Source organism: Pelodiscus sinensis, chromosome 3, assembly GCF_052426305.1.
Source record: "Pelodiscus sinensis isolate ZL-2025 chromosome 3, ASM5242630v1, whole genome shotgun sequence".
Taxonomy (NCBI): Eukaryota; Metazoa; Chordata; order Testudines; family Trionychidae; genus Pelodiscus; species Pelodiscus sinensis.
In genome coordinates this window covers 62,814,261-62,958,439 of record NC_143054.1, presented here as the reverse complement: position 1 = coordinate 62,958,439, position 144,179 = coordinate 62,814,261, and the positions used below count along the sequence as shown (strand labels likewise).

At 42.6% G+C, this 144,179-nt stretch overlaps 1 protein-coding gene and 1 long non-coding RNA gene across 13 annotated transcripts; both read left to right on the top strand.

The window, feature by feature from the left end:
* The first annotated feature begins 33,386 nt into the window (after positions 1–33,386).
* On the top strand, positions 33,387–49,566 carry LOC142827601 (uncharacterized). Its single transcript, XR_012902289.2, has 4 exons — positions 33,387–33,815; positions 36,660–36,785; positions 37,452–37,559; positions 49,080–49,566. It is a non-coding gene; the product is annotated as an uncharacterized LOC142827601 (long non-coding RNA).
* An 8,711-nt stretch (positions 49,567–58,277) lies between these two features.
* CEP162 (centrosomal protein 162) lies at positions 58,278–138,562 on the top strand. 12 transcript variants are annotated; one of them, XM_075923830.2, is made up of 29 exons: positions 58,278–58,417; positions 59,372–59,481; positions 69,777–69,909; positions 74,879–75,031; positions 75,374–75,560; positions 77,608–77,669; positions 79,660–79,775; positions 80,258–80,332; positions 81,122–81,149; positions 85,428–85,547; positions 87,320–87,514; positions 89,067–89,148; positions 89,539–89,836; positions 90,191–90,458; positions 91,217–91,365; positions 93,801–94,028; positions 96,284–96,421; positions 98,418–98,530; positions 101,440–101,545; positions 106,724–106,850; positions 107,968–108,131; positions 111,918–112,022; positions 115,059–115,286; positions 116,864–117,534; positions 126,077–126,218; positions 126,640–126,738; positions 129,961–130,095; positions 133,086–133,308; positions 136,894–138,562. In XM_075923830.2, the coding sequence occupies exons 2-28, from the start codon at positions 59,422–59,424 to the stop codon at positions 133,302–133,304; spliced, it is 4,401 nt and encodes a 1,466-aa protein (XP_075779945.2). In that variant the 5' UTR covers positions 58,278–58,417; positions 59,372–59,421; the 3' UTR covers positions 133,305–133,308; positions 136,894–138,562. The 12 variants fall into 12 exon arrangements, with proteins under 12 accessions (XP_075779945.2, XP_089633303.1, XP_089633302.1 ...); XM_089777177.1 differs by having other exon boundaries at positions 58,345–58,479; positions 85,431–85,547; positions 87,323–87,514; XM_089777176.1 differs by having other exon boundaries at positions 58,345–58,479; positions 85,431–85,547.
* The last annotated feature ends 5,617 nt before the right edge of the window (positions 138,563–144,179 follow it).

The following is a 144,179-nucleotide window of genomic DNA, read 5'->3' as shown; positions in this document are numbered from 1 at the left end:
GCAAAGTCATGATTTGCTTTGTTGAATTTTTATTTAATGCCAGTATAAATGGACAGACCTTTTTCATAACTGAAAAAAGACAAATGGAGAATGTCATAATGTTATTGTGATCGTGGAAAATGAAAAGTCATTTTCAATTATTATAGCTGTGAATAGACTTTAAGTATTCATCTTCATAAGAGAGTGGGGGCACACCATTAAATTAAGAGGTGAGAAATTCAACACGGATAAATAATTTCTTTTTCACACAATGAGCACTTACAGTACTGTATAGAACTCATTGATCACTGATGCTACACAGGAGATCACTGTTGCTAAGATCTTAACAAGATTAAAAAATGGATTAGATGTTTCTATGGATAACAAGAATACCCAGAATTACAATAGTTAATGCTAACAAAAAGAGCATTATAGGAAAGATCAAACCTCATGTTTCAGGATTAAAACTATTTTCTAACTATTGGGAATTAGGAAGAGACCTTCATAAGGTTCAAATTATTCCACACCTGTCCACTGTGGAGTTTTTTGCTTCTTCCTCTGAAACAAAAGAGGTTGGTCATTGTTGGGGATAGGATATTGGCATTTCCTAAGTATTAATAAATTAATTGCATATTTTAGTAACAGGTGTTATGCTTAAAAGCAGCATACTGGACCTTTTTCAGGGGGATAAGGTAACATGCCTCATTTATTGATAATATAACAAAGTAGCATTTGCATTCACACATACACATAAACACATGTTCTGCTGATGGAATAGTTATTAGTCTGTTGCTCAACGCAACCTATTGGCCAGATAGGTCGAGTACGAGGGGGGAGCCAGGTTCTTGTCAGTCCAGACTGATGCTCCATGGTCTTAGCCGGATGGAACCTGAAGAACCATACAAGACATCCCATCCTTTATAGGATTTTCCTTCCGTGCAAGTCTATGCATTTTGCCTTGTCAGGCCTTAATCAGTCTTTCAGCATCACAATCAGTTTTTCTGCAACATATGTTTATTTGGAGGTTGTTCTCACTGTCATCTGATATCAGTATGCTGACGACCCCTCCTGGATGTTGTCTTCTGGTGAAACTTGTTAATGATTCCGTATCACAGGGTGCTTGCCACTAACTTCAGGGCTTGTCAATCTGCCTCAGTCCAGTTTCGGTCTTCAGTGTGCTTTAGCTTAGTTGATAATTTTTTGGTGCTTCTCGGTCTTCAGCCCCTTCTCTGACCATTTGGGCATACAGTGGCTTTCACACTTATCTCTCCTAAAACATTCTCTTTCATTCACACAAACAATACATTTACACAATTGCAGCACAGAAAAAGGGTATTTCTAGTCACTTTAACAAAGTTACAGAGTCTTTCAGCATTAAACTTCTATCTATTATAAGGCCTTACCTAATATTAACATCATAATGTATTACAATATTCCATCCCTTTGCTTTAATATCAGAACATGCTAGCATCAAACAGACCTGGAGTTAAGTTAACAAAGCTTCCTGACCTATCTGAGACCTACATCTTGTGTTTAAGTTTAAACCAAACCTGATGCTATAACATACATTCATTATAAATATCTAACTTAGCTACATTGGGCTACAGGAAGGAAAATCAAGAGGAAAGATTACACTACGTCAATCAATTCAATTGAATATTGCAATATTAAAGGACCTACAGTGTAATCAGACTTCGATATCCTGACTCCATCTGATTAGCACCTTACTTCACAAGTCATTTTGCCAGTTTCAAAAAAGATTAATTGGGATGTAAAGTACTGTTGAGTATAATGATAGAATCAAGTTCGGATACTTGTGGGCCAGTCTAAAATTAAATGTTTTTAAAGTAAAACAATAAATGTGTAAAGTAAGCTTATGTCAGAACCACCATAATAAAATAGCCACATTGTATCCACAAGCTTAAAGGGAACAAGTGAATAACTGTAAGTCCTTATTTTTAATTAAGTCCCTGAAGTTTAGAAATGTCATTAATTAAAAACAATTCCTTGTTTTAGTATACAATACAAAACACCCACAGACCACAGGAAATCGCTAGGCTAAATCTTCTCGACCTTTCACCTCTCACACATTCTAACATTCTGCTTTGTTCCTTCTGTCCATCTGCTTTAATCATTAGCGAAATCCTTTTGCAACAGCTCTAGCAAGTAAAGTCAGCTGTCATCAGAGCATATTTAAACTCTGACTGTTAGTTTCCACTGAATCAGCTGTATGCCCAAAGGTCTCATTAAGTACAGAGAAGGGCAGTAGTGCATTTTACAAAAAGCTTTTGGGGAAATAATCTTTTCTATAAAAGGATGATCCAAAAATATTTTGACCAATTTTTATGAATTTGCAGGTAGTTTTCATACTGAAATGCAGCAGGCATAGAAAACAATGAACAAAAAATGTGCTAAACATAGATCTAAGGAAAGCAAATTTCTATTGTTTTAAGTGTTTAAGTGCCAAAATATACTACCACTGAGGGAGAGAGGTAGGGGATGAAGTACAATTCTTGTTAGATGTCTTTCTCAAGTAAGAATGAATGCAGACTGCTGCAGAAGACCCAGATAGCGGCTGCATTTTGTTTAGGAAATTACTTAATCATTCTTATCTTTCCACAGAAAAAGATCTGAAGAAGGAGAATCAAGAAATGACAAGAGAAAATGATCTTGGGTCAGGTGAATCTCATTGGTAAAGAGGTTATGAAAAGTCAGAATGCCTTTTTTTAAGAGGAAGAGGAAGAAGAAGATGAAGATGAAGATCAAATTCTACTTTCCACACAAGGTTTATGCATTTGAACTACTTCAGAGAGAGGATTGTAGATGTATCTTAAAGATGGAACTGAAATGACTAAGCCAGGCCAAGACGCAATTGACAATAGGCAACTAGACAACCTGAAGGGCTAACAGGACATTTAAGATTTCAAAGTCTGAGCAGAAGGATTGATTTTTGGTTGGGCGGTTAAATGCCTTTCATTCTCATAGCCACATCCTATAGACTGTTAAATCGGTCATAATGTACAATGTTTTCTCAGTGTCTAAAACCTAGCACATTGAGAAAATAAATACAAATCAAATACTGATGTGCTGATCCTGTTCATTTACTGTAGAATCTATTAACCGGTTGCTAAGCTTGTGTTAATCAGCAGGGCTCGCTTGATTTAGGTGGAGCTTCACTGATTCATACTAGCTGAAATCAGGTCCTATGTTCAGTTAAAATAGAGAAGTCTAGCTCATATACTGAACTATTGGGAAAGGGAGCAAAAGACTAAGCAGTGATTATTCATGTAATTGCTGTAGGCTTTTCAAGTTATCACCTGATGGCTTGAATAATATTTTAAATTGCCTTCATATTTTACTTTTGAGATCACAGCAAGGATACAAACCTGCAGGGGAATTACCTTGAATTTCAGAAAATAAGATACACTCCCCACAGAACAGTAACCAGGTCAGGTTACCCTCGCTATGGCTATGTCTACACTGCAGGTTTTTTGTGGAAGAGGAAATACAAATGGAGTGCTCATTTGCATATCTCGTGCTCTCATTTGCATATCTTCTTTCAAACCTTTTTGTGGAAGAGGTTTTTGAGATAAAAAGCCCCGTGTAGACGGAGCCATTTGTCTGGAAAAAACCCTTTTACGCAACAGCCCTGACTAAGAGAGAACTGACTAAACTGAACTGGTCTGTGGGGGAAGGCCCTTCTCTTAACGATAATGGGCGTGCTTCCAAAGTTAGCAAAACATCTCTGCTAATATGCAAAGGCAAAGTAGATGTCTACAGATTTTCCCCTGGTCTTCATTTGGAACTCTTGCCCATGCTCTGAAAGTGGTGACATCAGTGCTAAGGATTGCAAGAAGGGATTAAGGGTCCAGGTGCTTATTTGAAGACAGTGGGCATGGAATATGTCAGGGTGTATCTACACAGCACTGTAACTCAAAATGAGATACGCAATCTTATTTCAATGCTATTTCAAAATAGGGGTATGTCTACACTACCCTCCTAGTTCGAACTAGGAGGGTAATGTAGGCATACCGCACTTGCAAATGAAGCCCGGGATTTGAATTTCCCGGGCTTCATTTGCATAAACGGGGAGCCGCCATTTTTAAATCCCCGCTGGTTCGAACCCCGTGCAGCGCGGCTACACGGGGCTCGAACTAGGTAGTTCGGACTAGGATTCCTATTCCGAACTACCGGTACACCTCGTAGAAAATGTTTGAAGTGGCCCACTGGCAAAAATTATTGTCCTTCCCTGTCCTAGATACATACTAAATACAGAGCAGCATGCCTGAGCCACTGTCTAAGCTGCTGTGACCACACTGCTATTTTTAGTGCACAAGCTCAAGCAGAGCTAGCACGTGGACATCTGCCAGAGCTGGGAATTACGCATCTCAATTGCAGTCTAGATTTAGCCTTAAATCAGTTATTTACAGGTACCTCTTCATTTATAACAAGCCTATCCTCGATTCAGGATTGAAATGATACTCTATCTTTTATGGTCTTCAACATTACTAAAACTGAACACAGCTGAGGTTCTCATGTTCACTCTTCATATCATACCTAGTGTAGAGTCTTCCCTACAAGAGAAGCCAAAACCATCTAACTGCATTCTTATTTTTCTAGAATAATGCCTTTAGTGATTAAAAACAGCATGACTCTAAATTTAACATATACATCTGATCAGTTTAACAAATTATTTTAAACAAATTGCTAAAGAGGCTCACTCAACATTTCTGCTTTTCCCTTTTCCCATCTCACCCTAAATGGATATTAACTTCCAGAATATTCTCATATTCCTTTGATAAATATTTCTTAAAATAGGCAGAATCATCAGGACACTTTTATTTAAGGATTAGGGAGAGGCCTTTTGCAAATTCCCATTAATTGTACACCACAAAGGCTAGCGGATAACCAATTCTCTCTGCCAATCTCTCTGCTAATGCAAATATTTTACAATGACTCTCAAAAAGTGTTGAACTTTATTAGAAAATAAAATGTGATCTGAGGGAAAATATCAAAATGATGATCCATAGTCTAGATAATCTGCATATATGTTTTATTATGTTTTGAGGCACAGCCTTTCTAAAGCCAAATTTAATTAGCCAATGCTAGAATACAGTTGTGACAGCCATCCTTCCACTCACTCCGATCTATGTCATTAGGAGAATAGGGCTTAGTCTGTACTACTAGCTTAAGTTGGTTGTAAGCACTTCACTTAGAGGCAGGTCCACCAACAGGGGAAGGAGAGGCAAAGGGGCAATTGCCAGAGGATCCAGCAATTTAAAAGAGCCCAGGGTGTCATGTTACTGGATTTTAAGGGAAGCAGCCAGATCACACTGCACCCATAGGGGGTTGTTTGCCCCAAAAGTTGATACAAAGGGGGTCATGTGAGATGTCAAATGAAAGCTTATGTTCTACTGATTCTGTATATGCTCTTCAAGTAATTGTATAATATCTGTTTGTTGAGTTATAAACATGTACTCCATAGGGATGCTGGAAAATTCTCTGTCTGTGGCTGAGCATTGAGCAAGGAATGCTCAGCCAATGATTATTCTAATTAGCAAGGCTCTAGGGACAATAGATCTCTAAGTTCCAGAGACATACCAGAAAGAATGCCTGGATATATCTGCAAGCCATCCAGAATAATGGTTGCTGACTTGGGACACAAGGATAGGTTGTTGGACCATGTGAACTTCTCTGGCCAAGAAGATGCCAGGAGAAATATATAAGTGCCATGTGGCACCCTCCAGCTTGGTCTTCAGTTTTGCTCCAAATGCCAGATGCAGCCTTGCAGGGAACAACAAGCCGGAAAGAACTGTGGACCCATCCTGACATAGGATGTACACCAGAGACTTTTAAGATTGTAGTTTATAACATCTCTGCTACAAGCCGATATCGAGAACTGGGTAATTTGATGCATTTAATGTATTATCCTTTAACAACCTTACTCTCATACTTTTATTTCTTGTAGTAATAAACCTTTAGATTGTAGATTCTAAAGAATTGACTCAGCATGATCTTGTGGGTAAGATCCAGAGTGTAAATTGACCTGGGACCTGTGGCTGGTTTCTTGGGACCAGAAAAACCCATTCGGGGTAGGTGAGATTGGGTTCTGTGAGCAGGCCTAGGACTGATTGGGGCACAGGAAGAGCCGGAGTGTCTGAGGAGTTTTGCTTGTGAGGCATCTGACTGGCCAGGAAGGCAGCTGAAGTGCTCTGTGCGACTGGTTTGTGGCCTATTTGGGAAGGGCCTCCAGTCAGGGGTTGTAAGGAGCCCCAAGTTTGAGCTGAGCGGACACCCTCAGCTGTGCCCAGACCTGGCCCGGTCTATGTCACAGGGCTCCATACTGCCACCATGGCAACAGCAGAGGCCAGAGCCCTGGGCAATTTAAATTGTCATGTGGGCATGGTGCAATCTGGGTGGTGCTGAGGCCTGGCTGTGGGAAGCCAGCCCCTAGCCCTGCCCCTCCCCTCCTGGGAGGCCCAGAGCCCAGCCTCCTCTCCACATTGCATAGGGCCTGGCAAAGTCTGTCGCTGGCCCTGCTCAGGGGTGTGGAAAATACACATCCCTAGCAACATAGGTATACTAATCTAACCCGGATGTATATAGAGCTTTGTCAGCGGGAGGACTACTCCAGTGTACATAGCTACTGTCTCTTGGGGATGTAGGGTACCTATGATGATGACTTGCCCATCAATGTAGGCAGTATCTTCACTGAGTGCTACAGCAGCGCAGTTGCACCAGGGCAACTGTGCTAGTGTAGAACTATAAGTATAGAAAAGTCTTAAGATGAGTTTTGCTCTAGGTCACATTCTCCTGGCCACATTCACCTGGGGGCATGAGGAGTTGTGACCACAGCATGTTTTGATAATCCCTTGTGCTGCCCTAAATTACAACAGGGGCCAAACTAGCTCCCAAGGCTCCCTGGAGATTAGAGGCACTGTAAAGAGCCTGAAAAATCACTAATATCCTTCAACTAAGTGTACTAGATACTGTCTCAGTGCACCTGAGGATCTAGTCCCAATTTTGTAGCTTATCACCTGTTTTTTAAACCCTTTATAATTTCAAATGTCTCAGCTTGATCACAGCAGGTACTCTTCTTTGCCAGTGAGAATAAGTCTAACTCCTTTTTCCTTACCTTATCATGTGTATTCTTCAGAAGGTACATTCTAAGTGCAAAGAAACTGCCTGAGATGCTCTGTTCTAAAAAGGTCCTTTTCTTGCTCATCACTGTAGTATCAAGCACTTTCCAGAAATTCATAAGTGATGTGTCCACATCTTCCACGTACAGTTTGCCTTCTCATCCTCTTTGCCAGGGAACAATTGTGTGTGCACAGGAGTGCTTTGTTTTGACAAGGTTTTTTATTGTTGTTGAGTTGTTTATGTACATACTGCTGTGTGTTTATATTAGAGAAGGTAATGTCAAAGAAGTGCACCTTGAAGCAGAAGCAGGTGAGGAGGTTTTTTTTGTGCAAAAAACCCATTTTGTGCAAGATCCTTATGCCTCTACGGGACAGGCATAAGGATCTTGCACAAAATGGGGTTTTTGTACCAAAAAAAGTCCACTCTGCTTCTTACTGCGCAAAAAACCCTTGTGCAAAAAGAAACGGCAGAAAATATGCTAATGAGATCACGATTTATGCTAATGATCCCTCATTAGCATATTTTCTGCCAAAAAAATTGACAGTGTAGATGAAGCCTGTGAGTTCATTTCAGAGCCCAGGACCTGCCTCCATGAAAGATTTCTCACCCACACAGATAAGCATTGTGCCTCTTCCATAATAAGGTAGAATTGTCAACCTATGGTGTTCAACCCAGAACTTTAGGTCCCAGGCCCAGGCTATTGAAGTCACTGAAGACGGCACTGAATTTGACTCAATATTCTATGGAAAGCCAATGTAAGAAATGGTGGAATGGTCTGATGTGTTCATGGTGGCTTATATTGGTCATGAGACATGATGTAGCATTCTGTACTAGTTGGAATTTCCTAAGGGTTTATGGCTTCAATCCAAATAAAGGGTGATAAAGACATGAATAGCTGGGCCAGCTCATCCCATCCAATTGGATAATGGAGTCTCCTAGTCAACTTGAGATGGTAGAAAATATTGCTCACTGATACTGTCATGTTAGTAAATCATTTGATATGGTCTTGCATGACCTTTTTATCAATAAACTAGGGAAATACAACCAAGATGAGGCTGCTATAAGGTGGATGCATAACTGGCTGGATAACCATTCTCAGAGAATAGTTATTAACAGTTCAGAATCATGCTGGAAGGCCATGACGAGTGGGGCTCCTCAGGGGCCTGTTTTGGGACTGGTTCTATTCAATATCTTCCTTGACTATTTAAATATCGGCATAGAGAGTATGATTATTATGTTTGCAGATTATACCAAGCTGGGAGGGGTTGCAAGTGCTTTGAAAAATAGGGTCAAAATTCAAACTGATCAGGACAAACTAGAGAAATGGTTTGAGATAAATAGGATGAAGTTTAAGAAGGACAAATGTAAAGTACTCCACTTAGGAAGGAACAATCAGTTTCACACTTACAGAATGGGAAGCGAATGTCTAGGAAGGAGTACTGCAGAACTGGATCTACAGGGTCATAATGGACAAAAATCAATAGTGTGATACTGCTGCAAAAAAAACAAACATGATTCTGCGTTGCATTAACAGGAGTGTTATGAGCAAGACACGAGAAGTCATTCTTCTGCTCTACTCTGCACTGATTAGGCCTCAGAGTATTGTGTCCAGTTCTGGGCACCACATTTCAAGAAAGATGTGGAAAAATTAGAAAAGGTCCCGAGAAGAGCAACAAAAATTATTAAAGGTCTAGAAAATATCCTGTGAGGGCAGACAGAAAGAATTGGCCTTGTTTAATTAGAAAAGAGAAGACTGAGAGGGGACATGATAGCAGTTTTCAAGTATCTAAAAGGGTGTTACAAGGAGTAGGAGGATAAATTGTTCTCCTTGGCCTCTGATAATAGGACAAGAAGCAATTGGCTTAAATTTCAGCAAAGGAGATTTTGGTTGGATATTAGGAAAAACTTCCTAATGATCAGGGTGGTTAAACACTGGAATAAATTGCCTAGGAAGGTTGTGGAATGTCCATCACTGGAGATATTTAAGAGCAAGTTGGATAGTCATCTATCTGGGATGATCTAGACGGTGCTTGGTCTTCCCATGGAGGTAGGGGACTGGACTTGATCTCTCAAGGTTCCTTCCAGTTTTTGTATTTTATAATTCTGTGATTAGAAATTAGTGTCAGCGGGGAATTAAGGAACATTTTGGATTAAATTGTATAACTTCAATCTAGTGGGATATCTTTGTGACTGCAAACTTTTTTCCTCTGCCCATCACCATAACCTGTGTCTTACTTGGGTTCTGCTTCAACTAGGTCTGAGATGTAATTCAAGCCAAGAGTCATCCTGACAGCAGTACGGTCATACCTGGTGATCCTAACAGTCCATGTGTGGGCTGGAAAAGACAGAGGGTACGTATACAGTAGCCCCATAGTTCGAAACTGGGGAGGCTAATGAGGATGACCGAAATTGCTAATACAGTGCGGGATTTAAATATCCCGCACTTGATTAGCATATTCCCGGCCGGTCGCCATTTTGGAAACTGACTAGCCCGAAGTAACTGCCTGTGTCTACACGCGGCAGAGAAACGGGATTCTGAGATAAACCCCTTAGTTCGAATTAACTGTTACTCCTTGTGGAATGAGGTTTATCTCAGAATCCTGCTTCTCTGCCGCGTGTAGACGCGGGCAATTACTTCGGGCTAGTCAGTTTCCAAAATGGCGACTGGCCGGAAATATGCAAATCAAGCGCGGGATATTTAAATCCCGCACTTCATTAGCAATTTCGGTCACCCTCATTAGCCTCCCTAGTTCGAACTCGGGGGTTAGTGTAGACGTACCCTCTTAGGCTGTGTCTAGACTGCAGGCTTCTTTCGAAAGAGCCTCTTTCGAAAGCATCTTTCGAAAGAGGCTCTTTCGAAAGAGCGCGTCTAGACTACAATGCGCGGATTGAAAGATCGATCCGCTATTTCGAAAAAGAGCGTCCAGACTGCCGGACGCTCTTTCGAAATTGAAAGCCACCCGGAACTGCTTCTGCCAGGGCATGGGGGCAGCATTTCCTTCCGGGTGCTGCCTGCCTGCCCTTTGCAGAGACGCGTGGTGAGAGGGACACTCCTGAACACCCGTTGCTCTGCTCCTGCAGCTGCCTTTGCTGTCCCTTGAGGAATTTTGCAAGGCATTGCAGTGCTGCTTTGGAGTGCTCAGCTTCCTGGGACACCCCAGCAGCTTTTTTCTTTTGAGGTTTTTCTGCTTGCAGACCCTTATTTGTGGCATGGAGCCAGAGCTGCCCCTGGGCAGGCGATGGCCCCACACCACCATACTGCAGCTGTTGCTGCATCTTCGTGAGACAATCATGAGGCTCCTTCCCGAGCTGGACCCAGACCAGAGGGACGAGGGGTTCCCCCGTCCGGCAGCCACACTGCCCTTGCCTCCGAACTTTTTCGTGGACAGGCGTGTTTGGAGGTTTGACACCAGCTCTGACTGGTGGGACCGGCTCGTGATGGAGATCTGGGATGACCAAGACTGGCTACGGAACTTCCGCATGAGAAAGACCACTTTCCAGGAGCTCTGTACCTGGCTCGCCCCTGCTCTGCAACGGCAAGACACCCACCTGCGGCCCGCCATCCCCCTGGAAAAGAGGGTCGCCATTGCCCTCTGGAAGCTGGCAACCCCCGACAGCTACCGCTCCGTGGGACACCAATTTGGAGTGGGGAGATCTACTGTCGGGGCCGTCTTGATGGAGGTAAGTCATTGTCTGGGGACAGTCACAGTTTGGGGTGGGGGGAAGGGAGACTGTCAGGAAGGGCCAAGTGGAGTGGGAGTGGGAGGGAGCTCCACCACTCACCCTGAATTGTGGCGGGGGGGGGGGTTCTGAGGAGGGGATTCCCGGGCTGTTTGAGAGGGAAGGTGGGCGGTGGGTTCTCCTCCTAAGACATAAGGCACCCCTTCTAACACTTTGTTGTCTGTCTCGTTCTGCAGGTGGTGAGGGCCATCAATTCGGAGCTGCTCAACAGGCTCATCTGTCTACCGGATCTGGACAGCATCATGGCTGGCTTTGCTGCCCTCGGCTTCCCCAATTGCGGAGGAGCGCTCGATGGGACACACATTGCCATCCGTGCACCGCCCCATCGAGCAGCCCAATTCATAAACAGAAAGGGCTACTTTTCTATGGTCCTCCAGGCCCTGGTCGACCATCGTGGACAGTTTTCGGACATTTGTGTTGGGTGGTCAGGGCGGGCACACGATGCCCGCATCTTCAGGAACTCGTACCTGTACCGGAGGCTTCAGGCAGGAACATTTTTCCCCCATCGCCAGTTTGCGGTTGGGGATGTGCACATGCCGGTGTGCATAGTGGCTGATGCCGCCTATCCCCTGATGCCGTGGCTGATGAAGCCCTACACCGGCCAGCTGGATGCGAGCAAGGAGCAGTTTAATGCTCGCCTTAACCGGGCTCGCAACCAGGTCGAATGTGCGTTTGGCCGTTTAAAGGGCAGATTCCGGTGCTTGCTCACACGCCTCGACATGGGGGAGACCAACATCCCCGAGGTGGTGGCCGCGTGTTGCGTCCTCCATAACCTCGTGGAGAGGAAAGGGGAGGCCTTCCTACCAGGGTGGGGGAGAGCTGCTGATGCCCAGGAGAGGCTCTTTGCCCAGCCCCGGACAGCTGCCATCCGCCAGGCTCACCGGTCTGCAGTTGGCATCCGGGAGGCCCTCCGGGAGCAATTCTCCAGTGGAGGCCACTGAGTGCACTGAGGGGCTTCTGCCTGGGGACTGGGCCCTGGCCCCCAATAGAAGCTTCCCTCCACAACCCATCTCCTGACCCAGTTTGGACACATCACTTACACCAGGGTGTGTTTCAAAATAAAATGTTCTCTTTACTTATTTATAATTTTGTACATATTATCAAACAATGTGGCAAAATAACAAAAAAAAATTTCATTTTTGTTGTTGCCAAACTATATACAATAAACAAACAGTTCCTTTAACCCTTTGTTTGTGCTTAATAAGTGGGGTGATGGGGGTGATTGAAACCTGGAGGGGGGAAGGGGACTGGAAACCTGGAGGGGGGAAGGGGATCAGGTTGAACGGGGCTTGGCAGATTTCCTTTTCCTGGCTGGGCCTCGTGTTTGAGGTGCTCCCCGGCTACGGGATCGGGTGATGCACCTGTCGGTTGGCTGGCTGCTGGGGGGCTCTTGGGACGTGGAAGCCTGGGGGAGAGGAGGGCCAGGGGGAGAGAGGGGCTGGGGAGCTGGGGGGGCTGGGGGACAGGGAGGTCCAAGGGGGGAAAGGGCTGCTGTTGTGGAAGGGGGGTTTGGTGGGGTGGGGTCATGGGGTGCTGGAGGAGCAGGACCAGGCACAGCAGCAGGCAAGCCGCTGACCTCCCTCAGGGTGGCGTACAGCACCGTGCGCTGCAGGACCAGCTCATTCATGAGCCGATCACGCCACCGCTCCTCTGCCTCCGCCCTCTGTAGCAGGATGGCGTTCTGCTCCTGCACAGCCTCGACGTGCTGCCGGAGGATGTCGGCGTAGACACGCCTGTGTCTGCGGCTCCCATGTCTCCGAGGTGGAGATGGAGATGGAGGTGGGGCTGGGGTGCTGCGGCCCTCTTCCACGGCTGGTCCGGCTGTGGAGGAAAAGAAGAAGACACAATCAGTCCTATAAACTGGACTCTCTAGCACTTACAATACTAACAGGATGGTTTATTAGGGGATGAGCTTTCCAGGGCCAGACCCACTTCCTCAGATCAGAGTAACACGGCTACATTTCTATCACAATCAGTCATGTGTGCAACAGCTGTCCAAAAGGGCATGCCCTCTCCCTTGAGACAGGGGAAGCAGACATTCTGAAGGTCACACTGTGTGTGTGTGTGTGTGTGTGTGTGTGTGTGTGTGTGTGTGTGTGTGTGTGTGTGTGACCTGGGCATCAGCCTGAGCATGACAGGTTTCCCTTGTGCATCACCCACTGTGCACCCACCCACCTACCTCACTGTACTCACCTGCTGCTTCCTCTCCCGCGCCAGATGATGCCTGGGAGGCCTCAGAGGTCTGGGTGACTGGCTCCAGGGTGAGGGTCGCCGTCTCCTCGGTGTCCTCCTCCTCTGGGCCCATGTCCCCGTCTCCAGACTGCTGTAGCTCCCGCTCTGGAGCGTCCACCACCGGATCTGCCAGTCCGGACTGCACGAACCGCCGTGGTGTGCGTGCTTCTGCACTGCCACCCAGGATCTGGTCCAGCTCGGAGTAGTAGGGGCAGTAGTGGGGGGCTGCCCCAGAATGGGAGCTCTCCTCCCTGGCTTTGGCGTAGCCCTGCCGCAGCTCCTTCACTTTGGAGCGCACCTGGTCCTGGGTGCGGGGGTAGTGGCCCTTCTGGGCCAGGGCTTCAGCCATGCGGCCATAAATGTCGGCATTTCGCCGCCGGCTTTTGAGGGCCTGTAAGGCCTCCTCCTCTCCCCACAGCTCCAGCAGGCTCTTTATCTCTGCGCCGGACCAGGATGGTGCCCGGCGCTTGGAGCCCTTGGCTGGGTCCCCAGAAGGCTCGGTGGAAGGGCCAGGACACTCTTGGGGCTGTGACATGCTGCAGCAAGGTCGCCGTGTGCTCTGGCTCCTTGTCTGCAACAAGTGTCTGTGAGGGTGCGCCTGTCCCTTTAAGGAATGGCTGCAGCCAGGAACCACAGACGTGCAACCCATGGCCCAGATTGTCCACCAGGGCTTGTTCCTGGAGGCCAATAATTTCGAAAGAAAGGGCTCCCCCCGTCCAGACTCACGTTCTTTCGACGGATCTCCCTCGAAAAAGGCGTTCTTCCTCGTGAAACGAGGTTTACCGCCGTCGAAAGAAAAGCCGCGTTCTTTCGATTTAATTTCGAAAGAACGCGGCTTGAGTCTGGACGCAGGGGAAGTTCTTTCGAAAAAAGGGTACTTTTTTCGAAAGAACCCCTGAGTGTGGACACGGCCTTAGAGAGATCAACTTTCTGCATTGTATTCCCTTTTGTACCTCACAAATTCTACTAGAAAATCATGTTGATTGTTGGTTGCACCAAATAGCAACTGTTTTTGATGCCATGTCAGGCAGCAGAATCTGAGAAGTCATGAGGGGAAAGGTGGTATCGGCTTGCTGTTAGGAAAAGGGATCCAGTGATTATTTTGTAAGGAATGGTCCTTATTCAGGAAATTATAGGGTCCAGTTCAGTTTGGACAGATTTCTTTACAGACTTCTATAATTTCTGCTGAACTCCACCATCCTTCCCCTTTCTACACAAGCATAATTTCCCATAGCCCCTTCACCCAGAGGAAGCTAGGCTTTAAACTCCATGGAATTTGGAGTATACATTATACCCTGCAGAAGGGTTGCATAGAACCCTAAAAGTGCTTATCTGAGAGCGAATTAGGCAACATTGTGCCCTCAGATAGGTGCCCCATTACTTGTGGGCATGGCAAAGTTAAAATGCCTAATTCCCTGTAAAGTGTCAAATGTGCAGCAGCGCCTGCATAGACAAATACTAGGATAAGTGGAAGGACCAAAGGGACACTTCACTGGGCCATATTCCCCCAGACAGATCAGTAAGGCAGTCCCCTTTCGTTTGCAATCACCACAGAAGAATCAGTGAATTACCTGGCCACAGGACACGTTGATATCCAGGGAATCAGAGCTTGGACCAAAGTGCCAGAATCTGAAGGTCATATCCTCCTCTGGCTTTCCATTCTCCAGAGCATCAAATTTCAACTTCTAACATAAAATGTTCAAAAGTGACTTAGACATGAAGTTTCATTGAAAGTCAGTTGATCTTAAGCACTTTTGAATATATTACCTCCTTGTACACAGGCTTTAACAACGGATATTTCCTATTCCCCTGGTTTCTACGCTTCCAGTTAACGAGGAGTTAACATTTCCAGTTCATGACCCTGTGTGAATTAGGAAAAGGTGACTTACTAAAGTTTCCATCTATCCCAAATTAACTGTAATGACTTAGATGGCATTTGACTTAGTGAAAAGGAAACCAGGAAGAGGAAAGAGTAAGAAACTTCTAGAACTTTTCAAAATGTTCCAGTGATTTTCTCTTTTTAGAGCATTATTTTGAAATTTTCTTTCACTAGCTTCTCCCTCTCCTCCCCCCAATAAAGAAATATTTGTCACAGAAGGATCAAAAGGATAAGAAACGTCTGTGGTTAAGGGACTGGCCTGAGGATCTGCTTCTACTCTCATGTCTTTCACAGACCTCCTGTGTAACCTAGGGCAAGACATTTCTCAGTTCCCCCTCAGTAAAATAAGAATAACGATCCTTTCTATCCCCAACCTTTGCCTGCTTTAACAGAGCTTGGGCTCTTACTATGTGTCTGTGCAGGTCCAGGCACAAGGAGATCCTGTTCTCAGTTGGCACCATTGACATTCAAATAAATAATAATTTTTTTTAATGTCTATAAGCCCTTGAATTCTTAAATTCATTAAGTTCTAAAATGATTTTAATTATTGTATTTGTTCCATGTACTTCTATCTGTAGTCAAAATGACTTAACTGAGACTGTTTAATGTCTGATGCCATGACTGTCACCTGCATTGCACTGGCTTTATAGTGAACTATGTTCCTGACCACTGCACTTCAAAGCTAAATTGAAGACCACAAACCAGATCCATTTATAAATCACACTGCAACTTTCTAGCTCTCTTTTTTATTATTTTTACATCCAGGAATATCTATCAAATATGCCATAAAATAGAATAAAAACAGGCAACAAGTAATACAATACGGCTTAGAATCACAATTCTGGCTTACAAGTAAGGAAATCATGGAACTTAATTTTTCAAAGGGAAATGTATTTTTTGTTAAAAAGTGGAGAATCTGTCTCTTGGATTTGGTAGAATTTATGCTTCTGGGATGAGAGCCTGCCAATATATATTTCCATAGTATGACAATTTTTTTCTTGTAATGCCACAACAAGCTCTGTTCCTCTTCTGGAAAAACTGACTGCCTCTATATTTCATGATATTCTGGGGAATACAAAGTGAACTCTTTTATGGAGTTAGACAGTAGAGCATTGGAACAGTATTACAGGAAGTCACTGTGTGACCACTGGGGATATATAGAAATGCAAATAACTGGCTTTTCCGCATCTACTATAGTCCTATCTAAGAAGTAATTTCCAATAACAGAAGAAGATATATGGACAGTCTGACCTATTTTTTAGAGACCCGCTGCAGCTGAGTATTTCCTGTGCTGACCTGGATCCAATAGCATAGAACCTAATAAATCAGTTAATAAATATCTCAGTTCACTAACATATTAAAAGATGCTTTAAAGAGTTTAAGTTTTTTCCATGTATCATTCTACAGCTTTCCTAAAAATGGCAATTTGAAACATTTAAAGGTCTTCTCCTTTATTAATTTTTTGTTCTTTTGTTCCTAACAACTACCTGTCTTTGGGGCAGCCATGACTTTAGAGGTGTTTTTCTCTTTATATAAGTTTTCTGAGACAATGTGTATGCCACACACAAGTAATATGTAATCCCTAGTCCATTTCCTAACTCTCTGAGAACAGAAGCAGAATCTCTTGTGGCAAGTGTGCAGTTCAAAGAACTATCCCTAAAACAACTATTTGATCTCTTTAATGCATCTATTCAGGGTTAGTTATTCAGGGTTCTGTTCAGTTAAGATCTCCCTTCCCCTGACACTCAAATATGGAATAGAATTCTATGTCTTGACATGAGACGCCAAATCTTCATTTGTGGTCAGCACTGCAGTGACACCATGGAACTTGGAATCTAGACTATCATTCCGCTCCATTTATATATGGAGATTCCATCCACGTTTCCCAGTAATTGTTGTATTTGGAATATAACCAACTCTTCTGGTATTGCCAGGCTTCTCTGTCCATGTCTCTGCACAGAGGAAACATACAGGCTGTTTTTGAAGCTGCTCAGTCCAGGAGAATCTTTCCATTCAAAATGTGAAAATATTAAAGAAGTTCTGTGAGGGCATGATGTCAGTTTTTTAATACAGAAGGAGCTCATAGAGGTAAAATCGAGATTTATATTCTAACCATAATGTATCAATCTTTTCCAGCCATGAAAAAGCTCGATGTTCCATGGGTATAGAATCATAGAATCATAGAATCATAGAATAATAGGACTGGAAGGGACCTCGAGAGGTCATCGAGTCCAGCCCCCCGCCCTCAAGGCAGGATCAAGCTCCGTCTACACCATCCCTGACAGATGTCTATCTAACCTGTTCTTAAATATCTCCAGAGAGGGAGATTCCACCACCTCCCTTGGCAATTTATTCCAATATTTGACCACCCTGACAGTTAGAAATTTTTTCCTAATGTCCAATCTAAACCTCCCCTGCTGCACTTTAAGCCCATTACTCCTTGTCCTGTCCTCAGAAACCAAGAGGAACAAATTTTCTCCTTCCTCCTTGTGACACCCTTTTAGATATTTGAAAACCGCTATCATGTCCCCCCTTAATCTTCTTTTTTCCAAACTAAACAAGCCCAGTTCATGAAGCCTGGCTTCATAGGTCATGTTCTCTAGACCTTTAATCATTCTTGTCGCTCTTCTCTGTACCCTTTCCAATTTCTCCACATCTTTCTTGAAATGTGGCGCCCAGAACTGGACACAGTACTCCAGCTGAGGCCTAACTAGTGCAGAATAGAGCGGCAGAATGACTTCACGAGTTTTGCTTACAACACACCTGTTGATACAACCTAGAATCATATTTGCTTTTTTTGCAACAGCATCACACTGTTGACTCATATTCAACTTGTGGTCCACTATGACCCCTAGATCCCTTTCCGCCATGCTCCTTCCTAGACAGTCGCTTCCCATCTTGTATGTATGGAACTGATTGTTCCTCCCTAAGTGGAGCACTTTGCATTTCTCTTTATTAAACCTCATCCTGTTTACCTCTGACCATTTCTCTAACTTGCTAAGGTCATTTTGAATTATGTCCCTATCCTCCAAAGAAGTCGCAACCCCACCCAGTTTGGTATCATCTGCAAACTTAATAAGAGTACTCTCTATCCCAATATCTACATCATTGATGAAGATATTGAACAGTACGGGTCCCAAAACAGACCCTTGAGGAACTCCACTTGTTATCCCTTTCCAGCAGGATTTAGAACCGTTAACAACAACTCTCTGACTACGGTTATCCAGCCAGTTATGCACCCACCTTATCGTGGCCCTATCTAAGTTATATTTGCCTAGTTTATCAATAAGAATATCATGCGAGACCGTATCAAATGCCTTACTAAAGTCTAGGTATATGACATCCACCGCTTCTCCCTTATCCACAAGGCTCGTTATCTTATCAAAGAAAGCTATCAGATTAGTTTGGCATGACTTGTTCTTCACAAACCCATGCTGGCTATTCCCTATCACTTTATTACTTTCCAAGTGTTTGCATACGATTTCCTTAATTACCTGCTCCATTATCTTCCCTGGGACAGACGTTAAACTGACCGGTCTATAATTTCCTGGGTTGTTCTTATTCCCCTTTTTATAGATGGGCACAATATTTGCCCTTTTCCAGTCTTCTGGAATCTCCCCTGTCTGCCATGATTTTTCAAAGATCATAGCTAAAGGCTCAGATACCTCCTCTATCAGCTCCTTGAGTATCCTGGGATGCATTTCATCAGGACCTGGTGACTTGCTGACATCTAACTTTCCTAAGTGATTTTTAACTTGTTCTTTGTGTATCCTATCTTCTAAACTTACCCTCTCTCTGCTTGTATTCACTACGTTAGGCACAAGGACAATTAATTCAGCTATACGTCAAGAAAATATTCCAAGGGAGGAGAGAGGATTTTTCCATTAGTCTAATTTATTTTATACATAACAAAAATGATGACTCATTTTATTTAAAAAGTCATAACTTCATTCTTGACTTTTTTGCAACTTGGGAATTTTAGGTGTTGTGTGACTCTTTTGTAAAACAGACAGTTTCACATACAAAAGTACAAAGATTCAGAATTTTGAATGTCAAATCTTCATCTAAACAAAAACAAATGGGGTCTTTGCTCCAATACTGGATTGTTTTTGAATGAAACTGACCCATTTTTGTTACAAATGGTCCTCCTTTCAGGTACATAACTAAGATTGCAGAATCATTTCACAAATAGTAATTCCAAGCAAGATGTGAAAACCTCAGCTTTCCAGAGTTTTGATTTTTTGTGCTCATTTTACACAGTCCCGTGCAAAATCTCAATCTTCTCAATCTCTATCTTCTGTCTAAGTTTGGTAATTCAGTACCTACATACAAGTATACTATCCACATAGGCCTTAGCGAACCATAGTTTATTTGATTTAGTTATTTGTTATAATCAAACATCTTCTATAAATAGAAAATGATTTAACAAATACACTCATTCTCATTAATTCAGTGATTGCAGACTGTTTGTTGTGTGTATTCATTACTGACATTTTGATAGTTGAGCTGTCTGATAAAACATACTGAAATAAGGGATAAGGGATCTTTCGGAAAAGGCTTTATTTTCCACAAGATCAGCGTCTAGACTGGCGCTTTTTTCCGGCAAAGCTCTGTGCCAAAAAAAAGCGGCAGCCATTTTTATGCTAATGAAGCAGGGGAGATTTAAATCCTCGCTTCATTAGCAATTGTGATACGTCTAATTTACATCCCTTTTACGAAAAAGGGATGTAGTCTAGATGTAGCCATGCTGAACTTTAAACAGGAGAAAACTTAAAAAATAACGAATAGTCTAGCAGCACCTTAAAGACTAACAAAACATGTAGATGGGCACGACCTCTGAAAGCTACATGTTTTGTTAGTCTTTAAGGTGCCACTAGACTAGACTATTCATTGTTTTTTAAGTTTTTCCAGGTACAGACTAATTCAGCTACCCCTCTGAAGCTTTTAAACGGGCGAGTATTCTATGACTTTATCAGAGCTACTCAGGTGCTTAAAGTGAAGTATTTTCTCAAGGTTTTTGTTGGATCTGAGCTTTGCCACAGGGTGCAGATGTAAAAAACAATTTTGCAGTTTTTATTCTAGGATCATCTCAACAAAAAGTCAAAACTATTTCAGATACCAGGCAAGGGATGCCTTTCAACCAGACCCTGTGACCTATTCAGTTCCATCTCTAAGAACACTTTTCATTATAATAGCCTGTTCCCTACTAAAACTCCTCAGTGCAGAATCTCTGTTTGTTAGGAACCCTGAACAGCATGCTTTAAATTCAGCAATTAGTAATTTCACAAGTGGCTTCATCCTGCAAACTGCTGCACACATAAATAATCCTTATATGCAACCAATTCATTCTTGCAAACATGCCTGCATCTGAGGAGTCCTTGAATTCAGTGGGAATATGTTTGAGATTACATTTTTCAAGTTCAAGCCCATGGACCCAATCCTCCCAACATAGATGGGGAAATGTTGCCTTTGAGCTCAACTAGTGGAAGTTTGGGACCACAATTATTTTGTGCCCAGTTGGAGGGGAAAAAAAGACCTTTCAAATCTATATGTAGTTAACCTACCATTGTTGACCTGCCCTCTAATAGTTTTTCACATGTAACATCTAAAATGTTTGTTTTCTCAATGATAGTTCTACAACCCCTGTAAATTTCAATTGTGGATTATTCAAAACGTATACACACTAAATCGTAATTACCAATCAACATAAGTAAGGATGGCCCAGTATTGCATTTTGTTAAATCTTCTAGGATGAAACTGTTCTTCCTTATTCCATTCTCAAGCCTGCGTAGTATACAGATCTGTAACATTATTTATTCCCCACTATAAAAATACTTTTCAAAATAAATATATATTTGTTTTAAAGTTAGTTTGTCTATAGAAGACGGAGGATTGACTGGGATAAAACTGAAATTATGCATGTTAAAGGTGTCACATGTACAGAAAGACTTTGAATGTTTTTTTCTTTTAAATCCACACAACACACATCCTCTTCCTTAATCCTATGTGTCCAGGGAACAAAAAGCCACTTCACACGGGCTGGCTCATTTGGATAATGCAATATCCAAAGGAATTATGTCTGGGGAAATGCTCTGATTTGCAGTTGTTTGAAGGTAGAACAAGTTAATAGTGTCCCTGAGAAAGATAATCCAAGGAATTTTAGAAGTAAACAGTGGCTTCCATGCCCCTGGCTTAATGCACAGCTGATGTTACACCTTATTATTTTTTAGTTTTTAAAAAAAAATAAGACTGCACTTTATAAAGACTCTTTCAGTCATGGGCATCATTAGGAATGGATACTATGAGCAAAAGATTCCTCACTTCCCCCAGGAAACTGAGTTTTACCAAAGTACTGTGTATTCTATTAATTGCAGCTGCTTTTTAGTAGATGCTGTTAAATTACAATATCAGCCTAATTAGACAAACAAGCCTTATTTCAATGTTTATGATGGTTTACATAGCACTGATTACTAGAAATAAGAAAAGATCCAAATAGATTACAATCTAGGGCATCGGTCCTGATGCATGGGCTTCACTTTATACATTGTTAAGTAGTCTCAAAACCCCACCATAAAGACTGTAGAACCCCACCAAAATGAATGAGCCTCTGCATGAATATAGACTTCTCTTCTGCCTGTATGGAGTAGAAACAGGGCCTAGATGGACCACATACACACGAGGGCTGGGAAACAACAAAAACTTTGTTTTTTCTAGTGCCTCATTCTATAGTTTAATTTTATTTTGTTTGGGATTTATTTAAATATATTTTCCTCTGACTTGTAAATGCTTCTTGAAGGGGAGAACTGGGGTATATTGGCCCTTTGGAAAAAAGGTATTTAAGGAGCAATTTGAAGATGGCAATTACAGAGGTGTGGCAAACCCATTCCCTCTAGGCATACGGGACCACATAGAAGATTTTTAAAAAGCAGAAAAATATATTAATTAACTATGTTTTTCAGTTAATTTCTTCTGGCTGACTATACATTCAATAAGTTATGTGAGGATATGTGTTTAGTCAGCTGCAGTCAGCAGCCCAGATTATGTTTATGTTCATCTTCACTGTTATATCCTTGAGTAGTTAATGGTCTGGTACAACAATACATTTATTTTATTCTTGATTAGCCCCAGGATAAACAGAAATTGTATTGAATTGTCTCAATATAATAAAACACCTCAAACAATGAGAACGTACAAAGTGAGAGTTTTAAGAACAATCGAATATTAAGTCTGATCCTGAAAAATTATATCACACTGAGTTCAACATGAACATTAACTTGCTCTACCAAGACAAAAGTATATCTGTAATGCGGCTTTCTAAAATAAATAATTCAGATAATTGAGGTATAAACATGGCATCCTAGATTTCAGGTATATGCACCTATTTCACACAGTGTAAATATGACTTTGTACTTGCAAATACACATAATGTAGTTAGTTTGAAAATGCTCAGAAAAGCAATGGCAGATTAAAACAAAAATGCAGTGAAGCCAAGAGGTGTTATTTTGGGGGGACTCTCAAGTTCTTTCTTTCTTTCTTTCTTTCTTTCTTTCTTTCTTTCTTTCTTTCTTTCTTTCTTTCTTTCTTTCTTTCTTTCTTTCTCATGTAGATAGCCACTTAAAATTGTGCTATTGCACTGCTGCCCTTTTCCTCCCACCTCCTATCCATACACACATTCTGAACATACCCATACCCCATGGTTTCTGGCAATGCCAGCAAATATTCCGTGGCTTGGCTTGGGCTGCCCACCCATAAGGAGGAAAGTGATTGAAATATTCCCTATAGGCTTTTCCTTGAGCACTGAGCTCAGGAAGCTTTTTGCTCACAAAAGGCATTACTGGCACTAGGAATCAAGCAACTGTCCTATGAACAGGGGCTCTACATGTAGCCCAAACACAACTGATTATAATCCCTTGCTGCCTTCTGTGCTTATATAATACAGGCCTTCTTGAGTTACAAGACACTTTGAAGATCTCACCTTCTCCCATTACTTGTCTTTTACATAAAATGTCTACAGATGTGAGTCTGCTAGTGTGTCTGAGAACTGTGGTTAATAATTTATAAACCAATACTTCCTATTGGGTATATTGTTTAAAATATTTAACGTATGCCAAAGGGAGCAGGCTGCCTCGCTGCAGGAGCACCCCCTGCTGATTATTCCAAAGAGCAATGTTAATAGCAGTTCCGAAAGGAAAAGATTGAGTCCTGAGATAAGGTGTCAATTAGCAGCTTATGGAGGAGGGACAAGGAAAACTCTAAGGAAGCGTCTCCTGAATGGCAGCAGCTCTCAGGAAGTGGGACGAGCCTATGTGGGTCACTCCAGATAAGCCTGGCTGGGGAGAAATAACATTGTGAGGGAAAGAACAAACAGTTTCCACCAGGCAGAAGGATAATTTAGAATATCTGCTCCTTCTCTAACAACAACTTACAATACAGTTCTAGACTATCAAAACTAAATAACTCTTTTTACAGCAAAGCAAAGATATAAGGGAACTTATTAGAAACATACTTATTTCTAATCACATAAAACACCACTTAGTAAGCCACTGACAGGGCCTTGTAAGGCATCCCTGGTAGACCCACTACTTTGGGTTTGTGTTGCAGCAATTATTCTAAAGGACTCTGGAATGAGCCACTGCCTAAAGGAAATGGTCTAGAAAACTACACTCTAATAAGGTGCCATTGCATGTGACTGAGTTTGCCCTGTACTCCTAATTCACAAAGAAAAAGGATGGTGTCAATGACCCACAAGGTAGGATAGGGGAAATTATATTTGTGATGGTGAGATTGTACATCTGGCAATAATATTAAGTTCCAGCTAGTCAGTAGTTTGGGAAGCAGGGAGCCAATATGATGACAGGAATATAACTATTCTCCAGATCCGACTGCCTTCTCTGGTTCTATCTTGTGGAGATTGAACTTCTGGTAATGATGGTGGGAAACGTGGCCCTGCCCCTTCATGTAGGGAGGTATCAATCATATCAGCAAACCATTAATTAATTTGGCATTATCATCCATGTCTACTTAGGAGAGACACGGGAATGGAAACGGCATTGTTGTAGCTAAAAAAATATCATGAGATAGGGGGATTTTCACAATTATTGAATTTTTACCTAAGCATCAATTCTTCACTTTTATGGTTGCTAAAATAAACCAATTTTATGCTAAACCTGTTAAAATAATACCCACACATCTACTGGGTGACAGTTGCCTATGTATTTAGAGAGTCCCTGAAATTCATTAATTATATAAATGTTATGATTAAATCAAGAATCTAGTATACTGTTGAACCCAGCTCAAAATTCATTAGCTGCTAAAAGTGCTTCGTGAATACTTGTCCAGAAACTATACGTCAGCTCGCCATTGAAACTGGCTTGTAATTCGGTTAATTCTCCCCAGAAGTGAGACTGTAAGAACAAAATCCTGGACAACACATTGAATGCATTTAGTAACCAATATTTTTTAAAGGTTGTTGTCACAGGAACTTTGACATTAAGGTTGGAAAGGGGCAGGTTTGAACAGTGCCTTGCAGGGATGACCGCATCTGCCAAAAAAGCAGAAGTGAAACTGCTGAATACAATTTAAATGACTAGTATATAAAATCAGTCAGAAACTTTGGAGAGTCATTTTGGGAGTCCCTGTGTTTCATATTCTTTACAAAGGGTCTCAGGTTCACCTAGTATTATTCATCCAGTCCTACCCAGGCATTGACTGTCCTTTTCCCAGGTACTCCAGATCACAGGGAAGTCAACCCTCCCTTTTTTCCTGTCAGCTAGGAGAGTGCTGACACCTGTTACTTCCAAGCTTTCATTTCCTGCTTTCTTCATCAGTGTGGAAGTTGCTGGATAATGAATAATAGGGCAACTGTTCAGTCTGATCAGTTTAGATATTCTGTAGCTGCTGTATTTATTGTCATCAATGGCAAAGTCCAGTGTAAATTCCTTGCTACATACATCCCAGGTTGTCACATAAAATATCAATTGAGTATCTTCTGTTCTTTGTAATTCCAAGAACTACTCTGAGGATTGCTATAATCAAGTTTCAGAATGTGTGTCTTTTTCAAATTATTGTATGTCATAGAGTTTATGTTGCTAACCTGCTGATTATATGGATGGGACAAATTCAAAGCTGATATGTATGGTGACATACAATAAACTCTCATACAGTACTTACACTGAATGTAGGTCTGAATGGATGAAAGTATGTTCTATTAACCAAAGAGCTGCAGCCACTGAGAACTTTGTATTTGCCATGCGAGAACAAATTTATAACCCCCTATGCTACTTCTACCAATGCCTGATGTTTTAGAAGTGCCATGCTGAACCATGCAGCACTGTACCAAAAAGGAACACTTTTCTTCCCCAAACTAACAAACAGGATGGTCCCTCCCTCCCATTCTGCAAATCTAATGTGAATTTTGGGTTTTACTCATAATTCTTATCGTAGCTAGTGCAACAGCAACTGGCACAAAGCTTCAGTTGCACACGGAAACTTGCCTTTTTCCTCTTCTCGCATCTCTCCTTTTATCTTTTTCTTTTTAAAATTATTATCTTTTTCTTCCTAAGTACGGAACTGGGGTTTACTTCCAAAGCTCAGTTTTTCCTGGTGTTCCCTATAGATTAGTACCCGTATTCAGGTCAGTAACTAAATGCCACAAGTTGGCCTGTATACATAATGAACATAATTGGGGTGATAGATATTAAAAACATATCGGCTACGTCTAGACTGGCATGATTTTCCGCAAATGCTTTTAACGGAAAAGTTTTTCCGTTAAAAGCATTTGCGGAAAAGAGCATCTAGATTGGCACGGATGCTTTTCCACAAAAGCACTTTTTGCGGAAAAGCATCCGTGCCAATCTAGACATGGTTTTGCACAAGAAAGCCTCAATCGCCATTTTCTCAATCGGGGCTTTTTTGCGCAAAACAATACCTTGTTGTCTACACTGGCCCTCTTGTGCAAAAGCACTTTCACAAGAGGGCTTTTGCCCGAACGGGAGCAGCATAGCATTTCCGCAAGAACACTGACATGAGATCGTCAGTGTTCTTGCAAAAATTCAAGCGGCCAGTGTAGACAACTGGCAAGTTTTTCCACAAAAACAGCTGCTTTTGCGGAAAACTTGCCAGTCTAGATGCAGCCATCATGTTTCTGTTTTCTCCATGACTTAGAAAATAACTCTAGTGACTGAGAAATAACTCCTGTAGTAATCTCATGTTTGGGGTTGCTCTCCTAACTGCACATATGCTCTGCATGTGTGCTGACTTTCACCATGACCTTTTATGTTCTATGGTCTGTATTTTATAGTAGGTCAGGCGAGATGATCACAATGGTTTCTTCTGGCCTGGGAATCTATGATTCTGTGGGTTTGCTTTTTTACATTTGTGGGTTGATCCTACTCCCAGTGAGGTCAATGGGGGTATTGCCATTGACTTTGGTGGAAATAGGAGCTCCTCCCTGAGGGGTATTGGGCATTTGCATTTCCCATTGTTTTCAGTTGGGTCTGTAGGAATAAAGTGCAAGGAACCTTCAGGAGCAAGCTCTATATTTGCTTCAGTTCTTGGAACAGAAATGTTGACTGAAGAAAAGTGATGATTTCATTTTGGGGGATGTTTTCTTGATATTCACAATATGAGTAATGAATTGTCTCTGAACTTTTAGGGTATGTCTACACTAGCCCCCTAGTTCGAACTGGGGAGGCTAATGAGGGCGACCAAAATTGCAAATGAAGCGAGGGAAATCCCGTGCTTCATTAGCATGTTCCCAGGCGGTTGGCATTTTGGAAATTGACTAGCACAGAAGAACTGCCCGCATCTACACGTGACAATGAAACGGGAGTTCGAAGGAAAACCCTAACTCGAATTAGCTGTTATTCCTCCTGGAATGAGGTTTAACAGCTAATTCGAATTAAGGGCTTTACTTCGAACTCCCATTTCACTGCCACATGTAGACGTGGGCAGTTATTCCAGGCTAGTCAATTTCCAAAATGGCGACCGCCCAGGAACATGCTAATGAAGAACGGGATATTTAAATCCCGTGCTTCATTTGCAATTTCAGTCGCCCCCATTAGCCTCCCTAGTTTGAACTAGGGGGCTAGTGTAGACATACCCTTATACAGTAGTATGTTGAAACTGTAGTGCTGTTATAATGAAGTGTCTACATTGTTTTAACTTCCTGATTTATTCAATTTCTATCCATGGAGAATAAGGTTTATGATATGAGATATGGTAGCTGCCTTAAGTAGAAGCAACAGCCAGGAAGAGGATACATTTTAAAGTTCTTTTATTTAAGAAGAGGATTAAAATGCTGAGTGCCAAAATGTTTCTTTTATACCTAAATCCACTCACTTTTTACTTTCTAGGTCATGTACCTCTGAAGTATGTGATAAGGAAACTGCATTGTGAATATAGATCTTCAAAATTCCATGAGTAAAAGGTTCACATTTGTTTTTCAGGAAGAAGCCCTTTGTGACTTTATTATTTTTACAATAAGTTTGAATGACATGAAACATGTGCGTACTTTTTTCAATCATCACATTAAAAAACTAAAATTTGACTGCAAAATATATTAAGACTTGGATACAGGAAGTTATGCCATGTGTGGTCATTTCTTTCCTCGGACAATCTCTGTTTTCAAAGCTGAGTTTTGGCTGTACTATAAGGTCTAGTTCCAAAAAGACAAAAGGGGGAATATATTTTTTTTAAATCCTAGTCCTAGACATCAGTGCTACAAAAGTCATCCTGACCAGATGGCTAACATAGACAAGGGAAAATAGCCAACTTGATTTCAAAGCTAAGAGTGATTTGTAAAATGAATGATAGAAACTATTCAGATTCATTATTTTAAGCAGGGGGACTCATGTTTAGCTTATGGGTCTGGTTTGAATAAAAGTTTGTCTTTCTTGAATAGAAGTCATATGCGAGTCTAGGCAGTGGCCTGGACCATTTGCTAATACAAATTGTTGTTCGTTGAAAGTAAAGTTGAATATTGGGCAGTAACTTGATCTGTGGAAATGTACTTCACAGGAATTGTGATGAGGTTTACAGCTGGAAGGAGCTTATGATAATATGGTCACATGACTACATCTCCCCTTTAATAATGGAATAAAAGTTTGCATGATAAAATGTTGCTAGTTTTGATGGCAAGAATTGCATATACGCACATTTAATTACTTTTCCACATCAATCTGACAGCAACAAAATCAAAACAGATATGCACTGTCACGAACATTTTACATTTCAAAAAAATAATAATTGATGATGTGGGTAGTTTGAAACAATATTAATAAAATATATGTCAGCAACAAGATTGGCAAGTTAGAAAATGACCAAGTGAGGCCAGATGTACTGCCTAAAGTCTAATATGACACACCAGCTAACAAGAGCTTATCCCAGCACATTTCTACCAGAAACCTAATCCTTTGTTGTCATTAAGAAAGAAATGTAAATTCAAATATATTTACTTTGTTTGTATAGTACAATACATATATATTAACCTCCATATTCTGGACAAATTCAAACTGAATTACTACATTCTGCCTATCTGTATTCACTATATAACTTGGTTGCATTCTTTAGTTTCTTTCATAAACTACAACATAGTGTTGCTGTGCACCATTACACACTTGCCACATTCACCCCACTGTTAACTGTATTATAGTGATAGTGAAATGATTGCAATATAAACTTTGTAAATCACTTTGGGCGCATCTACACAGCAGCGTTATTTTGGAATAACAGATGTTATTCCAAAATAACAATGTGAGCATTTACATAGCAATTCTGTTATTTCAAAATAAATTCAAAATAATGGATGGCTTATTCTGACTTATGTAAACCTCATTCCACAAGGAATAATGCCTATTCCGAAATAGCTATTTTGAAATAGCTATAGAATGGATGCTCCGCTATTTCAAAATAGCTCCTCCCCAGGGCCGTTCAAAGTAATTACTTCCTAGTGCTTCCTGGGGCTCTAAATTAAGGTAGAGCATCCATGTTAGGGGAGCCTGCCTTGGACTAAGTTCGAGGCATCCCTGCAGTGTAGACAAACTATTTTGAAATAGGCTATTTTGGAGTATTTCTTCTGGAATAGCTTATTCTTAAATAAGCGTGCAGTGTAGATGTGCCCTTTGAAATCAGGGACTACATATATGTCAACATTTACTACAAAGCTGTTGTGGTAGATTTCATTATCATTTCCTCTTAATTGGTTCAAGTAGACCAAAGTAGAGTTGAAGCTCTAGTATCTCTCTTCTTATTTTGATGCTATTCTTTTGTCTCTATCTTACAAAATAAACCAGAGTTTTATAAGGAAATTTCAATCCTTGTGCCATTTGGTTGGTATTAAGACACTTGCTAGCTAGCTATCACTTAGCAGGAAGAATGTCAGTCTGGAATTTCCATTTGGTACATCAAACATTTATTTTCTTTGCATATCCAATCAGCATCAGAATGTTTTGCCATAGATTTGTCATGCTAAATTAGATTGAAAGTATTCTTTAGAATATTATTTGTATTGTTTCATATCTTTTCAGTGTAATTTCCCTGTCACTTCCTTACATAATATGCTTGATAAATTAAAGATGATGACTTTGGGTAAATTCTCTCCTTGGAAAATCATGAAAATACCTTCTGTGGTTCTAAACACTACATATCTTAATGTCTATATTATATGTAACTATTCACACCAGTGCCCAATGTAAATGTTTTTTAAATAGCCTTCCACCAGCTCAAACTAAACATAGCAAAAACTGAGATATTTAGGGAAGGGATGGAGGAAAAGAGGAATTAATAATGTTCTTTATTTCATTAATATATCAGTATGGTGTTGCTAGATCAGTATTGCAGGCAGGGAGTTGTAGTTTCTGAATTTAGAAGAAACTAGCAGGAAGCACAGTGCAAGCGGTTATATGACACCATTTGGTATAGGGCTGCTGCTGCTGCATGATTGTTGTCTGAATGAAAAAAATGTACTGGATTTCACTCTTTCTGGCTTGGCCTCCACTAATCCACAAATTGGTGATGAGGATGCCTCTCTGGCCCCTGAATCTGCCTGCACTTTTTCTCCAAAGTCCAGGTGCTTTCCAATTGCTTTCGATGCTTAGATTACAATATTTGAGAGCTATGTCCTTGCAAATAATGACAAAGAACTTTCCTAACCAAGAAAAGGGACAATGCTGCAGAGAACAGCATCCCATCTGAGCTGTGGAACTTGCAGAGCACATCCAGGAGTGTTTTCACCCATTCAGGAGATGATTCCACAGATGAAAAACAAGGTTGAAGAGACATTTTTAGAGTAGTTAACATGTATTTTAAGGGACAATTCAAGTTGAATTAGCCCATTAACACCCCTATAATCACAGGAGAAAAGCAGGGGAGCTAAAGGGTTACAGATTATTGCAATAAGTCATAAATCAGGTGTCTTTATTAAGATCATGATTTGTAGTGTCTACGGCCTGGCCCACACTACAGACTTAGATTGATGTAAGGCAGCTTACGTCAGCATAATTCTGTAAATGTCTACACTAAAATGTAGCTCCCACTGATGTAAATTACCCACTAAACTGACTTAATAACTCCACCACCATGAGAGCACTTTTATCAATGTAGTTAGGGTGGCACAGTGTTCATGTAAACCCTGTGTTACTTACATTGCCTGTTGTCTATCAGCCCCAGCACAGGAGGGTTCCAGCTAGAGCCCCCTCCACCGGGCTGAAAACTCAGATTGTCAGTCCTGTCAGAGGAGCTCCAGAGTCATCCCCATACATCAGTGCCCTCAATGTCCCTCACAATTCAGCTGGTGGAAGTCTCCTAGGGTATGTCTACACTACCCCGCTAGTTCGAACTAGCGGGGGTAATGTAGTTATCCGCAGTTGCAAATGAAGCCCGGGATTTGAATTTCCCGGGCTTCATTTGCATGAAGCCGGCTGGCGCCATTTTTAAATGCTGGCTAGTTCGAACCCCGTGCCGCGCGGCTACATGCGGCACGGAGTAGCTAGTTCAGATTAGGCTTCCTAGCTAGTTCGGATTAGGCTTCCATGAGGAGTACAGCTAGTTCGGATTAGAAGCCTAATCTGAACTAGCTACTCCATGCCACGTGTAGCCGTGCGGCACGGGGTTCGAACTAGCCGGCATTTAAAAATGGCGCCGGCCGGCTTCATGCTAATGAAGCCCGGGAAATTCAAATCCCATGCTTCATTTGCAACTGCGGATGACTACATTACCCCCGCTAGTTCGAACTAGCGGGGTAGTGTAGACATACCCATAGTGAGGAGCATAGAAGGTGACAGAAGGTGCATAGTGTGGACATGAAACACTTCTTTAATTCCTGTACAGCTGCCCTAGATTCTGTGGCAGCACCAGACCCCAGAATGCATGGGACCAGGCAGCTGCCCAGATCCTGGATACTCGCTTTGTAGCTGCCCCAGACTCTGGAGCTCGCAGGGCCTGGCTGTTGCTGAGCCTGTCAGGCCAGTTGGCAGCCCTGAACCCAGACTTCTGCCACTGGGGAATGGCCAACAACACTTCTCTCAACACACAGGTCAATGGGGAAGCCCCGACCTCTTTGAACCCAGCAGCCAGGAACTGGGGTGGATTTTGGCATGCTGGCAGCCCTTAACATGTTGCTGAGCTGGGCCACAACTGTGTGCTAACTGGGCTGCAGGTTAAGAATTGCTGGCTAGCGATAGATACCTGATTTCCTGGAGTGGTTACTGGATCTGTGGAGATACATTTGGTGATCTACGGTGATAGTTGTCTGCAGGTTCCATTGTTGAAGTGATCATGGTGTCTTGGCAGTTAATGTTGTCATGGAGAGCTCTAAAGAGAATTTGATGAATGGGTGGTGGTGGCTGAAATTGGGGTGGAAATCTGTAAGGGAGTTTATGTCATCCGAAAATAGGATGAAAATATCATTAATATACTTCAGGTGTATCATTCGTTTTGTCTAGAAATTCTTCCTTTAGGTCGGTCATGAAGTGGTTGGCATATCAGGGAGCCAGCCTAGTATCCACAGCTGTTTCCATGGTTTGGACAATGAGTTTGCTGTTGAACGTAGAATTGTTGTGGATGAGGATGAAATGAATGAGTCCATCAATGTGTTTTGGAAAGATATCTGAGTGTTGTCCATTGTCTTGTAGATCAGTGTTTCTGAAAGTTTGCTGCAAAATCACTTTGAGAAACACATTAACTGCCCAGGCCAATGCCGTTTCCCACGGCAACCGTTGGCTGCAAAGGATGAAACGGAGCCAAGGGGAGCTGCGAGGCTCCATGGCCGCAGCGCCAGTAAATAAACAAAGCAGGGCAGCCAGTTAATGAGTTTCTCAAAGTGATTTCGTGGCACACTTTCAGAAACACTGCTGTAGATAGCTGATACAGAGAGTGATGCCATCATGGTGAGGGATGTAGGTATAAAGGGGAGACATCCATTGTGATAAGAATAGTGTTCTGAGGGAAGTTGCTGATGTTGCAGACTGTCTTGAGAGGCGGGTATAATGCTTCCAGGAGTGGCTTTCCATTCCTCCTCTGCACCTCTTCCCTCATCTCATGCAACCTAAGATAAAAATTGGAGTCTCATTGAGAGCCTTCCAGTGTGCTAGTCACCTCATAAGAGAGGGTGCATTCGCTCTGCACAACACACAGCTAGGGGAAGCATTGTACCTCAATGAGTTGGTGTCTCCTTTGGGTCTCTCTCCAATGCAGGACTGTGCCTATTGTGCACAACTGAGCACAATATTAAAATGGGAGCTCAGGAAAACACTACTCCTAGATTTGTTTTTTCTTTATTTGAGATATAATATAGATACACGCGTTTTAATATAGGGACCTCATGTTCATGCCCAATATGCTCCTTCAGGTGCCATCTCTTCAGTTAAACAGGCTGAATAATACTTGACATAATTCAAAGGTTAATTTCTGCATCATGGTTGTTTCCAGGAATATATATTTTCCCACTGACCCTGGGAATAGTTAAAACAAATGAAAACATTTTTTAAATTAAAAGTCTCATGCTTTAGATAAGTGCTGAGCTATTACAACAAATGACATCATATTTGGCTCTAGCCCTTGGAAATGAAATGGTATTTTGAAATATGACAATTTCTGGTAGCAATGTCATACGCTCTGTTGAAGTCTCAAACAAAACTGACAATGTCAACTTTGAGGAAAGGGTCTTTTTTATATATATTACACATCTATCATGTCACTGTTTGGCTTAATCTCAGGAGCCAGCAAGGATGGATGAGGTAACATTTGCACATGTTGTGGATAAGATAGAAATGGATGTTAAGCTAATGTGCCATGGAGATGATGAGCTTGGTAGCTGGAATTGATATGAGCTGTTATTGAGTGGCAACGTGCGAAAGCACTAGAGTAGAATGGTTTAACATATACTATGATGGCCTCTGAAATTCCAGGGGTGTGTACAACGTGTTGCAAATAGGTGTGTTTGCAGGAGGTACTACGATAAGTGGTTGACTGTGACGGGGCAGCAGAGCCCCGCAGTCGCGCCAGCCGTGGCCAAGCCCCGCACTCCCATAGAGCCGGAGGCGGCCTGCTGGAGTGCGGGAACTCCCCGCCCCGGAGGCAGCCCTGCGGCTCATGCTCCCAGGCCACCGGCAATAGCGGGGAGGGAGGGAGCAACCGGGCAAGGGCAGACGGCGGGGCCGGAAAGGGCGGGTTGGCGTCCTCGGCGCAGCCCCGCCCCGCGCTAGCAGCGGGGAGTTTAAAAGCGAGCCGCCCCCTAGCGGGGGAGGGAGGAAGGGGAAGCTCGGGAGCACCAGCACCGGGGAAGCCGGGAGGAGACCAGCTGTCCTGAGATATCCCGGGGGCGAAGGTCACTCACGCCGGGAGAGAGGTAGGTCGGAGAGGGTGGGTGGAAGGGGGGCAGGGCAGGGCGCTGGAAAGAGCCCGGGGGTTGGTGCGTTACGGGAGACTCCCCACCAACCGGACAGGGCTTCGCCGCCCTGTCCTTCGGGCCCTGGGCGGGACCCAGAGTGAGGTCGGGCCCGGGTCCCCTACTGCGCCCCAGCAGTGCGCTCGGCTCGGCGATTGCAAAGCGGGATTCTAGACTAATCCGCCTGGGACTAGCCGGGCGGACTAACCCTTATAAGAATCACTAGTGAAGGGTGAAGCAAAATGCAGGACAATGTAGCACTTTAAAGACTAACAAGATGGTTTATTAGATGATGAGCTTTCGTGGGCCAGACCCACTTCCTCAGATCAAGTAGTGGAAGAAAATAGTCACAACCATATATACCAAAGGATACAATTAAAGAAAATGAACAAATATGAAAAGGACAAATCACATTGCAGAACAGGAGGGGTATGCAGGGGGGGGGGGGGGGGAAGGAAGGAAGGTAAGTGTCTGTGAAGGGTGATGCGGGCTACTGTGTGGACCTTCTGAGTGGGGGGGTTGTCATTCAAACACAGGCCACTCGGACCCGGAGCATTGGCCCCTGGAGGACTAAGGGGGAAGGCTCGTCGGACAGCCCCAGGGAAGCAACACCCGGCTGGGCCATTGGCTGCCCGGTGCCGGGCGAGGCTCCCGGCAGGTGCTGACTCCAGGCGCAGGGTTTGCCCCAACACACGAAGTTCTGCGGGGCAGCAACCTGACACTGGCCTAATTCTGATAAAAGCTTTCAGAGCCAACACATTTAGTGGATAAGCTCAGGGATTTAGTCTCACTGATTTAGTCATGAGTATGAAAGAGTGAAGCTTCAACAGCGAGTTGGAATTTGATGACAGAGCCAGCTTAATGATGTTTGTATGTAAGTTACAGTACAGCAGGGGTAGAAAACCTAAGGCCTGGGGGCCAGATGCAGCCCCTGGCTTGCCTGGATCTAGCCCTAGAGGCTCAGAGCTACCCCACAGAACTGGGGAGCCCACACTGGTGCTCCAGTGCCTCCACCACTGCACCACAGGGCTGGAGCACACAGAATCTACTAGGCTGGGCACAACTTGGTTATAGTGTGCAAGCAGAATGAAGGGAGTGTCTTTCCCCTTCTCAGCCATGGCCATGTTAGTGAGGGTTTGTTTTTTTTTTTTTTTTTTTTTTGGGGGGGGGGAGGGGTTCTCACTTATGGGTGGCTCCCAGTTGATTTTTGTTTGAGTCAGCAGCCCCCAACCCAAAAGAGATTCCATGCCCCTGCAGAACAGAAAGAGAATGGAACACTGAATCATAGCCATTACTATATTAGCTGCAATTTCTATTACAAATATCTGAGTACTTGTTTTGGGCCACATTTTCATTCTACCTAAAATACACAATGATTATAAATTACAGGCAGTCCCCGACTTACGCGGATCCGACTTACGTCGGATCCGCACTTACGAACGGGGCTTTCTCGCCCCGGAGGTCGGGGCGAGAAAGCCCCGTTCGTAAGCTGCTCCGGTGCCCCTGGTCTGCTGGAGACCGTCTCCAGCAGACCAGGGGCACCGGGCGGGTTCCCGCGCTTCTGAGGCTTTGCCAAAGCAAAGCCTCAGAGGCGCGGGGAACCGCCGCTGCTGCCGCTTCAGTCTGGGTGCCTGTGGTCTGCTGGGGACGGTCCCCAGCAGACCACAGGCTCCCGGACTGAAGCCGCAGCCGCGGCGGGGTCCCTTGCCTCTGAGGCTTTGCCAGAGCAAAGCCTCAGAGGCGCGGCACCCCGCTGCCGCTGCGGCTCTGCTCCCCGTGTCCCTGGTCTGCTTGGGGGGGGGGGCGCAGCTAGTGTGCTCCCCCCCCCCAGCAGACCAGGCTTTTGTTTTGGACTCTGGGGCAGAGCAGCTGGGGCGCTGCCGATTGGTCCTGCAGCGCCCGCTCTGGGCACTACTGGACCAACCGGGCAGCACCCCACCTGCTCTTCCCCAGGCGTCCCCAAGTCAGCTTCTGCTGAAACTGACCAGCGCTGACTACAGGAAGCCCCAGGCAGAGTTGCTCTGCCCCGGGCTTCCTGGAATCAGCTGCTGATCAGTTTCAGCAGCAGCTGACTTGGGGACGCCTGGGGTTCTTAAGTTGATTCTGTATGTAAGTCAGAACTGGCGGTCAGTTTCAGCAGTGTCTGAATCTGGACGCCAGTTCCGACTTACATACAGATTCAACTTAAGAACAAACCTACAGTCCCTATCTTGTACGTAACCCAGGGACTGCCTGTACCTCTCATTTGTGTGTGTTTTGTGAAATCATTTTACAAGTTTGCCCAGATATTTAAGGCAAACATACTCTTGGCAAAGGCCAAAGTTTGAGGAAGATTCAGTCAATTGCTGTTTGAAGAGGATGGTTGCTATTCAGATAAGAGATTAAAGGGGCTTTATTCCACCTTGGTGCCCTCCTGATACTGGACTGCCCTGTGGAGATTAGAGAGGCTTCTGGAATAACCAAGACAGCCCTAGTTACAGCAGCCTGCATCCTGTTGCTTTTGGACAGAAGTGCCACCCAGAGTCTGCATTCTGCAGCCTTGACCCTAGCATCTGCAACCAAACTCTCTCCCCTCTCTCCACTCAAACCAAAGCTTTATTTGGAGCCACCTTATGCTGTATTGACCTCTTTACCTGGTATACAAGACCTGGGGAGGATGGGACTCTCACCCTGTATATTGTCGATAGACTTCTGGATTTTAACTCACTGTGCCCCAAAAATCTGTTCGGATGAACAGATAAAACTCCCTTATAGATTTCCACCCCAATTTCAGCCACCACCACCCATTCATCAAATTCTCTTTAGAGCTCTCCATGACAACATTAACTGCCAAGACACCATGATCACTTCAACAATGGAACCTGCAGACAACTATCACCGTAGATCACCAAATGTATCTCCACAGATCCAGTAACCACTCCAGGAAATCAGGTATCTATCGCTAGCCAGCAATTCTTAACCTGCAGCCCAGTTAGCACACAGTTGTGGCCCAGCTCAGCAGCGTGTTAAGGGCTGCCAGCATGCCAAAATCCACCCCAGTTCCTGGCTGCTGGGTTCAAAGAGGTTGGGGCTTCCCCATTGTGGCCAGACAGACTAACCCCATATCATCCATCTTATTTGCCTCTCTAAAGCACAGGGCAGAGAAGGAGCAATAATATCAGCATAGTCTATGCTGGCTCATCTAATCCTGAGAAGCTGAAACACAGATATGTGGATAGAGAGCAGTTAAGTCAATAAGCTGGCCTCAAGGCTGCGGCTGGCACCTATGTTGATTCGAACACACACAGTCCCTGGAAGGGGAATTTCCCACTGAGAAAACAATGTCCCAGTACTTCCAATTTAATCATCTCAAATTTCTCTTACAAGTGTAAATTAAGTTCACAACTCCCTTGTAAGAACTGGTCTCACAGCAGACAGACCAGCCCCATTTGGCATAACAGATAAGAAAGAGAAATATGTGACCCCATGGGTATAAAAGATGGACCCAGCACACACTCACTTTGAGTGTCATTCTATCCTCTACCTGCTGGTCAGGTTAGGTGTTTGACCTCCCGAGGTTCTATGGGGATGCCCACCTCATATTTTCGTCTTTCCTAGGAATTGAGGGACCGGCCCTGGCCTGACATGCTGGAGTCGAGAGGCACAAAAGGGGGTAAAAATGGTACCTGGATGTGGTCCTCTGTCTTAAGTGTACACATAGAAAGAGTAAGCTGTTACTTGGTACCATTATTTCTATTTTTCTATCTTTATCTTCTTTGTAACCATTTTTAAAACCTATATTTTGCTAATAGTTAAGAAATAAAACAATAGCCATTGCAACCATATAATTTATAAGCTTCTTTAATAAACCTGTAACTGTTTAAGCTTTAACCTGCCTCCTTCAGTTGCTGTAACAGAACCAAGCACAATTTAAAAGAACTTCAGCCGGTCTAAAGGGACAGTTATAGGAAGAGCTTGGGCGTTTGGATCTGTGTCACTCCCAGGTGACAGGATCCACTGGGGCATCTTTCAGTCTTTCTCCAAGGCTGCCCGCTGCGAAGGAATTATGAATTCTAGCAGCTGAAATCTAAAATGTAATAAGCTCTTCCTATATAACGGGGCGTCTGTTGGCCTGCTGGCCACCCTCTGCGATGGGACCCAGGTCCTAGCAGTAAAGGCACGGACGTTAAACCTTTTCTCGGAAACATACACACACACACTGCCCTAACCGTCGGCTGACACCCATTGACCTGTGTGTTGAGAGAAGTGTTGTTGGCCATTCCCCAGTGGCAGAAGTCTGGGTTCAGGGCTGCCAACTGGCCTGACAGGCTCAGCAACAGCCAGGCCCTGCGAGCTCCAGAGTCTGGGGCAGCTACAAAGCGAGCATCCAGGATCTGGGCAGCTGCCTGGTCCCATGCATTCTGGGGTCTGGTGCTGCCACAGAATCTAGGGCAGCTGTACAGGAATTAAAGAAGTGTTTCATGTCCACACTATGCACCTTCTGTTAGTGCTGTGCCTCCTCACTAGGAGACTTCCACCAGCTGAATTGTGAGGGACATTGAGGGCACTGACGTATGGGGATGACTCTGGAGCTCCTCTGACAGGACTGACAATCTGAGTTTTCAGCCCGGTGGAGGGGGCTCTAGCTGGAACCCTCCTGTGCTGGGGCTGATAGACAACAGGCAATGTAAGTAACACAGGGTTTACATGAACACTGTGCCACCCTAACTACATTGATAAAAGTGCTCTCATGGTGGTGGAGTTAAGTCAGTTTAGTGGGTAACTTACATCAGTGGGAGCTACATTTTAGTGTAGACATTTACAGAATTATGCTGACGTAAACTGCCTTACATCAATCTAAGTCTGTAGTGTGGGCCAGGCCCTAGACACTACAAATCATGATCTTAAGTCATAAATCCAGTGTCTATATTATTGCAATAATCTGTAACCCTTTAGCTCCCCTGCTTTTCTCCTGTGATTATAGGGGTGTTAATGGGCTAATTCAACTTGGATTGTCCCTTAGAATACATGTTAACTACTCTTTTTAAAAAAAAAAAAAAGTCTCTTCCACCTTGTATTTTGCTGTGATACTCTGAGGCCTGGTCTACACTACAGAGTTAGAGTGAAGTAAGGCAGTTTACACTGACAACTCTGTTACTATCTACACTAAATTGTTGCTCCTGCCAATGTAACTCGCCCATTACGCTGACTTAATAACTCCACCTCGGCAAGAGACATAATGTTTAGGTTGACATAGTTAGGTGAACACATTGTGAGTGTAGATACTACATTCTTTTCATGACTGTTGCTGCCTTTCCGAAGCCCTCATACAATACCCCCCACTGAATAATGGGCAAATCTACAAAATTAAGTCAACCTAAGTTATGTCAACATCGAGCCAACACTGTAATTAAGTCACTTTTTTGCATGATCTCATTATGCTCTTTGTGTCAGTGGTGCATATCATCACTAGTATTTGCACTGATTTAACTGTTAGAGAGGGGAATTATGGGATAGCTGCTGCAAGGCAGCAACAGTTTACACAAGCAACACAGCACTTACATTGACACTGTATTGACCTAACTACATCAACCTTAGGTCAACATAATTTTGTAATGTAAACCTATCATAGAATCATAGAATCATAGGACTGGAAGGGACCTCGAGAGGTCATCGAGTCCAGCCCCCCGCCCTCAAGGCAGGATCAAGCTCCGTCTACACCATCCCTGACAGATGTCTATCTAACCTGTTCTTAAATATCTCCAGAGAGGGAGATTCCACCACCTCCCTTGGCAATTTATTCCAATATTTGACCACCCTGACAGTTAGGAATTTTTTCCTAATGTCCAATCTAAACCTCCCTTGCTGCACTTTAAGCCCATTACTCCTTGTCCTGTCCTCAGAAACCAAGAGGAACAAATTTTCTCCTTCCTCCTTGTGACACCCTTTTAGATATTTGAAAGCCGCTATCATGTCCCCCCTTAATCTTCTTTTTTCCAAACTAAACAAGCCCAGTTCATGAAGCCTGGCTTCATAGGTCATGTTCTCTAAACCTTTAATCATTCTTGTCGCTCTTCTCTGTACCCTTTCCAATTTCTCCACATCTTTCTTGAAATGTGGCGCCCAGAACTGGACACAGTACTCCAGCTGAGGCCTAACTAGTGCAGAGTAGAGCGGCAGAATGACTTCACGAGTTTTGCTTACAACACACCTGTTGATACAACCTAGAATCATATTTGCTTTTTTTGCAACAGCGTCACACTGTTGACTCATATTCAACTTGTGGTCCACTATGACCCCTAGATCCCTTTCCGCCATGCTCCTTCCTAGACAGTCGCTTCCCATCTTGTATGTATGGAACTGATTGTTCCTTCCTAAGTGGAGCACTTTGCATTTCTCTTTATTAAACCTCATCCTGTTTACCTCCGACCATTTCTTTAACTTGCTAAGGTCATTCTGAATTATGTCCCTATCCTCCAAAGAAGTCGCAACCCCACCCAGTTTGGTATCATCTGCAAACTTAATAAGCGTACTCTCTATCCCAATATCTACATCATTGATGAAGATATTGAACAGTATGGGTCCCAAAACAGACCCTTGAGGAACTCCACTTGTTATCCCTTTCCAGCAGGATTTAGAACCGTTAACAACCACTCTCTGACTACGGTTATCCAGCCAATTATGCACCCACCTTATCGTGGCCCTATCTAAGTTATATTTGCCTAGTTTATCAATAAGAATATCATGCGAGACCGTATCAAATGCCTTACTAAAGTCTAGGTATATGACATCCACCGCTTCTCCCTTATCCACAAGGCTCGTTATCTTATCAAAGAAAGCTATCAGATTAGTTTGGCATGACTTGTTCTTCACAAACCCATGCTGGCTATTCCCTATCACTTTATTACCTTCCAAGTGTTTGCATATGATTTCCTTAATTACCTGCTCCATTATCTTCCCTGGGACAGACGTTAAACTGACCGGTCTATAGTTTCCTGGGTTGTTCTTATTCCCCTTTTTATAGATGGGCACAATATTTGCCCTTTTCCAGTCTTCTGGAATCTCCCCTGTCTGCCATGATTTTTCAAAGATCATAGCTAAAGGCTCAGATACCTCCTCTATCAGCTCCTTGAGTATCCTGGGATGCATTTCATCAGGACCTGGTGACTTGCTGACATCTAACTTTCCTAAGTGATTTTTAACTTGTTCTTTGTGTATCCTATCTTCTAAACTTACCCTCTCTCTGCTTGTATTCACTACGTTAGGCACACCTCCAGACTTCTCGGTGAAGACCGAAACAAAGAAGTCATTGAGCATCTCCGCCATTTCCAAGTTTCCTGTTACTGCTTCTCCCTCCTCACTAAGCAGTGGGCCTACCCTGTCCTTGGTCTTCCTCTTGCTTTTAATGTATTTATAAAAGGTCTTCTTGTTTCCCTTTATGCCTGTAGCTAATTTGATCTCATTTTGTGCCTTTGCCTTTCTAATCTTGCCCCTGCATTCCCGTGTTGCTTGCCTATATTCATCCTTTGTTATTTGTCCTAGTTTCCATTTTTTATGAGACTCCTTTTTTATTTTGAGATTGTGCAAGATCTCCTTGTTAAGCCAAGCTGGTCTTTTGCCATATTTTCTATCTTTCCTACACAGCGGAATTGTTTGCTTTTGGGCCCTTAACAACGTCCCTTTGAAATACTTCCAACTCTCCTCAGTTGTTTTTCCCTTCAGTCTTGCTTCCCATGGGACCTTACCTACAAGTTCTCTGAGCTTATCAAAATCTGCCTTCCTGAAATCCATTACCTCAATTGTGCTGGTCTCCCTTCTACCTTTCCTTAAGATCATGAACTCTATTATTTCGTGATCACTGTCCCCTATACTGTCTTCCACTTTCAAGTTCTCAACTAGTTCCTCCCTATTTGTTAAAACCAAATCCAGAACAGCTTCTCCTCTGGTAGCTTTTTCAACCTTCTGAAACAGAAAGTTGTCTCCAATGCAGTCCAGAAACTTATTGGATAGCCTGTGCCTCGCTGTGTTAGTTTCCCAACATATGTCTGGATAGTTGAAGTCCCCCATCACCACCAAATCTTGGGCTTTGGATAGTTTTGTTAATTGTTTAAAAAAGGCCTCATCCACCTCTTCCACCTGGCTAGGTGGCCTGTAGTAGACTCCTAGCTTAGTGCCTTTCCCAGACGTGAAGAACTCTGAGTTCAAAAGCTTGTTTCTTACATCAACAGAATGTTGGTTTAATAAAAGATATTACCCCACCCACTGTGTCATTGCACCAAAAGCATCCTTTAAGTCTCTGGTCTCTGTCATCAGAACGGTCACTGCCAATTGCTAGTGGAACAAAATACCTTGGCTTCCAATTTTTGTGTGTGTGGTTTTAAAAGCCACAGTACTAGAGCAGCACTTAGCCTGTACCCTCTAATATGCATCAGGACAGTGTATACTCTGTCGTGGACCTTGAAGCCCTTACCTCAATCCTTATTTGGGCAACACTGCTAAATAAAGCCTGACTGAGGATTTTAGGACAGATACCTCATAGAAGTATACATACAGTAATGCAATATATTTTTGACACATACCTATAATATCTTGAGTTGTGGTATGGTACATTTTCCCCTAGGAGGAGCTAGTGAGGATCAACTGCTCATTTGTTAGAAAGGTTGCCAAATAGGCCACATGTATCTTCTGTCTCCCTGCCTGGAACTCCCATATTGCACCATCCTCTACTTGAACTTTCTTCTGACCTTCAGCAAGTGACCGACACCATCTTAAATTCACATACACGTTGGCAAGTAGGTGCAAGTCAGTCTACGTGAGTGCAAGGGCCAGGTTGTTAAAAATCTTTAGGCATTTTAAAATGCACAGAGATGCCTAGGCACTTTAGAAAATTCTACTACAGGGAGTCCCCGAGTTACGCGGATCCGACTTATGTCGGATCCGCAGTTACGAACGGGGCTTTTCTCGCCCCGGAGGACGGGAGCGGCGGGACGCCCAGATGCGCCGCGGTCTGCCGCCCCCGTCCTCCGGGGCGAGAAAAGCTGCTCCCCGTCTCCCTGGTCTGCTGGTCGGGAGACAGGGAGCAAAGCCTTGGAGCACGCCCGCAGCGGGACAGCCCGGGCGCGCTTGAGCTGTCCCCCTGCGGGCATGCTCCGCGGCTTTGCTCCCCGTCTCCCTGGTCTGACCAGCAGACCAGGGAGATGGGGAGCAAAGCCTCGGAGCACGCGAGCAGTGGGACAGCCATGGCACGCCTGGACTGTCCCGCTGCCTGCGTGCTCTGCGGCTTCGCTCTGCGTCTCCCAGGTCAGCAGACCAGGGAGACGGAGCAAAGCCATGGAGGACTTGGGTGGTCCTGCCACCCCCATCTCCCTGGCCTGCTGGGGGGGGTGCAGCTAGTGGCCCCCCCCCAGCAGACCAGGCTTTTCTTGCCTACCCCTGGGGTAGAGCAGCTGGGGGCTGCCAGGTTGGTCCTGCAGCGCTGCTCTGGACCAACCCGGCAGTACCCCAGCTGCTCTGCCCCAGGCATCCTGATTCAGCCGCTGCTGGTCAGTTTCAGCAGCGGCTGAATCGGGACACCTGGGGCAGAGCAGCTGGGGTGCTGCTGGGTTGCTCCAGTAGCGCCGAGGAGCCGCGCTACTGGAGCAACCCAGCAGCACCTCAGCTGCTCTGCCTTAGGCGTCCCCAAGTCAGCCGCTGCTGAAACTGATCAGCGGCAGACTACAGGAAGCCCGAGGCAGAGTTGCTCTGCCCCAGGCTTCCTGGAATCAGCCGCTGATCAGTTTCAGCAGCAGCTGACTTGGGGATGCCTGGGTTTCTTAAGGTGAATCTGTATGTAAGTCAGAACTGGCATCCAGATTCAGCCGCGGTTGAAACTGATCAGTTTCAGCAGCGGCTGACGCCAGTTCCGACTTGCATACAGATTCAACTTAAGAACAAACCTACAGTCCCTATCTTGTACGTAACCTGGGGATTGCCTGTAGTTGTTTATCTGCATTTTTAGGTGTCTAAGTATCTTTAAAAATTTGGCCCAAGATCCTTCAGGATAGGGATTGTATATTTTTATATGGTTATGCGACACAATGTAATAGTGACTAGAAGCCTGATGGGCGGCCTTTGGGTGCTATTGCAAACAATGACATACAGGAGTCTAATTTTATGCAGCCTTATACGTCCCATATGAATTTGGCCCCTTGTCTGTGTTAAGAAAAAAAACACTTTTGTTTTGCATGTATTGTTGTATTCTAAGCTAGATATTGTGAAATTGGCAATATGCAGTCAGTCACCATTTAGCTTTCCAAAGAGACGTTTCAAAGTCTAGACAGTCAAGGACTGATTCTCATTGTAAATGTTATATACTCCCACTTTAAGGCCTTTTATGTAGCCAGACCAGTATGGAGAAACCTGGATGTAAATGAGCATCTGGCACGTGAGATTTTTTTCAAACCACATCACACATTAAGGGCATAAGCAGCAATATCTACTCATTGTAAATTGAACCTGCTATTGTAATTTATCTATCAAGATCAAACACTAGTTGGCAGCACTTTCCACAAGATCCGGTTGCAGCATCTATATCAGCATCAAGCAAAATCAAACATGGCTTGCGAACAGAGGTTTAGTGATAGATAAATCATTTGGAGAACTCTAGAGAAACAACTCTTCACACACACCATTGTTATGGTATGTTTCTTTATTTCTCTTCCAGCTTTTTTTTCAAATTTGATACACAGTGTTCTGGTGACATGTGTTTTTCCTTATTCAGCCATTTGGAATACAGGTGTACAACTGTGTTTTTGATGGAGTGTTGCTATTCTGGAGTGTTCTTTCCAAAACACAATCCCACACATGTAACCCAAACCACTGAAGATGAGTCAGACATCTTCTCATTGCCGTGATAATTAGACATATTTTCATACGTCACATGGTCTTTATTATAAGTTGCAGGCACAGTGCTTAAGCAATATTCTTGACCCTTACGAGGCCTCAGTGTTGTTTTTTGCCTCCCTTAATTATGAGGAAGTTGTGATTAAAAAATCCAAGCATTGTACAAACTCTTAACTATACCAAATCAAATTGTGTAGGATTACAAAGTAACTTTAGGGCTCAAGTTATTTTAGTATACATTAAAACACTGTAGACATAGATATATTCCAAAGCAGCAATGAAATAATTTATTAAGGAAATATAACAGCTAAGGGAGAGAGCTACTCATAATTAAGGTATTCATTTAACTGCCACTTCCATTCCTACTAATCCTCACGTGCAACACAGCTAAAATTCTTGTTTCTTTGAAAACGTGTCAGTTTATTATCACATTAGGAGAAAGTCCACTTTCCAAAAGCCTGAAACAACAAAGAACTCCACTAGGTTTTAAAGCCTTAATCTAGATATTAATTTCACATGCTGGGGAAAGGACGACTTCAGAGGTCTTAGCATACATGGGTCTCTGCCAGTGTTTATTTCTTATTCCTTAGGCTCTAAGAGGTTATTAATGGGAGATATAGGATAGAGAAAGAGAAGATAAAGGAATAGATGTCATACTCTTTTGTCATACCCCAGCTTTATAGCCTTGGTTAGTGCTTCAACGGCAGATTTCTTGGTGGCATTTTTAGCACTATGTGGGTGGCAGTCTGACATTAAATGTTCAGCTGCTGAAAATCCCTGAGCAATGACAGGTCATCTCCCTAACATAAGAACTATTGTTAGACTTTTTGGCAGACTATATCTGAGAGTCTTGTTGTACAGGTGGTTTTTTTTTCCTTATACTGTATTTGCTTTGCTTTTGTTTTCCATGCACAAACATTACATGTGGATTTAGAGCAGGGGTGGGCAAAAGGGCCTCCACAGGCTGGATCCAGCCCGCCAAGCGGGTGGATCCGGCCCACGGAGGCCCTGCTGCTCCCCCGTCCCCAAGCCAATTAGGGCCTGGGGGCAGGGGAGCGCCCAAAGCCATCTCCGCTCTGCCCCTGCCTTGTGCTGCATGCTGCTCACAGGGAGGGGGCAGAGCGGAGAAGGCTTCGAGCACTCTCCCACCCCCAGGCCTTAATTGGCTGGGGGGGAGCACTCAAAGCCTCCTCCCATTCTGCGAGCAGTGCGTGGCACTTGGAAGCACTGTGCACTATTCATGGGGGAAGGGAGGAGAGCAGAGGAGGCTTTGCATGATCCCCCGTCCCCAGCCTTAGTTAACTGGGAGAGGGGAAACATGCAAAGCCTCCTCCCACCCTGTGAGCAGCATGCGGTGATTGGAAGCACTGCACGCTGCTCGCAGGGGTGGCGGGGGGGGGGGGAGGGAAAGCGGAGGAGGCTTCATGCACTCCCCCACCCCCAGGCCAATCAGAGCCTGGGGGGTGGAGGGAGCTGCGTGAAGCTTCCTTCGCCCTTCCCCAGCCCTGTGATTAGCCCGTGGCACTTCAGAATGCCACATGCTCCTTTCAGGGCAGGATGAGGCTTCGGGTGCTCCCCAGGCCCTGATTGGCCTGAGGATGGGGGAGAGTGCCAAGCCTCTTCCAGGGCATGGGTGCCTAGTAAGGGGGGGCAAAGAGGCTTCTCAACCCACAGACCAATCATAATCTGGGGGTGGGGTAGCCCTGCCCCTTCCTGTTTAAGTCCTGCCCCTTCCGGGGTGAACCGGAGCTACTTCAAAAATTTTTGAAGTGGCCCCCAGGCAAAAATTATTGCTCATCCCTAATTTAGAGGCTGAAGATATGTCTACACTACAGGGTTTTTGCATAAAAACCGTGGGTTTTTGCAAAAACCCACGGAGCGTCCACATCTCAAGCACATTTTTGCACAAGAAAATTTACAGTACAATGGCAGAATAGAGGGCTTTTTGTGGTGTTACTATACCGCTTTCTATGAGGAATAACTCCTTTTTGCACAAGAGTTCTTGCGCAAAAAGGTGTGTGTGGATGCTCAACAGGGGTTTCTTGCGCAAAAAGAGCCTATCAGAAAAAGCACAGGTGCTCTGATTGTCACTCACAGAATGGCCATCAGAACTTTCTTGCGCAAGAGTGTCCATGCAGTGAGCACGCTCTCTTGTGCAAAAGTGCATCGCTTTTGCGATGCGGTTTTGAAGTGTAGATGTGCTTTTGAGCAAGAAGTTTTTGTGGAAGATCTTGTCCGCAAAAAGCTTCTTGCACAAAAACCCTGTGGCTAGACAAACCCTGAGTGACTGTGATGGCAGGTTAAGGAAAACAACAGAGAACAAATATAAGGGCCTGATTCTTGGTGCCAACAAAGTTGCTTTGCCATCTGGTATTGATAAATCTCTTTGTGTAGCAAAGAGCTGTCAAGTATGTTGGAGTAGGGGGAGACAGGGACTTTGCAGGCAGCCATCAATCTATTCTAATTTACATTGCAGGCAGCCCTCAGTCTATTCTAATTTACATTAGATGCTGAGCCAGCCCCTGACAGTCCTGGGGATCATGGAGCACAGTGTTCACACCTTACATGTTTCCTGCTGCTGCACATGAACCTCAGTAAGGTGCAGTCAGTTTGGGGAGGCACAATCCTTCTCCCAATTTACAGGAATCTGTCCATTACACCATTGATGGACAGGAGAAGTGCTAGCCAGCACCTGGTGTCTAAGGGGCTAAACTCAGGTATCTAGCAAGGGTGTTGGCAAGCAGGAGGCCAGAAGAACCAATGGGGATATAGTGCTGAAATTTGAAATGCATAAGATATCTTGCCTGCTTTCTTCCAGTGGAGAAGTTAAGCCAGGTGTTGAGACACACAGAATGATTTAAACTCAGGAAGGATTACCATGCCTACAAGGAATTCGGGGCATAGAAGTAGGCTGAACCAGGAAGGGATCACGAGTAAATAAAGGGAAACGTATATTTAGTTGCATTTAGGGTATTGTTTTGGGGTTTGGTTTGAACTTTTCTCTGTGAATCCATGCCTCCCTTCCCTCAGTCACCATATAAGGATATGTCTACACATCAAAGTTAATTTGAAATAATAGCTGTTATTTTGAATTAACTTTCCTAGTGGCTACACAGCCAAACCGCTATTTCAAAATAGCGAAGCGCTTGTAGAATGAGGTTTACCAAATTTGAAATAAGCGCTGTGTAGATGCTTATTTCAAAATAGAGGGCCTCCAGCCCTTCCAGTGTGCCCTGGTGGCCACTCTGGGCCAAACCAGAAAAACTCTTCTCCTCTCCCCCAGCCCTGGAGCCCTTAAAGGGGTAGACTCTGGCCACAGTGCATGTGCTAGCTCCAGGCCTGCCAGCCGTCCACCCCCCAGTTCCCCAGCTCCCAGGAGCCAGCCAGGGGCGGGAGAAGGCAGGCGCCTTCCTGGACTAGTGCGGAGATCATGGACCTCATTGAGGTTTGGGGGGAGGCCTCCAACATCCATGATCTCCACACTAGACAGAGGAACGTGGCCATCTACAGCCGGATAGCTGCCAGCATGGCCGCAAAAGGCCACATGTGCAGCCAGGAGCAGGTGCGCATGAAAATAAAATAACTACGGCAGGCGTATGCCAGGGCCATATGAGGCAGCTCCCCAACAGGGGCAGACACCTGCCCCTATTTTGATGCGCTGGACCACATCCTGGGGGGTGTGATAGTGCTACCCTGGGGAGCAGCGATCTGGGAGCAGAGGGCCCTGACCAGGACATGGAAGAGGAGCGCCAGGAGCTGCAGGAGCCAAGACGGAGTATGCCATACTGTCAGGACCCCCAAGTCATCCCAGCAGCCAAGTCACCAGGGTCATCCAGGAAGGCAACAACATATGAGTGCCATCACTGTCCCCTTACTGGTGGGGGGCGGGGAGGGAGACCAGGGACTGCATGCATGGGCCTTGCTTACTACGGATCACACAGCAACCTGTGCATGTGTGAGAACGTGCCATGCCACCCCATGGCAGGTGGCTCCAGCTGGCTGCCACACAGAGACGTTGGCTTGTTAGCCACACGCATGTGTGAAAAGATATGACATGCTCCTGACCCCAGGGTGAGAGACAGCAGGACGCCCTCCCTCCAAAGGCCATTCTACACAGAGGCAGGGGACATCTCACTCCCCCCTCCCCCCAAACCTCAGCCACCGTATACACTGCACAGGGGCTTGGGTGTGGTCTCGGGGCAGATCCCACTCCCGGGGATAGCCGGACACTCTGATCATGGCCTCTGTGCAAGCACATCGGCTCTAATGGTGCAGGGAACGGTCATCCTCTCCTTGCAGAAGGGAACTGGGCTTCACCCACTGTGTCCGCAGGGATAACTGACCACTTCTCTTGTTTCTTCACAGCCGCACCAGCAGCGTGTGCAAGGCGCACCACCCCACCCGGGACATGCTCCCACACCCAATGGTTCCACAGGACCACCTAAACAGTGCAGGGGTACTGACAGCAACAACTCGGGGCACTGCAAAACCTGCACCACACCCTCCAGAACTGGGTGCAAGAAGATCTGGAGCTCTGACAGGAGTAGTTTGCCCAGGGCCGTGCCATCTGCCAACACCTGCAGACCCTGGTGCAGAGCATGCTGCCTTCCCAGCTACTGCTCCTCCTCCCACTCCTTCTCCTCCCCATCCCCCCGGGGATGCCAAGGCCCCTGCATCTGCTGTGCTGGGAGACAGTTGACCCGGCAAGACCCCCTCCACTGAGCTTCCCCTCCCCCTTCTTCCCCTTCCAGCTCCCTCCTCGCAGGTTTCCCCCTCCCTTCTCCCACCTCCTTCCCCCAGTCTCACCAGAGTTTCATTCTCTTCTCCCCCAGTTTTGTTAAATAAAGAGAGTCTGTATTTATGAAAAAATGTGTATTTTATTTTACATTAGAAAGGGGGGTACGGGGAGGGGAGGTAAGTGGAAGGTCGTGAGGAAGGAATGAGGCACAAGCCCCCAGTGGGGCAGACCAGGGAGGCGCTTAGTGCTCCTCAGGGTGGAAGCTCTCACGCAGGGCCTCCTGGATACTGACAGCCCCCCGATGGACCTCCCAGATGGCAGCCTGCAGAAAGTGCAGCCGGCTCGCAGCAATGCATCCAAGAGAAGCACCGGAGTGCCCAGAGGCAGCTCTGGCTCCATGTTGCAGAGTGCTGGGGTGTCCCGAGTGAAGGCAACCAGAGCACGCAGAGACAAAATGCTTTGCTGTCCCTCACTGAGTTAGAGAAGCAAGCAGGGAAACCTGAGAACTGGCTGTCTGGGAGTGGGGGGTTCCCTTTAAGCACAGACCTCAGATAGCCTCAGGCAGCAGCCCCACACAGTAAGTCCTGACCTGGTGCCCTGCTGGAACTGGTTCTGGCCAGCCTTAAATGCGATTGAGTCCACTCAGTGTGAACGTGCTATTTTGAAATATCAAAATGCTATTTCAAAGTGTATTTTGTACGTACACGCATTATTTCAAAATAACACGGTAGTTTAGACATACCCTAAAAGAAGTATTTGTGGAAAATTAAAAGAGTTTCTTGGTCAGGTAAGTGTTTCAAGTTCTCCCAGTTTTAATACCAGCTCAGGTTCTTTCACATCAAACCTGAAGACCTCCTACTTGTACTAAATTTAACACCTTGGCTATATCTACACTGGCAGGTTCTTGCGCAAGAATCCGCAGAGCATCCACACTGCCCGCCCGCTCTTGCGCAAGAAGATTTACAGTACAGCATAGTAAGAGAGGGCTTCTTGCACAAGAGCTATGCTCTTTTTTAACAGGTGCAAGCCCTCTTGCGCAAGAGGGCAATGTGGATGCTCAGCAGGGGCTTCTTGCGCAAGAAAGCCCTATGGCTAAAATGGCCATTGGAGCTTTCTTGCGCAAGAGAGCATCCACACTGCCATGGATGCTCTTGCGCAAAAGCACATCTCACACATGGCAATGTTGACATTTGCTTGCGCAAGACTTCTTGCACAAGAATACTTGTGCAAGATATTCTTGTGCACGAAGCTGCCAGTGTAGACATAGCCCTTATGTGTTATTCAGCAATTGGAATTATATATGAGAAAATGTTGTGCCTGGCTACATATTGTGGGGAAAACTACTGAAGAAACATGATTTTAAATGAGAAATTATATAATTATAATGTGATTTTGACATAATTTAGATTTTTTTATTCTGTTCATCAAACAGTAAGTGCACTGGCCTTACTAATCTGAAGCAATTAAGCTAGTGAGGCAGTAATAGCTACAGAAAAACAATGTTCCTTCCAATAAGCTTTATAAGATAAATACACTTTCATGTGCTGTTTATTGTACTTTAAAAATATAAAAAAAAGTTGAGTGAAGAGAAAATTCTTCAGACTGCATTTGGAGAGTGACCTAAGATGTGGGAAAGTTGTCTATTGCTTATGTTATTTTTTCACCCACTTTTGAGTGCTTTGAGGCTACATTTCCCCTGAGTTATGACAGATATTGCCACCCACCTTAGTTCTTCCTGCCTCTGCCCTTACAGAACCTCTTTGTTGTTTTATCTAATCAGATTCAGAGGCTCTGCTATAGTTGGCTCTTTCAGACTGTTCAAAGCCATTTATTTCTTATTTCCCAGGCTTCAGAAGAACTAAAAATAACCAAGTGAAAATCTAAAATGCAAACCAATATTTCTGCCAGCATTAGATGTTAGGATTAACAAAAGAGTGTATAGCTATGACTAATTTTGATATTAACACATTTAATTTTTATTCATTACTTGTGATCCTTCTGCTCTACGTGGTTAAATACCTTTTCCAATTCATATAAGTGTATTCACATACACAAAAACATTTACCACACTTTTCTCCGACATTTGTCAGGAGAAAACTATTCATAGCTGGAGCTCATATTAAAAAGAAAACTTAAAAAAACCATGTAACTGAGGCAGGCCCGCTGACAGGAAAGGGGGCAGTTGTTCTGGGGTCCAGTGATTTAAAAGGGCTCAGGGTCCCAGGCACTGCCTTGCTGCAGCAGCAGTTGGAACCCCAGACCATTCAGATTGCTGCTGGAGCTCCAGTCAGCACACTCCAGGCAGCACTAAAGGCTGACTGGGGATTGGGTGCGGCATCTCCAGGCAAGGATGAGGGCTGTCTGTCTCCAGTCATGCCCCTTCTTCCCCTTCTGGGAGTGGAAAGCCGGACCATCACCACCTTGCCCAAGGGCCCGGCAAGTCTGTCACCACCCCGAACAGAGGAATCATCTTGGACAATGAGTTTCTATGCGCCCAGTTATCTGGAGTAGGCTGATTATGCCTGCAAATTATTGAGCGTTAAAATTGAGAAGCAAGGTGTTGCATTGTTACGTTATATGAGCAAGATGATAACCCAGATCCATATTAGCTTTGACTCCAAAGGCACTACTCCTGCAAGGAAATCAGAATTTGTCCAAGGTTTACCATGACAGAGCTATTAACAGAAAGATCTTGCTCCATTAATTGGAGTTACCAGTAGACCAAGCTTGAAGGCATGAAGGGCTGAACCTGATCAACAGTGATCCAACATAAGTTCAGAGTATTAAGTACCCTGTAGGACTGACTTCTAAAGTTGTAGCTCAGTCAATAGGTCAGTAGTATAAATCACAGTCTAGACCCCCAGAATGTTCTTAAATACAATGCAGAACTTAATTATTAACCTGAGCAGTGATTTTGAAAAAGATGGAAGACAGGCAGTGAGAGAATGGGACAGATGCTACATTTATTGTCACTACAAAATATTATCTAATAACATGGCCCTTGGGGTTTGAAGACATGTTTATCAAGTAGATCATTATAAGGTCTACAGTGAAACAAAAATTAGATTTTTTTTAAATGTGTCATTGCATTTTTAAGCAGAAAACATTAAGATCTATTTTAAGAGCTCACAAATGAAACATTACTATAACAGTGATAGATGCGTTTTTTCATCATAAAATAAATGTCTTTCATACAGATATTGCAATTTTTATTTCTATACAACTTGTATTTGTATGGCAAACTTTTTTTTCCTGATGCACTATCCACTATATGCAATTGTTGATGCACAGTTATGTAAAGAAGTGTTATTACAGTGGGCCTGAACTGAAAATAAGTTTATAGAAAGTTCAAAGTTCACAACTTTGTTTACTTTTCATCCAGTATGAAATTGTTAACCTTCAAAAAAACAACTAAGAATATAGCTAAATATTTATTATCATAATCTCCCATTTCACATATTTGCAAGTTCAGTACTGAAATACTATCTAATCCAATGCCTCAGCTAAAGTAAATGCAGCAGACTTTTTCTGAACTTTTTCCATGCAGAATTAAAAGCATGGATATTTTATTTTTTATTTTATACTCAATGGCTACGTCTAGACTGGCATGATTTTCCGCAAATGCTTTTAACAGAAAAGTTTTTCCGTTAAAAGCATTTGCGGAAAAGAGCGCCTAGGTTGGCACGGACGCTTTTCCGCAAAAGCACTTTTTCTGGAAAAGCGTCCGTGCCAATCTAGACGCGGTTTTACGCAAGAAAGACCCGATCGCCATTTTTGTAATCAGGGCTTTTTTTCGCAGAACAAATCTGAGCCATCTACACAAAAGGACTGCATAAAAGGACTTTTGCCTGAACGGAAGCAGCATAGTATTTCTGCAAGAAGCACTGATTTCTTACATGAGATCGTCAGTGTTCTTGCGGAAATTCAATCGGCCAGTGTAGACAGCAATTGTAATTTCTTTTGTGGAAAAACTTGCCAGTCTAGACACAGCCAATAGTTTTGACACATTATCTGCTATATATCTGAGTTTGTGAGTCTATGTGTATGCCCACACAACAGGGCTAGAGCCGAACTAAGTTAGGCAACTTGAGCTATGTCAATTACGTAGCTTAAGTTGAAATAGCTTATTTCAGCTTTTTGTGCTGTTTACACAGCAGGAAGTCCAAAAGAGAGCACTCTTCTTTCAACTTCTTACTCCTCGTAAAAGGTTGCAGGAGTAAGAGTAGGAGTAAGAAGTCCTCCAGCTCGCCATTATTTTGACATTATGTCAAAATAACGGCTTGTAATGTAGACTATTTTATTTCAGAATAATGTTAGTTATTCCAAAACAACACTGCTGTGTAAACATATCCTATATGTCTGTCTGTCCATCTGTGAGTCTGTTTGTTCAAGAACTCCTCCTAAGCAGTAAAAGGTAGGACCACCAAATTTGGAATGCAACTTCCTCTTATAAAACAAGGTCAGGGTTTGGTTGTGCCAGGACAATGGGATGTGCATGGAATGTGATTGCTTCACTTCAAACAGAAAGGGAGGGCTGTGATAGCAGGGACAGTTAAACTCCCAAATGACCACAAGGGGGCAGCAAACTCCTCAGCCCCAGGGAGCAGTCACCAGCAGGGCAGCTTCCCCTGTCCTCCCCTGCCACCGTGGACTGGCTCCAGCAAACAGCTGCCAGCCACCCTCTCTCATTTCCCTGAGCTCCCACCCCCATTCCTGCATATCTCCACACCTTCAAACCCCCTGCCCTGAGCTCGACCTCATCCCCCAGCCCTGACTCCTGCACTTCCCATCCCAAACCCCTGCCCTAAGCTTCCCACATCTCTAAGTCCCTGTCCTGGCTCCTGCACCTTCTACATCTCCCACCCCCGAAAGAAGCCATATACTTCAGCTATCTTGAGAAAAAATATTTGTATAAAAAGGAAGCCATCACTGAATTATTTGGGTGAAATCTTGGGAGCTTTACCATTGCCATCAGAGGGGCCAGAATTTCATCCCATTAATTGATGCTCACTCCCAGGGGTACATCTAGACTGCAAGGCTATTTCGGGATACCAGAGGTATCCCGAAATAGCTAACCCACATCCAAGGAACGCATCCACTATTTTAAAATAATTTTTGAAATAACAGATGCGCTATTTCAGCATCCCTATAAACCTCGTTCCATGAAGAATAAGGGATGTCTCAAAATAGTGCTTTATTTCAAAACTTATAGACGTATAGAATGTGCCAAATTTCAAAATAGCCTATTTCAAAATAAAAACGCAAATTGCATGTCTTATTTCGATTTTAGAGTGCAGTCTAGACATACCCATAGTGTATAGTCCAGTAGATAGAGACCAACTTTATTTTCTTAGAACCCTTAAACATATTTGCTACGTCTAGACTGTTTTCCGTTAAAAGCATTTGTGGAAAAGAGCGTCTAGATTGGCATGGATGCTTTTCCGCAAAAGCACTTTTTGCGCAAAAGCATCCATGGCCAATCTAGACACGCTTTTGCGCAAAAAAAGCCCTGATCGCCATTTTCGTGATCGGGGCTTTTTTGTGCAGAACAAATCTGAGCTGTCTACACTGGCCCTTTTGTGCAAAAGGACTTTTGCCCGAATGGGAGCAGCATAGTATTTCCGCAAGAAGCACTGATTTCTTACATGAGATCGTCAGTGTTCTTGCGGAAATTCAAGCGGCCAGTGTAGTCAGCTGGCAAGTTTTTCCGCAAAAGCACCTGCTTTTGCAGAAAAACTTGCCAGTCTAGACATAGCCATTTTGTTTGGCAATAGCTGATATTCATGTTTTTGTTAAATACTGCAGTTAAGTACCCTTGAGAATATGGGTATGAGTGGCAAAGTTTAGAAGAAAATGAAAAGCCCTTAAATGGTCAGTGTGCACATCATTAGCATTCAAACCGTATAAGCCAAGTCAGACCTTTTCTCTCACCACCATTGTCATCTATTCTTATTTCTATGGGCGTGTCTTCACTACAGAGTGGATCAACACTGTAGCAATCAATCCATTGGTAGTCAATTTATGTGACTGCTTAGAAGTGATAAATTGACCTTTGAGCCCTCTCCCATTGCCTTCAGTACTCCACCAGGAGGAGAAGCGTCAATGGGAGAATAGCAACCACTGACCTTACTGCGGTGTCTACCATGCAGTATGTCGACTTCAGCTATGCTATTCATGTAGCTGAAGTTGGATCTCTCCAATCCCATCAACTTCAGTGGGACCTAAAGACCTTATCATCCATTATTTGTCTGCTCTCTCTAATTTTAATGACAGTTTACATTTGTATACAATAATCTGGGATATGTGGCATAATAGTCTTATTGAGATTAAATAGAAAATGAGAGAAGTGAGAGAGAATGGTAGAATCTATTTTTCCCCTCTTGGTATTCAACACTAGAGTTCTTTAAACAAAAACTGCCTTACAAAATCTTTTGGTTCCAAGGGTTTTTAGTGTACCACAATGCATGTGGGTGCATAATGTGTATTTGTATTCTTTTGCACTTTATATATATATTCCTTTGTACATATATATATATATATATATATAGGCATAAAAATTCCTAAAGCAACATGACTCTCACAACAAACAGAACTGACAGCCTTTTAGCTGGACAGCATATGCAAGCACAGACTGCCATTGTTCTAAAGCTATCTGAGAGTCAAGGAAACAGAGGTCATTAATTTCACATTTGCAGATATGCGCTAAAATTTATTTAAAACAAAATAACCAAACTTCAAAGCAGAAATGTTGGAAAAGTTTTAAAAGGGGATTGTATGTGGATGCAGGAACAGTTTGCTTGTTCCTGTCACTATGGGCACCGAGAAATTTTACTGTCCTTTGCTTTTGCTAAATATTAGCAGAGTAATTCTTAAAAATTGCATCTCTCTCATAGGCTGGACTAATAACCACTGTTAGTAGTGGCCAGAAGTTGACTTGAAGGGAAGCAAAAGAGGATCTCTGAAGAGACCTGAAATGGCAAGTGAATAAAAAACTGCACTAAATTCCATTTTGGCTGAGTGTCCCACCTACAGGCTCCAGCACAGCTTCTGGAATAAGGAACAAAAATAATAGTAAACTCCCTGTACTTAGAAGACCTGCCAGCAATGGAATGAAAAACAAAGCTAAAGTCCTGTATCTCTATTCCTGCTGCTCAGTTCCAGCCTCAGGCAGCCTAGATAAGGAGATTTGCCAAAGGACCACCAACTCTGTCTCTGCTGAAACAAGCAGAGATAGATGGAGCAGCTTTCAGAGGTGACATCAGAGCATCTGTGCCAAAACCCATCTATTTACAATTCTCATATGCTGCCTCTGAACGCTGCCTGTTTTTATTCATTTATCAAGTCATTCTCCAGTGCCTGCCTTCTCTTACACCTATACTTAATAACAGTCTTGGATTAGCATTTCCTAATGGATTTGGTGCCCAAGTTTTCCGCTGGTCCCAGTTTACTCTTGCTCCAGCAGGGTCTGGAAAGGAGAGGCAGATTTTCATTTGAAGTGGCCCCAACTTCAGTTTCTCAGAGTCACTACATTTAAAACACACCGCACGAACACATGCTGCAAATTAGAGAACACTGAATTAGAAACCAGACCTGGGCATACCTGGGTAACACCCCCTTCCCTCCATCTTGCCACTCAGCCTGGCAAACAGAGTTTCCTTCAATTTCTCACACTTGCTATATTTGTAAATCTGCACCTATCTAAATAGGGCTGGTTTGTTTGCCTGCACTGGGCCATCAGGAACAAGCTGACCCACCACCATTTCCTTCCTTCCTTCCTTCCCCAGGGAGTTCGCCCACAGCAAAGTTTGCACAGAAGTAGGTTGCAATTCGGAACCTACAGGCAGCAAGCAAGCCAGGAGTGGTAGATTTGTGAGTGTGGCAGGTCAGAATCACCCCCCCACACACATACACCCACACCTACTTCACCCTAATTAATTCTGAAACTGGGTTTGCAACCACAGGGAGAGGCAAAGGGAGGGAAAGATGCAGGGGGGGGGGCAAAGAGAGGTAGGTGAGGGCCACAAACCCTGCCCCAGTGCCGGAAGCTTGAACGCTGCCTCTCGACAGTGGTTTTCCGCAGTGTCTCTCTTGCTCTGCCAGCCTTGACATAGACAAGGCTGGTGATCAAGGTCTGGGGAACTCAGTCTACATCCTGTCCTCCCTTCTTTATCCAGCCCTGTATTGTTTAGCCTCATTTCTTTTTTCTTGGTCCTGTTGGTCTCAGACTGCTGCAGTCCTGGCTCTGCCCTGGCTGGCTGGGACCACCCCTACTGTGGCTCTGCAGTTTAAATGTAGGAGTTTGGCTGTGGCTCCTAACTACATTTAAACTACAGAGCCAGTGGGGGTAGCTCCTGGGCCAGCAAATTGTATCAACTACAGGATTGGTCAATTACCCCCCTTCAGCCCCCAGCCGAGCCCCAATGCCTTCCCAGGGGCCGTCCCCAGGTTGCTGGAGCCAGACATCCCTTGCACCCCGCCCAGCTGCCGGTGGCAGAGGGGGGCGTGGGCAGTCTGCAAGCCCCAGCGCTGTGCTCTCCCCGCTGCTCCGCCAGCCGCCGCTGCGATCCTCTCTCTGTCCCGCGGGTGCCCCCTCTCTGCGGCAGGGGGCGCTGTTCCCCTCCTCTTGCTTAGATCCCTCTCCTGAGCCCGGCGGCGTCAGCATGCGCCGGTCACATGACTTTCTCCGGCGTGTGCAGCGAGTTGGGTCACGTGACCTCCTAGGTTCGCTGCAGCCTCCTTCAGTCGGACAGGTGACCAAGACCCGGGGAAAAGAGAAGGGCCGATAATAACACACACCCCTGTCCCGGGCAGCAATAAGTTTGCCTCGGTAGCAAGGGCAGTCGCGAGACCGGCCTCCTCACGCGCTTCTCTACAGGCCCCAGGAAAGCGTCACATGACTCCAGCCGCCACTAACCTGGCCGTTGGGCGTGGGAACTACGGTGGCCGAGCTGGGGCTGTTACCTAGGTAACCTGCTGTTTTCCAAGACAAGCGCCTGCCATTCTGGCGGGGCGGCGCGGGAGAGGGAGGTAGGTGGCCGACCGGGGGCGGCACCCGCTGGGCGCCCGGCAACACAGCTCCGTGGTGGGGCACTCGCCAGCCCGAGGCCCCACTCCGGCGGGCACCGGCGCTGGGTAGCCAGGGGACCTAGGGCCTGAGACGCCGCTGCCCGGGCCCACCTGCCCACGGCGCGGTCCCCAGGAGCGGGTTGCGGCTCAGCTATCGATTCGCCGGGACTTAAATTATGGGGCGATTGCGAGTCCCCTCTGCTGAGCGCTCGGGCCCGGTGCGACGGCGTATAAAGGCTGAAGCGCGGATCCACCCCCCGTGCTGGCTGGGAACCCTTTGAAAGGCGAAGGGTTGGGTCAGATTTAGACTAAAGGGACCCTGACACCCCCCCCCCCCCGGCTCCGTCACCCTGCATACGGCTGCATTTCCTGCCTTTGAAAAGCGAGCTCCGCATTGTACCGCCCCTTAACATGCCCTTCCGATCCCTGAAACTGATGCGCTGTAAACATAAGAAAAGTGTGTGTGTGTGTGTGTGTGTGTGTGTGTGTGTGTGTGTGTGTGTGTGTGTGTGTGTGTGCAATGCATTGGAAAATATGGTAACGTGGAAGAAGACGAGCAGGAATCACTTTTTCTTAACAAGCTTGCAAGTATATATTTTCCATTTGTTTAAGCAGTTGGTATAGTCACAGCTCACAAGACACCTTAGTGTAAAAATATAAAATTCTACTGGATTGTGTGTGTTATGAGAGGTTAAAATCTCCTCCCGAGAGTCCTGGTACTTTTTTTTTTAACTCTTTTCAAGTTCTTACATAAGGATCTCTTATTTAATTCAAAGTCTGGATTGTGTTTGCAATAATTTTGCAGGCTGTTAATGTTTTCGTAGACACTACCTCATTAACTGCATTTTTGTAGTATTTTTCAGTACTTGGACTGTTTTGGAAGTTAAGATTGAGGTGCTGACAATGGCTCATTGGTTTTCAAAAGAAGAACTTGATGAGCAGTTCGAACAATTTCTGAAGGAGGTATGTTTACATTTTACAGTATCATGAGATGGATTGCATATCTTATTTTACTACTTAAAACTGACCCAGGTTGAACCTCCTACATCCGGAACTCCCTGGTCCGGCAACAATCATGGTCTGGCAGGATCATGGATGTTGCTAGACCAGAGCCCCAGTGCCCAGGAGTGCAATCCGGATGGGAGTCCAGTGGCAGGGACTCCCATCATCGGGACTGGTGAGCCCCGGTTTGGAGAGCCCTCGCTGAGAGCAAGACAGCCACTGAGCCCCTATGCAGCAGCAGAGGAGCAGCTGTGAGCTCCATCCCCAGGAAGCTGCAGCCAGACAGGACAGAAGCAGGGCCATTGTGGCTGGGGAGCTCTGTCCCTGGAGAGCCCCAGCCAGCTGGCAGAAGCAGGCCAGAGCAAAGCCCTGTAACAAAGCAGAGCAAAACAGGCCTGGAGAAGAGCCAGCTGAAGGGAGGGGAGCAGCGGTGTCCTGGAAGGCCAGTGGTAGAGGACCTCTCTTGATTCAGCAATGGAACTGTTGGCTGCAATAGAGCAGGAGATACAAGATGCAGGTATATTATATTGATAATTCTTTTAGGTTGTGATCTCATAAAGATTTATAGACCTCCTTAACTTCAAACATGCTCGTAGTGCCAGCTTAATTTTGTGCTTAATTTTAAGCCTGTGTGCATGCTTTTGCTGGGTGTGGCCTTAGAAAGCTCATTTAGAAAGTAAAAGAACAGTTTTAAATTTATAGGATTTCAAACTTCAAACGTTATTAATTTTATTGAATAGTTACAATACATAGTAAATTTGAATCAGAAACTCATAAAGCTTCCATTACTTTTTTCATAACTAATTTGAATTATTTTGTGATATGTAACATTAAACATTTTCTTTGCCCTAAAATGACAATTGAAAAGGTGACACAATTTTAATTTTGTTAGCAAATATTTTTATGAACTTCAGTCATAATAGTCATGATTTTTTTCCGCTAAAATTAAAAAATAATTATTTAAACCAGTTAGACTCGCTCTGAGAAAGCAGCTACCATGCCACTTCAGTTTGTTTACTCACCGGCTCTGCAGCCACAGAGCCTCATGGCTCCCATTGGCTGCAGTTTGCGGTTTGAGAAACACTGATTTAAACTTTTTACACCAGAACATGCTGGGTGAAAAGTAGTCCATTCAGCTAATTTAAGTGCCAGGATTGTTAATGCAAAATTTTGTATCTGTAAGTAATTGTAAATTGAACAAACTGTAGATTGCACAAACATATCTACAGACAAACTAACTCTTCAAAATATATAATAGATGCATAATTTCACTTAAAAGCTGCTCTAAATTCTAATAAAATCCATTGCTATAAAGTAAACCTAACAAAAGGGGAGACCAACTGTAGTACTGTAGTTAGAAAGCCTTAGGCTGAAGGGTTTTTATCATTGATGATGTCCACTGTTTAGCAAAGGGACACATCTTGCCAAGAGTATCCAGATTTTCTAGACTTCTGATTCTGACAAATCAAAACACTGTATATTTCCACTGGAGCTATACTGTGTAATCTGTCGCTTTCCCAGTTTATGAATGAGAACAAGTTGTTTTAGGGTCAATCCCAGTAAGATGGAAATGATGCTTGTTAGTAGTGGGGGAACATGTGGAGGGTTTGGCAGGGATTGTGTGCTCTGTTTATTTATGTATGCTTGTCTATTGTCAAGGCAATTCAAAATTTCTCAGTGTTTTGTAAGTTCCATCATCGATTCTGGTTAGCAGCTCTGAGTGTTCTTTGGTTAACCAAGCAATTGGGATCTAATTTTCTGATGCAGACCTTGTTAGAGTTTCCGTGCATTTTTTTTGTCTTCTATATCACATCTGTTATGTGTGTTGAGTACTCATGAAGGATCCTTGGGATTTTCAACTAATGGAAAATGTTTTCTATTGCCTTTTAAGAGGGGAAGACTTTGTCACTTTTGCCTGGGTTGTCCTCCTATGTCCATCCACATATGCAAGTCGATGCCACTGTATTCCATTTTGTTATAAGCAGATTCTTGCCATTTCTGCCCAAAGAGTTTTGTCATGGGATTTATCTAGTGCATTTTCGTCTGCCCAGAAATATTTTGTGGTCTCTGGGGATCCAGAATTAATGCGGGTTGGCCATCTGTTGTCTTGCTTGTGGATTACTTGACCCGCTTATCTCTACTTTGCATCATACATCACCTGCACTACATCAGTCACTTTTTTGCGCCATCTGATCTCTTCATTTGGTATTTAATCATGGAGCTATATCTTACACATTATCCTTTCCATTACTTTCTGGGTGTCAGTGAATTTTTCGTCCTCCATCCTCATCGTTGACCAGTATTCTGCTCTGTATAGCATTGCTGGCAAAACAGTGGAAACAGTTCTTTCCTTTTCTTCATGGGCAGTTTATCTGTTAGAAACATCTTTATTTTGTTGAAATTTTTCCACTCAACCTTTTGTCTCCGATTGGATTCCCCTCTGGATGATTTGTATATGTTCAGCTGCTAACCCAGATAAATATATTTGTCAACTTCCCCATTTACAGTAATTATTCCTGCTGTACAATGCTCATTATGCATCCTCTTAATCATCAATGTGTGGTCTTCCAAACCAATATCCTGTGAAAGTGTTTGCAGTAGGGATGCAAAATCCCGGTTAATCAGATAATCGATTAAATATTAGGTTAACCTAAATTAACCATACAGGGCTGGCTGCTGGGGCTGGAGAATTTTCCTGGGGAACTGTGTAACCAGTTAACTGGTTACCTGTTCGCATCCCTAGTTTGCAGTTGCTGCAGTTTGTTCTCCAGTTCTACTGTGTCTTTTGCCAGTATTACACAGTTGTTAGCAAAGAGAAGAAGTGTTAAACTGTTCTCCATCAATTCTAATTCCTTCTTCCCAGTTTAGTTTCTTCAACAATGATTCCAGTACTGCTCCATACAAATTTGCTGAAATTGTCATCTTGTCTGACTCCTGTACATCTGATAATAGTCCACGGGACATTGAATAACATTATCTGTGTTGAACATTTCAGTTAATTTCTTCTAGCTTGTCACTATACCTTGAGTCAATTCTGATATTGTTGAGCATGTTGGGTACAGCATTAACTTCCACTGACTTGAATGCTTTTCTGTTGTTGACAAATGCAAGACACAGTGGTACTTTCCTGAGCTCCTGAACTGAGTGAACGGGATCGTGAAATATCATGAGCGGAAATCAACTTGTTCTCTGATTTCGTGCATTTCAAGATCCTTCTTAATTTGAGTGATGCTGGTGTACACCATATTCACTTGTGACAGAAATGTAATCAGACAGTAGTCGATCAATTCTTCTGGATCACTTTTCTTCATTAGTAGTATTGTTTTTGATTTCCATGCCTCTGGAATATGCCTGTTATTGCACCAACGCTTTGAAGATAGTATTTTCCCGTTTTGAGATATTCAGGCCACTCCCGGGCTCTTTCCTCTCTTTATGTTGTGAACTGCCTATTTGATTTCTTCTCGCATAGCATCAGGAACTACTTCTGTCGTCTGCTGCTTTGACGGTGTATGCCGAATACTGACATGCGAGGAGTAGAGGTCATTGTAGAATTTTATACCTATTTCATTCATCTTGCTCCTTTTTGATGGCCTTTCACTGTTTTCATCTTTCAGCACTGTGAGGATAACCTGCTTAAGCCTAACATCTCTTTCTGTCTTCTTCACCCTGGTTCTTTTCAGCCATATTTCTTTATTTTTTCCAAAGTCTTCATACTCTTCTTTCATCTTCATGTGAATTTCTTTGCACAGTCTTCTGTATCTTTCTTCCATTTTTCTAATTTCATGTGTGCCCTTCTTGCCCCATCATATTCACAGTTTCTTTGATGACCCTCTGCTTGCATCCATCATTTTCAATGTCTTTGCCTTCTTAGCTGCTGAGATTATCTGTGAGAGAAATTCTTTGTAGTCTTCATCCATGTTCTTATTGGCCTTATACTTGAGATCCATTTCACTCACATCCTGTGTAAGTGTAAATGCCTCTTCATTGAAGCTTTGGTTTCTGGGTGCTCTTGACTTGGTCTTCGTAGGCATTTTTAATTCATAGTTTTTAGCACAATAGAGGATGATCTGAACCTGTGTAAATTATTTGTTCTATTGATGCTACATCACTGAAGATTCTTCTGGTATCTGCCAGTACATAATCAGTCTGATTCAGTGTGACTCGATTCAGGCTTTTCCACATCCACTGCCGATTGTTGTTTCTCTTGAAATATTGTGTGCAGTATATGAAAGTGGTTTTCCTCTACAAATGCAACCAGACATCCTCTGTGATCATTTCTTATATCTTAACCAAATTTTCTCACATACTTTTCCATCTTACTCTCTTTTCCACCTACTATTGCGGTTCTCAAACTTTTTGGGCTCTGGAGCCCCTCACATGTGTAAAAATTTATGCGGAGCCTTAACGATCCACTGATTGTATGTGTCATACCTATCAGTGTTTCCAGTTTGTCAACCTCGCGGAGCCCCTGGACATGTCTCGCGGAGGAGCACAGTTTGAGAAACACTGCCCTAAAGTAATAGGGGCATAGTCAGACTCCCTACTATCCTGAATGCTATCTCGACACCTTCTTGATTTGATAAGACCCACCAGAGCATGTTTCACCATACTTCACTGTCAAACCCCATTCACCCTAACACCATTGGTAAAGTAGGATTTAGGGGGTGCAGGAAGACTGAGCTCATTGATTACCGTTTTCCAGTTTTTCTGACTATAGTTCAAGCTTCTGCTTAACCAAATTAAGACACTAATGGTCTGGATATGGTTACCTTACATAGTGGTCTCCAATCTTTTTAAGCATGAACTTACTTCTTGAATTTAGATGCAATCCAAGATCTACCTCAAACCCAAATACCCTTGTACCATCTCCTTTGTGCCCCTTCTCTGAGGCTCTGCCCTGCTCACTCCATCCTCCCTCCCCCATCCTCCCTCACTTTCACCAGGCAGGGCAGTGGGTTAGGGTGCGGGCTCTGGTCTTGGATTAAGGCAGGCCTGGGCAAAATACGGCCAGTGGGCCAGATCCGGCCTGCAGAGACAGCAGGGAGTCCCAGGCAGGCTCCCCTGCTTGCCCCGAATGCCGTGCAGAAACATGGTTGCAGGACTCTGTTTCTGTTTTGAAACTGGAGGGGAGGGGGAAGTTTTAGGAGCCATCCTGCCCCCAGCGCATTCCCATTGGCCGGTTTCTGTCAGAAACTAGCCAATGGGAGCTGCTTGTTAGAATAACAGGCCGCTAAGACGAATCATGCTCCCTCTTCTAGTTCTTTCTCTCCCTTTTCCCCGTCCTCCCCCCAGTCTCCTGTTCAACATACCCAAAACCTCTGTCCTCCCTCTTACACATCTGGCACTCCAATCTCCTGGCCCAGATCACAATCCCCTCCTACCTTAGGTCACATCCCAAATCCCTGCATTCTAGTCCCCTGCCCTATAACTTAATTTTCCGGAATTTCTCTTATCACTACCATCCACAAGCAGTTCCACAATACACGCCCAATTAAGGGACCAGAGAGCAAGTGTGGAAGAGCGGAATGAGGGTGCAGAGTAATTGATGCCTATAAAAGATAAAACCCTGGATATCAAGACTCTCCCTGTAAAAATTGGGACATCTGGTCACCCCTCTCTCAGTTGAGTTAGTACAGTGTGGATTTTATTGCTACTTCATATTCTCCATATGATGAACTAAGCCAATAATGATTTTTTTTTAAATCCATTAAGTCAAACTTAAGATAAATGCAAAACAAAAAAGTACAGCAATATTAAGTTTATATAGTTGTATGAGTTAACAAAAGCCAGAAGAGGAAGAGGTAGAATTCTCCTAGCTGCACTGGACGCAAGCATATATATATTTTATATTTATATTTCTGGACTTCTAATCCCCTGGTGCAACATCAATCAAGTTTGGTGTACAATAGGAATGTGAACGACTAGTTGACTATCCGATAAGCATTTGCTAGTTGACTAGTTGCTTCCCTTCCCTTGCTGCCTCTATCAGAAAGAGACAGCGAGGAGGAAAGAAGGGGATGCTTAAAAGCAGCAGCACTACCGCATGGAGCCTGGGCTGCACACAGTACTGCTGCTTTGAAATGTGTGCAGCCCAGGGTCCCCAGCTGGCCCCAGCCTGCACATGGCACTGCTGCTTTGAAACACCGGGCTCCCCATGGCGTTTCAAAGCATCAGCGCCACATGGAGCTTGGGCTGACCCTGTGCTCCATGCGGCGCTGCCACTTTGAAACGCTGCGGGGAGCACAGGGCCAGCAGGGGACTATGTGAGTCCCCCGTTGGCCCGTGCTCCCCACAGCGCTTTCACCTTTGAAATGTAGCAACATCTATGGAGCTGTTGCTACATTTCAAAGGCTAATTGATTAGTCAATGCAATTGCATTGACTAATCAATTTGATTAGCCAAATAATCGAAATTTTACATTGCTAGTGTACAGCTTGAATCCACCCTGATCCAGCACTCTTGAGACTTGACTAGTCCCAGATGAGAGATTTTCCTGGATCAGGAAAGGTAATTTCTGCCCTCCCCCTACCACCCGTCACCACTCTCTTCAGGCTAATATGCATCGACTATTCGATTAGTCAGTTACTTGCAATTTAACATCCCTAGTGTATACCACATGACAGCATTTAATAAATATGCAATCAGGGGGCTGTTAGCAATATTATAATTATTACATTTCTCCTAAAGGGCCGCACATATATTAAGATCTAAACAAGCTGATATGGTTCTGTAGAGAATATCCATAAATCAAATCTAAATTGTCTAACATTAACAATCATATAATGACTGCTAACAAAAGGGACAGTTCCACAAAGATAGTGATATTACAATACTCTAACCAACATCTCCGAAAAAACCCCACCATAATTTCTGAACAATTAAAAAAAAAAAAGTTTTACTAAAATAAGCCCATCATATTTTCAGTAGCCTGCAAGAGAGACTCTTTAAGTACTGAAAGCCCTGCAGCATGAACAATTTAATAAAAACTAGTATGTTATAAAGCTAAAAATGATAGCACATACTGTGAACTCTTTTGACTGTATTGCTCAACAGGAATTTTTAATATCTACCCTTTAGATAGTCAAAATAATTTCCTTAGTATAGTCACAACCCAAGTATTATAGTACCAACTCCCACAAGGACTAAGTGCCTGCCTCTCTAGCTGGGAGTTATTGACAGGTGCTTGATATAAGTTCTGTTTTCAGTTGCTGTTTTTTTTTTTTATGACTAACTGTATCCTTTACTCAGCAAACAGGACATGCACAATGCTGATACTCCTTGGAGTATCATAACTGAAGAAATTGAAACCCCCAGATGTGGTGATTCAGATTTGGAAACTTTTTGTGTCCAGCCATCTTGTCAACTGCAAATAGTAAAATAACACCTGGGATAGAAAACTCTTACACAAAAATTACTACATTTCCCCCAATATGACATTTGTCTGATCACCACTGATTTTTTTTCATTTTTTTAAAAAGAAAAACAAAGCCCCCCCCCCCAAAAAAAACCCCAACAACTCCACAATCTTTTTTCCCCCAAACACTGAATTCTCAATACTAGTTTTGATAGCTAAATAAATCTAATCTTGCCTGTCAAAAATACTAAGAATGTAGAGTTGTGTGTCAATTCTTGTGTTTCCCACTAAACAATATTAGTTCTTATTAATTGATTAACAGACAGCTAAAAACATTTAAAACCATGCAAAAGTGAGACCAATTCTTTAGCAACTTTGACATCAATCCTGCAATCATTTAAGCATTTGCTTAACTTACTACCATAATGCAGTCCACTGTCAGTGGAACTACTCCCAGCAGTAAAATTAAGCAAGTGTAGAAGTGAGTTCAGGTTAGCATGTAACACTTCAGAGCAAGAGTGTTCCAGTTATTTAACATACATCAAAGTACTGTTTTCTTGAAATTTCTGCACTAGTTTTTAATTTTTTTTTAGCACAAGCTAGTGTTACGGAGTCTTTTATACACATTTTCAAAGGATCAAGATTCCCTTGATATGTAGTACTATTCTTTCAGACATCACTCTTCAGGTTTTCCAGTTAAGTGAATAAGCTTCTCCTTTCTGCATTACTCTTCTCAGCTACCCATGAGTATCACTGTAAAGCAGCAGTAACTAATTTACAGTTTTTTAGAGCTGCAAGTGCAGGAAGAGGATTGAATGGAAATAGGGTGGGGATGTGGGAAACATTGAGGAGGAAACTTCGATGGAGGCTTGGAAGGAGGCAAGACATGGAAGCAGGGTGATAGGTTAACTGGATAAATGGGTTTTTACATTCCAAGTTTGTACTGACTTTCTTAGTGTTTATTATGTAGCATTTTTTAAAATTAGGCACATAACTAGATGAGTTGATGTACCTCCCTGCACATGTGGGAATCATTGATTTTGAGGATAGTAGGATTGTAAGTAAGAGACATCATGTATTTGTCAAAAACAAATAATGTCAAACCAATCTTTAATTTCCTTCTTTCACAGAGTTAGTGGCCTGAGAGGCTGTCGACGTGCTATATTCTGATTTTTATTAAGGTTTTTGACATAGTCTCATATGACAATCTCAGTAAGAAAACCAGGAAAATATGGTCTAGATCAGTGGTCTCCAACCTTTTTAAGCTCAAGATCATATTTTGAATTTAAGTGCAGTCCAACGTTACCTCAAATATATAAGTACTTTTGTCCCACCTCCCTCCCATCCCTTCTCCGAAGCCCTGCCCCTGCTCACTCCATCATCTTTCTCTTGCCCATCCTCGCTCACTTTCATCAGGCTGGGGCAGTCTTGAGCGTGAGGGGGACTCTTAGCTGCTCTTGGGGCAGGCAGTTAGGATGTAGGAGGAGGTTCTAGGTGCAGACTCTGGGATGGCATTTGGATGGAGGAGTGCTTGGAGTGCAGGAGGGGGTTCACGACTGGGGTAGGAATTCAGACTGTGGGTTCCAGCTGGGCCCTGCCTACGTCAGGTGGCTCCTGGGTGGTAGAGCAGTGGGACTAACACAGGCTTGCCCTGGCCCTGGCCCACTCCCTAAAGCAGCCAGCAAACTCCATCCCAAGTCTTGTTGTGTACCCTCTGCTCCATGGAAAAAGGTATAGAGTGGGAGGGGGCATCTTGACATCAGCACCCTTCTCTCCCTCCCATGCCCTGCACAGAAAGCAGGAGGCTCCCCAGGGGAAAGGGTAGCTACAAGAGAGGAGCAGCAGTGGGGGAAGGAGCAGCTGAAGTGCAGGCACTTGATAGCCTGTTGGCCAAACCAGTCAGGATCACCTGCCAGAGGCTCCAAGATCTACCAGTAGATTTCGATCTACTGGTTGGTGACCACTGGTCTAGATGAAATTACTTTAAGATAGGAGCACAACTGGTTGAAAAGCTACTCAAGAGTAGCTATTTATAGTTTGCTGTGAACCTAGGCAGGTATGTATCTTGTGGAGTCTTGACAGGGGTCTAGAACTATTCAGTATTTTCATGAATTACTTGAATAATGGAGTGGAGAGTATGCTCATAAAATTGCTTAAGACCCCCAAGCGGGGAGGGGTTTCTAGCATTTTGGAGGACAGGATTAAAATTCAAAATGACCGTGACAAACTGAACAATTGGTCTGAATTCAATAAAATGCAGTTCACAAGAGGAAAGTTCAAAGAACTCCACTTAGGGGGAAAAATGTCAAGTGAACAATTACAAAATGGCTAGGTGATAGTACTTCTGAAAAGCATCTTAGGGTTATAGTGGATGAGAAGTGGAATTAGTGAGAAGTGTTGATGCAGTTGTAGAAAGGGCTAATCTAATTCTGGAGTGTATTAATAGGAGTGATGTGTGTAAGATAGTGGACATAATTGTCCTGTTCTACTCTTGGCAGAGGTGACACCTCAGCTGCAGTATTATGTCCAGTTTGGGTGGTACACTTTAAGAAAGATGAGGAGAAATTGGAGACAATCCAGAGGAGAGCATAAAAAATGATGAAAGCTTTAGAAAGCTTGTGACCTATAAGGAAAATCTGAAAAGACTGGGTATGGTCTTTAAAAAAGAAGACTGAGGGATAATCTGATAACAGTCTTCACATGTGTTAAGGGCTGTTATATAGAGTTTCATGATTAATTATTCTCTGTATCCACTGAAAGTAGATGTAAGGGTGATGCTTACCAGGTAACTGGTTACCTGTTCACATCCCTATTCTGAATCCCATCATGTCCTACATTCCTGTTGTTCTCATCACATCAAAATGTATGAATAACTTTTTGCTTCTGTGTACTTCTGTTGCAGTCTCTTTCAGATGATTCATTTGGAAATTCAAAGAAAAAATCTACCATTCTCGAGAGACAGCCCAAGAAACGGGAATTGAAGAAGAAAGATCCTGTTCCATGGTGGATATCTGAGGATGATTCTGATGATGGCAGTAAATATTGTGCATTTCTATATAACTTCAGTTCTTTTGGCCACAAGATGTCTGTTAAGATCTTTATATATATTTATATTTATTTTTTTGCGTCCAGAAGAAAGTTCGTAATATGAGTATAGTTCTCATATTTACAACTACAGTAGACTTCCAATAATCCAGCACCTTTGGGATCCAGGGGGTGATGGATTATCGGATATGCCGGAGTATCAGGAGGTACTCTGCCGGGGGGCTGTGACAGGTCTGCCGGGATCCGCACTGTGACTGGGAGAAGGGGGGTGAGAGGGCGTGTCAGCGGGGAACAGCATGGCGAGGGGCGAACCCTCTGCTGTTTTGCAGAGAGGCGGGGGAAGTCCCGCACAGCTGCCGGTGACAGGCCAGCTGGGTCTCTAAGCGGCAGCAGCGGACTTGGAGAAGAGTAGCTGGGGTGCTGCCGGGTTGGTCCCGCAGAGCCGCCCCTCACCTGAGCGGTGCTGTGGGACCAACCCGGCAGCATCCCAGCTGCTCTGCTCCGCAGCTTCCCCAAGTCCGCCGCTACCATTTGCCTCCTGCCTGCAGGCGGCAGCGGCAGACTTGGGGAAGCAGTGGGGCAGAGCAGTTGGGGTGCTGCTGGGTTGGTCCCGCAGCGCCGCCCTTCGCCTCACCCCCTCTCCTCCGCCGCTGCTTGCAGCCTCAGCTGGCCTGTAGCAGGCGGCTGCATGGGGCTTCCCCCGCCTCCCTGCAGAACGGTGGAGGGTTCAGCCTTTGCCGCACCGTTCCCAACTGACCCTGGCTGGACGCAGTGAGGGTCCCGGCAGACCCATCACAGGAGTATAATCTCCTTCCACTGTCCTTCCCTCCCCTTCCTTTTCCCAGCCCATGAGCACACATGGGGCTCACAGGAGCGTCAATTGTCCAGCTGGCAAGAGCACTTCTGGGTTCCAGTTGGTGCCGGACTATCAGGAGTGCTGGACCACTGGATGCCGGACAATTGGAGTTTTTCTGTATTTACAACTTTTTTAGCAAAATAACAAGTACTGTTTGCAAAATACAAAATAGAAATGAATTCATTAAATTATTTTTATTCAAACCTTTTTTTCACATAAAGATAATATATTAATATATGTAGCATATAAATTAGACCTATTCAAATACGAATAGAAGTTACAATGTCATTAGTAATGCATAATCATATTTTTTCTTGCTCAATAACTGTAGAGGGAAGAGGAGAAAATTTAATTTTGAAACAATCAGGTTCCTGTTCATAATAATTATACTTGTATCTGTTCATATCGGCGGAGGGAGGCAAATGCAGGAGAAAAATCCACAATAAAAGCAGAGACATGCTGCCATTTCCTCTTCCTCAATGAGGTGGAGATTTCTCACAGACCTGTATTGGTGTATTGGTAAAACCTATGGTCTTGATGGTTCTGGCAGTTTCTTGTGCAGAAATTACCATGATCACATCCTCCTACAAGAAAATATATATTGGTTGCAAAGCTTTACCTCAGCTTCCTGACTCAGTATGATTGCATGGTGACCAGTAAACAACAATCTAAGGAGCCAGCTTTTCACAGATTGCCACTCATTTTCATAATGAATCATGGCTCTTATTCTTATTATCCATTGCAGCAATGTAAGGGTGATCTCAGCTGAAAATTCCAGAAAGGATCCCCTAAATGACCATAAATGATCTGGGAGAAAGGGGTAAAGAGTGATGTGGCAAAATTTGCAGATGAAACTAACCTGCTCGAAATAGTTAAGCCCAAAGCAGACAGTGAAGAGCTTCAAAATGATCTCACAAAACTAGGTGACTGGGCAACAAAATGGCAGATTAATTTCAATGTTGATAAATGCAAAGTAATGTATACTGGAAAACAACCCAAGCTATACAGGCAGTCCCCGGGTTACGTACAAGATAGGGACTGTAGGTTTGTTCTTAAGTTGAATCTGTATGTAAGTCGGAACTGGCGTCCAGATTCAGCCGCTGCTGAAACTGACCAGCGGCTGACTACAGGAAGCCCGAGGCAGAGCAACTCTGCCTCGGGCTTCCTGTAGTCAGCGCTGGTCAGTTTCAGCAGCGGCTGACTTGGGGACGCCTGGGGCAGAGCAGCTGGGGTGCTGCCGGATTGGTCCAGTAGCGCCCAGAGTGGCGCTGTGGGACCAACCGGCAGCGCCCCAGCTGCTCTACCTCAGGCGTCCAGAAAAAAGCCTGGTCTGCTGGGAGAGGGGGGAGGGGCATACTAGCTGCGCCCCCCCCCCCCCCCACCCCCCAGCAGACCAGGGAGACGCCGGTGGCGGACCGAGATGCACCGCGGTCCCGCCGCCCGGGTCCTCCGCGGCTTTGCTCCGCGTCTCCCTGGTCTCCTGGAGACCAGCTGACCAGGGAGACGGGGAGCAAAGCCTCTGAGGACGCCGGCAGCGGGACAGCCGTGGCGCGTCTGGGCTGTCCGCTGCCCGCGTGCTCCGCGGCTTTGCTCCCCGTCTCCCTGGAGACCAGGAGACGAGGGAGATGGGGAGCAAAGCCGCGGAGCATGCGGGCAGCGGACAGCCCAGACGCGCCGCAGCTGTCCCGCTGCCGGCGTCCTCAGAGGCTTTGCTCCCCGTCTCCCTGGTCTGCTGGTCTCCAGCAGACCAGGGAGACGGGGAGCAAACCCCGTTCGTAACTGCGGAGTCGGATCCGCGTAACTCGGGGACTGCCTGTATGTACAAAATGGGAGAGGGGAATAAATTAGCAATTACGCCTCGAGAGAGATCTTGGAGTCACTGCTGATAATTCTCTGAAAACATCCATTTAGTGAGCATCAGCAGTCAAACAAGCAAACAATGTTAGGAATCATTAAAAAAGAGAAAATAAGACAAAGAATATATTTTTGCCTCTATATAAAGCCACGGAACACCCACATCTTGAATACTGCATGCAGGTGTGGTTGCCTCATCTCAAAAAAAGATATTTTGGCTTTGGAAAAAGCTCAGAAAAGGGTAACAAAATTACTGCTGCCATATGAGGAGAGCGTAATAAAACTGGGACTTAACAAAAGAGAAGACTAAGGAGAGATCTGATAGAGGTCTGTAAAATCATGACTGCTGTGGAGAAAGTAGATAAAGAAAAGTTATGTACATACTCCCATAACACAAGAACTAGGAGTCACCAAATGAAATGAATAGGTAGCAGATTTAAAACAAACAAAAGGAAGTTTTTCATCACACACTGCACAGCCAACCTGTTGAATTCCTTGCAAGAAGATGTCGTGAAGGCCAGGACTTTAACAAGGTTCAGAAAAGAGCTAGATAAATTCAGGAGGGTAGGTCCATCAAAGGATATGTACCAGGATGGATAGGAATGGTGTTCCTAGCCTCTGTCAGAAGCTAGTAATGGGTGACTGGGAAGGGATCATTTGATGATTATCTGCTCTATTCATTCCTTCTGGGGCACCTAGCATTGGTTACTATCAGAAGACAGGATTCTGGGCTAGATGGTCCTTTGGTCTGACCTCTTCTGGACATTCTTACAAAGTTGTGCAAATGCTGCTGATCATCTCGGGCTGCAAGAATGACTGTGTTCCACTGATCTGTAGTTCTAGTCCAGACCCAGATTAAACATATTCACAAATACAACATGCAGAATGGAACTCAGCAGGAGTCTGACTGTTGTCTGATAAGCAACTCATCGAGCTTATCTTGGTCTGGTTTTTTACAGGTTCTGTTGCAAATCTCAGATGTTTCCAAAGTGCTTTTGAAAAGCTCCGAGAGAACTTTCTTACTGAGCAAGGAGTACAAGCATATCACTTCCTTTCTGCATCCCAGCCCCTTACACTGGTTCAGTGAAAGAGAGTGAAGGTGGAGGAGTGCAAGCAATAGAAGGAGGGATATGGAGTGAGCATGGGGCAGGGCCTTGGAGAAGAGGTTGGGGTAGGGATTTAGGGTAGGGGGTGGGGTAGAGTGATCAGTTTTATGCAATTAGAAAGTTGGCAATTCTACTAGACTAGAGCATGCTGTGTTCTAGCTATATCCAGCTTGTACAGCTGTGTTTGTGGTCATGTTGAGTAGGGAATTAGCATATCTATACTCAGCTGAGAATCTATGCCTAAAAGTGTATTTTGTTGAGAAACAGCTTGTTATTGTTGTGTCTAAGTTGTTAGTTAAAGTTGACTTTGTCTCTGAATGGAAAATGTATGAGAATAAGTGGCTTAGAGAGAAGAGAATTCCTGTAAACATCTGTCAGACATACTGACTGCTTGGGCAATGACTTTAATGAAAACACAATGAATAAATATTTTAAGATACAGACATGTATCTAAGGTTTTGTGTGTGACGGAAATTATGACATAGTGTATTACTTGAAAATGTAAATGTGATCATATAATTAAAGGCTATTGTAATACATACATTGTGAATGTTCATTATAACTTTCTTCTTTCCTGACGTCTTTTGAGTATGTATATGCAACCTGAATATTATTTTTTATAGTTTTTTTTTAATTACGTGAAATTTATTTTTTTTTAACTCACTTAAGTTGCTGCTGAGGCCAGGAGTACAATTATACAATTATGTGTGTGTATGTGTGAATAAATAAATACCAAGCTATGTTTTCCCTGGGCTGCCAGCTATATTTACAACTAAATATTAATCTTCTTATAACAATTCTGGGTATATTTGGTTTCCATGAATGCTCTTGTGAAGCAGTTAAAAATAAGCTCTATTATTTCATAACATACAATGTTCACCTAAGCAGAATCTAGTGTTAAAAACATGATTGTGAAAATTTAAAATAAAAAAGTGGTAAGTAGCTAAACTTAACAAGCCATGCAGAAGGCTTTTAGAGAATGTAATAGGAGCTCAGGGACACAAACAGGTTGAACATCTTTGCTGCTATGATAAAATATATAAACCTGACTCATTCTAAAAGGGTAACTAAAGTATTTGACTCTGCAGTACAAATTATCTTTTGTTATTATTGATCTCTGTTGTGTACAAAATTCTTTTCCAGAAACGCTAAGGACAAATGGAAGCTTTCTCAAATCACAAAAGCATTCTCAGCCTATCGTGGAGGTGGATGAGGAAGCTCACTCAGGAAAAATGCAGCTCCAAAAAAGTGATGGTGTTTCTATATCCTTGAGTAGAGACAGCTTGGAACCTGATGGTAAGAAATAACAGAGAAGAATCATTGAATCTGATTTATTAGCAAATTATTGGCCAGTTATTATGAATGAAAAGATATTTTTCTAAAAATAAGCATAATGTTGAAAATTGCTGAAACTGTTACATTAAAACAGTGTTCTCGACCCTGATCCTGAAACTAATCCTGCATAGGGGTTCATCTGCATGGAATCAGTTGCGGGATCCTGTACACTATTTAATAGTTCTTTAATGCCATTAGCATGATATGTGGTGGCTGTCTTTTATTATAATTAAACTTTTGTGGCTAGTCCATGTACTAAGATTATAATATTGTAATTAGATTTTGATATTTTTTTTAATTTAGATTCAGTTGTGACTTCTGGACCTAATCAAAGTATTTTGGGAGCTGGATTGGATACTTTGGAGGAACAAGAAGAAAAAGATAGATTCTTTGCTAAACTTGAGAGAAGAGCTTCCTCTACCATTGATTATTCAAGATTAAACAAAGAGCTGGATTCAAATGATTCTATATTGCCAGCAGCATTTGTGTGGTAATGTGTGGGGAGACCATAAGCTAAAATTACTACTTTTTTTTATATATGTATACACACACACACACACACACACAAATTACTACATATATAGTGAGAGTGAGAGTGTTTGTGTGTGTGATGGTGCTCAGAAGCCCAAATCACAATCAGAGCCTCATTATACTAATTACTATGTGAATATAGAAAGTAATGTGTGGTCACTACTTGGAAATGTTTATAATTGAAGACTATGTCTGTCCTTCCAGCAGGGGGTGTGATTTCCAGTTCTAGGAGACACATGCTATTTGCAATCAAGTTAGCATGCTAAAAGTGTGGTCATGGTATCATGACTGGTGGATGGGGCCATACTCACCTACTTCCCCTCTAGCTAGGGACGCCTCCGAGACCCCGCCCCCGCACTACCTTGCCTCTTCACACCTCTGTTGCACCCCTGCCCCACCTCTATTCCACCCCTACCTCCAAACTCCTGCCCCACTTCTGAATGATGCCAAACAGTTATTTGTGGCAGGCAGGAGGCATTGGGAAGGAGGGGGAGGAACCGAGCAGCAGGACCGCCATCAGGCAAGATGTGCTGGGGGGACGAGGGAAGCTTAGCTGCCAGTGGGTGCTGAGCAACTGCTAATTTTTCCTTGTGGTTGCTCTAGCTCTGGAGCATCCATAGAGTCAGCGCCATGAGTGGGGCTAGTTATCCAAGTACATGCTTTGGTGTCAGATGTGTATTTAATTGGTATGTTGCCCGCCTGCCAATCATGCTGCTGTGATCATGCTCTATGTTTAGTTTCTGAGTCTGACAAGAGCTGGAATGGATATATTCCCTCAAGCTGAGAATCGCACATGTACCCCAAAAGCCTAGGGCAGCACATAAATGAGATAAACATAAGGGCCACTTATTCCGGAAAAACACTGGGCCACTTATTCTGGAAAATCAGCCGCTTTTCCAGAATAAGCTGCGAGCTGTCTACACTGGCCCTTGAATTTCCGGAAAAGCAACGATGCTCTACTGTACAAAATCAGCCGCTATTCCGGAAAAACTATTCTACTCCCGCTCGGGCATAAGTCCTTATTCTGGAACACTGTTCCGGAAAAGGGCCAGTGTAGACAGCTCAGTAGTCTTTTCCGGAAAAAAGCCCCGATCGCGAAAATGGCGATTGGGGCTCTTTTCCGGAAAAGCGCGTCTACATTGGCCACAGACGCTTTTCCGGAAAAAGGGCTTTTCCGGAAAAGCAGCCTGCCAATGTAGACGCTCCTTTTTCGGAAAAACTGAAAATGGAATAGTATTCAGTTTTAAGCATTTCCGGAAATTCATGCCAGTGTAGACACAGCCAAGGAGAGTATGAGGGGAGGGAGGATGAAAGTCATAATAATAGGCCACATTGTTACATAGACTTGTGCACAGCTTGATAGCTAGAAGTTATTTTTTTCTTAACTATAAGATGTAAATAAAGATATTGGCAATCCATACTAACCTTCCATTTAGCCATTTTATTTTAACATTTTCCTATAGAAATCACATTAGAAGTGAGGCTTTGGGTGGGATTTGCAGTCGTAAGGAAGATCAAGGAAGTCATTCCATGTGCAACAGGTAGAGTGAAAGCTGTGGGAGAAGTAGACAAATGGGCAGTTAAGGCTGGCATAGTTGGCTTTACCTTTGAGACTGGAAAACAGATTTATTAAGATATAAGGAGGGAGAGGAAGAGTTCTGAAAAGACAAGAACCTGAACTTTAGTGTATAAAAGGAAGAGCCAAGATAGGGATTCAGAGTGTATAGTGGGGCTGTCAGAACAAGAAGCAAAAATAATGATGTTATGCTTGATAGCATGCTTGTTTGAGGTGACTGTGTGGGTGTGAAGGAGGCCAAAGAGGAGGCGATTTTAGTAATCAATTAAGAAGGAAAAGGCTTGGGGTGGGGTGAGGGATCTTCTTAAAAGCTTTCCATCTACAGTTAATAGACAGAAAGATTCTAAAAAGAACAGATTAAATAAAAACCACTGAAATGGTGTTCATAAGTGTCAAGGGAGACAATAATATTTTTTCATATTTTTTACAGCAATGAACAAAATATAGAACAAGCGGAAAATGAAGATGAATCTAAACATGGAGAGAAATGTGGTAAAACTCTTAACTTTGCATATAATTAGGACTATCTCAAATATACAGACATGAAAAACATGATACAGACTGTGAAATCTAGTGATTTGTATGCCATTGCCCTTTACCAATGATTGTCAAACTGATCTGCGAGCCTGCTTTGTGAAAAAAGTTAGTGGACCTGTGCCTGTGCCAATTTGTTTACCTAAGGGCGCTGTCACAACGGAACCTCACTGTTCCCATTGGTTCTGGTTTGCCATTTCCAGCCAATGGGAGCTGCAAGGCTTCGTGACAACAGAGCCTTCAGGTAAACAAGCTGTCTTTCCCTACTCAGGGCCACAGAACAGTTTGAGAACTACCGTAATTTCCGGCGTATAAGGCGACTGGGCATATAAGACGACCCCCTAGTTTTCTAGTTAAAAGATAGGTTTTTGTCTTATACTCGCCGTATAAGACTACCCCCCCTTAAGAGGCCAACTGGCAGCGCCCCAGTGCCTCTCCGCCTCCCCGGCTTTGCTCCCGGTGTCCCTGGTCTGCTGGAGACGGTCCCCAGCATACCAGGGGCACCGGGAGCAAAGCCGCAGCCGTGGCGGGGTCCCGCGCCTCTGAGGCTTTGCCAGAGCAAAGCCTCAGAAGCGCGGCACCCCGCTGCCACTTCGGCTTTGCTCCCGGTGCCTCTGGTCTGCTGGGGACCGTCTCCAGCAGACCAGGGACACTGGGAGCAAAGCCTCTGAGGACGCCGGCAGCGGGACAGCCGCGGCGCGTCTGGGCTGCCCCGCTGCCGGCTTCCCCTGCGGCTTCGCAAAGCCGCGGGGGAAGCTGGCAGCGGGGCATCCCAGGTGCGCCTGGGCTGCCCCGCTGCCGGAGTCCCTCCGCGGCTTTGCTCCGCGTCTTCCTGGTCTGCAGACCAGGGAGACGCGGAGCAGCTTTTCCCGCCCCGGAGTACACGGGTGGCGGGACCATGAGGTCCCGCAGTCTGTGTCCTCCGGGGCGAGAAAAGCCCCGGCGTATAAGACGACCCCCGATTTTTGGGGGATGTTTTTTAGCATAAAAAGTCGTCTTATACGCCAGAAAATACGGTACTGCTCTGTACTAACCAGATTTCACAGGGGAGACCATTGTTTCTTAAATTGGGGGTCCTTAGCTAAAAGGAAGCTGTAGGGGGTGTCAGATGTTTTATTTTAAGGGGGTTGCAGTATTGGCACCCTTACTTCTGCATTACCTTCAGAGCTGGGTGGCCAGAGAGCGGTGGCTGTTGACCAGGTGCCCAGCTGTGAAGGCAGCACAGAAATAAACATACAGAAATAAACAATACCATAGCATGTCCTTATTTCGCTGCTGCTGCTGGCAATGGCTCTGCCTTCAAAGCTACAGTTACACCACCATTAAATTTCAGATTTAAATAGTTGAAATAATGAAATTTATTATTTAAAAAAAACCTCGTGGTCATGAAATTAACTAAAATGGACCATGAATTTGTTAGGGTCCTACACGTAGTGCATGTAAAATGTTCTTGTTTAGCTAGTGAAGTCTGCATTTTTGTGTTTGTTGTTGGGGATTTGGGGGAGAGGGCATTATTTTATAACCAATAGTGTAACCTAAGAGTAGAGAGAATTTTACAAAACTGCTGAATAATTGCTATATAATTATTGCAGTGCTTATGTCTGTGTGTGTGTATGTATATAGAATATAATTATAGTCTTAAAATTTCTTATAGTGAAACTTTTATATAGTAACAGTTGTATTACATAATCAAAACCTAAAGTATACATTTTCAGTCTTCAGATGTCAAACAAAAATATCACTGGGAAAACTGAACAGTCCTGTTTGGTGCAATTACATTATGTACTCATTTGAATTTGGAGGGACTACTCATGATTTATTCTACTTGCTAATTTTTGTTACAAATAAGCTCTATGAGCAACACAGTGTTTATTGTTAGCAAAGTGTTTTCCTCACATTGCCAGCATTCTTAAAATTCATCTTTGTTCCCTGCTTAATTATTCTTCAGGCAATTATAGTGAAGATTTTGAAGATAAGACGGAATCAATTTATCCTTCTAAAAATGAAGATAATCACGTTGAGCAAACTGTCAGATCAGAAGCTGATCTAAGAATGCAAGAACAGGTATAATAGTTAAATATTTAAAATGTTGAATTTTGTGGTGTCAGACATTTGTTGCTATGCATATCTACTTTAAAGATTTTCACAATTCTGATGAAGATTAAACTGCTGGTTATTAAATGCTTCTTAAAAATCTATCATTTTAAACTAATTGGCCTGTTTTTAAATGTTTTGAATTTATAGAGCTCTACAAGTACACAAATGTGCATGTAAAAACACAAATAACTATAGTTTGTATAAATATATGTGCATTACATACAGTGAAGAATAGAGATTTTCTGTATGGTATTTTCCCTTGAAGAATGTACTCTTCATGGTGGTTTGATCTTGATGGTCAAAATCAGCCCTTGACCTATTTACTTGCTTATTTTGCATTTTGAATCAATGATCACAAATGGTAAGTGCAGTATTTAAAAGCACTGCATGGAGCTTCAGAATGAAAAGGAGCTTTTCTCTCTCTTTATTTTTTTTTTTTTTCCCTGAAGAGGCCTTTTGGGGGTGGAGAAGCTACTGAGCTCTTCAGGGAAGCTTCTGGTCCATGGAACTTTAGAATGAAAAAGGTAGTCAAATATTTTCTTTCCACCCCTTTTCCCTTACAGTGCATGTACTTGTGCAAGGTATATTTTGTGTGGTATCCCATGTACTGTACCACATTTACTGAAAATGAGATAGTTCTGTTGCCTTAAGACTGAATAACAAAACACCTACACATAAAGTGATTATTTTTCTGAGCAAAGTTGTCTTAAAAATACAATGCAACATAACAGAAGTGAACTTTATTTAGTGGGGCCTTTCATATATGTGATTACAGCTTTTCTACATTACATTCTATTTTCCGGAACACCTCACATTCATCTCCCATTGAGGGCTCTTACATTTTTTTAGCTTGTTTTAAAACAAGGATCTGTTGAAATAATAGTCCTAATAAAGTCAAAACCACAAACCACACCTTCCTCCATATTCATACCATTTTAAGACTCCAAACTGGAAGGAAAAACAGTTGAGAAATGCAAAATTAATGTTGTAATAAGGACACTTACATGGTATTTTCTGATGTTCTTATGTTGCAAAATGTTGTTATTGCACATTACTACAGTAGTTCTCAGCATCTAGTTTCACCTCCCCTCCTGAGGGGGAAACAGAGTGAAATAATGGTGAAGATGTATGGTTCCAGTTCATCTATTTCTATCATAAATCCATAGTGTTCCAAGAAGTAGCACAACTAAACTCTTAATATAAAGATTGCATTGCACATGGAGTAAAGCAAACTTATCTCTTTTTATATGTAAACTTGTTTTTTTCAAATTCACAAAGTAACTGTCCTTTATTTTTTTTTCCAATTGTTTTAGGATGAAAAGACTGGCATGCTTTCTAAAGGTAAAAATTTAAACTTGCAGTATCATGAAAATATTTGTAAAACATATGGCAAGTAAATGTTTTATTTCTGTATGGAAATTTACTGCTTCCTAATCACGGACTGAAGTAGTTAAGAATGATCCATATATCTTAATTTTTAAATAGGCCTCAACACAGAATCCAATATTGCACCAACAATTCAGTACCTACATTTTCACACCTGCAAATTTAGGGCCAGATCCTGCAGTGAGCTCTGTGCAAGTAGTACAGTTGTATATGGAGCTTGTAGAACTGGGGCCTCAATTGCCATGTTTCAGAAGGATGCGCATAGTGTTGAAATGTAGAGATTCCATATAGTAAATATTTTTCAGCTTTGCTGTGACGTAACTTCTTTAGCCCCAACATTGGAATTCCCGTTATCATTTTGTTAACTTTTGCGGCTATAAATTAATATAGCTGAGCCTATAGGATCCTCCAAAACACAATGATGAATTCATTCCTTTATGTTCTCTCTCCTTCCACCCACCAGTCTGAATCTTGGTGCACAGCCCTTTTTCACCACTGACACACTCCCTAATACTAAATATTCTTTCATGAGCCTTGACATATTTGTAGTATTAAGTGTTCCCTCCTAACCTTATGCTGAGCATTAATATACACCCAGGTCTTTCTCTGCCTCTGCTCACTAAGAGCCTTTGCATCAGTATGTGCAAACTGTGGCCAGAGTATCATTTGTGGCTCCTTGTACACTTGAGGAGGTTTTTGTTAATAAGAAAAATTGTATTTGATTACAATTTGAGCGTGTGTTCCTGTAGTTTTTTCCAAGAGGAGAGGAGAGAAGTGGGAGTAGAGAGCAAAGCAGTCTCTAAGCTTTTGCTTCTTTAAAGAGGGATAATGGGAGAGCAGAGGCCTGGAGCCAGGTGGTTTTCACAAGCAGGGATGTCAGGTTAACTCTTTAAGCATCACCCTTACTGGGCGATGCTTATTGGTTCACCAGTGACCCAGCTGAGCTGGAACAGCCCCCTCCCCACCCATTGTGGGCCTGGTTGAGCTGGAGCATCCCTTCACTGCTCCTGCCTGGCCAGAGCAGCCCTCACCTGCAGCTGTTTTAAGTGGCTAACCAGTTAAACGTAACATTTAACAGGTTAACTGATTAAACTGGATTTTACATCCCTGTTCATAAGCAGGAAAGGGGATCAAGGAAATGTCATGACACGCCAGAGCAGCCAACCCCCCAATGAGCTTCAGGATGTCCCCATCTCGAACCTGCCCACCCACAGCTCCAACCTCCTGGTGGCAGCAACCCGCCCACCCACGGCTTCAACTCCCCTTCCCTGGCAACAACCTGTCCACCTGCAGTTTCAACTCCCCCTCCCCCCGACATACACACGCTACAACCCACTTGCCTGCCTGCAGCTTCAACACTCTTTGGCAGCAATTCGCCTGCATGCCACGTGTTCTCGGCCCAAAATGCCAACGGCGGCCGCCCCCACAATGCAACCTCAGCCCCAGCAGCTGCTGGCCCCCAACAAGGCCCTGGCTGCCAGAGAAGCCGCCCAAACAGCCATCTCTTAATGCGGCCGTGGGCCATCTCCGTCCCCATTCATGGCAGTGGGAGGAGCCACGACACTTACCTTCCAGGAGCAGGAGGAAAGTGAGTGCTGCTGCAGAGGTGGGCAGGCTTAAATTAGAATTTTTTGTGTGTCGCTGTGCAGGCACGCACTTTAAGAGAACATTGGCACAGGCTCCCAGCTGCATGGAGGAAGAGGGGTGGGGCTGAGCTCCTGCCTCGCTTGCCAATAAAAAACAGCTTGCGTGCCACTTGTATTCTTTGGTTCACTCTTTTAGTTACAGCTAAGGCTCCAGGAAAGCCTAGACCACTAATAAAATACCTGCTGGTAGACTAACAAAATGTTAATTATACCTAACAATTTATTTTATGTTCAAGTATGCTAATGCTTAATTTGAGGGGATAAATGGTAATGGCCTATTTAGCAATAAAACCAAGTGAGGGCTTATCCGTTTGTTTAACTAAAGGGCTTACTCATGAGCCTATCTGTGCAATGTACTATAATGGTATAATGGCAATTGCTAAGTCACCATTTCCTCTCTCATGCAGGTGGATAGCCAGTCATGGGGGACAGATTGAGCCTTAGCTCCTCTCTTTTAGTGTGCCAGCCAGGCCAACTGAGTTGGTTTGTAACAGAGTGGGCAGGGAAGCTGGACTGTGAAAAGAACTGGAGTACTTGTTTCTCCCATGGATTAAGAGGGTTAGCAGAGGTTAGGTTGAAGTTAGCTGCATTAAGTTAATTTTACAAACAATGAGCCTGCACTACCAAGCCCATTCCATCGACTTTAAGAATGGTTAAAGTCTATTTCTCTACTCCTTGATGAGAGGAGTAATGCTAATTTTGACCTTGCATGGTCAACTTTGGGTTAGAGCAGACTCAGCATTGTGAAAGTCAATATTCTTGGACACCAAGAGGTGTCCTACAGTGTGTCAATGTAACCGCTCTGGCTAGTACTTCCATCTCTGCTGCTCTCCCAGGTACACAGGAAAAGCCCTGGGAAATTTTAATTCCATTTCCTCTGGCAAGCATGGCAAGCCCAGCAGCACACTTAACCATGACTGCCCAGAGTTGCAAACGAGCTCCAACATGGAGTATGCAGGAGATACTGAATCTGATTGCTGTGTGGGGAGAGGAATCTGCAGGCAGAACATTGAAGGAGGAGAAGAAACGCTGGTATCTATGCCAAAATCGCACAAGGCATGGTGGAAAAAGGATACAGCAGGGATACCCAGCAGTGCCAATTGAAAACAAAGGAGCTCAGTCAAGCATACCAAAAGACAGAGGAGACAAATAGGCAGTCTGGTTCAGAGCCACAAACATGCCACTTCTAAGAGCAGCTGCATGGGTTTGTAGGAGGAATCCAACCAGTGTCCTAAAGCTGTCTGTGGATACCTCCCAAGCGACTCTGCAGGCAGCCTTGGGCAATAACGAGGGGGAAAGCAATTCACAAAGTTCCGTGAAAATTTTTCAGCCTATGCATAATTATGCAGTCCCACCAGTCTGTGCTTCCACTATCAACAGGATCAACTGTTGTCAGCATATGCCAGTAGCTCCACTCAGTTGGTGCCTTCATGTCTGTTTTCTTGGCCTCCTCACATTCTTCCTCACTCCAGTGGCTCCTGACTAGGCTCTGGACAAACCACAGGAAAATGTGCAAATGTGTGCAATGCTTGTCACAACAGTTTTTAGCCGAGTGAGGTACATGCTTTCCATGCTATGGCATCTGCACATATAACCAGGAAGAAAGGAGTGCGAAAAATTGTTTGCCATTGCTTTCAAGGCGGGTAGGGAAGATAGGGAGAAGATGAGTGCATTATGTGAGGCTGATGAAATATACCCAGAACCACCCCCTGCAATGTTTTTATCCCATCAGTCACTGGAAGCCTAACCCAGAATGAATCACAGAATCGTAGAATACTAGGACTGGAAGGGACTTCGGGAGGTCATCGAGTCCAGTTCTCTGCCCTCATGGCAGGACCAAATACTGTCTAGACCATCCCTGATAGACATTTATCTAACCTACTCTTAAATATCTCCAGAGATGGGGATTCTACAACCTCGCTGGGCAATTTATTCCAGTGTTTGACCACCCTTACAGTTAGGAACTTTTTCCTAATGTTCAACCTAAACCTCCCTTGCTGCAGTTTAAGCCCATTGCTTCTTGTTCTATCCTCAGAGGCCAAGATGAACAAGTTTTCTCCCTCCTCCTTATGACACCCTTTTAGATACCTGACAACTGCTATCATGACCCCCCCCCCCAGTCTTCTCTTTTCTAAAGTAAACAAACCCAATTCTTTCAGCCTTCCTTCATAGGTCATGTTCTCTAGATCTTTAATCATTCTTGTTGCTCTAGGGTTAAACCCACAGTTGCATCAGTGTTAAAGTCAAAGATAATCACGCTCTTGGGGATGCATGGTGTCAACCTCATGCACCCAGTGAGGACATGCACCTTCATACGTTGTAAAATCAGATGCTAAAAAGTCAACCGTACAAAATTTGACCTAATTTTGCAGTATAGACATGCCATGAGTCACATTTCAAGGCCTGCTGTGCTCCTGGTGCACGTGCAGTTAGGAAGTGCCACATATGAATCGCAATGAATCACAAGGGTGCCAATCTATCCCTCTCTCATAAAAATGTTATTCTGCATCTACTGAGCCAGGAGGGACAAGGTATAATATTACATCAGTGACAGTGATCTCTAAAGTCCCTTTTTGTATCCTATTAGTAGTATTGCTTGATTCACAAGACTCCATTATGGAAATCCAGAAGGTGACTGAACAGCAAGATTCAGCAGTGACTGAACATCAGACACCTGAAGTCACTAAGGATGAAATGAATGGAACTGGTAAGGCTACTTTGTCTTTGTTTGCTTGCTTGTTTTAATTTTGGACTGTGTTTTAGCTGGAGTCTTGATGACTCCAGAGGATTAAATAGGGGAAATAAGAAAATTCCTTACTGTGTTGCCAATACAAATCAAGTCCTGGTTGGTAATGACCAAAATCTTGACGACGGAAAACATTTTTCTAGAATGTCCTTTTACTAGACATCTGATATTTGTGTTAAATATTTTCTTTTATTCTTTCTTGATCACTGGAAGCTGCTTCCACATAGACCCCAATGCTCTTTCAATTGAATTGTGATTAGAAGTAAGAAATAGACATTCACAGTGGCTAAAATTTTAGTTGTACTCAAAACTGTCATGGGGAGAGAGATGTCAAAGCAGTGAGAAAATACATAACTCAATAAACACTTACAATACAGGCAGTCCCCGAGTTACGCGGATCCGACTTATGTCGGATCCGCAGTTACGAACGGGGCCGTTCCTCTCCCTGGTCTCCAGCAGACCAGGGAGAGGAAGCAAAGCGGCGGAACACGTGGGCAGCGGACAGGGTTGTCCGCTGCCCACGCGCTCCAAGGCTTGGCTCTGCTTTGCCCCCCCTCCCCCCCGGTCTGCAGACCAGGGGGACGGGGGGGGGGGCAAAGCAGAGCAAAGCCGCGGAGCACGCGGGCAGCGGACAGCCCAGATGCATCTGGGCTGTCCGCTGCCCGTGTGTTCCGCCGCTTTGCTCCCCGTCCCCCTGGTCTGCAGACCAGGGGGACGGAGAGCAAAGCAGAGCAAAGCAGAGCAAAGCAGAGCAAAGCCACGGAGCCCGAGGGCAGCAGGACAGCCACGGCGCGTCTGGGCTGTCCGGCTGCCCCCGTGCTCCGTGGCTTTGCTCCGGACACCTGTGGTACAGCAGCTGGGGCGCTGCCAGTTGGTCCCGTAGCGCCGCTCTGGGCGCTACTGGACCAACCGGGCAGCACCCCAGCTGTTCTGCCCCAGGCGTCCTGATTCAGCCACTGCTGGTCAGCGCACTGCTGGCGGCGCTACTGGACCAACCCAGCAGCACCCCAGCTGCTCTGCCCCAGGTGTCCCCAAGTCAGCCGCTGCTGAAACTGACCAGTGGCTGACTACAGGAAGCCCCTGTCCCGGGCTTCCTGGAATCAGCCGCTGATCAGTTTCAGCAGCAGCTGACTTGGGGATGCCTGGGGTTCTTAAGTTGAATCTGTATGTAAGTCAGAACTGGCGTCCAGATTCAGCCGCTGTTGAAACTGATCAGTTTCAGCAGCGGCTGAATCTGGATGCCAGTTCTGACTTACATACAGATTCAACTTAAGAACAAACCTACAGTCCCTATCTTGTACGTAACCCGGGGACTGCCTGTATACTTTTTTATCATAGGTATACTGTATTTAATCTAACAAAATACACTTCTCATTTGTTTTAGCTTTAATAATGAAGATGTGTACTGTATATATAAAAATAGAAATACCTATAATTGCAGAGGAAAGACTGTAGAGAAGAGCAAGTATTGTTTATTAAACATTCCTAGCGAAAATGGAGTTTGCTGTTTTCAGCAGTCATTGCTTTCTATAAGTTTTGAAATTGTGAGTCAAGAGGGGAAAAGTAAATGTATTGGATTTCTTTGTTTTTCATGACTTTGTCATGATTATGTTACATTGATCTATTAATAAAACATGCTAGCAATTGAAGCTTTTGCTTCCAATGTATTGCATTTACTAATTGTTTCTCTAATGAATTTCAGTTCCCTGCATCTTGTGATTGTTAATTTCCAGCAGGTATTTCCTATGGACAAACTAACAGCGATATTGAAGCATTACATGAGGCCTATTGTCATATTGATCGGTCTCTAGGAGACACAGATGAGCAAAGAATTAATTTCAGTGTAATGGAAAATGCAGAGTGCCCAGTCCAAGATGCTTCCCTAAACAATGAAGACTATGCAAAAAACATCTCAACTACTGAATCAGGTAGATACTGCACATGGAAGCAGAGTTGTGAAATCCCAGCTATTGGTTCTGCTCAGTTGACAATACTATATTATGGAAATAATACATTCAGACTATGGACAGAGCTAGTCTGAGTGCAGCTGTTTACCATTTCTTCTAGGTTAAAAGCGCTGTGGTTTCAAGTAATGTGGACTGTATTGCTCATGCTCCACTAATTTTGAGTAGGTTAGCTTTGTATGATTTCTTCCTTGTTCAGATTATGTTAAATCTTTTTGTTTTGGATTATGTTCAGGTAGCACATGAGAAGTATGTTCAAAGTACTTAAAGGAGTGATTTCAAACAGAGCTAAAACTTAAATCAGACAGTTCTTATTTATGTATTTTCTATTGGTTCCAATACTGCATAAAACAATCACATTTTAAAAATTAAAAAAACAAAACTGTAATATATCACATTCAATAATAAAGTATACAAGCCTTATGCTGCCCCCGTGACACTGTAGCGGGTAGCTCCCAGGGGCGGTGCAAGCAGGGATTGAACAGTCCCAGTTCATACCGCCCCTAGGACCTTGAGGCTCTGCCTCCTGTGCTCTCCCCCCTCACCGATATAGTTAGTGAGTAGTCACTTACATCCTTACTTTGTAGTGCGTTAACCATTTAAGATCCTTATTCAGTCCTAAGTTGATTATATTGAATTTGCAAATGAATTCCAGTTCAGCTGTCTCCCTTTGTAGTCCGGTTTTGAAATTGTTTTGTAGAAGGAAGGCTTCTTTCAGGTCTATTACTGCATATCCAGGGAAGTTAAAGTGTTTCACTTCAGCTTATGTGTGTTACCTTTTCTGATATCTGATTTGTGTCCATTTAATCCTCATTTTCTGAGATGACTTAGTACGTCTTTTTTTATATCTGTTTTGTCAGTAATTTTTTTTCACTGCCTTGGATGCACTGGAGATTTTAGAGTATTACATATTACTGTTTGTCAACATTTAGCTCAGCATCTCTTTTTTGTTTTTAATGGAGTTCAAGTTAACAACTTTCATTTATCACTTGTTTTGTATTATCCCTTATTATTATGTTCAATACAGCACTAAAAACAGCAATTTAAGCACAGAATACCAATACATATTTTATGCAATTATCAAGCAAAATTATACCCATTTGGAATACCTGTGCCTAACTTAAAATATCTGAATAAACCCTGAAAGATTGTATGTAGTTTCTGGAAAATGAGGATGCTTGTGAAAACGACACCAAAAAATCCCACTTACAATTAATAATTCAGACACTTTTGTGTTCTAAGTTATTTTTATAGTTGAGACCAGGGTTTTTTTCTAAAATAAAATAATTCACTTATAAACGTTAGATATCTTGGAAGCTATCAGGTGCGAAGTTAAATTAGTAAGTGGCATGTTTAAAAAATGTGTGATATTCGTGCCAAATATGCAGTTATAGCATTTGATATAAATGTTTTTCTAAATCTGTTACCCACTCAGAATTGTAATAATTTTTAAAACAACTGTTTTATTCCTGTATATTAAATATTATGCTTAAAAATAATTTATTCCACTCATTAGATTTGCCCACTGTAGAAGAATTGATGAAACACATTAAACCAGATTCATCTCATGCCAGAGGTTTTGACTTGGAACCTGTAAGGTATTGGTTTTAGAAAATGCATACATGAACATGTTAATGCCCATGAATTATTTGTGAAAAACATCTTTCTGAACAACAAGGGTTATTTTTGAGCTGGAAATCTAGATTTCATCGTGCTAGTAATTAAGAGCTATTACATGTTGTTTCTGCTGATCTATAAAGTGATTATGTATTTTGAGTTGGTCCAGCAACTTTTGAAAATAAGATTTATTTCCAGGAGACATGCTCAATTAGTAAATACAGTTCAGAAATATTGCAATTAGCTCTTTCAAAAATAAGCAGTCTGTTGACTTGGCAATGGAAATAGCATTGCATGGGTGTAATTTTTTGAAAAATAATTGTAAACAATATGCAAGTCTTGTTAAATGCACTTTTATTTTTCTTTATTAGCCCAGTGAAACTAACAGACAGCAGAGCAGCTGAATTTGCCATCCATTTGCCATTTAAAGAACCCAAAAATGATACAGTGCTGGAGAAGCAAAGTTTAGATATTTTGAAAAATATATTTGAAAAATATAGTAAAGAAGAGAATGTTTTTCTCCAAACACCTGCAAAAGAAGGTAGTGAAGATAGTTATCAAAAAAGGACTGATAAAGAAGACCATATTGATAAAGAGCATCTTTACCTTTTGAGACAAAAAATAGTAAAAGATTCTGCTCTGTTGCATCAGGACAGCAAAATTAATCAAGTAAGCAATATTTAGCTATTTTTTATCTGCTTAAAATAATTTTAAATAACATATTGAAGATTATTTTACATTCCTATTTGCTAGAAACCTGCTAATAAGCAGTTTTCCATTCTGGTTGTACTATCTTCTTTTTACCATTTTTGTAGAATTACATATTAGTCATTTGTTTGGATTAGGAATATTCATTTTCAGTACTATCAGGAACTGTATTCTTGTTTAAGTAGGTATAACTCTTGTTACTGGCACAATATTCTATAACTAGAACTGTATTTAAATAAACAGGGATAAAACTGAAGTTACTTCAGATTTTACTAGTCTCTTGTGATTGTCACAAACTACACTTATTCTATACAGGCACACCAGTCCAACTCCTGGAAGAACAAAAGTGTGGATTCAGTGAATAATAAGCAAATTACGCAAAAAAACACTAGAAGTACAGCTCTTTTACATAAGAAGAAATCTCTGATTGGAACTCATATAGTGGTTAGAAATTCTGGATATGATAAACCTACTTCACCCTTAAAACAACTTTCCACGCCTAGTGAAAAGAGAACATCAAAAGAAGTTCTTAAAAAGCCAAGTTTGAAAGCCAGATCATCTCCAAATAAAGCAAGACAAAAAGGTAAAACTGTTGATGAAGAGTTCAGAGTTTATTTTTGTTTAATCCAGGGAGATTTTAGTTTTGATATGGTACATAAAAATGGTGTTAGATTTTATGTGATGTACTTTTTCCGCATCTTAAAGATGAGTCTAATAGTAGTGTGAATTTTCCCTGAAAGAATAAATCAGTGTGAGATTTCCAGGATTACTGCATGTTCCTGAAGGGTGGCTTAGATATCATATTTTCATATTGCAGTCAGATTGTAGGATATTTACAGCAGTGAACAGATTGACTCATTTTGTTATCACTGACTTATGGATCTAGTCAGTCTGAAAATAAAGTAATAAAAATAAATGTAAGCAGTTTATGCATCAATAGGTTTATGCTCTCTTATTTTGAGAAGCAGACAGTTTAGGGAGCTTCTGAATAAAATGGGGTTTTGGTTTTGCTACAGGGTCTGTTTCTAAGATTGATGTTATTTCTGCTGAGACTGGTATTATATAGGGTTTTCACATGTGTGGGTGGCTTGGTTCTTTTCAAAGAAAGTTGACAACACGAACTGACCTATTTTGTTTGCTGTCCAATTAATGGATAATTATCCTGGTCTTTGGTTTGCAGAGCTTTCTGATAATTATAATTATACTTCATGTTTTTCTTTAAATATAAATTAAATTGTTCCCAACTAAGCATTTTAATTAGCTTTATAATCTTGGAAGCATAATGACTTCATAGTCTATCACTCACTAAACCTTCTTCTGTTTTCTCCTCTCAAACTGAAGAAACATTATTTGCTACTAGGATAATACGATCGACAATAAATGAACCAGCTTCTAAAAAGGTCAACACTATGATTATGTCTGGCCAGTCAGTTATTAATGCCCTTGGACATCAGATTACAGAAAGTGATTCTTGTGTGCAGTCTCAAACTGTAAGTGTAATATTTAAAAGTTATTACTGCTGAAAACTAGAACTATAAGAATTTGCATACTAGTTTTGTTTAAGATTTTTGTAACACCTTTTATAACAGGATCAATAAATGCTAAGAAATTGCAGGAAAGGTTGCTTTAATCAGATGTTGATATTCTTCTAAAAGATATCACAAGTCATATTGCCACTTTTGGCTCTGAGATCAGCCTGTTTGGTAGTTTTATGTCAATTCTATTGTGAAAATTCTATATATCCAATGAGTATATATCTCATACTCCAATGAGTATGAGAAGCTAGACTTAGAGCTACAACAAAAAATATTTTTAAAATATTAGCAAAAATTATTTAAAGTGCATTTATTTTCTGTTAAATGACTAAAAGGGCATTGCGGGGTTTATGGTTGCTGCTGGGTGATTTCATATTAACTTTGTTTAGTTTACAAGTAAAATAAAAAAAAAAAAAAAACTTCCAGTGCTGCAGTTTTGCCTGGGTTCTGAAATTTAAGTTGTTTCCTCCTGGTTGGAAGTAACTGCCAGTTCACGTGATTGCACATATCCATTCCTCATCAAGTGTGGGCACAAGCCAGTGCACTGGAGAGAGAGGAAGGTGTTTCACTAGCAATACCCCTTGGGGCTGCTTGTGTACCTTGCATCTATTTGTATTCCCAGCCAAGAGTTATATAGTGTGGAGACACTTGGAGGCCCCTTCAATTCCTTCGTACTGCTTGTGTTCTGGGACTTGAACTCAGCATTAGCTCTAATGACCCACTCTTGTGAGTCACTGATTGCATGCTCTTGCTTTCATCACTTTGTCAGAATGACTTTCCTTATGGCTACCATGTCACCCAGGAGAATGGGGATTGCAGGCCCTCGCAGTAGGGTCTCTTGTACTTTAAAATAAATAAATAAATAAAATCTCTATTGGGCCACAACACAAAATTTTAAAGATGGTAGTGGACTTTCAACTCAAACAATTAACTTACCAGTTTTCTTCACTAAGCCACACAGTTAGAAGATGATTGGAGGCTCCACATTTTAGGCATGCATAGAGCTCTTGCTTGCTGCTTAGACAGTATTGTGCATCCCCTCAGCAGTCTCCTTTGCAGACAGAATTAAGGAACTGGCAGTTTCTCTCAAAGAATTTCAAATTAGATCATATCATGCATATCAGTGTGTTCAGAAGACAGCTGAGACCCTTACTCCTTCAAAGATTACTGCATATTCTTCAAGAGTTCAAGTGACATCAATATCATTTTGGGAAAATACCCCTATTTCTGACACATGGATGTTCTTTTACCAGCTATTACAGTATTGCTGCAGCTTCTAGGGAAAGCTTGATACCAGCTTTGGAAAGGCAGTTCTACAGTTCCTTTTCAGATAGACAATGGGTCATCGCTCTATTTCAAACTGCTTAGGACTCAACTGATATAGAAAAGATCAGGAGCATATGCATGCACAGGCACTACCTCAGTGGATACCAGTAGGAGAAAAAAATCCCTGGCTTCACTACACTTGGCTCACATGGAATGGGCATGTGCAATCACTTGGTCTTGGTCTACACTAGGGTGTCATTTCAAAATAACAGGTTGGTTATTTCAAAATAATAACTCCAGCTTGTCATAAGGAATAAACACTTCTTTCTAAATTGTTATTTTGGGAGTTATTTTGAAATAACTTATTTGCCCTTGAAGAGCAACAGTTATAAAAAAAAGAGTTAGTTACTCGTTCTATATCTCATTCTACTGAAATATATTTAAAAAAAACCCTCATTATCCCATCATTTGTTCATATTCATCTCCTGTTGAAGTTTTTGGGCACTGTATGTATGCATACCTCACAAGAAAATCTACTGCTACTATAATGCAAAAGCACCTTAATAACATTGTTCACTTTGAAATGATGGGATTTAGCAATTCTGAAGAATGAGTTAGACTAGAATCCAATTGATTCACTCTTAGCAGGATTAGGTCTACAGTGCTAAGGAGGGCAAAAGTAGTTAGTTATTTTTATCTATAAATTAAGATGATAGGATTTGGCACACATAAAAGTAAAAGTGCTTTGAAATTGGTTCCATTTTTTGCCAGAACCATAGTAATAAATATTTTAAATTGTATTTTAACATGACATTCTTAGAGAACCAAAAACCTAAACACAGTAATTTTATCACTTTTATTGCATATTAGGACACAAGTAAAAAGATCCTTCCCAGTAGTTTTCTCCTCCACCCTCATAGCTGCAGGAATGGGACATTTGACCTTGTTTAACTGTATTAACACTCATGTTTAGCTCTTTTATATCTTCAGGGTGCTCAGTGAAATACTACATGTTACCGTGAACTATAATTCAGCTTAAATCTTGAATTCATCTATTTGAAATTAAATGAAAGTGAATGATCAATTATCTAAATGTGGTGTTTCCTGGTTATTCTTTTCACCAGGATTCCTCACTTTCCCCTGTCAGAAATAGTGAGAGAGAGCTTTATTTGCTTAAACAAGTCATGGAAGCAGAAGAAAAGTTGAAAGTAGCACATGATTCAGTTCAGCAGCTAAAAGACACATTTTCACAGAAAGAGAAGGAAATGGAGAATAAGATGATTGAAATGAAAATGCAACATGATAAAGAGCTTTTTCAGTTGAGTCAAGAAAACTATGTACTTCAGACCAAGGTATTGCACTTTATCTTCCACCATCAACAAAGAGAAAGTTTTGTTTAAACTTGCATCTGAAAGCATCACTCAGTATTTCTTAGTTTAGTCATTACTACTCTGTACCAGTCAATGAAAAATAAAGGGTGAGGATTATGAAAGATGCCCTCATACTGTCGCTGTTCCATCTGAAACCAATCATAAGTAAACTGAGTTATGCTGCTACCTCACTCCCTGCTTTGCTGCTTAGGGTTTATCTGTCTAATTCCTCTCTGGGTACATGTACTCTGCATGTTTCTTTTGACAGAGTACATATCGTACATATCTGCATAGTTCCTAGTATCAAGGTCAGCACACCCACCTCTCACAAGCACTTCCCTTTTGTTTGGTGTGTCTGAGTTCTTTACAACAATCTAGCCCTGGGCCTGGGACTATATCCCAGGGATTTCTCCTTGAAGACATTATCTTCTTGTGGCCCTTCCTGGACTTAGTCACTTCTCTGTCCCAGCAGCCAACCAGGAGCAACTTTATTGCTCCCTCAGGCCTTGTTAGCAAACTCTTTGGCTTAGTCCTAGCAGCCAGCTAGGAACATCTCTTGCTCCCCCATGGTACCTGTTTTTGGCTCAGTCCTAGCAGCCTCTCACTCTCCCAGTCCCTGCCAGTAGACTTAGCTGTCTGTAGTCCTATTGCTCTTCCACCCATACATGCAAACCTTTTTTCTCCATTGCCAAGCAACAACTAACTGCTTTGCTGTTCTGCAGCTCCTTTTTTATGGTCCTCGTGGCCCCTGATTGGCTGTTTCACAAACTCCTCTACATGGTTGCTTCCTTGCAACCAGTCTAAACCACATGGAGGACCCCACCACTGCTACTTTCATTCAGTGTGGCAGAATCCATCACGTTCCCCTAGCATGAATATAAATAGCAAGGTGGCTGATGAGGCATGGCTTAGACAAAGACATCTGAAGAATGTGTGTCTGTATCTGAGTATATACTCTTCCCCCTCTTTTGGCCTGAGCAGTGTCTGCCTATCTACGCTTATTTTTGGAGGTCTAGTTTCCCATTGTCTCCTTCCTGCTGGAGCTTTTCAGCTCTTCAGGAAAAGACTTGCCCAGCCAGGAAGAACTCTGCCAGTGGAGATACTGTGGGTAAAGACTGTGCCAGCTGTCTGCTGCTGGAATCCTTTTCTGCACAAGGAAAAGCTCTGACAGCAGAGGCAGCTGGGAAAAGCTCAGAGTCTTTCCTTGTCTCAGAAAAAGACTGGCAATGGGGAAAGGCTACTGTGGGGGAAAGGAGTGGGGAAAAAGCACAGCCTCTACTCCTCCGTTTCTTCCCCTCCATCAGTTACATCTCGCTGCACTTACAGGCCCTGGCAGCAGGAAGCTGCTGAAGCCTCTCTCTGCTATCTCGCCTCTGCAGAACATGTCACTGATATGAATAGCTACATGCTGCAATATGCTTTTAACTACAGCATGTAGCCATATATATTCTATATGCCACCACCAGTGTATACATAGATTATACAATGAGGAGTCCTGTGGCGCCTTATAGAATAACATTTATTTGGGCATAAGCTTCATTTGAAGTGTTTTTTACTCACGAAAGCTTATGCCCAAATTAATCAGTTAAACTATAAGGTGCCACAGGACTTCTCATTGTTTTTTCAGATATAGACTAACACAGCTACCCCTCTGAGACTTTACATAATCTATGTTACATTTTTAAGAGCAGCATGTTAGCCAGCATTAAACCCTTCCAATGATAAATCCTTACACTATAACTAAACTAATGCTTAATATAATGTGAGTTCATGGTAAAATAAAAGCAGAAATATATTTGCTTTCTACAAAACTACACTTAACACTTGGCTCTCAAGGAAAGTTACCACCAGAACTTTACCAGTTCACATATACTGCTATAATTATATAGTGTGAACGCTCTTACTCAGTCTAGAATAAGAGTGTCCACGTAGGGAGTTATGCTGTATAGTTGTGTAGTTTTGCTGGTAAGTTTCTCTATGTGTAGACAAAGCCTTAAACTGGTCAGGACCTGTTGCACATGTTACTACAGCTTTGCAGATGCTTTACTTTTTCGGATAATGCTTCCATGTAGACCCAAATATTTTTGAAAGCTCAGAATACTCTCTTTTTTCATGTATTTTATATAAAAAGGACAATAGATGCCATTGTCCTTTTTATATAAAATACAGAGTTCTCTGGAGAAAGCTTTGCACTAACAGTTTTATTGACATTTTGTGTGCTTTGTATATTTTGAAAGGTAAATAGTATGGAAGAGCTGAGCAAAGAAAAGAAATGGCTTCACCTTGAGACAACAGATGCTGTCAGTGAAGAAAAGTTAAAGCAAATCCAAAAGGAAATTCAAGAACAAGAGAACCTTCTTCAGGGTTATCAACAGGTAAAGTAATATTTTAATGTGATAGTATAGACTCTGGTTAGCTATAAAAACAAAGATCAGATAAACTTATTTTTTGTTTTTTGTAACATTAGGGTGGGATTTTCTGAAGTACCTAAAGAAGTTATGCTCCCACCTGCCATGGTCATTGTATCCACAGTTGAAGTGAAGTGCTCCTGCACTCTTCCACATACACATGTGTTTAACTTAAAAACACTTACTTGAATTGTTACCAAATAAAACTTTCTGGAGTTTCCTTTACTCCTTCAAAGTTTCAAAAGCTGTCTTCCTTGCCCTTTTGTAAATGGAAAGGCTATGAATGATCTAACTGACTCTTCTGAGAATGGAAGATAACTTTTTCTAAAAAGCAGTAGAGGTTTAGGTCCGAAGGGCATGAATAAATTACACACATTTCAAAAAAGCTTATACCTTTCTTATTGGAGTAAGTTCTTCCCAAGTTAAATAATGTTCTCCTGCATTAAAAGAATATGACCTGTGAACTGAAAACTTTAATGGATAAAATACAGTTTGGCCAATAAAGTTTCAGAAAATCTTTCCCCAAAACGTGGATAGATAGTTTTTTTCCAAGAAAAACTTTTCATTCAGATAAGGTTGGCTCTGCTAGCATGCATCTGCATCATCTCTTCATCATCTTCTCAGACATTCAACATTTTTTTTTTGACTGCACTAATAAAAAAGTATGATCAGGGATTATGACTCAATGGTTAAAATTAATCATAATGAATAGCATAATTAATTATGCTGTTAATAAAATCCCATTTTAAAAAATATTTTGGATATTTTCTACATTTTCAAATATACTGATTTCAATTATGACACAGAATATAAATTGTACAGTGCTCACTTTATACTTTTTACAAATATTTGCACTATAAAACCAAAAGAAATAGTATTTTTCAGTTCACCTCATACAAGTACTATAAAGTTGAACATGCAAATATAGATTTATATACCAGAAAAAAGCAATGTAAAACTTTAGAGCCTACAAATGTACTCAGTCCTACTTTTTGTTCGGACAATCATTCAAACTAGTGTGTTTAGTTTTGCAGGAGATAATGCTGCCTGCTTCTTGTTCACAGTGTCACCTGAAAGTGAGAAGAGGTATTCACATGGCACTGTTGTAGCTGGCATTGCAAGATATTTTCATTCTGAAGGATGTTAAGTATCGTGTAATGACTAATCAAATAGTCTGCATTTTTGCATTGACTATTTGATTAGTCTATAGATTGGCGCTGCCCCTTGCAGTGTTTCAAAGCGGCAGCACCTCATGGAGTCCCCAGATGATCCTGGGCTCTATGCAGTGCGGCCCCTTTGAAATGCCTCCCTTCCTCCTCCCCCGCTGCCTGATAGAGGCAGAAAGGCAGCAATGTGGCGGAAGGGTGGGGAAGTGACTAGTCCTTAACATCTCTATTCTGGATGTGCTAAAGATTCATATTCCCTTCATACTTCAACCACTATTACATATGTCCATGCTGATGATGGGATCTGCTTGATAACAATCCAAAGCAGAGCAGACCGACACACATTCATTTTCATTATCTGAGTCAGATGCTACTTATCAGAAGGTTTTATTTGAATTTGCTTCTTATTAATCTTATAAGAATGCTCAGTACTATCTAACTTAAATGTATTTTAAATTTAGGTTAGAATCTGTATTTGATATTCAGATGTGATCAAAAAACAAATTGTTATAAATATCAAGGTCTTAGGCAAATATTTATGTTGGATATGTGTATTTAGTGATTACAATTATGAAACCTATTATTATTATTATTAATAATAATTTGTATAAATTACCGTCCTTTATACTTAGAATAGAGACTAAGAGTAAAGTAATAGAGTATTTGCTTTATGAAATCTTAGTATTAAGAATGTGGTGGGAATAAAGTACTCATGTAAATTACAATCAAAATGTTGTTGATGCAGATCAAATTATAGTAAACAAATGTGGGATAAGTTTTTGTCTTTTTTGTCGTAGGAAAATGAAAGGTTATACAAGCAAATGAAAGCATTACAGTTACAAAACAAGAAAAACGAAGAAAGGATGTTTAAGGAAAATCAACATTTGACATCTGAATTAGTATCCTTAAGGTGAGTGTGTTTAAATTTCTAACTTGATATGTAAAGTCAGAGTTAATTAGAGGGCTTATGTGTTAGTCTACATTAGTGGGTATAATATTATCTGCACTAGTATTTTGTGCACTAGCTGACCCATGTGGACCTTGCTGGTGTGCACTTAAAGTTCCCTACTGTGCTTTACCATAATACTGTCTGAAACGGGACTACATAAACATGCACTAGAGAAATTGTAGTGCACACCAGCTTCTGCACAGGCCAGTTAGTCTACACAAATCTGTCATGTACTAACTCACCATGTCTATAATCCTTCAGTAAATAGAACCATAAAAACAGAATTATCAAGTCTGTTGGATAGTCTGTTGTTCAATTTGTTTTATCATAGATGATGATAGGCGACTGGTGAGATCCTATTCCTTTGAAATTGGGAGGGATGGAAGAAGTGTCCAGATTTGGTTCTTAGTCTTCCCTTTTCCCTTGAAGACCTACTGAAATAAATAGGACTTGTAGCTTAGACAGTTGTATTCTAAATCTCAAGATTCAAAGTTGGTTCATACACAGAATGGGCAACAGAATTAAATGAAAGCATGGGCCAGGGCATGCCTTTTGGTATTCTAATTTTATTTGCCTCGTTAAAATGTGTTCCATCTCATAAGATGTCATTTACCCAGCAGCTCAGGTCACAGAAGGCCCCAGTACAGAGGAATCACCATGCTGAGGGATGAGTGACTGAGCAGTGTAATCTCTCTCTCTGTAAAACTGGGATCTGTATCATAGCAGCATAGAGGGTCAGCAATCATGAAAATGCTTATTTACAAATCTTTGCACAAGAGTACATGGGGAGTAGATTCTGTCCCCAGATTACATGGAGTTTTCCTACGCAAAGCTGACTTATTTGGAGTTTATGGGTCTGTCTATAGTGGCAAAAAACAAACAAACAATCAAACCATATATCACTCAGTCTCGAAACTGTGGTCCACAGACTTGAGTTCATGTTGCAGTGCTACAGATAGCTATATAGATATTTCTGCTTCTGATGGAGCTCAGGCTCTGAAACCAGGGAGGAGGGTCTCAAAGGGGTAGACTTCAGAACCTGAGCTCCAACCCAGGTGGGAAGAGCTGCATGTTTTTATTTAGTATGAGCCCAAGTCTATAGACCCAGGGTATGTCTACAGTACAGCGTTATTTCGAAATAACGTGTCTACACACAAAATGCATTTTAAAATAGCATTTTGCTATTTTGAAATAGCACGTCCACACTGAGTGGACACTGAATCGCATTTAAGACCGGCCGAAACCAGGTCCGACGGCATCAGGTCAGGAGTTACTTTGTGTGGCTGCTGTGTGAGGCTATCTGAGGCCTCTGTTTAAAGGGGCCGCTCCTCCCCCCACCCCCCAACAGCCTTTTCCTGCTAGCTTGCCTACTTGAATGAGGGACAGCAAAGCATTTTGTCTCTGCGTGCTCTGGTTGCCCTCACTCGGGATATCACAGCACTCTGCAACATGGAGCCGGAGCCTCCCCTGGGCACTCTGATGCTTCTTGTGGACACGTTGCTACGAGCCTGGCTGTACTTTCTACAGGCTGCCATTTGGGAGGCCCATCAGGGGGCTGTCAGTATCCAGGAGGCCCTGCAGGAGAGCTTCCACCCTGAGGAGCACTAAGAGCCTTCCTGGTCTGCCCCACTGGGGGCTTGTGCCTCGTTCCTCCCTCACGTCTTTCCACTTACTCCTCCCTAACCCCCCTTCCTGATGTCGAGTAAAATACATGTATTTTCATGAACACGAACTCTCTTTATTTAACAAAACTGGGGGGGGGAAGAGGGAATGAAACTCTGGTGAGACTGGGGAAAGGAGGCGGGAGAGGGGAGAAGAGAACATGGAAGAGGGGCTGGGTAAACCTGGGAGGAGGGAGCTGGAAGGGGGGAAGCAAGGGGAAGAAGGGGGAGGGGATGCTCAGGGCTCAGGTTTGGGGGTCTCACCCGACCAACTTGATTTTCATGAAAACTTGCTCCTGAGTTCGCATGTGGCCTTTAGTGGCCAGGCTGGCAGCTATCCTGCCATAGACAGCCACGTTCCTCCATCTAGTGCAGAGATGATGGACGTTGGGGGCATCCCCCCCAAACCTTAATAAGGTCCATGATCTCCACTCTGGACCAGGAAGACGCCTGCCTTCTCCGGGCCCTGGCAGGCTCCTGGGAGCTGGTGGACTGCTCCTGGGGAGCGGTGGAGGGCTGGCTGCCAGTGGCTTGCTGGCTCATGTTTTGGAGCCACTGGGTCAGAGGCAGTGACTTCTGGCTCTGGGCTGGCAGGTTTGCAGCTGGCACAGGCACTGTGGCCAGAGTCAGCCCCTTTAAGAGCTCCGGAGAGGCCCCCTATTTCGATATAAGTGTCTACACAGCACTTATTTCTAAATAGCTGTTTCAAATTTGGCGTTATTCCTCGTAGAATGAGGTTTACCAAATTCGAAATAATGGCTCCGCTATTTCGAATTAATTTCAAAATAGCGATTTGGCTAATAGTGGGGCTAGTAAAATTATTTCAAAATAACGGCTGTTATTTCGAAACAACTTTGCTATGTAGACATATCCCCAGGCTCTGAGATTACATGACATACTTGTACAGGATTTGTTGCAATAGTGTAACAGTGGTAGCAACAGTGATACAAATTGTTGTCTTATGCAAAGCATCACAGTCATCAAACTAGTATTTGAAAATGGGTGGATTGGTTTCTGATATCCCAGGAGTAATTTCAGTCTTTGTGCTTTACCTGTTGATTTCAATGCTTATTCTTTTTTTTAATGATTTAAAAGAATTATTTGCAAATATGATCCTTTCATGTGAAAACCTGTGAATATGTTAACGTAGCAGAAAGTTATATAAAATCACCAACTGCTTAGTGTTCTCTTTTGTCATTGTTACATTAGAGAACAGATGGATAAAAATAACTTCCCGTCACGTTTAGAGCAGGATTCTAAACCAACAAGAAACCAGAGCTTCACAGAACTTATTTCAGAACTTCGAGTAGCACAGGTAAGTGGATTTGGTGTTCCAGAAGTGTATGCTTCTTAAGGTATTAATCTCTTTGGGTATGTCTAGACTACGTGCCTCTGCCGACAGAGGCATGTAAAATAGGCTACCTGACATAGTCAATGAAGCGGGGATTTAAATATCCCCGGCTTCATTAAAATAAAAATGGCCGCCGTGCTGTGCTGGCTCAGTTGATCGTCGGCACAGCGCACAAGTCAAGTCGGATCAGTCAACAGGGGAAGCCTTTGTCGACCGCTCCCTTAAAAATCAGTCTTATTTTAATGCTTAAAAAATAGCATGACTGAATAATCAATTGAACGATGAAACTAGCTTCCAAAGAAGGAAATTCATTTCCTTCAGACATGCCTTTAGGTACTGTCATTGCTGTGAATACATCAGTGCTTATCTTGAAATGTTCTATGAGAATGTTGGCAGCCAGCAAGGTGGTATGCATACATTTACAGGTGTATATATAGCTGAAATACCAACAAAAAAGGCATATTAATCTTGGACTAATTTAGTGTAGGTTTTTTCAATTGGTTTCTAGATCATAGCTGGTTGGCAGATTCATAAGGGTGCCTCTACCAGTTCAGCATTTTGAACTGCTTCTGTATTCTGTAAGGGTATGTCTACACTTGCACCTTAGTTTGAATTCTTTGTGTGTAAATTAGAGATATCATCTTTGGCTGTCTAAGAAAGTAAAAAAAAGTTTTCCCTGAGGGTATGTCTACACTTGCACCCTAATTTGAACTAAGGATGCAAATATAGGCATTCAAAATAGTAAATGAAGCTGGGATTTAAATATCCCACGCTTCATTTCCATAATCTCAGCTGCGCTCTGTTTCAGATCCCAGCTGATTCGAAAGTGAAAGTGCACTCCAGGCCGCATTAGTTCTAATCAACCCCCTTGGTTCGAACTAACGCGGCCCGTAGCGCTGTTTCACTTTTGAATCAGCTGAGTTCCGAAACAGCGCGCAGCTGAGATTACGCTAATGAAGCGCGGGTTATTTAAATCTCTAATTTACACACAAAGAATACCCTCTAGATTTTCCAGAATCCTATTATTCAGTCTTTTGCTTTATCCCTTCTTTGTCCACCAATAGAGCAGAGACCTCTAGCCAAAGGGAGGGGAGGGCATCATGCTGCTAAATAATTTCTGCAGCAGTACAAGAAGCTCTCTGTGGGCCTATTGTCATAGGAGTGGGACCATGACAGCAGAACTGGAGATGGCTCCCTGAACAGCTGCAGGACATCTATGGTCCTGACAGAGTGGAGTCAAGATGGCGTTCTCTGCTGTGTCCTGACATGACACTGTCTCTCTCACACCTGCAATAATCACGAAGTCAGAAGCAGCAGTGCAGGGAGATCAGAAGCAGCAGCAGTGAGGGAGTGAGCAAGGCTCTTACAGCAGAGCTGCAGAGAGCTCCCAGCACCGCTCTCTTGATTATCCAAACTCCCCATTATCTTTGTACTGAATCAGTATCCTGGAATGATGGCCGATCTCTCATTTTAAATATTCAGAAGTTGAGGCAGGAAGATTGAGTGTCTCAAAGCAATAGACCAAATAAATCTCTCTGTCAGATGGTCAAAGTTTAAAGCCACATTTCAAGCACCTGCCATATTGCAAGAAAGCCAGTAAATTGTAGAAAGACCCATTGTTGTGCTTAAAAGAAGCACCCGGGATCTTTTTCAGAGGGATAAGACAACACGCCACATTTATTGAACATACATAGATCAATCAATACTTTCATATGTATGTTCACACACACACACACACACACACACACACACACACATATTCCATTTTGTCGTTACTAATAGTTGTTCCCCTGTACACTGTCCAGGTGAGTTAGATGGGGAGGGGTGGAGCTGGGCTTCTGCCAATCCGGATCGATGCTCCCATGTTGACGAGACAAAAACCCAGGGTCCCTCTGCAAGATGCTTCATATTTATCCCTCTCATGCAGCCAGTTAGTCATCACCTCGCCTTTTTTAATGCTGCTTCAGAGAGGGTCCTTCCAAGGGCAGACACTTGCTGCTTGACTCCCAGGCCGTCTATATGTCCAATCTTCTTTTCAATGAGCTCACTTTACAAGTCTTGTTGTCTTTGGATCTGGCTCCCAGCCCCTCTCCACCCTTGCAAATGCTGCTGGAGGTGCTCACCTCTCAAGGCTTCTCCATTCATTTCAACAGGACAATCAATGAAAGGGGAGAGATCTATTCTACTCCTAGAAAAAGACATTTTCCTATTCCAAAGGCCTATAATAAAAAGGGTTTAATACAAAGTTTCTATGGTCTAAGAAGCAAAGAGCTATATAAGATCTATCTATATAAAGACTTAGAAAGTTTCTCTTAATACAGAGTTATATGAGAATGATATATGGCTATATGGAAATGGTCTAGAGATTTATCCACACCATGTCCAGCCAACAAGTGTGCATAGATCTCACAAGGGGTACGTCTAGATTACATTCCTCTTTCGACAGAGGGATGTAAACTTCATAGGTTTACGGGATCTTTCGAAAAAACTTTGCCTTTTCAAAAGAACTGCATCTAGACAGCGGTTTTACTTTCGAAATAACACTTTTTCGAAAGAGTGCCATTAAGTGATTATGCAAATGAAGCATAGGAAAGTCAAATCCTGGCTTCTTTTGCAATTTTGAAGTGCCTAATTTACATCCCTCTGTCAAGAGAGGGATGTAATCTAGACGTACCCAAGGAGATCTATGTATTTCTGAAAAATCATAGAACACTACAACTGGAAGGGACTTCAAGAGGTCATCAAGTCCAGTCCTCTGCCCTCATGGCAGGATCCAGTACTGTCTAGATCATCCCTGATAGATGTCTATCTAACCTGCTCTTAAATATCTCCAGAAATGGAGATTTCACAACCTCCTTAAACAACTTATTCCTGTGTTTAACCACCCTGACAGTTAGGAAGTTTTTCCTAATGTCCAACTTAAACCTCTCTTGCTGCAGTTTAAGCCCATTCCTTCTTGTCCTATCATCAAGAGTCCAAGGAGAACAATTTTTCTCCCTCCTCCTTGTGACACCCTTTTAGGTACTTGAAAACCACTATCATGTCCCCTCTCAGTCTTCTCTTTTCCAAACTAAACAAGCCCAATTTTTTCAGTCTTCCCTCATAGCTCATGTTCTCTAAACCTTTAATCATTCTTATTGCTGTTCTCTGGGGCTGTATCTAGACTACATGCCTCTGTCGGCAGAGGCATGTAGATTAGACAGATCAGCAAAGGCAAATGAAGCCGCGATTTACATTTACATGGCTGCCTCGCTGAGCCGACAAACAGCTGATCAGCTGTTTGTCGGCTCGCACGCTAGTCTGGACGTACCTCCTGTCGACATCAAAGCCCTTTGTCGGCAGCCCCGTTATTCCTCATGGAATGAGGTTTACTGGGGCTGCCGACAAAGGGCTTTGATGTCGACAGGGGGAACGTCCAGACTAGCGCGCGAACTGACAAACAGCTGATCAGCTGTTTGTCGGCTCAGCGCGGCAGCCATGTAAATGTAAATGAAGCCGCGATCATTTAAATCGCGGCTTCATTTGCCTTTGCTGAACAAACAAATCTACATGCCTCTGCCGACAGAGGCATGTAGTTTAGACGTACCCTGGATCGTCTCCAATTTCTCCACATCTTTCTTGAAATGTAGTCCCAGAACTGACACAATACTCCATTTGAGGCCTAACCAGCGCAGAGTAGAGTGGAAGAATGACTTCTTGTGTCTTGCTCACAACACTCCTGTTAATGCATCTCAGAATCATGTTTGCTTTTTTTGCAACAGCGTCACACTGTTGACTCATGCTTAGCTGTGGTCCACTATGACCCCTAGATCCCTTTCTGCAGTACTCCTTCTTAGACAGTTGCTTCCCATTTTGTATGTGTGAAATACTTTGCATTTGTCCTTCTTAAATTTCATCCTATTTACCTCAGACCATTTCTCTAGTTTGTCCAGATCATTTTAAATGATGACCCTATCCTCCAAAGCACTTGCAATCCCGTCCAGCTTTGTATCATCTGCAAACTTAATAAGCGTACTCTGTATGTCAATATCTAAATCGTTGATGAAGATATTGAACAGAACTGGTTCCAAAACAGACCCCTGCAGAGTCCCACTTGTTATGCCCTCCAGCAGGATTGTGAATGCTTAATAACTACTCTCTGAGAACTTTTATCCAGCCAGTTATGCACCCATCTAAGCTCCATCTAAGCAGTATTTGCCTAATTTATTGATAAGAAGATCATGCAAGACCATATCAAATGCCTTACTAAAGTTTAGGTATGCCACATCCACCGCTTCTCCCTCATCCACAAGACTCGTCATCCTATCAAAGAAATCTATCAGTTTGGTTTGACATGTTTTGTTCTTTACAAATCCATGCTGGCTGATACCTATCTCTTTATTATCTTCAAGGTGTTTGCAGATAAATTCCTTAATTACTTGCTCCATTAGCTTCCCTGGCACAAAAGTGAAACTAACTAGTCTGTAGTTTCCTGGGTGGTTCTTATTTCCCTTTTTACAGATGGGCACAAGATTTTCCTTTTTCCAGTCTTCTGTAATCTCTCCTGTCTTCCATGATTTTTCAGAAATAGTAGCTGAAGGCTCAGATACCTCCTCTATCAGCTCTTTGAGTATTCGTGAATGAATCCTTCTCATTCATTTCCCATGGGCTTTGGAAAGCAGGAGACACGGAATCAAATTGTTTGTCTGAAGAGTCTTCAGGAAGACATAGCTGCATAAGGTTAAACGTTAGTGCTCACTGATGCAAATGAATTAAACTGAAGTTTGGGAATAGGTTTGTATTCTGGACATAAATGGACTCATAATTTTTGCCATTGTGCCTAGACTAAGAGTTATTTTCTTTAACTATGGTCTACTTACAAACTGAATCTGAATTGTTTGGATTCTAAAACTCATCTAATTATAGCCTTTGATGTTATAAGACCTCAGATTTAGCCTCTATTATATGACTAACTTCATATCTTCCTGCACTCTGTCGTAGAAGGGATAATATTCAACATAAACAATCACATTGGCTGCTAAGGGACCAGTGCAGTAGCTGTGCTTCATCTTGTTATGATGGGAAAAACACCTGTTACTTTTAAAATATAAAATATATGTTGTCTTGGTTCATTTTCCTTACATGTTTTCTGTGAAAATTAAGAAGGAAGAAACTAAATTGCTGGAAGAGATAAAACGGCTTAAACAAGACAAACAAGCTCTTGAAGTAGACTTGGGACAGATGAAGAAAGAGAGAGATTTGGCAAGATCCCAGATTGTTTCTACTTCAGGTGAAGTGCTCATTTGTGAGGCTGACATTCCAATTAATAATTGGATAATTGCTCTTTACTTATGTTTCACTAAATCTACTACATATTTGAGAGCATTTGTGCATCGGTCTGTGTGTCCTTCCATCCCGTCTGTGAGTCAGTTTGTTCAGGAGCTCCTCCTAAATAGTAAGAGCTATGACCACCAAATGTGGTATGCAGCTTCTCTTATCATAACTTAAAGAAGGCCAGGGTGTGGTTATGCCAGGATAATGGAATGTACTTAGAATGTGATTGTTTCTCATCACGCAGAAAGGGAGGGATGTGATAGCAGGGACAGTTTTACTCACGAATGACCACAGGAAGGCAGCAAGCACAGGGGACAGTTATACCCCAGAATTTCCACAGGGGGATAGCAAGCATCCCAGCCCCAGAGAACAGTCACTGGCCAGCTACACAGCTCCCATCCTGCCCTAGGAAGCAGCTGCCGGCCACCCTGTGTGGCCCCCGCCATCCTTGGTCCAGCCCTGAGGAGCAGCCGGCCAGCATGGCTTCTGCCTCCCTCAAGCCAGCCTCTGTGGACAAACAGGCATGTGGACTGTGCTACACCCAGGCTGGCCTTTGGGGAAAAGCAGGCAGGCTGTGCAGTTGCCCTGGGCTGGCCCTGGGGACCAGGCACTAGCCGCCTTCATTTCCTCCCCTGCACTTCCTACCCACTCTCTTGCGTGCATGCACGCATACTTCCCAGCCCCCTGTCCTAACTCCTATGCGCCCACCCCCTGCTCTGAGCTTGTCCTCTCCCCCTAAGCCTGATTCCTGCACCCTCTACCCATATCTTCAGCCTCCTGCCCTGACTCCAGCTCTTCCCCCCCCCCCCATACCCTTAGTCCCCTCACCTGTAGGACCTGAGCAACACTGGGTAAGTCTTCCAGTAAGTATATAAAATTTGTGTTACAGAATGGCTTACATAAATGTGATATAAAGGCTTTTTAAAGCTCTTATGTTTGAAAACAATTTGAGTCGCACATTTAAATTTAGTAATGGCAGAGTGCCTGCAATTTACCTTAGAATGATGCAGTATCTGTCTGATAGTTTTGTTGCAAATTTCTAAGTATATTAAATCAGCTTTTTTGTCTTGTAGGTGAAAAATCTTATGAGATAAAGATTATAGAAGAATCATACAAACAGGAAATCAGTGTTTTGAAAAAGAGACTGCAATGGTTTGCAGAAAATCAGGAGCTTTTGGATAGAGATGCAACTCGTCTTAAAGAGGCAAAAGAAGAAATTGAGAAATTGAAAATACAGGTGATCACAACAGTTTAAGGTTTATTTTGTGTATTAGTATTTATAGAAGTAGTGACCACAGAATACAACTTAATTCTTCAGGATATGTTATCTGTCATATCATTTATCAGGAAAGGGTTCAGAAAAGGGCAACTAAAATATTTAGGGGTTTGGAACGGGTCCCATATGAAGAGAGGTTAAAACGACTGGGACTTTTCAGTTTAGAAGAGAGGAGACTGAGGGGGGACAGGATAGAGGTATATAAAATCATGAGTGGTGTGGAGAGGGCGAATAAAGAAAAGTTATTTATTAGTTCCCATAATAGAAGAACTAGAGGACACCAAATGAAGTTAATGGGTAGCAGGTTTAAAACTAATAAAAGAAAGTTCTTCACACAGTGCATAGTCAACCTGTGGAACTCCTTGCCAGAGGAGACTGTGAAGGCTAGGACTATAACAGAGTTTAAAGAGAAGCTAGATAATTTCATCGAGGTTAGGTCCATAAAAGGCTATTAGCCAGGCAATAGAAATGGTGTCCCTGGCCTCTGTTTGTCAGAGGCTGGAGAAGGATGGCAGGAGACAAATCGCTTGATCATTTCCTTCGGCCCACCCTCTCTGGGGCAGCAGGTGCTGGCCACTTTCAGCAGACAGGCTACTGGGCTAGATGGACCTTTGGTCTGACCCAGTACGGCCGTTCTTATGTTCTTATCATATTCAAGATGCAGTACTGATATACATCAAAATCTTTTACTTAAATACTGAAGGTTTGATATCATGAATGCACATTCATAATGTGTGAAATGGAGGATGTAAATGTAGGAGAACTTAAATCTATTTTTATTTGCATTAATCACTTCATTGACATTTTTGGAAATAATTCTAAGTTGATAGTTCTTTAGAACATGGAAATCTATTGACTAAGACTACCAGATATCAGTTATGTTGTTACACTACCATTAAAAAAATACCATACTCTTACCCCAAAGTATGGGTTATACATGCCTCAGAGGCTGAAAGAAATAGCTGTAGGAGATGTAAACTGGCTTCTCAATCATTCTCCAGCATCAAATGAAGCTATATTTTCTTGAAAGAAAAATAAATCTCTACCTGTAAGGTTGAAAATAAAACTTTTTAAGCCAATGCAGAGCCTGAAACAATAGCTGTGAGTGTGAACTGCCCCACTTAAGTCAAGGGTGTTAATTCAGACACAAGTGATACTATTTTCCCTGCTCATGAACACATGTAAAAAGCAGAGGAAGTATTATATTATGAACATTCCAAAGTAGGGGAGGAAGTTATAAATGATATGTAAACTAAGATTTAACAACACATGGTCGGTGGGGAAGAAGTGGTTTCATTTTCATCAAGGCAGTTCAATTTTTCAAATTTTAGTATATAGTATGATTGCTGTGTCATTTGGGTGAACAGTTTTGTTTATCAAAGGTTAAATTTACACTGAAGCAGTATTATTAGAGCTGTCAAGTGATTAAAGAATAATCATGATTAAAAAGATTAATTGTGATTAATTGCAGTGTTAAACAAAAACAGAATAACTTTTATTTAAATATTTTTTGTTTTCAACATTTTAAAATATATTGACTTCAGTTACATCCTAGAAAACAAAATATATGGTGCTTTATATTTATGTTTATTACAAATATTTGTATGTATTTTGTATTTTTTGCAAATATTTTGTATGTTTCAGTTCACTAGATACAAGTACTGTAGTGCAGTCTCTTTATCATGAAAGTTGAATTAACAAACGTAGAACTATTACAAAAACTGCATTCAAAAATAAAACAATGTAAAACTTTAGAGCCTACAAGTTCACTCACTCCTACTTCTTGTCTACTCAGACGAACAATTTTGTTTACATTTCTATGAAATAATGCTTCCCACTTCTTGTTCATAATGTCACCTGAAAGTGAGGACAGACAATTGTGTGGCATTGTTATAGCCAACATCGGAAAGTGCTTACATGACAAATGTGCTAAAAATTTTTATTTCGCTTCATGCTTCAATCACGATTCCAGAGGATATGCATCCATGCTCATAATGGGTTCTGCTCAATAACGATCCAAAGCAGTGAAGGCCAACACATGTTAATTTTTATCATCTGAGTCAGATGCCATTGGCAGAAGGTTTAATTTTTTTTCCCTAGTGTTCAGCTTCTGTAGTTTCCACATCAGAGTGTTGCTCTTTTAAAACTTCTGAAAACATGCTCCATGTCTCATCCCACTAGGATTTTGGAAGGCATTTCAGACTCTTAAACTTTGGCTCAGTCGTTGCAGCTAGCTATCTTCAGAAATCTCATATGGGTATCATCTTTGTTTTTTGTCAGATCTGCAGTGAGAGTGTTCTTAAAAGGAACACGTGCTGGGTTATCAGCCAAGACTGCTATAACATGAAATATGTGGCAGAATGTGGGTAATACACAGAGCAGGAGACATACTGTTCTCCTCCCAAGGAGCTGAATCTCAAATTTAATTAGCACATTATTTTTTTAATGAGCATCATCAGCATGGAAATATGTCCTCTGGAATGGTGACTGAAGCACAAAGGGTATACAAATATTTAACATATCTGGCTTATAAATACCTTGCAGTGCCTATTAGAAAAGTATCCTGCGAAGGCCTGTTCTCACTTTCAGGTAACATTGGAAATGAGAAACAGACGGCCTTAATTCCCACAAATGTAAACAAACTCGTTTCTTTGCTGGCTGAGCAAAAAGTAAGACTAAGTGGGCATAATTTTGTTTTTGAGTGCAGTTATGTAACTATGCATTTTTAAGTTACGCTTTCATGGTAATGAGCTTGCGCTACAATACTTGCGGTAAAATGAAAAATACTATTTCTTTTATCTTTTTTTACAGGTCAAATATTTGCAATAAAAATGATATAAAGTGGGCACTGTACATTTTGTATTCTGTGTTGTATTTGAAAATATAGAAGAATATCTAGAATATTAAATACATTTCGATTGGTATTCTGTTTATCAGTGTGATTAAAATGGCGATGAATCACAATTCATTTTTTTAGTTAATCGTGTGAGTTAACTGAACTTAATCAGCAGCCCTACTTATTATTACGTATGTTTTTAAAATAACATCCATCTGATAATAGGAATGTGCATTCATTTAACGGTTCTCTTTCTCTCTCTAGCAATACATTGCAGTATTCATATCAGTTCCAGATATTTGACTTGGAATCTTGATAGCCAGATTGTCCCTTGTGCTGGAGCCCTTGATGATGGGGAGAAAGTGGTTCATCAAGGAACTAGTTCTGGCTCTCTGAACCTCAGGGTCAGCCCAGCTTAGACATAATTTAAAGCTGCTCTTGGGCATCTCCAAATTGCATCACTAAATTCAAAGCTGTGAACTCTTAAGATGAGTTAAGGATAAAATTTGGAAGTGTGAAACATGATAGCTTAACCGTACCACCACCTCTCAATCTCACCCCATATCAAGAGAATGGGGGAGACAGAGGCTCAGGGCACAGATCTGGCAAAGATTTGCTCGCAGGGAGTTCCCTTCATAAGGGAATTCTCTGCGAGATCTCTGCAGCTGAATTAGTGTTTCCTTACCCCTATCTGACACAGAGGCCGTAGCCCAGCATAAAAATTTAATCCATAGACTTCTATCAGACAAACCAGACTGATAACTAGGATCATCTTCTGTACTAGTCCTGTTCAAATATGGAACTCTTTCATTATAGTTAATTTGAAATAATTATAAATATTTTCAGCAGTGCTAATGAAGTGAATCCATTGCATAAATGTTTTGTATTGTACCACTGAATATGATGAATAGGTTGATAATCTCAGAACCGAAGCTGGGAATCAGTCTGTGCAACAGAAGAAACGCATCAAGGACAGAGCAGCAGATGCAAAAAGAATTCAAGATCTTGAGCGACAAGTATGTAATAATATTACTTTTCTTGGTGTTTGTTTATTAATAGTAAAAATGTAATAAATGCTAATTGCTGTTGAGAGATCTTGGCAGAAATATCAAGATATTGGAAAAGTCCCATGATAAATTAAACATTTTTGTCCTTATGGAACTATCTTATCTTTAAATTACAAATACTAGTTATTTTATGAGAGAGTGTTCTCATGGGTCACACCCCAACACTGATAGTATTTCAGGCAGCAGCTTACTTTATCAGTACCCTTGTGAATTCTTATTACCATGTGTAAAGATTTTGTTTTAATATTTTTTTCCCTTGTATCAAGGATGAATGTTCTGGGGCCTACAGTGAAATAATAATGTCTGTTTTTGCTAGGAGAGTGATTTGGATATTGTGTGACTAATACCGAAATCACTGTAGCATCAAATATTAGTTGATGAATAGGATGGGAGGGAAAAGGAAAAAGAGCCCAGAAAACCATGCATATTTTATATTTTATATGGCCCTAAAATTGTAATGCATCAAAAACTGAATGAAGAGTCCATTGATATAGTATCCTTCATCTAAAATAATCTGAGTAAAAGAATATGGGCATGTTAGGGAAAGACTCAATTCAAACTACAAAACCCACAATGCAGCCAATGAGTCTGTTTTAATATTTCAAAACCTAAAATAAATCACTGTTCTTGCAGGCAAAGGAGGAGGGTAGGGCAGTCATGCATGCATGCACATGTGCCTCTATAACTTTTTAAAATTTCAGTAAAACCCTTGTATCCTCTTTTACAAATCTTCCCCAGCAAATTGCCACCTTAAGCTTTTTTAAATGAATGGTAATAAAGTAGGAAATAAGAGATTTTTCATTCAGAATTCAGGAAACTGCTTTTTTATATGGTCACTGTCTGACTCTTGACCATTGAAATTGTAATATGTTTTTGTAATGAATATTATCCTATAGTATATTTCTCTTGATACAAATGTAGAGGGTTGAATGTACACTGGTGGTAATAATAATAAGAATAATCATCACATAAAGAAATCTGTTGTGTGTTTTCCTTCAAATGCTTTTCTGTTTCTCTGTATACATTTTATTGATGGTGTACATGCAACTAGTGTCCTGCATTGTCTGCTGGCAGCCACTCCTGGACCTTGAGTGTCCCCGTGCCATCAGTCAAAGGCATAAAGAGTAGGACAGAGCGCAACTTTGGCTTTTCCTTCTCTGGTTACAATTTAGAGCTTGCTGTGTTCTTGAGGCCTCTTCTTATGTAAATAGTTATAGATAGATACTTAGTAATTAGTCATTACTGTTAGAGAGTAATGTATAGTATTTTATTTTATAGTTTGTATAGTATTTTATTTCATTTAGAAAGAAACTTGTTTATTTCTTTACCTCAGAGTTAGTAACTTATCCTGTCTCTTCAGTGCAGCATTAATTTAAGCCATGTCTGCCCTACTGCTTTTGTTGGTAAAACTTGTGACATAAGTTACACTGTCAGAAGTGCTGGTGTAGATAGCATTATTTTAGTGGGATAAGCTCTTTCCTCAACATAGCAACCTCTGCTTGTGGAGGTGGTTTTCTTATGTCAACACAAGGGTTCTCTTGTGCCAGCAGAGAGCAGTGACACATACAGTCTTACAGTGACGTAGCTCCTTGGCACAGCTGCGCCACAGTATGCTCTCTAACGTAGATGTGCCTTTAAGTTCCTACTTCAATTTTAACCTTTCCTATCCACACACAAAATACATTTACCTGCATTTGGTATTGCTTTAAACCTGATCTGTCTGGGGAATAGGCTAGAAGTGGCTCTCAAGCTTTCCAGACTACTGTTCCTGTAGCAGGATGCTGCAGGGCCCTCTTGAGTTCTGTCTCTGCTGTGTCAATTAGGGATGTAAAATCTTTCTGAATTAGTTAACCAGTTAAATATCAAGTTTAACCAGCTAATTGATTAAACTGGAGTGGGCGGGCTTGAATCATCTTCTCCCCTCTGCCACAGGCTGGGGCTGCTCCAGCCCAGCTGCTTCCAACCCCATGCAGGGCTGCTGCTTCTGGCCCCCAGTCCACGCAGGGCTGCCCGGCGCTCAGCCTGTGTGGGCTGGGAACTAATGGGGCTCAAACAGTCCTCCACCCATGGCAGGCTGCAGGTGGGGGCCGCCTCCTCCTCAGGTACCATTTAAGTGTTACCTGGTAAGCATCAACCAATAAGATTGAGGATGATGCTTGAGGTTTTCGTTGAGATTAAGGGTGATGCTTACCAGTTAACCAGTTATACGTTAACATCCTTAGTGTTGATAAAGTCAGTCGGAGACCCTGGGGTTCAGTAACTACTGGTGCCTTTGTTTAAAGGTTAATAGTTAAATCCAAAGCTTACAAAGGGATCTCACTAAATTCTGTAAATGGGCAACAAAATGATAGATGAAATTCTGTGCTGATAAATGGAAAGTGGTGCACATTGGAAAACATAACGCCAGCTATATCTATAAAATGATGGGGTCTAAATTAGTTGTTACCACTCAAGAAAGATCTCTGAATCATTCTGGATCATTCTCTGAAAACATCTGTTCAATTTGCAGTGGCAGTCTAAAAAGCTAACAATCATGTTCTTCAATTAATGGTCCATAGTGTAATCCATTGTTGGTTATACACATGCACCATGTGTCTGGATATAGATATTTTGAAAGAAGTAGTGTCTATTGATCTGTTCATGGTTCTTTGTACCTTCTTGTGGGTTTCAAAAAGAATTGGTTAAGTTCATAGATGATATGGCTATAATAGCTATTTGCCAAGATGGTCAGGGATGCAAACCCATGCTTAGAATTCCCCTAAATTTCTGTCTGCAAGAAACTAGATGACATGGGATAATTCACTTAAAAATGTACTTTTCTGTTCGTTCCCTGTGAAGCAACTGTCACTGGTCATTGTCAGAAGACAGGATACTTGAGCAAGATGGACCATGGCTCTGTTCTACTACAGCCATTCTTAGTGTCAGTGAACACCATATCTTTTATCAAATTGCTATTGAACAAGTTGTTGGTGATTTCTTTGATAGATTAAAGAAATGGAAACTATTATAAGAAGAAGGCATCCAAATTCTTTACCTGCTTTGATATATGCTGCAGCAGCGGCATCTGAAGGAGGTGGTGACATTTCGGCTAAATCCAATACAGTTGATTTCCTGGAAAAAAGAATAAAAAAGTTAGAAACAGAACTTGAGGGTAAAGATGATGAAGCTAAAAAAAGTCTACGTGCTATGGAACAGCAGTTTCAAAAAATAAAGGTAACTAACTTAAGGCTATGAGTATCTGTTGAGTAGTAACCCATTCCACATATAGTGAAGAAAGTTTCTATTGAATGTAAGGATATCTGTTTCTAAAGCAGTAACATTGTAAATTGAGGGGAAAGATAAAATTTGGGGAGAAGAATATTGCCAAAGGTTCTGGGACCAGAAATGTTAAATCTTTGTACATTTAAAATATAGACATGTAAACATATTTTGAAACTGATAGAGGAGGAATTAAATTTGCAGGATGCATTGCTTTGGTCTTTATAATCTTTTCATAAATAGAGAAGGAGACATGATCCTACAGGATATGAAGAGGAGGTGCACTGAGCTGCACACACAAGCTAAATACATGTGCAGGCTGCAATGTCAGTCAACTTAACATGCAGAAAAGACTGCAATTTATAAGTCAGAGTCAATGTCTCCACCTTTTTCTTCATGGATGTCCAGAACACAGAATTGTTATGTGGGGAGTTTGCAGACTGAGGATTCCTATAGAAACTGACCTGGGCCCTGGTCTGTAGCGTGACAATTAAGTGCTAAGTTGCCATTGCCTGGGAATATTTATACTTCTGCCAAGGTCTTGGCACCAGATCTGAAATCCTGCATTGGAAAGTCCTGCAGGAATGGCAATAGGCTTTATTCCACAAGACCAGTTTGGTTGCTGCTTACCTAGTAGGGAAGGAGAACATGATCTTGGAAAGACTGATTCTACTGGTTGAGAGACTCCTTTTGAGTAAATCCTGGCATTTACCTGAATGAGAAATTACCAGTTTTCTGCTCATGATACTGGGAGAAGAAAATACATTGCTAACATTTGTCTTCTCTATCCAATTTTATTTCCTTGTGTTTCTGTCTAATAGTACCTCTGGAAAAGAATGTACTGACAGAACACAAGAGAGACCAGGGTTTAATGAACCTGATTATGCTATATAGACCCAGATGGAGAGAACATCTTTTTGTTGTGTTTGTACATTGTGGTCTACAGTGTGGTTTCCTAAGCACTATGACATTGCAAATAATTAATAATCATAATAAAATGTTGAACTTCAAAGGATATGGAAGTGGGCAGTCCTATCACAAACCATTAATATTTGCAAAGTGGAAATTAGCAACAGTTGAAATGCTGTGTTTAACAAAACTGTGAAATGCTCTGAATTTCTTAGTGAGCCAACATACTCTTAATGTTAATCTAAGAATGGAATGTTAATTTGTTCAGACTGATAGCTGAGTTGAACAATCCAGTGCAATAATAGAATGAGAAACAATCATTTTCCTAATAATTGACTTTAGTTATTATTTATTCTCTTTATAATTGTTATAAGGTGCCCATCTGTCCTTACTAAGAATAGTTCCTTAGTTTGCTGATATACTGTGCTTTTTTGTTGCAGGCAGTCTTAATGAGTTATTACATCCCTGAGGCTGCTTACTGAATTATCTAAATTAGTGTTCTAAATACTACTGGCTTTGTTATGTGTGATGTATTAAACATTTACTTGAGGCAGTTTATTACAAAATTTATACAAAAAAGAGGGAGTAATTGATGTGCAACTTTGTAAATTGCTCTTTTCCAGCTTCAGTATGAGCAAAGACTTATAGAGCTTGAAGAACTCCTTGCCTATAAATTGATGAATGAACCTCAAAAACTTCATGACAACAAAGCCAGTTTCACAGCAACTGAGCAAGAACTTCATAATGTAAAGGAAAACCACCAGATCGTAGTAAAAACTCTTCAAACAGAAATTGAAAATCTTAAAAATCAGAATTCCCAGATAGAATTCAAAAACTGTGAAAAAGACGATGAAGACTTACAAACAATAGAGTACCAAGTTGAACAAGCTCATGCGAAAGCTAGGTTGGTAAGACTAAATCAAGAATTGATCTCCAAAAGTAGAGAGATACAGGACCTAACAAAAACGGTAGAGAGACTTCAAAAAGAGAGGACTACGATGTTATCAAATCAGAATTCAAGTGAGAGAACGGACGATAAGGAAAAGTCTACTGAAATTTTGAAAATGGATATTTTAGCAACACGTAAAAGGAACGCCAGCACCAACAATCCCTTCCCAGACACTCTTGATGATAAAATATACCAGCCACATAATTTTGCTGATTCTCATATTTCAGAAGTTCTACAAGAAAATGCCAAGTTAAAAGATGAGCTAGAAAGACTGTCTCTAGAAATGAGCCAGCAACGAGTGAAGTCTCAAGCTGAAGTGGCTCATTCTGAAAGTAACACACGCAGGTAAAAGTCATTGCATGCATTTATTAAAACATAGTGGTCTTGGTGGGAGATCAGTAATAATATAGTATATTTTGACAAATAGATCATATCTGTGAATCCAGCTCACGTTAATAATGACCTAAAAGCTGCTACCTTCTCATGCTACCATCTGATTTAGTGGTTTCTGTGTACATATCCATAGACAAATGTGTATGCAACCTAAATTGGCACTAATTGACATATTTTTGGTCATAGACAACAGGATAAGACAGATGTTTTTGAAAGAACCAGAATGATGTGTAGGAATCCCTTCCGAGAGTAGCTAAATGTGCTTCCCTCAGAGTTCTTGCTCCCATTTAGAAACAATATGCTGAAAAGATGACCTAGATCTTCTGTCATTCATATTAAACCCTTGTGCAGGTCCAGATGCGTGCTCTTTAATCTAGACTTTGTCAAGGCTTTGATTAAGAACAAGGTTACTTATTATAAATTGTTGCAGCCGGGATGACTTTGTCTTCTTGCCCAATAGTGTAATACTAATTTATGGCCCAAATCTTCAAAATTGGATACACACACAATTTCATATATACTTACCAAAATGATGGATGCAGTTGGAGTAATTGCATCCATGATGTTTGCATATACAATGCATGTAAAGTGTAAAATTAAGTATGTGCAATGCACGTGCTATGTGCACGTGTTGATGCATGTTTTTTCCCTTAACAGCACCCATTGGGCCAGCAGAGGAGTCCCTTGGAATGGCACCGCTATATCCGCTAATATGTACTCCTGCTGGCCGTCCACCCCCTCAGTTCCTTCTTTCTGCTTCTGATGGTCATTGTAGCCTGCTCTGCTCTTGCTTAGCAAGCACTCTCAGCAGTTCTCACCCTTTTGTAGTTCTGTTGTTTGTTAGTGTTCGTTCTTATCTCAGTTGTAAATAGTTTAAGTAGCTGTTAAGTGTTAGTAGTTTACTTACATGCATAACTTGCTTCACATCTCCAGCTTGCTGCAGGGCGTGCCTGTGCCTCAAGGCTTCAAGCCCTGCATTAAGTGCCAGAAGCCTATGCCCTGCAGAGACCCCCAGGAAGCCTGCCTTAAGTGCCTCAGGGAAACTTATCTGTTGGAGACCTGCATGATCTGTAAGGCTTTCAAGCCAAAGATCATACTCATGATGCGGCTCTCCGCCCGACACCAGCACCGACAGCCTGCTGTGCACCAGCTTCTGTGCGGAAAGCACTAAGCTGCTTGCCCTCCTCTCTGGCTGTAGGCCTCGGCACCAGGCCTCAGCACCACTCTCCAGGGCCACAGACAAAATGGAGACCTAGCCGGGGCAGGTCTCCATCTAGGCACATGCCATCAGTGCACCATCAGGTGGGGCACGTGACACCAGCAGTATCAGCACCCGGACCATTGAGGTCAGGTCGGCACCATTCCATCCTGCACTGGGACTGGAGCCCGGTGGAGGATCTCCCAGAGTCCTCAACACCGGATGCTTTTGAGGCTGCAAGAGATCTCATCTAGCTTGCCTCATCCCTGATTTCACTGGGCCCGCCTAAGGAGCGTCATGCTTGGGGGCACCGAGCCACATCCATGGCACTGCCAGCTCTGGCACAGGACATGAGGGTTCACCACTGCACTACCCTGGTGCTGTTGACCTAGACACTGTCACCAGCCCCTGACACCGGCACCTGCCACAGTAGTCTCACCAGCACCGACCCATGCACTGAGCCAGGACACCTGTACAGCACTGGCTAGTGCACCGATGGTATCCACACTCCCATCCTTGGCAGCCAGCAGGCAAGCACCGTTGCCTTTTATGCCGCCACCTCCTCCTCAGCACCATGGAAAGCCATAATCTGTGGCTTGATACGCAGATTGCCAACTGCAACAACTATGGCACAACACTGTTTGACCTCTGAATACTCAACCTATTTGGAGGCGGAGTCAGCCGCATCGTCACAGGGCTCCAGATCGAGGTCAAGGCACAGGTGCTACTGTTATGCTTAAACAAAGCACACGAGAACTTTTATAGGGGAAAAGGCAGTACGCCGCGTTTATTGAGAATACAACAGTAGCATATGCTTTTTAGTCACTTACAAAAACACGCACCATACACACACAGTCCAGCCAGATGATGTTATAGTTACCAGTCCAGAGTCTGTATCAATCTAGTGGCCAGCTAGATTGATCACAGAGGGGGAGCAGGGCCTTTGTCGGTCACGATCCGATGCTCTCCTGGAGTTGGTGGCAAGATGAACCCAAAGTCGAATAGCAAGGCACTCTGCTTTTATAATCCTTTTCTCTGATGAAGTCTATGGATTTTGCTGTGTCAGTCTGTGTCTGGGGTTATCTTTTTTATGTTAATCATTCCCAAAACATTTACAAAAAACTCATCCTGTAATCAATCGTCTTTTGGGGGTGCTCGCTCGACTGTAGAGTTGTCAATCTGCCAATCTGATCAATTCCTGACCGTGGGTACGCACTGATGGTCCCTCTGATGCTGATAAGTCTGTCTTCTCCCACTCTTCGCCCCTCCTTTCTTGGCCATCTGGCTCTGAAGATAACCTTCACACCTTTATCTCGACACATACATACCACTCTCACACATGAACAATCTCTACAAAGACCTTAAAAAAAAAAAAAAAAGCATCTCCTATTGGGCAAAGCAAAAGTCATTGTAAATCAAACAATTAAAACTCCAGCCTTCAGCATTCCTCTAATCTCATTAGCATAGGCACAATACCAAAAAACTCAATTTACTTACCAAACTCACTAAACTTTAAAACAAAGAAATGTATATTTAACTAAAAGGCTTGATTAATAAAATGTTAAATATATTACCTTACATTACTACATTATTAAACCTAAAATGCAAATATAAAAAGATATAACACTCTCACTCCAACAATACTCCCGGCACCACGCCAAGCACTGTAGCACATCAGTGCGGTCTAGGCCACACAACCAACCCCAAGACAGTTGGCGCAGCAATCCTGGCCACCCCAGTGGCAGGCTCCTTTTGGATCCCCTGGGCATATCACCAGAGCCAGGGTGTGGGCCCCTCTAGAGCAGAGTTGGTCGTCTCTGGGCCCGGGGCCCTTCTATCAGCAACCCCACTGACCCGCTCCCCTACTTTGGCCCCAGTCCCTGTACCCTGGGGGAGCTTTCGCCCAGACCTTCGGTCAAAAGGGGGCCATCCTTGTCTCATCCCCACATGCTTGCATCCTCAGCGGCCTCCTAGTCCCTCTCGCAAGCCCAGGATGCAAAGGCGGCATGCCTGAAGGGGTTGTCGTCTTCATCCTCCGATGAGGCTTTTGGAAGGGCGCTGCCCTCCGTGGACTCAAGGTCTCACCAGGACCTTATCCATCGCCTGGCACAGAGTCTAGGGGTAGAGACTGAAGAGGTGTCAGATGACTAGGACCTGACTGTCGACATCCTGCATGCTGATATGCCCACCAGGGTGGCTCTACCAGTGAACAAAACCATGACAAAGATCACAAAGACACTGGCAGGCTCTGGCCTCCATTCCACCTCCATTCCGCCTACCAATGAGATGGCTGAGTGCTGTTATTTTGTCCCACAAGAAGGGATTGAGCATCTCTTCTCTCATTCCCCTCTAGGATCCCTAGTGGTTCAGGCAGCTAACCAACAAGAGAGAGAACCAGGCGCAACCCCCAAGAGCAGGGATGCCAAGAAGGCCAATCTCATAGACTTTAAGGTCAGAAGGGACCATTATGATCATCTAGTCTGACCCCCTGCACAGTGCAGGCCACAGAATCTCACCCACCCCTCCCAGAATAATCCTCTCACCTATATCTCAGATATTGAAGCCTTCAAATACTTTGAAGACCCCAAGATGCAGAGAATCCTCTAGCTGTGATCTGTACCCCATGCTACAGAGGAAGGCGAAAAACCTCCAGGGCCTCTGCCAATCTACCCTGGAGGAAAATTCCTTCCCGACCCCAAATATGGCGATCAGCTAAACCCTGAGCATGTGGGCAAGATTCATCAGCCAGACACCCAAAAAGTTCTCTAGTAATTCCTATCATCCCTCCATTGACCTATTTCCCACTGATAATGAATGGTCAATTAGTTACCAAGATCATGTTATCTCATCAAACCATCCCCTTCATAAACCCATCTAGTTTAATCTTGAAGCCAGATAGATCTTTTGCCCCCACTACTTCCCTTGGAAGGCCGTTCCAGAACCTCACTCCTCTAATGGTTAGAAACCTTCGTCTAATCTCAAGTCTAAACTTCCTACTAGCCAGCTTATATCCATTTATTCTTGTGTCCACATTGGTATTAAGCTTAAATAATTCCTCTCCCTCCCTGGTATTTATCCCTCTAATATATTTAAAAAGTGCAATCATGTCCCCCCTCAGCCTTCTTTTGGTTAAGGTAAACAAGCCAAGCTCCTTGAGTCTCCTTTCATAAGACAGGTTTTCCATTCCTCCGATCATTCTAGTGGCCCTTCTTTGTACCTGTTCCAGTTTGAATTCATCCTTCTTAAACATGGGAGACCAGAACTGCACACAGTATTCCAAATGGGGTCTCACCAATGCCTTGTATAACGGCACTAATACCTCCTTATCCCTACTGGAAATACCTCGCCTAATACATCCCAAGATCGTATTAGCCTTTTTCACAGCCATATCACAATGGCGGCTCATAGTCATTCTATAATCAACCAGGACTCCGAGGTCCTTCTCCTCCTCCGTTACTTCCAACTGATGTGTCCCCAGCTTATAACTAAAAATCTTGTTATTAATCCCTAAATGCATAACCTTACACTTCTCACTATTAAATTTCATCCTATTGCTATCACTCCAATTTACAAGATCATCCAGATCTTCCTGTATGATATCCCGATCATTTTCTGAATTGACAATAGCTCCCAACTTTGTGTCATCCGCAAATTTTATTAGGACACTTCCACTTTTGGTGCCAAGATCAGCAATAAAAAGATTAAATAAAATTGGCCCCAAAACTGATCCCTGAGGAACTCTGCTAGTAACCTTCCTCCAACCTGACAGTTCACCTTTCAATATGACCCGCTGTAGTCTCCCCTTTAACCAGTTGCTTATCCACCCCTCAACTTTCATATTAATCCCTATCATTTCCAATTTAACCAATAATTCCCCATATGGTACTGTATCAAATGCCTTACTAAAGTCGAGGTAAATTAGATCCACTGCATTTCCTTCATCTAAAAAATCTGTTACTTTCTCAAAAAAAGAGATCGGGTTGGTTTGACACATCTACCTTTTGTAAAACCATGTTGTAATTTGTCCCAATTGCCATTAGCCTCAATGTCTCTAACTACTTTCTCCTTCAAAATTTTTTCCAGGATCTTACATATTACAGATGTCAAACTAACAGGTCTATAGTTACCTGGGTCGCTTTTTTCCCTTTCTTAAAAATCGGAACTATATTAGCAATTCTCCAGTCAAATGGTACAACCCCTGAGTTTAGAGGTTTATTAAAAAATGTTGCTAATGGACTTGCAAGTTCATGTGCCAGTTCCTTAAATATTCTTGGATGAAGATTATCTGGGCCCCCCGATTTACTCCCATTAAGCTGTTCAAGTTTGGCTTTTACCTCGGATATGGTAATATCTACCTCCATATCTTTAGTCCCATTTATTAAGTTACCATTATCCCTAAGCTCTTCATTAGCCTCATTAAAGACTGAAGTAAAGTATTTGTTCAAATATTGGGCCATTCCTAGATTATCCTTAACCTCCACTCCATCCTTAGTAATTAGCGGTCCTACTTCTTTTTTTGTTTTTTTCCTATTTATATGGCTATAAAACCTTTTACTATTGGTTTTAATTCCCTTTGCAAGGTTTACTATTGGTTTTAATTCCCTATTGGTTTAGACTCACAGAGTCTAGGGGTAGAGGCTGAAGAAGTGACAGATGACTAGGACCTGACTGTCGACATGCTGCAGGCTGATATGCCCGCCAGGGTGGCCCTACTAGTGAACAAAACCATGACAAAGATCACAAAGACACTGGCAGGCTCTGGCCTCCATTCCGCCTACCAATGAGACGGCTGAGTGCTGTTATTTTGTCCCACAAGAAGGGATTGAGCATCTCTTCTCTCATTTCCCCTCTGGGATCCCTAGTGGTTCAGGCAGCTAACCAACAAGAGAGAGAACTAGGCGCAACCCCAAAGAGCAGGGATGCCAAGAAGGCCAATCTGCTGGGCAGGAAAGCATATGCTTCCGGGGACCTTCAACTCCACATAGCGACTCAGCAGGTACTGTGCTTATAACATCTGGGCCGCAATGGACAATTTAATCGAGCTGGTACCACAAGACTCCTGCCATCCCCTTCTTCTCAATCTCCCTCTTTCCACTTGCCCTACTCCGTCCCTCTTCAGGGTCCCCACTAACAAGCATCTCCTCAGGGAGGAGGTGCAACAGCTCCTAAGACTGGGAGCTGCCGAAACGGTCCCTCAGGAATTCAGGGGCAACGGGTTCTACTCAAGATACGTTGATGGAGCCATGTAGTCTAGACACACCCTAAGGACGCAAGGTATGTGATCACAGGAGGAACTTTCCCTGCATATCCATGTCAGGGAGCTGCAGGCTGTTTGCCTCGCATGCCAGACTTTCCTTCTCCGCCTCGGGCAGGACAGTCCTCATCCTGTCGGACAGTACAATGGCAGTCGCCTATTTCAACAGGCAGGGGGAAGCATGTTCCCCTCCCCTGTGCCAGGAAGCCCTCTGGCTTTTGGAACTCTGCATCTGAGTGGATGTTCACCCAGTCACATCCCATCTCCCTGGGACCCAGAACACGCCGGCGGACCAGATGAACCAGGCTTTTTCCCATTCCTGCTGGTGTGCAAGGTGCTTCTGAAAGTGAGGGAATTCAGGGCCTCCCTCATTCTCATAGCGCCGGCTTGGCCCAGACAGCGTTGGTTCATGTCCCTGTTAAACATGTCATGCAGGAAGCCGATTCCTCTCCCCCTGCACCCAGACCTCATAACTGAGCACTTCGGCAAGCTTCACTACCCAAACCTACAGTCCCTCCACCTAATGTCCTGAAAGCTCCAGCGCTCGGAGCGGGTTCAGGAAGTCCTGCTGGGAAGTAGGAAATCTTCCACTAGGGCCGCCTATCTGGCTAAATGGAAGTGCTTCTCCATTTGGGCTGCTCGGGGAGTTCATAGCCTTTTGGTCCCACTAGTTCTGGACCACCTCCTCGACCTCAGGGTCCAGGGGCTGTCCTCCTCATCGATCAGGGTTCACCTGCTGGCTATTTCCACCTATCACCCAGGCTCTAGGAACACGGCACTCTTCACGCATCCCTATCGTCCACAGATTTTAATGGGTTTTGGACAGATTTTACCTGCATGTGTGTCAGCCCGTTCCTTCAGTTGGGACCTTAACTTAGTTCTGTCCAGGCTCATGGGGCTCCCTTTCGAGCCCCTGGTGATGTTCACTGCTACACCTCTCCTGGAGTTGTCTTTTCTAGTGGCTATCACATCGGTCAGACACGTGTTGGAACTGAGGGCTTTCACATCAGACCCCCAATTATACGGTATTCTTCAAGGACGAGATCCTGTTATGCCCCTGTCCCGCCTTCCTTCCCAAGATAGTGTCTCACTTTCATGTGTCTCAGGACATTTTTATCCCGTTTTTTTTTCCCGAAAGCCCCATGCTTTGGGCAAGGAACAGGCACTACACACGTTAGATGTTAGGAGAGCCTTAGCCTTTTATTTAGAAAGAACAAAGCCCTTCCATAGGTCTCCACAGCTTTTTATAGCAACTGCGGAACAGCCGATGGTACAGCAGGTCTCTGCACAGAGGATCTCCTCGTGCATTACGTCCTGTATCAAGGAGTGCTGTGGGCTGGCCTGAGTACCAGCTCCTCCACACATGGCCCACTCCACTAGGGCCTAGGCCTCTGCCACAGCCTTTGTGGCTCAGGTCCTGATCCTGGAAATCTGCAGGGCCGCCATGAGGTCTTCAGTCCACACTTTTGCCAATCATTATGTACTGGCCCATCAGGCTAAGGAGAACGCAGCCCTGGGTAAGGCTGTCCTCTGCTCAGTTGAAGGTCAAGACTCCAACCCACCTCCTAGGGTTTCTGCTTTGGAGTCCCTATGTGGGATGAACATGAGCAATCACTTGAAGAAGAAAAAACAGTTACTTCTACAGTTACCTTGTAACTATTGTTCTTTGCGGTGTTTTGCTCATATCCATTCCAAATCCGGCCCGCCTGCCTCCCCTTCTTCAGAGTAGTCCAGTAAGAAGGAACCAAGAGGGTGGAGGGCCGGCAGGAATATATATTAGCGGATCTAGCAGAGCCACTCCAGGGAGCTCCCTTGCTGCTCCACCAGGTGCTGCTAAGGGAAAAAACTTGTGACAACACGCACGCAGTGCGCACACACCTACATGGAATTGACATGAGCAACAGAAGAAGAAGAACAGTTACCAAGGTTAAGTAACATTTTTTTTATGGGGCCTATAATTTAATTATTTTAAATGTATAAGCATGTAAAATTTTGTTGCAACAATTCTGAGGAACAGTTATATGCTTAGTTTTCTTTTACAGGACAAAAGAAGACACAGCAGAATACATTGCAGCTCTAAAAGCATCCCACCAGAGAGAAATAGAGAAAATTCTTTGTCAGCATGCAATGGAACATTCTGCTTCTAAAGTAGCTGAACTCAACAGCAAAATTTCAAGACAAGAAGTAAAATAAACAGTTGCACATTTATACTTTTATAGACCTAATGAAAGCATTATTAACAATGATTTTAACAGGAAATGGTCAACATTTGTGATGATTTAGAAATTAAATATTTTAAATTATGCCATATTCTGTCAGAAATGGGACTTGCTCAAGAAATAATGTTCATATTACATAATAAAATGGAAAGAAATGGCATAAAAATGGATATGGGACTATTTTAAATTCAAATCTATACATGGTCAACTAATTGTGTGTCTATTATCCTTTGCCTAACATAAGGTACAATATAATTACTAATAATATTAAGATTAGAGAAATGCTTTTGTCTATTTCAGTATCAATATTCAAGAAATGATCTGATTATTTTGAAGGTTTTTAAACCTGACAGTGTTAATGAGGAATATTTAAAATACTTCCTTAGATCTTAATAAAACATCTACAAGAACAAGTTAATGAGCTGAACAGAAATCAAGAAGCCCTTTCAGTTTCACAAATGCGAGAAGAAATCTTACAAAAAGAGGTAAATGAAAGATTTGTTTTGATTTTTTTTTCATTTTTGAACAATCTGTGTATAAAGCAAGAAATCTTTGTTTTATTTTTAAAAGGTTCCATTACTGGAACATGAAAGCAGCCTGCATAGATCCATGCTTTGGTCAACTTCAGCTCTTGATCAATTAAGTTGGTTAGAATTTAATTTTAATAATTGCTCTTTATCTCAAGTAAAACTGAATTTTAATTTTTTGAGAGAGGACAGTTGTGTATGTGAGCAAGGAAGTAGAATGTGTTACAGAAAATGTAACATATAATGTTTGTCTATTTCACTTTGATCTCTGGTACTAAATTCTGTGAAATCATGTTTAGAAGTGAGTGATATGTGAAAACTACTTCATAGTAATAATTCATATGCAGTTAATTTTTTGAAGAGACTGGCGGTTTGTTGTTTAAGTGAAAACAGAAATTGTTGGGACGGTCAAATATATACATTTTAATCGATTCCTTCCCTAAAGACGCTATCATTTATTATTTTTAATAGAAATTCAAATATGACTACCTCGGAGATTTTACAAAAAACTCTATTAGTTGTTCTAGTACAGTGTTTCTCGAAGTGTGAGTCATGGCTCCATTGGGGAGCCACAAAGAATTCACGGGGCAGCCATAAGTGTTTGGGAAAAGATTTTAATTGATATGCCTGCTTTTGTGTTTCTAATTAAGGGACCATTAAACTATGCCTAAAAATTATCTGCATCTTACCTATGGGTCTGTCTTGTGCAGCTGCTGCTTTTTGCCCTCGATTCCTCCTGAGGAAAAATGTTCATTGTGAAGTCTCTCCAATGTAAACTCCCTGCTGGAGTAGAGGGCAAAGATAGTTTCAACTGCTGACATCAACTGTATCAGCACACACAGATGGGAAAAAGAGCGTAAGGGTTAGCTTGTGTGGCTTGTCTTCCTTGTGGAATGATTTTTACCAAGTTCTAAGCCTACATGTAGTAAATGTTTGGCTGAAGATCATGGTTTTAATAAAGTTAAAAGGAAATAGAAGAAAATTAGACAATATGATCATAGTTACATTATGTTTTGATTTTTGTGTCTCGGTATTACTGTGGAAAGACCAGAGCCATAGTGTGTTTGTTTTCATTGCTTTAATGAAAGGAAGTGTGAAACCAGGAAAACTGCAGAGACATTCAGCAACTAAATACAGGCAGTCCCCGGGTTACGTACAAGATAGGGACTGTAGGTTTGTTCTTAAGTTGAATCTGTATGTAAGTCGGAACTGGCGTCCAGATTCAGACACTGCTGAAACTGACCGCCAGTTCTGACTTACATACAGAATCAACTTAAGAACCCCAGGCGTCCCCAAGTCAGCTGCTGCTGAAACTGATCAGCAGCTGATTCCAGGAAGCCCGGGGCAGAGCAACTCTGCCTGGGGCTTCCTGTAGTCAGCGCTGGTCAGTTTCAGCAGAAGCTGACTTGGGGACGCCTGGGGCAGAGCAGCTGGGGTGCTACTGGACCAACCCAGCAGCACCCCATCTGCTCTGCCCCAGACGTCCTGATTCAGCCGCTGCTGAAACTGACCAGCAGCGGCTGAATCAGGACCTGGGGCAGAGCAGCTGGGGTGCTGCCGGGTTGGTCCAGTAGTGCCCACGGGCGCTGCAGGACCAATCGGCAGCGCCCCAGCTGCTCTGCCCCAGAGTCCAAAACAAAAGCCTGGTCTGCTGGGGGGGGGAGCACACTAGCTGCTCTGCCCCAGAGTCCAAAACAAAAGCCTGGTCTGCTGGGGGGGGGGGGGGAGCACACTAGCTGCGCCCCCCCCCCAGCAGACCAGGGACACGGGGAGCAGAGCCGCAGCGGCAGCGGGGTGCCGCGCCTCGGAGGCTTTGCTCTGGCAAGGCCTCAGAGGCGAGGGACCCCGCCACGGCTGCGGCTTCAGTCTGGGTGCCTGTGGTCTGCTGGGGACGGTCCCTAGCAGACCACAGGCCCCCGGCAGCAGCGGCGGTTCCCTGCGCCTCTGAGGCTTTGCTCTGGCAAAGCCTCAGAGGCGCGGGACCCCCCCGCGGCTGCGGCTTCAGTCCGGGGGCCTGTGGTCTGCTGGGGACCGTCCCCAGCAGACCACAGGCACCGGGTCTCAAGGGGCAGCAGCAGCGGTTCCCGCGCTTCTGAGGCTTTGCTCTGGCAAAGCCTCAGAAGCGCGGGAGCCCGCCCGGTGCCCCTGGTCTGCTGGAGACGGTCTCCAGCAGACCAGGGGCACCGGAGCAGCTTACGAACGGGGCTTTCTCGCCCCGACTTCCGGGGCGAGAAAGCTCCGTTCGTAAGTGCGGATCCGACGTAAGTCGGATCCGCGTAAGTCGGGGACTGCCTGTACCTGGAATTTGTAAATGAGAGTTGTGCCTTGGTTTAAAACTTGTCTTTAAATTGCATGTTAAAAATCAGAATTTTCCTTATCTGGAAGTAGACCTTGCAGATTGTGTGTGTCTGTGTGGCAAGCACATTTGGCAAATTGAATGCACTGAACTTGAAGTATTAAGGAAGGAAGATAACTATACTAGATACAAATGAGAAAATGAGTGAATTCATGAAGAAGCATTGTCTTTGGAGATGTCACACTGAAAAGGGAGTTACCTATATTACCTAGGGATGTTAGCGTATAATTGTTTAAATGATTAACTGATGAACCTGGTCTTATTGGTTAATCTTAATGACTACACACACCCGTTGCTGCCTCCGTATCAAAGGCAGTAAGGAGGCGGGAGCCGGTGCTAGTGTGGAGCCAGTTTTTAAGTCAGCTCCCCACTCATGCCAGTTCTTGCAGAGCTTCCGGCTTCCCCTCTGCTGCCTTTCAGAGAGGCAGCAGCGCGGGAGGGCAGCTGGGAGCCAGTGCTCGGGGGAGCCAGCTTAAAAGTGATTCTGTTGTATAGGTAATGGTTGTAGGATCAGTCTCTCTGTAGTTTTTGGTCAGCAGGAGATTCATGAGCTAGTTTCTTCCAACCTTTTTCTTGGCAGGTATTTATGTGTTCTGAAGGAAAACTACGGCTAGCCATCTTCCACTAAGCAGCTGCACTGTAAAGGAAAGTAATAAGATTTGGACTCTAAAATAAGTTTGGATTATAACAGTGATCTTAACAATTAAAATACTGTGAAAGGAAACATAAATACATTTTGATGGGAAATCATGTTTTGTTTATACAACTCTTAGTAAAGTTGGCATTCCTTCATTGCAAGTAACAAATAATACCTCAAATTTTAGATGGCAAAACTGTTGGAAGAACTGAAAGAGGCTAAAGAGAGGCAAAATCCTGAGATGAAACACTTTTTGTGTCTAGAAAGGAAAATCAAGTCTATGGAACTCAGACATGCACAAAGAGAACAAGAACTTCAACAGGTAAAATAGAGCATATCTGTACTTATTTCCTATGTATTTTGACAGCATTTGTACAAATGATTGCAGACCATATATATATTTTGACTGATAACACAATCAACCAAAAGTCCTCCTTTTTTTTGTGCCTACTGGTGCGTATAAACGTGCATACAATCTTGTACTTATTTACAGGAGCTACTAAAGTAATTTGTACATTGAATCTCAAATGAGATACTTAGACATTTAAAGTAGCAGCATTTGTTGGTGCCAAATAGTCATATCTGGGCACAAACAGGAACACTAGGTTTAGAAAATGAGGATTAGCATGTGCTACCAGCAGAGTTTTTATTAAATATTTATAGATTGAACTTGACTTAATATTGACTGAGGTGAGCCTGAGACCCCAAGTAAAGCTTAACAACGTAAGTTGTTTGTTCAATTTCTAGTTACTCAAACATAATAAACTTGCCATATGCGCCTTATATTACCTTTCACAAAAAAAGCCCAAAAACTTTCTTTACTGTCCTTATTCCAAATCCACCAATAAGCAAATTAAAATACTGTATCAGACAATTGCATAATCCAGTGATAGTTTGGTGAGTTGGATCTTTGTCTTCTAGTGTTGCTCTTCTTTAACTCTCCAAACAAAAACAAAACAAAACACTCTCACAGTAGATATTGATTCATATTGTTTATTTCAGTGGAGTTACCACAAAAAAGAATTTGGTCCTCTGGCCAAGATAGCACAGCAGTAAGGAACTGCCCTTGCAGCCCACTGAGATGAAGGGCTACTCATGTGGTCCGCTCAATAGCCTAAGTTGCTCATTGCTAATCTAGCCTCTGTGTTCATAGTAATCTTTGTAAGGATCATTTTATATGCCGAAAATAACTTCTGTTTTATTCTGTATAGGTTCTTTTATTAGTCTCTTCATTTTCTCTTCTGAGTGCTTTTCATTAGTGCATTAGCAGTGGGACTCGTATGTGTCACATGTGGTTCATTCTTTCTGTCATGCTGCCCCAGGGAGATGATTATATGTGCAATGAAGTAATTTGATTTGAGTTTGGTTTGGGGAATTTTTTTTGGTAAACGGAGAAGGCAAAGTTGAAGTACATCTTGTACATGGGGTGGAGTGAGGCTTATAATGGTTCTTAGTTCTTCAGGGCATTATTCCACAGTCTTGGACTGGCCCCCAAGAAAGTCCCATCTGCTGCAGAGACCAGCTTCACCCTTACTGTAGAAAGTTCCATTGTGTCAGTGAAAGTGGAATCTTCCACTTAAATTATTTTAAAGAAGAATGTTGTTGTTATATACTATCAAATGTGTAAGAGCTGATAGTGGAGCTATTTATTTATTTAGCATCAATGAACACTCTATTATCATCCCTGTGTAGTCAGGTTTTAGAATTCAGATCAACACATTTACGTAATTTGTTTAGTTTTGCCCCTTTCTCACTGTGCCTACCCACTCAGCTCTACAACCTCGGGTAGTGCATATCCCCCCCCCCCCTTTTTTTTTTTAAACTCTGGAAAGTTCCTCAATTCATTACAAGTGGGAAGCTGGGATTTATGCTTTAAGTTGTTTGGCAGTTCCTTACTGTCTGGACCATCAGGCCAAATTCTTTATTGCTGTAATGCCATTGTTTATTTCAATCTGACTCAATAGTTAGTGGGAGAATTTTATTTTATTTTTATTATTTTTAGTAAGAGAGGAACAATCCTATAAGAAACACCAATCACAGTTAAGTAATTTTCTTTTTGTTGAGTTGCTGTTGTGGTTGTTTTGTGTTACCATTGTTCTTTTTTTTTAATTAATTTTGTTTATTTCCCAACTTTCAAATTTAATCCTCTAACAATAAGTAAATAATAAATACCTAAAATAAAATAGGGACATTATTACATAATGAACATCCTGGCCCATTACTAAGGCTCTTAGAGTATGTCTATATGACAGCATTAGCCCACAGCAGCAAGTCTCAGAGCCTGGGTCTGCAGACTGGGTGCACACTATGATGATAAAATGGCTGTGCAAATGTCTGGGCATGTGAAACCCAGCCCCATCTCTAGGTTTCAGAACCCAAGCTTCAGCCTGAATCTGAACATCTCAGCATGGTGCGAGCCCTGTGAACCTAAGTCTGTAGAGCTGAGCTCTGAGATTCATTGCTTTGGGCTGTTGCTTGCAGTGTAGATGTACCTTCAGTGCTATGGTAATACACCATAAATAATAAAAATAACTGGCAATTTGTATCTTGTTACTACAGGAGATTGAAATAATGTCTTTGTTTTATACAGCACATTCCAAAATAAAATGCTCTGTTTGGAGTAGCCATTACACTTTCAGAATGGCATATAGATTTTTATTTCCTTTGACGCTAACATCTTTAAATTAACTTGTTGGAATTTGGTGATATTAGGAGTGAAAACTCATTCAGACCTATATCTGCAACAGCCTCAGGGCAATGTCACTATAGACTATTTTTGGTGCACTCATGTAGAGTCCATTAGGCAGTTTTCAAAAGTATAGCACTAGCACTGTGTCTCTGTAGCATAAAGAAAATCCAAATTTGGTCTGATTTTGTTGCAAACTATTAATTCAATTAACATGTATTTTATATCAAATTTTGTAAAAGGCTCAGAAAGGCCTGTTATATTCACGAGTGTTAAATATTTGTCAAAGTCTTAAGTGCTCAAACTTTTTATTGGGACCTTTGGAAAGAATAAATCTCTTTTGAGGCTTCTTTAGACTCAACTAGGTATTAGCCCCCCTTTTTCTCCCCACTAATGTCTAAAGGAATTTACTGCTACTATCAAAAGTACATTTTCCAGTATTCAGAATAAATATTTCCATATAATAATTAGCAGTGGGCTTTGGGACTCAACATCAGAAACTTAATTAAAAATACAATAGTATGTATTTTTGCAAAGGGACTGTCTCAACTAAAGAACAGTGAACTGTTCAGTGAACTGATAGCTAAAAATCAGTATACTTCTTTTAACCAACTTCTCATTTATAGATAGTGCAACAAAGCCGACATGGTGCTGAAGTGCAGCAAACTCAAGAAGTTGAGAACTGGAAGAAACTTGCTCAATTAAAGAATCAAGAACTGGAGAAATTTCAAGTGGAATTAGATTCAATATTAGATGTTTTACGGGAATTGCAGAAACAAGGTGTTGTTATTCCAGTACCTGTTTCAAGTGGATTAAATTTACCAGAAAGATATTGGAAAACATGACTGGGTAAGAACATATCAGAGAAGTAGAATTTTAACCTAGGCAGCTGTGAATAATCCTTGCAGGTTCAGATGTTTTTCATAAACTATTGGAAATTTCACTCTTCTAAAGACAGTTTTTTACTGAACAATTGATGGATCATATTATGTGTTATGATTTTTAATAATTATCTTGTTTATGAAATAATCCTGAATAAAAAAAATGGGATTTTTGACCCAGATGATTTTTCACCATAATCTTCCAACAGCCTGTGGAACATTAGTGTATCCTTTTTGAGCGAAGATGTACAGTTCCATTTCTTATAGTATAACTGATTGCTTAGTTGTATTCCCCTATCTCAGATCTTTTGTGAAGATCTTGAATAATATAGTCTGCTTTATACAAGAATAGCTAACACGGTAATATTAACTTTATTTATAATTAGGGCACCAAATCCTGTTTATATCTTTCAAACACTTCTCATCTTTTCACCCAATTCTCTTTTCTTTCCTCCCTCTCCTTTTTGTTAATTCTCCTTCTCAAAAGCTTGGAGGACTGGGGCAAAGAAGGTGGTTTGTTTTTTTTTCCTGTGACAACAATGACCCCAAACTAGCCTGGTCTACAGTTAAAATTTAGAAGGATCCAGGGAGTATGAAAAAAATCATACCACTGAGTGCCGTAGTTAAGTCAACTTAATCCCCAGTCTAGATGCAGCTAAATCGATAGAAGTATTTTGTCAACCTCACTACTGCAGCTCCAGGAGATGGATTACCCACATCCACAGAAAACCTCCTTCTCTGGGTAAAGAAAGTATCTGTGCTATGAAACAGCTGCAGCAGTGTTGCTGTACTACTCGTAGTGTAAACATACTTCTAGAAAACCATTTTCTTTCCATTTTGAGGTATTTCCTACAAAGCAATACCACTCATGATAATGCTATATTTAGTATAATTGATGGTATTTGATTGTTGGCTGATGAATTATGCTAAGAGTTAAATAAAGCTAGAGTAACTTAGTTTATAGCGCTACATCAGCACATATATAACGATAGATCAGTGCCTTTTTGGAGGGACCATGAAGCTATGTTTTCATAAGTAAAATGTGGCCATGTGAGTGAGTGTGCATGATTTAAATGAAAAGCAGTTACATACCAATTTATATCTTAGGGTGCATCTACACTGCAGGACTTAACTTGAAATAAGCTATGCCAATTGAGCTACGTCAATTGCGTAGCTTCTTTTGAAATAGGGAGCATCTACATAGCACTTATTTTGAATTACAGCACTCTTCCTCCGACTTTCCTTACTCCTCATACAATGGGAGTTAGAGGAGTCGGACCAAGAAGTCCTCCAGCTTGACAGCATTTTGACACCATTTTGAAATAACTACCTGCTCTGTAGACATGGACAAAGTTATTTCGGAATAGCGCTAGTTATTTCAAAATAGTGTTGCAGTGTAGACGTACCCGTATAAGTTCTTATTGAAATGCACTTGAGTGCCCATAATTAATTATGCAGTGTTTGGAAGGGCTAGCCTACAGTACGTAAACAGACCACAGCAGACTAGGGTGTGATGATACTGGACACTAGCCTGTCAGGATCTGACTCTCTGTGTTGTCTCTGCTGCTGCATGTTAACAGTTCATTAGAATGCTTTGATCTGGTCCTCTTGAAATGGGACTAGCTCAATGCACTTTAATGAACTGTTAATATGCAACAGCAGGGTCCACAAAAATAGCTAGTGTGTAATATATTCACATTCCACCTGGCTGCAGTCTGATTGTTCATATATACAATATCTAAGTGTTTACATGTGATGTCTGTCTGTAAAACATGTATTGAGAGTGATACAGTTGCAATTAACCAAAAATAATTATTTGCATTATCTCATTCAGATATTTTTCAAAACACCGTAAAAGCTTAATTTTCATTAAAAAGGATGATTTTGTCTAAGAATAATCTGGAAGCTTTATTATGTATTCATAAATTGTGTAATTAGGCCTATGAAGATTTGTATAGAAAATAACAACCATTAGTAAATATGTTGTATTTTCATAATATGCAAGCTCTTGTGATTTGTCTGCAAAAGAAAAAGTAAAAAAAGAAACCAGCATTTCTTCTCCTGAGTAGTGCTCCTCTGGGTGCTCCATTGTAGATATGCTTGCTTCTTTGCACTGTTGATTCAGTAGCAGTTAAGTCCGCACATGCACACTCTCCTCATGCTGCACCACAAAGCCAATAGGTGCAGACAGGCTGACTTTCCTCCTCCCAATTCCTTCTCAACCACCCTTGGCTAGAGACGGAGTCAATAGCAGTGTGTTAAGACAATTCTCTTGTTTTATATAATTATAGTTAGCCTCTTGGTTATAGTTCTAGATGTAGGTTTTTCCCCCTTCTCCTTTCTTATTTTATCCTTTTAAAAAAAACACTTCATTTTCTTCCTGCCTTTTTTCCTCCACTAGGGACCCTTCCCCTCAGCAGGGTATGCCTGGTTTGCCATGCTTTAAAGAAGCACCATGCCTGTAAAGAGGCAAACCTGGTTGTGGATACGTACTCTGAGGGTATGTCTACACTACCCTCCTAATTCGAACTAGGAGGGTAATGTAGGCATACCGCACTTGCAAATGAAGCCCGGGAATTGAATTTCCCGGACTTCATTTGCATGAAGCCGGCCGGCGCCATTTTTAAATGCCGGCAGTTCGAACCCCGTGCCGCGCGGCTACACGCGGCACGGAGTAGCTAGTTCGGATTAGGAAGCCTAATCCGAACTAGCTGTACTCCTCATTCCACGAGGAGTACAGCTAGTTCGGATTAGGAAGCCTAATCCGAACTAGCTACTCCGTGCCGCGTGTAGCCGCGCGGCACAGGGTTCGAACTGCCGGCATTTAAAAATGGCTCCGGCCAGCTTCATGCAAATGAAGTCCGGGAAATTCAGATCCCGGGCTTCATTTGCAAGTGCGGTATGCCTACATTACCCTCCTAGTTCGAATTAGGAGGGTAGTGTAGACATACCCAGAATGTATTTGCTACCTTAGGCAGGCCACATGCAGCGAAGTACAGTGTTTGCCAACAACTCCAGCCAAAATTCCACAAAGAGTCCCACCAGCAGATGATCTTCAAAGAGGTACCTCTCTGGCCCCAGTCACTTGGTAGATGTGAGTCTTACTGACAACTTCCTAAATATAAGGAATATGAGCCAAAAAAAATAGGCCGTGAACCATTCTTATAAATCATCTAAGAAGAGAGAGGGGAGTTCTAGTGCAGTGTTTCTCAACTAGTGGTATGAGTATCCTTAGGGGTACTCGAGAGAAGTCTGGGGGTACGTCAACACAACTGAAACTTAGAAAAAACCGAATTTTTGTTTTAAGTTTTATAGTGTTTTATTATTTTTGTACTTTTTACACCCAAAAATTTCATTGCCTGCCCAGCTATGATTAAGTTGTTTAAACAAATGTGTTGCAATGGTCGAAAAAATTGTACTGAGAGTACTTATTATTTTATGAAAAAGGGGTACTTCATTTTTTTAAAAAAAAGGTTGAGAAACACTGTTCTAGTGAACACACAGATAGCCATAAGCAATCACGCAATCACCATCTCTCTCTTGGTATTCACAGAGCACCGGTACATGGTGGACCATCACTTTTGGACTCAGAAAACAAGCATTGAATGGTGGAATTGCATCATTATGCTGGTCTGGGATGAGCAGTGGCTGCAGAAAGCTACCTTCCAGTGTGCAGAGCTTGCCACTGTACTGTGGTGCAAGGCAACCAAAATGAGAGGTACCCTCTCAGTGTAGAAGCGTGTGGCAATTGCTGCGTGGAAAGCAGCAATTTTAGACTGCTGCCAGTCAGCGAATCAGTTTGGAGTTGGGAAGTCCACCACTGGGGCTGCATTAACACAGTTGTGAAGATCCATTAATCACATGCTGCTACAAAGGTTTGTTGACACTTGGCAGTGTGCGTGAAATAGTGGACGGCTTTGCACCAATGGGATTCCCTAATTGCAATGGGGCACTAATGGTACACACATCCCAGTTTTGGTGCCAAACCTTCTTGTAATGCAGTACCTATTTGAAAGAGTTATTTTTATACAGTATTGCTGGCATTTGTGGATCACTGTGACTTTCACGGACATCAGTATTGGGTGGTCCAAGAAGGTGCATGACACAAACTTCTTTAGGAGCATTGGCCTCAGAGGTGAAAGTAAGTTGATGCGGCACTCTGGCAAGAAACCGGATGGCTGGGGCAGTTGCCTGCATGGAAAAGGCTGGTGTGCTCCCTGCTCAGCTCCCGGGGCTTCCTGCTGGATTCCACACTCTGCAAGAGGCAGCCAGGCAGGATAATGGGGATAAAGGGACCATGCCGCACCTTCCCCAGTCTGGGACTGCCACAGCCCTGAGCCACCTTCACCTGCCCCCTCCTGAGCTCCCATTTTGGGGGGCAAAGGGGTTGCAGACACACATACCTGTCCTCTCTGTGTGTTGCTTTTCTCCTTCCTGCTTCCTCTGACTCTCAGTGAGTGAGAGAGAGAGTGCACAGCCTGCTGCATTCCTCCTCTGCACCTCCCCTGGCAGCCGGGAGGGAGCGAAATACAGCAGGTTCTGCACTTTCCCATGCTCACTGAGAGTCAGAGGAAACAGGAAGAAGATGAAAAGCAACACATAGGGACTGGTATATGCTGCTACAGTCCCCTCAGTTGCCAGTATGGCACCCTTGCCTCCCACACTCACCTGTACACCTTCAATCTTTCTTCTCTCAAGCCTGCACAATATCCCCACATACACCCTGCTCTGACTCCCTGCTCCCACATTCCCAGCTCCTTGCCTTCCTCAAACCCCTCACCCTTGACTCCTGCATGCACCCCCAATGTCTCTTATCTTGCTCCCCTCATACCCTCCAACCTTGACATCTGCCACTCTCCCACACATCCCCAACCCCCTTTCGTGACCCCCCCACACACATTTAAATTTCCTACAGGCATTGGTGTATCCCCTCCTATCCCTCTGCCCTGAGCCCCTGCTAGAGTGGGGAATGCAACACGACAGTACCTGTAAGAACCATTGTTCCTGCACAAGGTGAAGTAACTTCTTCAGTCCATCCTCTAGTGCCTATGAGGATTTGCTATAAAAGCTGATATCAGCTTTTGAAGTAGCGATTGATAAGATATTTTGACCATGTGCTGAAATGACACTAAAAAGAGCAAAGTGAGACTTAATTCATAAGAACATAAGATAACAACGGCCATACTGGGTCAGACCAAAGGTCCCTCTAACCCGGTATCCTGTCTGCCAACAATGGCCAATATCAGATGCCCCAGAAGGAGGAATCACAACGGGTAATCCTCACATGATCCCTCTCCTGTCACCCACCTCCAAAGAAACAGAGGCTAGGGACACCATTCCTACCCATCCTGGCTAATAACCATTGATGGACCTAACCTCCATGAATCTATCTAGCTCTTTTTTTAACCCTGTTAAAGTTCTATCCTTCACCGCATCCTCTGGCAAGGAGTTCCACAGGTTGACTGCACAGAGTGAAGAGAAACTTCCTTTTGTTTGTGTTAAATTTACTGTAAGATTTTTTTTTGGAAGTATGTTTACATCTTTAGCATCTCAGTTACAGTACAACACAGTGATTCCCTTGATTTCTTCTTTTTCTAAAGCCATACTCTAAAAATTCTTCAGTGTGTAGAGTTATGTATATAATTAGGCTATAGTTACATAAAGAGGTTCAAATATAGTAAGCCATTCGTGTGGTATGGTGTAACCTTCTGGGAGCTAATGTCTGTAGGGTTCTCAAAGCAGCTACCCTGGGGCTGGTAACTGGGACAAAAATGTTTCAGAACAAGACAGTTCAGGATTTTGCCTGAAGCAAATTAGTACTTGTCCCCTGCTGCTGGAAACTCTCATGTCTCTAAGCTGTCAGTGTATGCTTATAACTAAATTCCTCTCAAGTCTGCTGCTGCTTCCCCTCAGGAGGAAAATCTAAATGTTATCTTAAATGCATTTTTTTAAACACAGAAGTGACATTGTTTCTAGAAATTCTGATTTTTCATGTACATCGTCTATAGAGTCAAATCTGTTGCCTTTTGCCCTATTGGAAGGAATCTAGTTTTGAAATTAACTGAGCACATGTATATTATATCCCTTTATTATAAAAAGGCATGCTATGTATGCATAATATGTCATTATTTGAATATACATTCATTGAACTGCACATTTGGGAAGGGAAAGGGAAAGAACTTGCTACCTTACTTAGCAGGATACAGAAAACTTACATATCCTCTACAGCATGAGAACTTATATGAAATGCTCAGTGTGCTGTGATGAAATATCTTCTATGTACTTTTTAACATCAACACTGACAGTGTGGAGTTATGTGAAAGAGGCTAAAAGCAACTAAGAATGCTAACCTCTAAATTAAACTGAGGCTCTTAAGCCCCAAATTGAAGCAAGTTGGTGCCATATATGTTACAACAATACCCCCTGAGAGCTAGAGAAAGGGATCAATCTCCTGAAACCGAACAAAAGCTGATTGAGAGAGCAGCTTATTGGCATTTATTTTTTAATAAGCCTCTTTATGTGGAATTAGTGTGGTCTGTTAAACAAGTAATTCTGAATGTTCATTTGGTATTTTTGTTCCCCCTTTACATCCTACATTAGAGGCTTAGAGGTATCCTTAGTCAATTGAAGATATTTATTAAATTAAAAATGTAGAATCAGCTGTATCACCGGGAACTAGGAAATAATCCTGGACATAAAGTAGAAATTTATAATAAATTTCCACAATCTGTTACTATAAGTGGATGTCCTCATCCTTAAAAATGTTCCCATTTTCCAGTGTTTATATTTTTAAATAAGCAGAGCAGTGATTCCTTATGCTAGTGGCCATTTTCCACTTTAAACCTTGAAAAGGGAACTTTCCACAACTGTGTTACTCACTGAATTCTTCTCAGCTAATGAAACATCGTGAAAAGATACATCAGCGGGCCTGATGACTCATTGACCTAGATTAGACTAGGCAGTCTTTAGAGAGAGAAAAGCTGAAGCACTAAAGATGGGATATGCAGCAGGGTATTTCATCTTGTCATGGGAGTTGTAGCGGATAGTAACTAAATGAAGAGAATATATAAAAGGAGCCAAAATTCACAATTAGGGTTTTTCCCCCCTTGATTGCTAGTGAAACAAGTGAGGTGACTGCTTGTATAACTATAGTTGTTGTAGATCATGGATAAATTTTTCAGGGTATGTTTGTCATTGCTGGAGAGTGAGGGCACCTGGAAATTGGAATTGTGGGGTTTATATATTTATTTTGAAAGACACTGAGGACATAAACCATTGCAGGGATTGTTCTACTTTAAATAGGCAGTAGATAGGCCCTTGTTGAATAAGTCAGCCCTTAATTTTATATCTGGTTTGAAATCTTCTTTTATGGAAGAAAGTATCTAGATGGTCAGGCTATGTCTACACTACTGTTTTTTTGCGCAAGGGCAAGGCAAATGAAGCACTGATTAGCATTTTTGGTGCTTCATTTGCATAGTCTCTTCCAATCCGTTTTTGCGCAAAAACAAGCAGTGTGGACTGTCCCCTTTTTGTGCAAGATCCTTATGTCTCTCCAGGGTTTTTGTGCAAAACGGAAAATTCCACACTGCATATTTTTGCGCAAAAATGGATCAGAAGAGACTATGCAAATGAAATGTGAGAAAACGCTGATCAGCACTTCATTTGCATTACCCTTTCTCAAAAAAGTAGCATAGAAATATCCTCATAGGAGGTCACTTCAGGGGTCCTATGCTGCTGCTAGCTAGAGTTCAAGACTGGCTGCATCTCAAACACTGAATTGATGAGCAGTCATGGAAAACCTCAGGTTGCCAGGCTAATTTTGCTAGACATAGTGTAGCAGCAGCCTTTACCATAGACAACCTACCAGGTTTGCCTTTGCAAGGATGAATAAGGTAGTGCACTGGCAGCTCTGTGCTTTGCTTTTACTTCCTAGAAAATTTCAGAGGTAGTAATAGGTATTTGTTCACTCTCCATAAGGGTGTTCAGGTTCAAGCTTCCACAATTTCATCCTGTCCCTGCTTCTCACCTGTGTGTATAGGAGGCTGGAAAAAAAGCGATACCATGAAACTTACAGTACAAGCCAGAAGAAAGTTGTTTTCATGAATCTCAGCACCTCTCTCCAATTAGCTGATTTTTTTTTTATATGAAAACCCCCATAGCAGAATCTCATATCCAATCTAATTAGGACTGGGGCCAGATCAAATAATCCATAGAATGGGAAAGTGATGCTGCAGAACTGTCTAGCAGCCATTGGAGAGAACAGCAACTTCTGGACATGTGTGAGCTGGTGGTTTGAGTAAGTAAATGGAGAGCCAGATAATGAAGGATCAGATAAGAGGGGTTCTATTGTATTAAATTATCTGCATCCCTTTAAAAATAAGTATTCTCAAACAAAAACACTGTTTGACATGAGTCTTCCTGTTGCAGGTATTGCTGGGAAGCTGTCGGGTCTGTTTTTGGCTTAGTAAACAAAATTATTCAATCTAACTAAGATCATACGTGGTTGCTTAGCTGATGGTTCAACTAATCAGTATAGTCTCCTATATGAGCACTGGGGAACCTTTTTTCTATCAGGGGCCATTGGCCCATTGGAAAAAAATTGTAGTGAGCCAAACACATTCAACTCACCTGTTGGGGGTACACCCACAGAGTGGCTCCAATCCCAAAGTGGAAAGCCCCATACCTCAGTGCCCCTCCCCTCAGCAGGTGAATTAAATGTGTGGCCTGCAGGCTAGATGAAAATGAGCATGAGCCTGGATCTGGCCCACAGGGTGTTATGTTCTACACTCCTGCCCTATGTCATAAGCTAAATCTTTCTCTCTATATATGCTAGTATAATTATAACAGGTGCTGAGCAGATATTTTCAAGTTAGCATTTTTGATGTGCCATAGTTTAAAGGGGAGAAGAATACACAAACATGTGCATAGCTAAGTCATGTAAGAAATCATATAAGTGGTTGACAGTGTGAATCAAATATTCTTAGCAGTGTCTTACTCCTTCACGTCTTGTTCAGCAACCAGATCAGTCCATCATAGGCTGCTTGTTTTGCAGATATGCCGCGCATACAATTTTGATTAGGCAGACTATGGCAAATTGGTAAGTCTTTTCCTAATCAAATAGAAATTATTTAGCTTCTTCAAGCTAATCTTTAATGCTTCCTTCCCAACTCAAAAGCTACCTTACTACCTATTAAAAGTCTTTGATATTCTCTGTTAGACCCCTTAAATTTTGTCTGAAACACATCATACTCTTGTCTCCAAAAAAACAACAAAAAACCCCACCCCAATAAGGGGCTGAATTCAGCTCCTACTCTATGCAGGCAAGTTCCAATGGGTTTGTAACTGAGGTTAGTAGTTAGTTTACCACAAATATTTATACAGGTGTTGGCTTGATCTATCTAATATGGTGGAAAAACACAACCACTTGACTAACGTAACTATCCCACTTAACCCAGGTACCAACAGAAAAGCCCCTTCCTCCAGCAATGTAGGCTGCACATAAATCATGTCATTATGGCAGAATAACTACATTGACATAACTATAGCCATATATTGTCAACATACCACTTTTGACTTTGAGCGGTGGGGTTTTGCTCAGACTGCTTCAGCCAATGGTTTGGCTGGGTCAGAATTGGGATAAAAGGGCTGTGCAAGATGCAGAGGCGTTCATTCCAGTTGGAGCTTTTCCTTTTGATATAGTTTTAAATGAACACCTCCACAGAGGGTTCAAGTCCTGTTTGAGGAGAGGTCTTGAAGTTGAGGACCTGGAGTATTTATAAACCTTAAAGATCCACCTACTTGTTAGTGTCAGTATGCCATTCAGGGACAGAGGGTTATTCCCACTATGCAGGAACTGAGGTTCATCAAGATGCACGTCGATGCACACAGGTGTTCCACTTTAGGTGATCGTGGACCCTGGATCTCTGATCAGAGACTTTTGACAGCAGTACCTGACTGGGCTACACATGCACTGTTCCCATCATGCATTTGTAATGGCAAATAACTTGTAGTGCTGTACAGAGTCCCCCTTTCCTGCTCAGCTGCCTGTGGTCTGAGTCACTTGCTTCCCTTACCTCAACTTAGTTTAGTTACATTAGTCAAGTAGTTAGTGTAGTTAGCTTATTTAGTTAAGAATCTGTTATTTTCTCCACCTGTGACATAATGAGGGATACGTTTGTAAAAACTTTGTGTTTAGTATCAAAATACATTAGTGCAGTTATGGCGTGTATTCCCAAGCTCTCAAGTGACTGCCAGTCACTGCAACACCCTCCCCTCATCACTGCTGAAGAATACAGCTACAACAGATTTTGATCTAACAGCTGTAGATTTAATTCCAACATAAAATTAAGTATTTTAAAACTGTTAACAGTGGTACCAAATACATGCAATATCCACAGCAGACCCTGAACACAAGCAGCTTCTGCATCAAATACAGACTTTGCAAAACAGTATAGTAAAGTTCACCTTCCATTCATCAGGTAAGATGGAGGAAAGAGCTCATTGCCAAACCACCATCCATCATACAAACAGGATTAGAGCACACAAACAACCTAGTTTTCCTTGTCCCCTTCAAGCATCTTAGGGCTCAAGAAATATTGTGGTCGGCCTTACAGTAGTTCCTGATAAATATGCAATCCCCAAGTGATTTGGCTTTCCCTCGGCAACCCCAAACAAATTTGTGGAAGATCAAACAAAAACTTCTCTTTCACCTACATAAATTGTCCCAATAAAAAATATTCTCTCTCCAACTGTCTAATACAAGGGTGGGCAAAAGGGCCTTCGTGGGCCAGATCCAGCCCATCAAGTGGGTTAATCAGGCCCTGCTGCTCCCAGGCCAAT

Coding starts and splice junctions, on each gene's coding strand:
- CEP162 (XM_075923830.2), top strand. CDS start 59,422: ATGGCTCATTGGTTTTCAAAAGAAGAACTTGATGAGCAGTTCGAACAA. Junction 90,459..91,216: donor AAATAAAGCAAGACAAAAAG/GTAAAACTGTTG, acceptor CTCAAACTGAAG/AAACATTATTTGCTACTAGG. Junction 108,132..111,917: donor TTGAGAAATTGAAAATACAG/GTGATCACAACA, acceptor TATGATGAATAG/GTTGATAATCTCAGAACCGA.